Source organism: Penaeus chinensis, chromosome 19, assembly GCF_019202785.1.
Source record: "Penaeus chinensis breed Huanghai No. 1 chromosome 19, ASM1920278v2, whole genome shotgun sequence".
Taxonomy (NCBI): domain Eukaryota; kingdom Metazoa; phylum Arthropoda; class Malacostraca; order Decapoda; family Penaeidae; genus Penaeus; species Penaeus chinensis.
In genome coordinates this window covers 21265796-21388249 of record NC_061837.1, presented here as the reverse complement: position 1 = coordinate 21388249, position 122454 = coordinate 21265796, and the positions used below count along the sequence as shown (strand labels likewise).

Genomic DNA, 122454 nt, shown 5'->3' with positions numbered 1-122454 from the left:
ACACATCATAGTGTGCCATCCTTCTTCTGAATAAGGACAATTGCCGATGACCAGGGACTACTAGACCCATGCTCCTCAAGTTTCTTCACCTCCTCTTCCATTTCTTTTCGCCGGGCTGGAGAGATCCTTCTTGGAGGTTGTTTGGTAGGGGCTGCATCCCCAGTGTGGATGTGATGCTGGATCAGATTTGTGCGTCCCAGTTCACTTTTATCCTTTGAAAATACATCCTTATATCTGCAAAGCAGCTCTTTTAGTACCTTTTTCTTCCTTGCAGAAAGACTCGGGCTACTCCTCTCCAATAGGTCTTGCAGATCCTTGGGCACCCCTTACCTCTTCTTCTCTTCATTGCCTTTCGTCTTAACTGCACCTTGTCTTGTAAGGGATACACTTACATCTGTTCCACCTCTTCACAAGACCCAAGCACCATGTTCTTTCCACATACACAGGTTGGACTGAAATATTGACTACCTTTACTAGCACCTCACTGTCCTTGCTCCGTACCAAACTTCTTCCAATTTCCAAGCCCTCAGGCCGACTTGATATCTGGTTTACAAGGGGTTGCACCATGCTTTATCTCTTACTTAATCTGCCTTCCATTTTGCCTCAGACCGTGGGGCAGTCTTCACTCTCTTAAGGGCAATGGCATGGCTCCATATGTCCGGTTACGAGAATGGGAGGTGGAAGCTACTGTAGAGGTCACAGATGAGAGTGTGAGATGGCACACAGCAAGTAGCAAGCTGGCGCATCCACTGAGAAGACATGTCCTGCATAACTTCTGACTGAATTGCCACATGAGCTTTCACCTGGGCTGACATTGCCTGCATCTCCATGTGCATACTGCTGACGCCATCTTTGTCCTGGGTGCCCCATGCATTCAGCATCATTTATAAGAAATGCTCCATGCTGATGCTTGCCTTGCAGTTCTTCTAAAATTGGATCTTCTCTCCGAGTCGCCATTTCATCATCAGAAGACGTATTTGCAGCCTTTTGCATGTGCATCTTGTGACACATTCCTCCTGGGCACACAGCTAACACAAAGCCTACCTGTGCTGATGCAGGTATGCACATTACATATTATAAAACAAAAGAACAATTGTTCTTGAATTCACTCAGGATAGAAAACGTAAATAATGATATTTGAAAAGCCCCTGTAGCGTTCACACAGCGCCCTGCGGCAATCTGGTGTCCACTACGGAACTCTATGCTTAACCCCTTGCCGACGGGTACGACGGGTAGACACGTGCTATGCCCACTGTTAGTACTTGTTTGATTGTTTATACACATAGATGGCTATACTTGTACTAAGTCACCAATGAGCCAGTTAGGAGTACTGCCCGTCTCGCCCGTTCACCCTTTTCTTTGATTTACGAAATATTTTACATTATCTTATTTTGCTGTTACTAATATTAAAAAACATTATAATAATTATAATGTTTATAATAAAAATAACACCATCGATATCCATAGCACTAGTAAAAAACACGTTTTTCCCGCCAATTCAAATCACGTATGGTCACAAGGTCTATTAATTGACTCCTTTGTGGCTAAGCACTAGCAAAGCCATCTATGAGCAGACATTTCACAAAAAATATAGAAAATGGGCACAGCATTTTCCCCATTTTTTGTTCATTTTCCCCGACGGCATTGGGTTAACGCTATCTGTTGAAATTTTAGGAATGTATATTATTGCTGCATCTAATATACAATTTTAAACATAGCTTACTTAATGGTTTCTTTTAAAAAGTCCCAGTCTGGTCTTTTCAGCTGCTGAAGGCATTCTTGTTGTGTCGCAAGAATATTTAATACATATAGAAAAGTGATGCCTTCCCAACGAGTCGTCAATGGTGTCCCACAGGCACTTGGTTACTACAGTTGAAGAGACCAGAGATAGAGCAATAAAGCTCAAATTACCGGTATTATCGTTCACCCGCGTCGGAAGAGCCGTCGTTCAGAAGGACCAGATCAAAATCATTAATCAAATTAACTACTTGTTCACCTCTACCATCCGCCCACAGGGAACCCCATAACGTATGATGAGGAATAAAATCACCTAATAATAATTTTGAGGCAGACTATTCTGAAGAGCAAAAAGCTGATTATAGATTACCCTATTGCCAGATGGACAATAAACTGAACATGTAGTAAGATACGTGCCATTATGTTTTACATTGCATGCGACAAACTCCAAAGTATAATCAATCGCCACTTCAGTGAAAGGGAGGCTTTGATGGATGTATATGGCGACTATGCCTCTACCCCTACCCTACGACACTGATGGTAGTTCCTCAGTGAAACGACCTCATCAGACATGAGGTCTAAGACTTCTACAGTTCCATTGTATAATGTGAATATTAAATTTTGCCATTTTTGGAGCTGTGTCACTCTGTAAACAATGCAGGGTCTACAAATAATGCAGACGGAACTGAGCAAAATGATTATAAATCTGCGTACAATGTACATTGCCGCCACGGTCACTAGAAGGAGCTAAATGATATAGCTAGTCCTAATCAGAAATGCAGATTGCTAGTCAATCTTGAATCTTGAGTACTTTCATACAACTCTTAGCTGTTATTATGTTGCCATTTTTGTTGGAATTATCAGTATCATTAGTTGTATCTGCATTATGATTATTACTTGTATTTCCTTTATTATCACCATTATCTCTATTTTTAATAGCGTTCGGTTATTGTTGCTATCAACATTAGGATTATTGCCATGCTAATCATAATAATGGTGCTGCTCTCATTTAGCGATGGACGTCGATACACAGAATTGTCTAAAGCGGTACCGATATACAGGTTCTTGAAACAATGGCTAAGGTAATTCTGATATTCGGATTCTTTGTAAATCGCTAAAGCGATATTTATGCGAATGCCAAGCAAGGATCGCTGACACTTTGTTGTAAGAAAATATCCCCACTGACAGCTCTATATCTCACTTCAATATTTGATACAATGGAGTGGCTGCAGCAGAATTCTTTTCCTTCTCGTGTATCATGCTTGTGAATTTTGATGTAATGCCGAATACCAAGGTTGATTACCAAATCATTGCAACATAAGAATATTACTGATGTCTCCTACGCCACAGTAACAACAATTACACTTACAACTGACAGCTACGCTCATAGTACTCTGTGTATTAAGAGTGTTATTAAGTATCAAGAGTGATTATTGCTGTTATCAACATTATCATTATTGTCATGGCAATGATGGTGATGATGGTACTGTAATGATTAATGTAAATCATGAGTGATCATTATAATGGTGGTGATAACATTAATGGTGACAATTGGAATGACAATTAAACAGTAGGCATGTCGATGACAATAAATGTAATTGTAATCCAACCACAAAAGGTAATGATTGGTAAGTTAACAATTAGATGAAATTAATGATAGAGATCATATAAAGGGCATAATAATCATTGAAAGCGTGACCATCCTTCACTCTAAATCCGACGGCGTTGGCTCTTACTCTATTTCGCATTGACAGAAGTATAATTTCAATTGATGTATTAATCAACTAGAAGCAGGGCTGTTACAAGTGACAAAGAAAGACATAACACATTTAGCATATATATAATAAAATGCCAACGGCATCTGGTGTTCCCAGGCGGTCACCCATCCAAGTACTGACCAGACCCAACGCTGCTTAACTTCGCTGATCGGACGAGAAGCGGTGCTTTCAACGTGGTATGATCGTTGGCATCTACCAGTCCAACATTAACTAAACTTGTGTGTCTGCTCAAATTTTCATTCATGATGTATCTTTCATTTTGGCAGCATTCTGAATTATCATGACATCCCAGTCATATTACTGAGATGCTCACAATATATGCATCAATCACAACCGACCACTATCGGCACTATAAGCAACGCTAAATCACTTGTCAGCACTTTTATGCAGCTGCCTTAAAAGCCTTTTGCCAATTTTGGAGCTGTGCAACTCTGTAAACAATGCAGGGTCTACACATAATGCATAAGAAACTGAGCAAAATGATATTGCACATGCTTATAAATCTGTGTACAATGTACATTGCCGGCACGGTCACGAGAAGGAGCTAAATGATATAGCTAGTCCTAATCAGAAATGCAGATTACTAGTCAATCTTGAATCTTGAGTACTTTCATACAACTCTTTGCTGTTATTATGTTGCCACTTTTGTTGGAATTATCAGTATTATTAGTTGCATTTGCATTTGCATTATTACTTGTAGTTCCTTTATTATCACCCTTATCTCTATGTTTAATAGCGTCCGGTTATTGGTGCCATCAACATTAGGATTATTGCCATGGTAATCATGAGAATGATGCTGCTATAATCAGTGATGGACATCGATACACAGAATTATCTAAAGCGATACCGATACACAGGTTCTTGAAACAATGGCTAAGGGAATTCTGATATTCGGATTCTCTGTAAATAGCTAAAGCGATATCTATACGAATACATGTATCGCTGACACTTTGTTGTAAGAAAATGTCCCCACTGACAGCTATGTATCTGACTTCAATGTTTGATACAATGTAATGACTGCAGCAGAAATTGTTTTCTTCTCGTGTATCATGCTTGTAAATTTTGATGTAATGCAGATTACCAAGATTGATTACCAAATGATTTCAACATAAGAATATTACTGATGTCTCCTACGCCACAGTAACAACAATTACACTTACAACTGACAGCTACGCTCATAGTGCTCATGTAGGTAGTAGTAATGGTAATCGTATTGTCATTTTCCGGATCTGAATGGTACAGAACCAAAGCTTCAAAACTGCTGCCAAATCTATTGCTAAAACTTGATCGTGAGTCTTTTTGTTAGCCTGATATCATAATTACAATGATCTTATTCTTATTTGTGTTGCTAATATCATTATTAATGTGGTTATTGATAACACCATCACTATCACTTTGCTTTAGTTATACCCCTATTCGTTTTCTGTTTATCCTTCACTCTAAATCCGACGGTGTTGGCTCTTACTCTATTTCGTATTGATAGAAGTATAATTTCAACTGATCTATTAATCAAATGGAAGAAGGGCCGTTAAAAGTGACAAAAAGAAATACATTACATATCGAGCATGTATATGATAAAATGCCAACAGCATCTGGTGTTCCCAGGCGGTCACCCATCCAAGTACTGACCAGACCCAACGCTGCTTAACTTCGCTGATCGGACGAGAAGCGGTGCTTTCAACGTGGTATGATCGTTGGCATCCAACAGTCCAACATTAACTAACTTTGTGTGTCTGCTCAAATTTGCCTTCATAAGGTAGCTTTCATTTTGCCAGCATTCTGAAGTATCATGACATTCCAGTCATATTACTGAGATACTCACTCACAATATATGCATCAATCACAACTGACCACTATCGGCAGTATAAGCAAGGCTAAATCAAATGTCATCACTTGTATGCACCTGCCTTAAGCCTTGTGCCATTTTTGGAGCTGTGCCACTCTGTAAACAATGCAGGGTCTACAAATAATGCAAACGGAACTGAGCAAAATGATTATAAATCTGCGTACAATGTACATTGCCGCCACGGTCACTAGAAGGAGCTAAATGATATAGCTAGTTCTAATCAGAAATGCAGATTGCTAGTCAATCTTGAATCTTGAGTACTTTCATACAACTCTTTGCTGTTATTATGTTGCCATTTCTGTTGGAATTATCAGTATCATTAGTTGTATCTGCATTATGATTATTACTTGTATTTCCTTTATTATCACCATTATCTCTATTTTTAATAGCGTTCGGTTATTGTTGCTATCAACATTAGGATTATTGCCATGCTAATCATAATAATGGTGCTGCTCTCATTTAGCGATGGACGTCGATACACAGAATTGTCTAAAGCGGTACCGATATACAGGTTCTTGAAACAATGGCTAAGGTAATTCTGATATTCGGATTCTTTGTAAATCGCTAAAGCGATATTTATGCCAATGCCAAGCAAGGATCGCTGACACTTTGTTGTAAGAAAATATCCCCACTGACAGCTCTATATCTCACTTCAATATTTGATACAATGGAGTGGCTGCAGCAGAATTCTTTTCCTTCTCGTGTATCATGCTTGTGAATTTTGATGTAATGCCGAATACCAAGGTTGATTACCAAATCATTGCAACATAAGAATATTACTGATGTCTCCTACGCCACAGTAACAACAATTACACTTACAACTGACAGCTACGCTCATAGTACTCTGTGTATTAAGAGTGTTATTAAGTATCAAGAGTGATTATTGCTGTTATCAACATTATCATTATTGTCATGGCAATGATGGTGATGATGGTACTGTAATGATTAATGTAAATCATGAGTGATCATTATAATGGTGGTGATAACATTAATGGTGACAATTGGAATGACAATTAAACAGTAGGCATGTCGATGACAATAAATGTAATTGTAATCCAACCACAAAAGGTAATGATTGGTAAGTTAACAATTAGATGAAATTAATGATAGAGATCATATAAAGGGCATAATAATCATTGAAAGCGTGACCATCCTTCACTCTAAATCCGACGGCGTTGGCTCTTACTCTATTTCGCATTGACAGAAGTATAATTTCAATTGATGTATTAATCAACTAGAAGCAGGGCTGTTACAAGTGACAAAGAAAGACATAACACATTTAGCATATATATAATAAAATGCCAACGGCATCTGGTGTTCCCAGGCGGTCACCCATCCAAGTACTGACCAGACCCAACGCTGCTTAACTTCGCTGATCGGACGAGAAGCGGTGCTTTCAACGTGGTATGATCGTTGGCATCTACCAGTCCAACATTAACTAACCTTGTGTGTCTGCTCAAATTTTCATTCATGATGTATCTTTCATTTTGGCAGCATTCTGAATTATCATGACATCCCAGTCATATTACTGAGATGCTCACAATATATGCATCAATCACAACCGACCACTATCGGCACTATAAGCAACGCTAAATCACTTGTCAGCACTTTTATGCAGCTGCCTTAAAAGCCTTTTGCCAATTTTGGAGCTGTGCAACTCTGTAAACAATGCAGGGTCTACACATAATGCATAAGAAACTGAGCAAAATGATATTGCACATGCTTATAAATCTGTGTACAATGTACATTGTCGCCACGGTCACGAGAAGGAGCTAAATGATATAGCTAGTCCTAATCAGAAATGCAGATTACTAGTCAATCTTGAATCTTGAGTACTTTCATACAACACTTTGCTGTTATTATGTTGCCACTTTTGTTGGAATTATCAGTATTATTAGTTGCATTTGCATTTGCATTATTACTTGTAGTTCCTTTATTATCACCCTTATCTCTATGTTTAATAGCGTCCGGTTATTGGTGCCATCAACATTAGGATTATTGCCATGGTAATCATGAGAATGATGCTGCTATAATCAGTGATGGACATCGATACACAGAATTATCTAAAGCGATACCGATACACAGGTTCTTGAAACAATGGCTAAGGGAATTCTGATATTCGGATTCTCTGTAAATAGCTAAAGCGATATCTATACGAATACATGTATCGCTGACACTTTGTTGTAAGAAAATGTCCCCACTGACAGCTATGTATCTGACTTCAATGTTTGATACAATGTAATGACTGCAGCAGAAATTGTTTTCTTCTCGTGTATCATGCTTGTAAATTTTGATGTAATGCAGATTACCAAGATTGATTACCAAATGATTTCAACATAAGAATATTACTGATGTCTCCTACGCCACAGTAACAACAATTACACTTACAACTGACAGCTACGCTCATAGTGCTCATGTAGGTAGTAGTAATGGTAATCGTATTGTCATTTTCCGGATCTGAATGGTACAGAACCAAAGCTTCAAAACTGCTGCCAAATCTATTGCTAAAACTTGATCGTGAGTCTTTTTGTTAGCCTGATATCATAATTACAATGATCTTATTCTTATTTGTGTTGCTAATATCATTATTAATGTGGTTATTGATAACACCATCACTATCACTTTGCTTTAGTTATACCCCTATTCGTTTTCTGTTTATCCTTCTCTCTAAATCCGACGGTGTTGGCTCTTACTCTATTTCGTATTGATAGAAGTATAATTTCAACTGATCTATTAATCAAATGGAAGAAGGGCCGTTAAAAGTGACAAAAAGAAATACATTACATATCGAGCATGTATATGATAAAATGCCAACAGCATCTGGTGTTCCCAGGCGGTCACCCATCCAAGTACTGACCAGACCCAACGCTGCTTAACTTCGCTGATCGGACGAGAAGCGGTGCTTTCAACGTGGTATGATCGTTGGCATCCATCAGTCCAACATTAACTAACTTTGTGTGTCTGCTCAAATTTGCCTTCATAAGGTAGCTTTCATTTTGCCAGCATTCTGAAGTATCATGACATTCCAGTCATATTACTGAGATACTCACTCACAATATATGCATCAATCACAACCGACCACTATCGGCAGTATAAGCAAGGCTAAATCAAATGTCATCACTTGTATGCACCTGCCTTAAGCCTTGTGCCATTTTTGGAGCTGTGCCACTCTGTAAACAATGCAGGGTCTACAAATAATGCAAACGGAACTGAGCAAAATGATTATAAATCTGCGTACAATGTACATTGCCGCCACGGTCACTAGAAGGAGCTAAATGATATAGCTAGTCCTAATCAGAAATGCAGATTGCTAGTCAATCTTGAATCTTGAGTACTTTCATACAACTCTTTGCTGTTATTATGTTGCCATTTTTGTTGGAATTATCAGTATCATTAGTTGTATCTGCATTATGATTATTACTTGTAGTTCCTTTATTATCACCATTATCTCTATTTTTAATAGCGTTCGGTTATTGTTGCTATCAACATTAGGATTATTGCCATGCTAATCATAATTATGGTGCTGCTCTCATTTAGCGATGGACGTCGATACACAGAATTGTCTAAAGCGGTACCGATATACAGGTTCTTGAAACAATGGCTAAGGTAATTCTGATATTCGGATTCTTTGTAAATCGCTAAAGCGATATTTATGCCAATGCCAAGCAAGGATCGCTGACACTTTGTTGTAAGAAAATATCCCCACTGACAGCTCTATATCTCACTTCAATATTTGATACAATGGAGTGGCTGCAGCAGAATTCTTTTCCTTCTCGTGTATCATGCTTGTGAATTTTGATGTAATGCCGAATACCAAGGTTGATTACCAAATCATTGCAACATAAGAATATTACTGATGTCTCCTACGCCACAGTAACAACAATTACACTTACAACTGACAGCTACGCTCATAGTACTCTGTGTATTAAGAGTGTTATTAAGTATCAAGAGTGATTATTGCTGTTATCAACATTATCATTATTGTCATGGCAATGATGGTGATGATGGTACTGTAATGATTAATGTAAATCATGAGTGATCATTATAATGGTGGTGATAACATTAATGGTGACAATTGGAATGACAATTAAACAGTAGGCATGTCGATGACAATAAATGTAATTGTAATCCAACCACAAAAGGTAATGATTGGTAAGTTAACAATTAGATGAAATTAATGATAGAGATCATATAAAGGGCATAATAATCATTTGAAAGCGTGACCATCCTTCACTCTAAATCCGACGGCGTTGGCTCTTACTCTATTTCGCATTGACAGAAGTATAATTTCAATTGATGTATTAATCAACTAGAAGCAGGGCTGTTACAAGTGACAAAGAAAGACATAACACATTTAGCATATATATAATAAAATGCCAACGGCATCTGGTGTTCCCAGGCGGTCACCCATCCAAGTACTGACCAGACCCAACGCTGCTTAACTTCGCTGATCGGACGAGAAGCGGTGCTTTCAACGTGGTATGATCGTTGGCATCTACCAGTCCAACATTAACTAACCTTGTGTGTCTGCTCAAATTTTCATTCATGATGTATCTTTCATTTTGGCAGCATTCTGAATTATCATGACATCCCAGTCATATTACTGAGATGCTCACAATATATGCATCAATCACAACCGACCACTATCGGCACTATAAGCAACGCTAAATCACTTGTCAGCACTTTTATGCAGCTGCCTTAAAAGCCTTTTGCCAATTTTGGAGCTGTGCAACTCTGTAAACAATGCAGGGTCTACACATAATGCATAAGAAACTGAGCAAAATGATATTGCACATGCTTATAAATCTGTGTACAATGTACATTGTCGCCACGGTCACGAGAAGGAGCTAAATGATATAGCTAGTCCTAATCAGAAATGCAGATTACTAGTCAATCTTGAATCTTGAGTACTTTCATACAACACTTTGCTGTTATTATGTTGCCACTTTTGTTGGAATTATCAGTATTATTAGTTGCATTTGCATTTGCATTATTACTTGTAGTTCCTTTATTATCACCCTTATCTCTATGTTTAATAGCGTCCGGTTATTGGTGCCATCAACATTAGGATTATTGCCATGGTAATCATGAGAATGATGCTGCTATAATCAGTGATGGACATCGATACACAGAATTATCTAAAGCGATACCGATACACAGGTTCTTGAAACAATGGCTAAGGGAATTCTGATATTCGGATTCTCTGTAAATAGCTAAAGCGATATCTATACGAATACATGTATCGCTGACACTTTGTTGTAAGAAAATGTCCCCACTGACAGCTATGTATCTGACTTCAATGTTTGATACAATGTAATGACTGCAGCAGAAATTGTTTTCTTCTCGTGTATCATGCTTGTAAATTTTGATGTAATGCAGATTACCAAGATTGATTACCAAATGATTTCAACATAAGAATATTACTGATGTCTCCTACGCCACAGTAACAACAATTACACTTACAACTGACAGCTACGCTCATAGTGCTCATGTAGGTAGTAGTAATGGTAATCGTATTGTCATTTTCCGGATCTGAATGGTACAGAACCAAAGCTTCAAAACTGCTGCCAAATCTATTGCTAAAACTTGATCGTGAGTCTTTTTGTTAGCCTGATATCATAATTACAATGATCTTATTCTTATTTGTGTTGCTAATATCATTATTAATGTGGTTATTGATAACACCATCACTATCACTTTGCTTTAGTTATACCCCTATTCGTTTTCTGTCTATCCTTCACTCTAAATCCGACGGTGTTGGCTCTTACTCTATTTCGTATTGATAGAAGTATAATTGCAACTGATCTATTAATCAAATGGAAGAAGGGCCGTTAAAAGTGACAAAAAGAAATACATTACATATCGAGCATGTATATGATAAAATGCCAACAGCATCTGGTGTTCCCAGGCGGTCACCCATCCAAGTACTGACCAGACCCAACGCTGCTTAACTTCGCTGATCGGACGAGAAGCGGTGCTTTCAACGTGGTATGATCGTTGGCATCCATCAGTCCAACATTAACTAACTTTGTGTGTCTGCTCAAATTTGCCTTCATAAGGTAGCTTTCATTTTGCCAGCATTCTGAAGTATCATGACATTCCAGTCATATTACTGAGATACTCACTCACAATATATGCATCAATCACAACCGACCACTATCGGCAGTATAAGCAAGGCTAAATCAAATGTCATCACTTGTATGCACCTGCCTTAAGCCTTGTGCCATTTTTGGAGCTGTGCCACTCTGTAAACAATGCAGGGTCTACAAATAATGCAAACGGAACTGAGCAAAATGATTATAAATCTGCGTACAATGTACATTGCCGCCACGGTCACTAGAAGGAGCTAAATGATATAGCTAGTCCTAATCAGAAATGCAGATTGCTAGTCAATCTTGAATCTTGAGTACTTTCATACAACTCTTTGCTGTTATTATGTTGCCATTTTTGTTGGAATTATCAGTATCATTAGTTGTATCTGCATTATGATTATTACTTGTATTTCCTTTATTATCACCATTATCTCTATTTTTAATAGCGTTCGGTTATTGTTGCTATCAACATTAGGATTATTGCCATGCTAATCATAATAATGGTGCTGCTCTCATTTAGCGATGGACGTCGATACACAGAATTGTCTAAAGCGGTACCGATATACAGGTTCTTGAAACAATGGCTAAGGTAATTCTGATATTCGGATTCTTTGTAAATCGCTAAAGCGATATTTATGCGAATGCCAAGCAAGGATCGCTGACACTTTGTTGTAAGAAAATATCCCCACTGACAGCTCTATATCTCACTTCAATATTTGATACAATGGAGTGGCTGCAGCAGAATTCTTTTCCTTCTCGTGTATCATGCTTGTGAATTTTGATGTAATGCCGAATACCAAGGTTGATTACCAAATCATTGCAACATAAGAATATTACTGATGTCTCCTACGCCACAGTAACAACAATTACACTTACAACTGACAGCTACGCTCATAGTACTCTGTGTATTAAGAGTGTTATTAAGTATCAAGAGTGATTATTGCTGTTATCAACATTATCATTATTGTCATGGCAATGATGGTGATGATGGTACTGTAATGATTAATGTAAATCATGAGTGATCATTATAATGGTGGTGATAACATTAATGGTGACAATTGGAATGACAATTAAACAGTAGGCATGTCGATGACAATAAATGTAATTGTAATCCAACCACAAAAGGTAATGATTGGTAAGTTAACAATTAGATGAAATTAATGATAGAGATCATATAAAGGGCATAATAATCATTTGAAAGCGTGACCATCCTTCACTCTAAATCCGACGGCGTTGGCTCTTACTCTATTTCGCATTGACAGAAGTATAATTTCAATTGATGTATTAATCAACTAGAAGCAGGGCTGTTACAAGTGACAAAGAAAGACATAACACATTTAGCATATATATAATAAAATGCCAACGGCATCTGGTGTTCCCAGGCGGTCACCCATCCAAGTACTGACCAGACCCAACGCTGCTTAACTTCGCTGATCGGACGAGAAGCGGTGCTTTCAACGTGGTATGATCGTTGGCATCTACCAGTCCAACATTAACTAACCTTGTGTGTCTGCTCAAATTTTCATTCATGATGTATCTTTCATTTTGGCAGCTTCGCTGATCGGACGAGAAGCGGTGCTTTCAACGTGGTATGATCGTTGGCATCTACCAGTCCAACATTAACTAACCTTGTGTGTCTGCTCAAATTTTCATTCATGATGTATCTTTCATTTTGGCAGCATTCTGAATTATCATGACATCCCAGTCATATTACTGAGATGCTCACAATATATGCATCAATCACAACCGACCACTATCGGCACTATAAGCAACGCTAAATCACTTGTCAGCACTTTTATGCAGCTGCCTTAAAAGCCTTTTGCCAATTTTGGAGCTGTGCAACTCTGTAAACAATGCAGGGTCTACACATAATGCATAAGAAACTGAGCAAAATGATATTGCACATGCTTATAAATCTGTGTACAATGTACATTGTCGCCACGGTCACGAGAAGGAGCTAAATGATATAGCTAGTCCTAATCAGAAATGCAGATTACTAGTCAATCTTGAATCTTGAGTACTTTCATACAACACTTTGCTGTTATTATGTTGCCACTTTTGTTGGAATTATCAGTATTATTAGTTGCATTTGCATTTGCATTATTACTTGTAGTTCCTTTATTATCACCCTTATCTCTATGTTTAATAGCGTCCGGTTATTGGTGCCATCAACATTTGGATTATTGCCATGGTAATCATGAGAATGATGCTGCTATAATCAGTGATGGACATCGATACACAGAATTATCTAAAGCGATACCGATACACAGGTTCTTGAAACAATGGCTAAGGGAATTCTGATATTCGGATTCTCTGTAAATAGCTAAAGCGATATCTATACGAATACATGTATCGCTGACACTTTGTTGTAAGAAAATGTCCCCACTGACAGCTATGTATCTGACTTCAATGTTTGATACAATGTAATGACTGCAGCAGAAATTGTTTTCTTCTCGTGTATCATGCTTGTAAATTTTGATGTAATGCAGATTACCAAGATTGATTACCAAATGATTTCAACATAAGAATATTACTGATGTCTCCTACGCCACAGTAACAACAATTACACTTACAACTGACAGCTACGCTCATAGTGCTCATGTAGGTAGTAGTAATGGTAATCGTATTGTCATTTTCCGGATCTGAATGGTACAGAACCAAAGCTTCAAAACTGCTGCCAAATCTATTGCTAAAACTTGATCGTGAGTCTTTTTGTTAGCCTGATATCATAATTACAATGATCTTATTCTTATTTGTGTTGCTAATATCATTATTAATGTGGTTATTGATAACACCATCACTATCACTTTGCTTTAGTTATACCCCTATTCGTTTTCTGTCTATCCTTCACTCTAAATCCGACGGTGTTGGCTCTTACTCTATTTCGTATTGATAGAAGTATAATTGCAACTGATCTATTAATCAAATGGAAGAAGGGCCGTTAAAAGTGACAAAAAGAAATACATTACATATCGAGCATGTATATGATAAAATGCCAACAGCATCTGGTGTTCCCAGGCGGTCACCCATCCAAGTACTGACCAGACCCAACGCTGCTTAACTTCGCTGATCGGACGAGAAGCGGTGCTTTCAACGTGGTATGATCGTTGGCATCCATCAGTCCAACATTAACTAACTTTGTGTGTCTGCTCAAATTTGCCTTCATAAGGTAGCTTTCATTTTGCCAGCATTCTGAAGTATCATGACATTCCAGTCATATTACTGAGATACTCACTCACAATATATGCATCAATCACAACCGACCACTATCGGCAGTATAAGCAAGGCTAAATCAAATGTCATCACTTGTATGCACCTGCCTTAAGCCTTGTGCCATTTTTGGAGCTGTGCCACTCTGTAAACAATGCAGGGTCTACAAATAATGCAAACGGAACTGAGCAAAATGATTATAAATCTGCGTACAATGTACATTGCCGCCACGGTCACTAGAAGGAGCTAAATGATATAGCTAGTCCTAATCAGAAATGCAGATTGCTAGTCAATCTTGAATCTTGAGTACTTTCATACAACTCTTTGCTGTTATTATGTTGCCATTTTTGTTGGAATTATCAGTATCATTAGTTGTATCTGCATTATGATTATTACTTGTATTTCCTTTATTATCACCATTATCTCTATTTTTAATAGCGTTCGGTTATTGTTGCTATCAACATTAGGATTATTGCCATGCTAATCATAATAATGGTGCTGCTCTCATTTAGCGATGGACGTCGATACACAGAATTGTCTAAAGCGGTACCGATATACAGGTTCTTGAAACAATGGCTAAGGTAATTCTGATATTCGGATTCTTTGTAAATCGCTAAAGCGATATTTATGCGAATGCCAAGCAAGGATCGCTGACACTTTGTTGTAAGAAAATATCCCCACTGACAGCTCTATATCTCACTTCAATATTTGATACAATGGAGTGGCTGCAGCAGAATTCTTTTCCTTCTCGTGTATCATGCTTGTGAATTTTGATGTAATGCCGAATACCAAGGTTGATTACCAAATCATTGCAACATAAGAATATTACTGATGTCTCCTACGCCACAGTAACAACAATTACACTTACAACTGACAGCTACGCTCATAGTACTCTGTGTATTAAGAGTGTTATTAAGTATCAAGAGTGATTATTGCTGTTATCAACATTATCATTATTGTCATGGCAATGATGGTGATGATGGTACTGTAATGATTAATGTAAATCATGAGTGATCATTATAATGGTGGTGATAACATTAATGGTGACAATTGGAATGACAATTAAACAGTAGGCATGTCGATGACAATAAATGTAATTGTAATCCAACCACAAAAGGTAATGATTGGTAAGTTAACAATTAGATGAAATTAATGATAGAGATCATATAAAGGGCATAATAATCATTTGAAAGCGTGACCATCCTTCACTCTAAATCCGACGGCGTTGGCTCTTACTCTATTTCGCATTGACAGAAGTATAATTTCAATTGATGTATTAATCAACTAGAAGCAGGGCTGTTACAAGTGACAAAGAAAGACATAACACATTTAGCATATATATAATAAAATGCCAACGGCATCTGGTGTTCCCAGGCGGTCACCCATCCAAGTACTGACCAGACCCAACGCTGCTTAACTTCGCTGATCGGACGAGAAGCGGTGCTTTCAACGTGGTATGATCGTTGGCATCTACCAGTCCAACATTAACTAACCTTGTGTGTCTGCTCAAATTTTCATTCATGATGTATCTTTCATTTTGGCAGCTTCGCTGATCGGACGAGAAGCGGTGCTTTCAACGTGGTATGATCGTTGGCATCTACCAGTCCAACATTAACTAACCTTGTGTGTCTGCTCAAATTTTCATTCATGATGTATCTTTCATTTTGGCAGCATTCTGAATTATCATGACATCCCAGTCATATTACTGAGATGCTCACAATATATGCATCAATCACAACCGACCACTATCGGCACTATAAGCAACGCTAAATCACTTGTCAGCACTTTTATGCAGCTGCCTTAAAAGCCTTTTGCCAATTTTGGAGCTGTGCAACTCTGTAAACAATGCAGGGTCTACACATAATGCATAAGAAACTGAGCAAAATGATATTGCACATGCTTATAAATCTGTGTACAATGTACATTGCCGCCACGGTCACGAGAAGGAGCTAAATGATATAGCTAGTCCTAATCAGAAATGCAGATTACTAGTCAATCTTGAATCTTGAGTACTTTCATACAACGCTTTGCTGTTATTATGTTGCCACTTTTGTTGGAATTATCAGTATTATTAGTTGCATTTGCATTTGCATTATTACTTGTAGTTCCTTTATTATCACCCTTATCTCTATGTTTAATAGCGTCCGGTTATTGGTGCCATCAACATTAGGATTATTGCCATGGTAATCATGAGAATGATGCTGCTATAATCAGTGATGGACATCGATACACAGAATTATCTAAAGCGATACCGATACACAGGTTCTTGAAACAATGGCTAAGGGAATTCTGATATTCGGATTCTCTGTAAATAGCTAAAGCGATATCTATACGAATACATGTATCGCTGACACTTTGTTGTAAGAAAATGTCCCCACTGACAGCCATGTATCTGACTTCAATGTTTGATACAATGTAATGACTGCAGCAGAAATTGTTTTCTTCTCGTGTATCATGCTTGTAAATTTTGATGTAATGCAGATTACCAAGATTGATTACCAAATGATTTCAACATAAGAATATTACTGATGTCTCCTACGCCACAGTAACAACAATTACACTTACAACTGACAGCTACGCTCATAGTGCTCATGTAGGTAGTAGTAATGGTAATCGTATTGTCATTTTCCGGATCTGAATGGTACAGAACCAAAGCTTCAAAACTGCTGCCAAATCTATTGCTAAAACTTGATCGTGAGTCTTTTTGTTAGCCTGATATCATAATTACAATGATCTTATTCTTATTTGTGTTGCTAATATCATTATTAATGTGGTTATTGATAACACCATCACTATCACTTTGCTTTAGTTATACCCCTATTCGTTTTCTGTCTATCCTTCACTCTAAATCCGACGGTGTTGGCTCTTACTCTATTTCGTATTGATAGAAGTATAATTTCAACTGATCTATTAATCAAATGGAAGAAGGGCCGTTAAAAGTGACAAAAAGAAATACATTACATATCGAGCATGTATATGATAAAATGCCAACAGCATCTGGTGTTCCCAGGCGGTCACCCATCCAAGTACTGACCAGACCCAACGCTGCTTAACTTCGCTGATCGGACGAGAAGCGGTGCTTTCAACGTGGTATGATCGTTGGCATCCATCAGTCCAACATTAACTAACTTTGTGTGTCTGCTCAAATTTGCCTTCATAAGGTAGCTTTCATTTTGCCAGCATTCTGAAGTATCATGACATTCCAGTCATATTACTGAGATACTCACTCACAATATATGCATCAATCACAACCGACCACTATCGGCAGTATAAGCAAGGCTAAATCAAATGTCATCACTTGTATGCACCTGCCTTAAGCCTTGTGCCATTTTTGGAGCTGTGCCACTCTGTAAACAATGCAGGGTCTACAAATAATGCAAACGGAACTGAGCAAAATGATTATAAATCTGCGTACAATGTACATTGCCGCCACGGTCACTAGAAGGAGCTAAATGATATAGCTAGTCCTAATCAGAAATGCAGATTGCTAGTCAATCTTGAATCTTGAGTACTTTCATACAACTCTTTGCTGTTATTATGTTGCCATTTTTGTTGGAATTATCAGTATCATTAGTTGTATCTGCATTATGATTATTACTTGTATTTCCTTTATTATCACCATTATCTCTATTTTTAATAGCGTTCGGTTATTGTTGCTATCAACATTAGGATTATTGCCATGCTAATCATAATAGTGGTGCTGCTCTCATTTAGCGATGGACGTCGATACACAGAATTGTCTAAAGCGGTACCGATATACAGGTTCTTGAAACAATGGCTAAGGTAATTCTGATATTCGGATTCTTTGTAAATCGCTAAAGCGATATTTATGCGAATGCCAAGCAAGGATCGCTGACACTTTGTTGTAAGAAAATATCCCCACTGACAGCTCTATATCTCACTTCAATATTTGATACAATGGAGTGGCTGCAGCAGAATTCTTTTCCTTCTCGTGTATCATGCTTGTGAATTTTGATGTAATGCCGAATACCAAGGTTGATTACCAAATCATTGCAACATAAGAATATTACTGATGTCTCCTACGCCACAGTAACAACAATTACACTTACAACTGACAGCTACGCTCATAGTACTCTGTGTATTAAGAGTGTTATTAAGTATCAAGAGTGATTATTGCTGTTATCAACATTATCATTATTGTCATGGCAATGATGGTGATGATGGTACTGTAATGATTAATGTAAATCATGAGTGATCATTATAATGGTGGTGATAACATTAATGGTGACAATTGGAATGACAATTAAACAGTAGGCATGTCGATGACAATAAATGTAATTGTAATCCAACCACAAAAGGTAATGATTGGTAAGTTAACAATTAGATGAAATTAATGATAGAGATCATATAAAGGGCATAATAATCATTTGAAAGCGTGACCATCCTTCACTCTAAATCCGACGGCGTTGGCTCTTACTCTATTTCGCATTGACAGAAGTATAATTTCAATTGATGTATTAATCAACTAGAAGCAGGGCTGTTACAAGTGACAAAGAAAGACATAACACATTTAGCATATATATAATAAAATGCCAACGGCATCTGGTGTTCCCAGGCGGTCACCCATCCAAGTACTGACCAGACCCAACGCTGCTTAACTTCGCTGATCGGACGAGAAGCGGTGCTTTCAACGTGGTATGATCGTTGGCATCTACCAGTCCAACATTAACTAACCTTGTGTGTCTGCTCAAATTTTCATTCATGATGTATCTTTCATTTTGGCAGCATTCTGAATTATCATGACATCCCAGTCATATTACTGAGATGCTCACAATATATGCATCAATCACAACCGACCACTATCGGCACTATAAGCAACGCTAAATCACTTGTCAGCACTTTTATGCAGCTGCCTTAAAAGCCTTTTGCCAATTTTGGAGCTGTGCAACTCTGTAAACAATGCAGGGTCTACACATAATGCATAAGAAACTGAGCAAAATGATATTGCACATGCTTATAAATCTGTGTACAATGTACATTGCCGCCACGGTCACGAGAAGGAGCTAAATGATATAGCTAGTCCTAATCAGAAATGCAGATTACTAGTCAATCTTGAATCTTGAGTACTTTCATACAACGCTTTGCTGTTATTATGTTGCCACTTTTGTTGGAATTATCAGTATTATTAGTTGCATTTGCATTTGCATTATTACTTGTAGTTCCTTTATTATCACCCTTATCTCTATGTTTAATAGCGTCCGGTTATTGGTGCCATCAACATTAGGATTATTGCCATGGTAATCATGAGAATGATGCTGCTATAATCAGTGATGGACATCGATACACAGAATTATCTAAAGCGATACCGATACACAGGTTCTTGAAACAATGGCTAAGGGAATTCTGATATTCGGATTCTCTGTAAATAGCTAAAGCGATATCTATACGAATACATGTATCGCTGACACTTTGTTGTAAGAAAATGTCCCCACTGACAGCCATGTATCTGACTTCAATGTTTGATACAATGTAATGACTGCAGCAGAAATTGTTTTCTTCTCGTGTATCATGCTTGTAAATTTTGATGTAATGCAGATTACCAAGATTGATTACCAAATGATTTCAACATAAGAATATTACTGATGTCTCCTACGCCACAGTAACAACAATTACACTTACAACTGACAGCTACGCTCATAGTGCTCATGTAGGTAGTAGTAATGGTAATCGTATTGTCATTTTCCGGATCTGAATGGTACAGAACCAAAGCTTCAAAACTGCTGCCAAATCTATTGCTAAAACTTGATCGTGAGTCTTTTTGTTAGCCTGATATCATAATTACAATGATCTTATTCTTATTTGTGTTGCTAATATCATTATTAATGTGGTTATTGATAACACCATCACTATCACTTTGCTTTAGTTATACCCCTATTCGTTTTCTGTTTATCCTTCACTCTAAATCCGACGGTGTTGGCTCTTACTCTATTTCGTATTGATAGAAGTATAATTTCAACTGATCTATTAATCAAATGGAAGAAGGGCCGTTAAAAGTGACAAAAAGAAATACATTACATATCGAGCATGTATATGATAAAATGCCAACAGCATCTGGTGTTCCCAGGCGGTCACCCATCCAAGTACTGACCAGACCCAACGCTGCTTAACTTCGCTGATCGGACGAGAAGCGGTGCTTTCAACGTGGTATGATCGTTGGCATCCATCAGTCCAACATTAACTAACTTTGTGTGTCTGCTCAAATTTGCCTTCATAAGGTAGCTTTCATTTTGCCAGCATTCTGAAGTATCATGACATTCCAGTCATATTACTGAGATACTCACTCACAATATATGCATCAATCACAACCGACCACTATCGGCAGTATAAGCAAGGCTAAATCAAATGTCATCACTTGTATGCACCTGCCTTAAGCCTTGTGCCATTTTTGGAGCTGTGCCACTCTGTAAACAATGCAGGGTCTACAAATAATGCAAACGGAACTGAGCAAAATGATTATAAATCTGCGTACAATGTACATTGCCGCCACGGTCACTAGAAGGAGCTAAATGATATAGCTAGTCCTAATCAGAAATGCAGATTGCTAGTCAATCTTGAATCTTGAGTACTTTCATACAACTCTTTGCTGTTATTATGTTGCCATTTTTGTTGGAATTATCAGTATCATTAGTTGTATCTGCATTATGATTATTACTTGTATTTCCTTTATTATCACCATTATCTCTATTTTTAATAGCGTTCGGTTATTGTTGCTATCAACATTAGGATTATTGCCATGCTAATCATAATAGTGGTGCTGCTCTCATTTAGCGATGGACGTCGATACACAGAATTGTCTAAAGCGGTACCGATATACAGGTTCTTGAAACAATGGCTAAGGTAATTCTGATATTCGGATTCTTTGTAAATCGCTAAAGCGATATTTATGCCAATGCCAAGCAAGGATCGCTGACACTTTGTTGTAAGAAAATATCCCCACTGACAGCTCTATATCTCACTTCAATATTTGATACAATGGAGTGGCTGCAGCAGAATTCTTTTCCTTCTCGTGTATCATGCTTGTGAATTTTGATGTAATGCCGAATACCAAGGTTGATTACCAAATCATTGCAACATAAGAATATTACTGATGTCTCCTACGCCACAGTAACAACAATTACACTTACAACTGACAGCTACGCTCATAGTACTCTGTGTATTAAGAGTGTTATTAAGTATCAAGAGTGATTATTGCTGTTATCAACATTATCATTATTGTCATGGCAATGATGGTGATGATGGTACTGTAATGATTAATGTAAATCATGAGTGATCATTATAATGGTGGTGATAACATTAATGGTGACAATTGGAATGACAATTAAACAGTAGGCATGTCGATGACAATAAATGTAATTGTAATCCAACCACAAAAGGTAATGATTGGTAAGTTAACAATTAGATGAAATTAATGATAGAGATCATATAAAGGGCATAATAATCATTTGAAAGCGTGACCATCCTTCACTCTAAATCCGACGGCGTTGGCTCTTACTCTATTTCGCATTGACAGAAGTATAATTTCAATTGATGTATTAATCAACTAGAAGCAGGGCTGTTACAAGTGACAAAGAAAGACATAACACATTTAGCATATATATAATAAAATGCCAACGGCATCTGGTGTTCCCAGGCGGTCACCCATCCAAGTACTGACCAGACCCAACGCTGCTTAACTTCGCTGATCGGACGAGAAGCGGTGCTTTCAACGTGGTATGATCGTTGGCATCTACCAGTCCAACATTAACTAACCTTGTGTGTCTGCTCAAATTTTCATTCATGATGTATCTTTCATTTTGGCAGCATTCTGAATTATCATGACATCCCAGTCATATTACTGAGATGCTCACAATATATGCATCAATCACAACCGACCACTATCGGCACTATAAGCAACGCTAAATCACTTGTCAGCACTTTTATGCAGCTGCCTTAAAAGCCTTTTGCCAATTTTGGAGCTGTGCAACTCTGTAAACAATGCAGGGTCTACACATAATGCATAAGAAACTGAGCAAAATGATATTGCACATGCTTATAAATCTGTGTACAATGTACATTGCCGCCACGGTCACGAGAAGGAGCTAAATGATATAGCTAGTCCTAATCAGAAATGCAGATTACTAGTCAATCTTGAATCTTGAGTACTTTCATACAACGCTTTGCTGTTATTATGTTGCCACTTTTGTTGGAATTATCAGTATTATTAGTTGCATTTGCATTTGCATTATTACTTGTAGTTCCTTTATTATCACCCTTATCTCTATGTTTAATAGCGTCCGGTTATTGGTGCCATCAACATTAGGATTATTGCCATGGTAATCATGAGAATGATGCTGCTATAATCAGTGATGGACATCGATACACAGAATTATCTAAAGCGATACCGATACACAGGTTCTTGAAACAATGGCTAAGGGAATTCTGATATTCGGATTCTCTGTAAATAGCTAAAGCGATATCTATACGAATACATGTATCGCTGACACTTTGTTGTAAGAAAATGTCCCCACTGACAGCCATGTATCTGACTTCAATGTTTGATACAATGTAATGACTGCAGCAGAAATTGTTTTCTTCTCGTGTATCATGCTTGTAAATTTTGATGTAATGCAGATTACCAAGATTGATTACCAAATGATTTCAACATAAGAATATTACTGATGTCTCCTACGCCACAGTAACAACAATTACACTTACAACTGACAGCTACGCTCATAGTGCTCATGTAGGTAGTAGTAATGGTAATCGTATTGTCATTTTCCGGATCTGAATGGTACAGAACCAAAGCTTCAAAACTGCTGCCAAATCTATTGCTAAAACTTGATCGTGAGTCTTTTTGTTAGCCTGATATCATAATTACAATGATCTTATTCTTATTTGTGTTGCTAATATCATTATTAATGTGGTTATTGATAACACCATCACTATCACTTTGCTTTAGTTATACCCCTATTCGTTTTCTGTTTATCCTTCACTCTAAATCCGACGGTGTTGGCTCTTACTCTATTTCGTATTGATAGAAGTATAATTTCAACTGATCTATTAATCAAATGGAAGAAGGGCCGTTAAAAGTGACAAAAAGAAATACATTACATATCGAGCATGTATATGATAAAATGCCAACAGCATCTGGTGTTCCCAGGCGGTCACCCATCCAAGTACTGACCAGACCCAACGCTGCTTAACTTCGCTGATCGGACGAGAAGCGGTGCTTTCAACGTGGTATGATCGTTGGCATCCATCAGTCCAACATTAACTAACTTTGTGTGTCTGCTCAAATTTGCCTTCATAAGGTAGCTTTCATTTTGCCAGCATTCTGAAGTATCATGACATTCCAGTCATATTACTGAGATACTCACTCACAATATATGCATCAATCACAACCGACCACTATCGGCAGTATAAGCAAGGCTAAATCAAATGTCATCACTTGTATGCACCTGCCTTAAGCCTTGTGCCATTTTTGGAGCTGTGCCACTCTGTAAACAATGCAGGGTCTACAAATAATGCAAACGGAACTGAGCAAAATGATTATAAATCTGCGTACAATGTACATTGCCGCCACGGTCACTAGAAGGAGCTAAATGATATAGCTAGTCCTAATCAGAAATGCAGATTGCTAGTCAATCTTGAATCTTGAGTACTTTCATACAACTCTTTGCTGTTATTATGTTGCCATTTTTGTTGGAATTATCAGTATCATTAGTTGTATCTGCATTATGATTATTACTTGTAGTTCCTTTATTATCACCATTATCTCTATTTTTAATAGCGTTCGGTTATTGTTGCTATCAACATTAGGATTATTGCCATGCTAATCATAATAGTGGTGCTGCTCTCATTTAGCGATGGACGTCGATACACAGAATTGTCTAAAGCGGTACCGATATACAGGTTCTTGAAACAATGGCTAAGGTAATTCTGATATTCGGATTCTTTGTAAATCGCTAAAGCGATATTTATGCCAATGCCAAGCAAGGATCGCTGACACTTTGTTGTAAGAAAATATCCCCACTGACAGCTCTATATCTCACTTCAATATTTGATACAATGGAGTGGCTGCAGCAGAATTCTTTTCCTTCTCGTGTATCATGCTTGTGAATTTTGATGTAATGCCGAATACCAAGGTTGATTACCAAATCATTGCAACATAAGAATATTACTGATGTCTCCTACGCCACAGTAACAACAATTACACTTACAACTGACAGCTACGCTCATAGTACTCTGTGTATTAAGAGTGTTATTAAGTATCAAGAGTGATTATTGCTGTTATCAACATTATCATTATTGTCATGGCAATGATGGTGATGATGGTACTGTAATGATTAATGTAAATCATGAGTGATCATTATAATGGTGGTGATAACATTAATGGTGACAATTGGAATGACAATTAAACAGTAGGCATGTCGATGACAATAAATGTAATTGTAATCCAACCACAAAAGGTAATGATTGGTAAGTTAACAATTAGATGAAATTAATGATAGAGATCATATAAAGGGCATAATAATCATTTGAAAGCGTGACCATCCTTCACTCTAAATCCGACGGCGTTGGCTCTTACTCTATTTCGCATTGACAGAAGTATAATTTCAATTGATGTATTAATCAACTAGAAGCAGGGCTGTTACAAGTGACAAAGAAAGACATAACACATTTAGCATATATATAATAAAATGCCAACGGCATCTGGTGTTCCCAGGCGGTCACCCATCCAAGTACTGACCAGACCCAACGCTGCTTAACTTCGCTGATCGGACGAGAAGCGGTGCTTTCAACGTGGTATGATCGTTGGCATCTACCAGTCCAACATTAACTAACCTTGTGTGTCTGCTCAAATTTTCATTCATGATGTATCTTTCATTTTGGCAGCATTCTGAATTATCATGACATCCCAGTCATATTACTGAGATGCTCACAATATATGCATCAATCACAACCGACCACTATCGGCACTATAAGCAACGCTAAATCACTTGTCAGCACTTTTATGCAGCTGCCTTAAAAGCCTTTTGCCAATTTTGGAGCTGTGCAACTCTGTAAACAATGCAGGGTCTACACATAATGCATAAGAAACTGAGCAAAATGATATTGCACATGCTTATAAATCTGTGTACAATGTACATTGCCGCCACGGTCACGAGAAGGAGCTAAATGATATAGCTAGTCCTAATCAGAAATGCAGATTACTAGTCAATCTTGAATCTTGAGTACTTTCATACAACGCTTTGCTGTTATTATGTTGCCACTTTTGTTGGAATTATCAGTATTATTAGTTGCATTTGCATTTGCATTATTACTTGTAGTTCCTTTATTATCACCCTTATCTCTATGTTTAATAGCGTCCGGTTATTGGTGCCATCAACATTAGGATTATTGCCATGGTAATCATGAGAATGATGCTGCTATAATCAGTGATGGACATCGATACACAGAATTATCTAAAGCGATACCGATACACAGGTTCTTGAAACAATGGCTAAGGGAATTCTGATATTCGGATTCTCTGTAAATAGCTAAAGCGATATCTATACGAATACATGTATCGCTGACACTTTGTTGTAAGAAAATGTCCCCACTGACAGCCATGTATCTGACTTCAATGTTTGATACAATGTAATGACTGCAGCAGAAATTGTTTTCTTCTCGTGTATCATGCTTGTAAATTTTGATGTAATGCAGATTACCAAGATTGATTACCAAATGATTTCAACATAAGAATATTACTGATGTCTCCTACGCCACAGTAACAACAATTACACTTACAACTGACAGCTACGCTCATAGTGCTCATGTAGGTAGTAGTAATGGTAATCGTATTGTCATTTTCCGGATCTGAATGGTACAGAACCAAAGCTTCAAAACTGCTGCCAAATCTATTGCTAAAACTTGATCGTGAGTCTTTTTGTTAGCCTGATATCATAATTACAATGATCTTATTCTTATTTGTGTTGCTAATATCATTATTAATGTGGTTATTGATAACACCATCACTATCACTTTGCTTTAGTTATACCCCTATTCGTTTTCTGTTTATCCTTCACTCTAAATCCGACGGTGTTGGCTCTTACTCTATTTCGTATTGATAGAAGTATAATTTCAACTGATCTATTAATCAAATGGAAGAAGGGCCGTTAAAAGTGACAAAAAGAAATACATTACATATCGAGCATGTATATGATAAAATGCCAACAGCATCTGGTGTTCCCAGGCGGTCACCCATCCAAGTACTGACCAGACCCAACGCTGCTTAACTTCGCTGATCGGACGAGAAGCGGTGCTTTCAACGTGGTATGATCGTTGGCATCCATCAGTCCAACATTAACTAACTTTGTGTGTCTGCTCAAATTTGCCTTCATAAGGTAGCTTTCATTTTGCCAGCATTCTGAAGTATCATGACATTCCAGTCATATTACTGAGATACTCACTCACAATATATGCATCAATCACAACCGACCACTATCGGCAGTATAAGCAAGGCTAAATCAAATGTCATCACTTGTATGCACCTGCCTTAAGCCTTGTGCCATTTTTGGAGCTGTGCCACTCTGTAAACAATGCAGGGTCTACAAATAATGCAAACGGAACTGAGCAAAATGATTATAAATCTGCGTACAATGTACATTGCCGCCACGGTCACTAGAAGGAGCTAAATGATATAGCTAGTCCTAATCAGAAATGCAGATTGCTAGTCAATCTTGAATCTTGAGTACTTTCATACAACTCTTTGCTGTTATTATGTTGCCATTTTTGTTGGAATTATCAGTATCATTAGTTGTATCTGCATTATGATTATTACTTGTAGTTCCTTTATTATCACCATTATCTCTATTTTTAATAGCGTTCGGTTATTGTTGCTATCAACATTAGGATTATTGCCATGCTAATCATAATAGTGGTGCTGCTCTCATTTAGCGATGGACGTCGATACACAGAATTGTCTAAAGCGGTACCGATATACAGGTTCTTGAAACAATGGCTAAGGTAATTCTGATATTCGGATTCTTTGTAAATCGCTAAAGCGATATTTATGCCAATGCCAAGCAAGGATCGCTGACACTTTGTTGTAAGAAAATATCCCCACTGACAGCTCTATATCTCACTTCAATATTTGATACAATGGAGTGGCTGCAGCAGAATTCTTTTCCTTCTCGTGTATCATGCTTGTGAATTTTGATGTAATGCCGAATACCAAGGTTGATTACCAAATCATTGCAACATAAGAATATTACTGATGTCTCCTACGCCACAGTAACAACAATTACACTTACAACTGACAGCTACGCTCATAGTACTCTGTGTATTAAGAGTGTTATTAAGTATCAAGAGTGATTATTGCTGTTATCAACATTATCATTATTGTCATGGCAATGATGGTGATGATGGTACTGTAATGATTAATGTAAATCATGAGTGATCATTATAATGGTGGTGATAACATTAATGGTGACAATTGGAATGACAATTAAACAGTAGGCATGTCGATGACAATAAATGTAATTGTAATCCAACCACAAAAGGTAATGATTGGTAAGTTAACAATTAGATGAAATTAATGATAGAGATCATATAAAGGGCATAATAATCATTTGAAAGCGTGACCATCCTTCACTCTAAATCCGACGGCGTTGGCTCTTACTCTATTTCGCATTGACAGAAGTATAATTTCAATTGATGTATTAATCAACTAGAAGCAGGGCTGTTACAAGTGACAAAGAAAGACATAACACATTTAGCATATATATAATAAAATGCCAACGGCATCTGGTGTTCCCAGGCGGTCACCCATCCAAGTACTGACCAGACCCAACGCTGCTTAACTTCGCTGATCGGACGAGAAGCGGTGCTTTCAACGTGGTATGATCGTTGGCATCTACCAGTCCAACATTAACTAACCTTGTGTGTCTGCTCAAATTTTCATTCATGATGTATCTTTCATTTTGGCAGCATTCTGAATTATCATGACATCCCAGTCATATTACTGAGATGCTCACAATATATGCATCAATCACAACCGACCACTATCGGCACTATAAGCAACGCTAAATCACTTGTCAGCACTTTTATGCAGCTGCCTTAAAAGCCTTTTGCCAATTTTGGAGCTGTGCAACTCTGTAAACAATGCAGGGTCTACACATAATGCATAAGAAACTGAGCAAAATGATATTGCACATGCTTATAAATCTGTGTACAATGTACATTGCCGCCACGGTCACGAGAAGGAGCTAAATGATATAGCTAGTCCTAATCAGAAATGCAGATTACTAGTCAATCTTGAATCTTGAGTACTTTCATACAACGCTTTGCTGTTATTATGTTGCCACTTTTGTTGGAATTATCAGTATTATTAGTTGCATTTGCATTTGCATTATTACTTGTAGTTCCTTTATTATCACCCTTATCTCTATGTTTAATAGCGTCCGGTTATTGGTGCCATCAACATTAGGATTATTGCCATGGTAATCATGAGAATGATGCTGCTATAATCAGTGATGGACATCGATACACAGAATTATCTAAAGCGATACCGATACACAGGTTCTTGAAACAATGGCTAAGGGAATTCTGATATTCGGATTCTCTGTAAATAGCTAAAGCGATATCTATACGAATACATGTATCGCTGACACTTTGTTGTAAGAAAATGTCCCCACTGACAGCCATGTATCTGACTTCAATGTTTGATACAATGTAATGACTGCAGCAGAAATTGTTTTCTTCTCGTGTATCATGCTTGTAAATTTTGATGTAATGCAGATTACCAAGATTGATTACCAAATGATTTCAACATAAGAATATTACTGATGTCTCCTACGCCACAGTAACAACAATTACACTTACAACTGACAGCTACGCTCATAGTGCTCATGTAGGTAGTAGTAATGGTAATCGTATTGTCATTTTCCGGATCTGAATGGTACAGAACCAAAGCTTCAAAACTGCTGCCAAATCTATTGCTAAAACTTGATCGTGAGTCTTTTTGTTAGCCTGATATCATAATTACAATGATCTTATTCTTATTTGTGTTGCTAATATCATTATTAATGTGGTTATTGATAACACCATCACTATCACTTTGCTTTAGTTATACCCCTATTCGTTTTCTGTTTATCCTTCACTCTAAATCCGACGGTGTTGGCTCTTACTCTATTTCGTATTGATAGAAGTATAATTTCAACTGATCTATTAATCAAATGGAAGAAGGGCCGTTAAAAGTGACAAAAAGAAATACATTACATATCGAGCATGTATATGATAAAATGCCAACAGCATCTGGTGTTCCCAGGCGGTCACCCATCCAAGTACTGACCAGACCCAACGCTGCTTAACTTCGCTGATCGGACGAGAAGCGGTGCTTTCAACGTGGTATGATCGTTGGCATCCATCAGTCCAACATTAACTAACTTTGTGTGTCTGCTCAAATTTGCCTTCATAAGGTAGCTTTCATTTTGCCAGCATTCTGAAGTATCATGACATTCCAGTCATATTACTGAGATACTCACTCACAATATATGCATCAATCACAACCGACCACTATCGGCAGTATAAGCAAGGCTAAATCAAATGTCATCACTTGTATGCACCTGCCTTAAGCCTTGTGCCATTTTTGGAGCTGTGCCACTCTGTAAACAATGCAGGGTCTACAAATAATGCAAACGGAACTGAGCAAAATGATTATAAATCTGCGTACAATGTACATTGCCGCCACGGTCACTAGAAGGAGCTAAATGATATAGCTAGTCCTAATCAGAAATGCAGATTGCTAGTCAATCTTGAATCTTGAGTACTTTCATACAACTCTTTGCTGTTATTATGTTGCCATTTTTGTTGGAATTATCAGTATCATTAGTTGTATCTGCATTATGATTATTACTTGTAGTTCCTTTATTATCACCATTATCTCTATTTTTAATAGCGTTCGGTTATTGTTGCTATCAACATTAGGATTATTGCCATGCTAATCATAATAGTGGTGCTGCTCTCATTTAGCGATGGACGTCGATACACAGAATTGTCTAAAGCGGTACCGATATACAGGTTCTTGAAACAATGGCTAAGGTAATTCTGATATTCGGATTCTTTGTAAATCGCTAAAGCGATATTTATGCCAATGCCAAGCAAGGATCGCTGACACTTTGTTGTAAGAAAATATCCCCACTGACAGCTCTATATCTCACTTCAATATTTGATACAATGGAGTGGCTGCAGCAGAATTCTTTTCCTTCTCGTGTATCATGCTTGTGAATTTTGATGTAATGCCGAATACCAAGGTTGATTACCAAATCATTGCAACATAAGAATATTACTGATGTCTCCTACGCCACAGTAACAACAATTACACTTACAACTGACAGCTACGCTCATAGTACTCTGTGTATTAAGAGTGTTATTAAGTATCAAGAGTGATTATTGCTGTTATCAACATTATCATTATTGTCATGGCAATGATGGTGATGATGGTACTGTAATGATTAATGTAAATCATGAGTGATCATTATAATGGTGGTGATAACATTAATGGTGACAATTGGAATGACAATTAAACAGTAGGCATGTCGATGACAATAAATGTAATTGTAATCCAACCACAAAAGGTAATGATTGGTAAGTTAACAATTAGATGAAATTAATGATAGAGATCATATAAAGGGCATAATAATCATTTGAAAGCGTGACCATCCTTCACTCTAAATCCGACGGCGTTGGCTCTTACTCTATTTCGCATTGACAGAAGTATAATTTCAATTGATGTATTAATCAACTAGAAGCAGGGCTGTTACAAGTGACAAAGAAAGACATAACACATTTAGCATATATATAATAAAATGCCAACGGCATCTGGTGTTCCCAGGCGGTCACCCATCCAAGTACTGACCAGACCCAACGCTGCTTAACTTCGCTGATCGGACGAGAAGCGGTGCTTTCAACGTGGTATGATCGTTGGCATCTACCAGTCCAACATTAACTAACCTTGTGTGTCTGCTCAAATTTTCATTCATGATGTATCTTTCATTTTGGCAGCATTCTGAATTATCATGACATCCCAGTCATATTACTGAGATGCTCACAATATATGCATCAATCACAACCGACCACTATCGGCACTATAAGCAACGCTAAATCACTTGTCAGCACTTTTATGCAGCTGCCTTAAAAGCCTTTTGCCAATTTTGGAGCTGTGCAACTCTGTAAACAATGCAGGGTCTACACATAATGCATAAGAAACTGAGCAAAATGATATTGCACATGCTTATAAATCTGTGTACAATGTACATTGCCGCCACGGTCACGAGAAGGAGCTAAATGATATAGCTAGTCCTAATCAGAAATGCAGATTACTAGTCAATCTTGAATCTTGAGTACTTTCATACAACGCTTTGCTGTTATTATGTTGCCACTTTTGTTGGAATTATCAGTATTATTAGTTGCATTTGCATTTGCATTATTACTTGTAGTTCCTTTATTATCACCCTTATCTCTATGTTTAATAGCGTCCGGTTATTGGTGCCATCAACATTAGGATTATTGCCATGGTAATCATGAGAATGATGCTGCTATAATCAGTGATGGACATCGATACACAGAATTATCTAAAGCGATACCGATACACAGGTTCTTGAAACAATGGCTAAGGGAATTCTGATATTCGGATTCTCTGTAAATAGCTAAAGCGATATCTATACGAATACATGTATCGCTGACACTTTGTTGTAAGAAAATGTCCCCACTGACAGCCATGTATCTGACTTCAATGTTTGATACAATGTAATGACTGCAGCAGAAATTGTTTTCTTCTCGTGTATCATGCTTGTAAATTTTGATGTAATGCAGATTACCAAGATTGATTACCAAATGATTTCAACATAAGAATATTACTGATGTCTCCTACGCCACAGTAACAACAATTACACTTACAACTGACAGCTACGCTCATAGTGCTCATGTAGGTAGTAGTAATGGTAATCGTATTGTCATTTTCCGGATCTGAATGGTACAGAACCAAAGCTTCAAAACTGCTGCCAAATCTATTGCTAAAACTTGATCGTGAGTCTTTTTGTTAGCCTGATATCATAATTACAATGATCTTATTCTTATTTGTGTTGCTAATATCATTATTAATGTGGTTATTGATAACACCATCACTATCACTTTGCTTTAGTTATACCCCTATTCGTTTTCTGTTTATCCTTCACTCTAAATCCGACGGTGTTGGCTCTTACTCTATTTCGTATTGATAGAAGTATAATTTCAACTGATCTATTAATCAAATGGAAGAAGGGCCGTTAAAAGTGACAAAAAGAAATACATTACATATCGAGCATGTATATGATAAAATGCCAACAGCATCTGGTGTTCCCAGGCGGTCACCCATCCAAGTACTGACCAGACCCAACGCTGCTTAACTTCGCTGATCGGACGAGAAGCGGTGCTTTCAACGTGGTATGATCGTTGGCATCCATCAGTCCAACATTAACTAACTTTGTGTGTCTGCTCAAATTTGCCTTCATAAGGTAGCTTTCATTTTGCCAGCATTCTGAAGTATCATGACATTCCAGTCATATTACTGAGATACTCACTCACAATATATGCATCAATCACAACCGACCACTATCGGCAGTATAAGCAAGGCTAAATCAAATGTCATCACTTGTATGCACCTGCCTTAAGCCTTGTGCCATTTTTGGAGCTGTGCCACTCTGTAAACAATGCAGGGTCTACAAATAATGCAAACGGAACTGAGCAAAATGATTATAAATCTGCGTACAATGTACATTGCCGCCACGGTCACTAGAAGGAGCTAAATGATATAGCTAGTCCTAATCAGAAATGCAGATTGCTAGTCAATCTTGAATCTTGAGTACTTTCATACAACTCTTTGCTGTTATTATGTTGCCATTTTTGTTGGAATTATCAGTATCATTAGTTGTATCTGCATTATGATTATTACTTGTAGTTCCTTTATTATCACCATTATCTCTATTTTTAATAGCGTTCGGTTATTGTTGCTATCAACATTAGGATTATTGCCATGCTAATCATAATAGTGGTGCTGCTCTCATTTAGCGATGGACGTCGATACACAGAATTGTCTAAAGCGGTACCGATATACAGGTTCTTGAAACAATGGCTAAGGTAATTCTGATATTCGGATTCTTTGTAAATCGCTAAAGCGATATTTATGCCAATGCCAAGCAAGGATCGCTGACACTTTGTTGTAAGAAAATATCCCCACTGACAGCTCTATATCTCACTTCAATATTTGATACAATGGAGTGGCTGCAGCAGAATTCTTTTCCTTCTCGTGTATCATGCTTGTGAATTTTGATGTAATGCCGAATACCAAGGTTGATTACCAAATCATTGCAACATAAGAATATTACTGATGTCTCCTACGCCACAGTAACAACAATTACACTTACAACTGACAGCTACGCTCATAGTACTCTGTGTATTAAGAGTGTTATTAAGTATCAAGAGTGATTATTGCTGTTATCAACATTATCATTATTGTCATGGCAATGATGGTGATGATGGTACTGTAATGATTAATGTAAATCATGAGTGATCATTATAATGGTGGTGATAACATTAATGGTGACAATTGGAATGACAATTAAACAGTAGGCATGTCGATGACAATAAATGTAATTGTAATCCAACCACAAAAGGTAATGATTGGTAAGTTAACAATTAGATGAAATTAATGATAGAGATCATATAAAGGGCATAATAATCATTTGAAAGCGTGACCATCCTTCACTCTAAATCCGACGGCGTTGGCTCTTACTCTATTTCGCATTGACAGAAGTATAATTTCAATTGATGTATTAATCAACTAGAAGCAGGGCTGTTACAAGTGACAAAGAAAGACATAACACATTTAGCATATATATAATAAAATGCCAACGGCATCTGGTGTTCCCAGGCGGTCACCCATCCAAGTACTGACCAGACCCAACGCTGCTTAACTTCGCTGATCGGACGAGAAGCGGTGCTTTCAACGTGGTATGATCGTTGGCATCTACCAGTCCAACATTAACTAACCTTGTGTGTCTGCTCAAATTTTCATTCATGATGTATCTTTCATTTTGGCAGCATTCTGAATTATCATGACATCCCAGTCATATTACTGAGATGCTCACAATATATGCATCAATCACAACCGACCACTATCGGCACTATAAGCAACGCTAAATCACTTGTCAGCACTTTTATGCAGCTGCCTTAAAAGCCTTTTGCCAATTTTGGAGCTGTGCAACTCTGTAAACAATGCAGGGTCTACACATAATGCATAAGAAACTGAGCAAAATGATATTGCACATGCTTATAAATCTGTGTACAATGTACATTGCCGCCACGGTCACGAGAAGGAGCTAAATGATATAGCTAGTCCTAATCAGAAATGCAGATTACTAGTCAATCTTGAATCTTGAGTACTTTCATACAACGCTTTGCTGTTATTATGTTGCCACTTTTGTTGGAATTATCAGTATTATTAGTTGCATTTGCATTTGCATTATTACTTGTAGTTCCTTTATTATCACCCTTATCTCTATGTTTAATAGCGTCCGGTTATTGGTGCCATCAACATTAGGATTATTGCCATGGTAATCATGAGAATGATGCTGCTATAATCAGTGATGGACATCGATACACAGAATTATCTAAAGCGATACCGATACACAGGTTCTTGAAACAATGGCTAAGGGAATTCTGATATTCGGATTCTCTGTAAATAGCTAAAGCGATATCTATACGAATACATGTATCGCTGACACTTTGTTGTAAGAAAATGTCCCCACTGACAGCCATGTATCTGACTTCAATGTTTGATACAATGTAATGACTGCAGCAGAAATTGTTTTCTTCTCGTGTATCATGCTTGTAAATTTTGATGTAATGCAGATTACCAAGATTGATTACCAAATGATTTCAACATAAGAATATTACTGATGTCTCCTACGCCACAGTAACAACAATTACACTTACAACTGACAGCTACGCTCATAGTGCTCATGTAGGTAGTAGTAATGGTAATCGTATTGTCATTTTCCGGATCTGAATGGTACAGAACCAAAGCTTCAAAACTGCTGCCAAATCTATTGCTAAAACTTGATCGTGAGTCTTTTTGTTAGCCTGATATCATAATTACAATGATCTTATTCTTATTTGTGTTGCTAATATCATTATTAATGTGGTTATTGATAACACCATCACTATCACTTTGCTTTAGTTATACCCCTATTCGTTTTCTGTTTATCCTTCACTCTAAATCCGACGGTGTTGGCTCTTACTCTATTTCGTATTGATAGAAGTATAATTTCAACTGATCTATTAATCAAATGGAAGAAGGGCCGTTAAAAGTGACAAAAAGAAATACATTACATATCGAGCATGTATATGATAAAATGCCAACAGCATCTGGTGTTCCCAGGCGGTCACCCATCCAAGTACTGACCAGACCCAACGCTGCTTAACTTCGCTGATCGGACGAGAAGCGGTGCTTTCAACGTGGTATGATCGTTGGCATCCATCAGTCCAACATTAACTAACTTTGTGTGTCTGCTCAAATTTGCCTTCATAAGGTAGCTTTCATTTTGCCAGCATTCTGAAGTATCATGACATTCCAGTCATATTACTGAGATACTCACTCACAATATATGCATCAATCACAACCGACCACTATCGGCAGTATAAGCAAGGCTAAATCAAATGTCATCACTTGTATGCACCTGCCTTAAGCCTTGTGCCATTTTTGGAGCTGTGCCACTCTGTAAACAATGCAGGGTCTACAAATAATGCAAACGGAACTGAGCAAAATGATTATAAATCTGCGTACAATGTACATTGCCGCCACGGTCACTAGAAGGAGCTAAATGATATAGCTAGTCCTAATCAGAAATGCAGATTGCTAGTCAATCTTGAATCTTGAGTACTTTCATACAACTCTTTGCTGTTATTATGTTGCCATTTTTGTTGGAATTATCAGTATCATTAGTTGTATCTGCATTATGATTATTACTTGTAGTTCCTTTATTATCACCATTATCTCTATTTTTAATAGCGTTCGGTTATTGTTGCTATCAACATTAGGATTATTGCCATGCTAATCATAATAGTGGTGCTGCTCTCATTTAGCGATGGACGTCGATACACAGAATTGTCTAAAGCGGTACCGATATACAGGTTCTTGAAACAATGGCTAAGGTAATTCTGATATTCGGATTCTTTGTAAATCGCTAAAGCGATATTTATGCCAATGCCAAGCAAGGATCGCTGACACTTTGTTGTAAGAAAATATCCCCACTGACAGCTCTATATCTCACTTCAATATTTGATACAATGGAGTGGCTGCAGCAGAATTCTTTTCCTTCTCGTGTATCATGCTTGTGAATTTTGATGTAATGCCGAATACCAAGGTTGATTACCAAATCATTGCAACATAAGAATATTACTGATGTCTCCTACGCCACAGTAACAACAATTACACTTACAACTGACAGCTACGCTCATAGTACTCTGTGTATTAAGAGTGTTATTAAGTATCAAGAGTGATTATTGCTGTTATCAACATTATCATTATTGTCATGGCAATGATGGTGATGATGGTACTGTAATGATTAATGTAAATCATGAGTGATCATTATAATGGTGGTGATAACATTAATGGTGACAATTGGAATGACAATTAAACAGTAGGCATGTCGATGACAATAAATGTAATTGTAATCCAACCACAAAAGGTAATGATTGGTAAGTTAACAATTAGATGAAATTAATGATAGAGATCATATAAAGGGCATAATAATCATTTGAAAGCGTGACCATCCTTCACTCTAAATCCGACGGCGTTGGCTCTTACTCTATTTCGCATTGACAGAAGTATAATTTCAATTGATGTATTAATCAACTAGAAGCAGGGCTGTTACAAGTGACAAAGAAAGACATAACACATTTAGCATATATATAATAAAATGCCAACGGCATCTGGTGTTCCCAGGCGGTCACCCATCCAAGTACTGACCAGACCCAACGCTGCTTAACTTCGCTGATCGGACGAGAAGCGGTGCTTTCAACGTGGTATGATCGTTGGCATCTACCAGTCCAACATTAACTAACCTTGTGTGTCTGCTCAAATTTTCATTCATGATGTATCTTTCATTTTGGCAGCATTCTGAATTATCATGACATCCCAGTCATATTACTGAGATGCTCACAATATATGCATCAATCACAACCGACCACTATCGGCACTATAAGCAACGCTAAATCACTTGTCAGCACTTTTATGCAGCTGCCTTAAAAGCCTTTTGCCAATTTTGGAGCTGTGCAACTCTGTAAACAATGCAGGGTCTACACATAATGCATAAGAAACTGAGCAAAATGATATTGCACATGCTTATAAATCTGTGTACAATGTACATTGCCGCCACGGTCACGAGAAGGAGCTAAATGATATAGCTAGTCCTAATCAGAAATGCAGATTACTAGTCAATCTTGAATCTTGAGTACTTTCATACAACGCTTTGCTGTTATTATGTTGCCACTTTTGTTGGAATTATCAGTATTATTAGTTGCATTTGCATTTGCATTATTACTTGTAGTTCCTTTATTATCACCCTTATCTCTATGTTTAATAGCGTCCGGTTATTGGTGCCATCAACATTAGGATTATTGCCATGGTAATCATGAGAATGATGCTGCTATAATCAGTGATGGACATCGATACACAGAATTATCTAAAGCGATACCGATACACAGGTTCTTGAAACAATGGCTAAGGGAATTCTGATATTCGGATTCTCTGTAAATAGCTAAAGCGATATCTATACGAATACATGTATCGCTGACACTTTGTTGTAAGAAAATGTCCCCACTGACAGCCATGTATCTGACTTCAATGTTTGATACAATGTAATGACTGCAGCAGAAATTGTTTTCTTCTCGTGTATCATGCTTGTAAATTTTGATGTAATGCAGATTACCAAGATTGATTACCAAATGATTTCAACATAAGAATATTACTGATGTCTCCTACGCCACAGTAACAACAATTACACTTACAACTGACAGCTACGCTCATAGTGCTCATGTAGGTAGTAGTAATGGTAATCGTATTGTCATTTTCCGGATCTGAATGGTACAGAACCAAAGCTTCAAAACTGCTGCCAAATCTATTGCTAAAACTTGATCGTGAGTCTTTTTGTTAGCCTGATATCATAATTACAATGATCTTATTCTTATTTGTGTTGCTAATATCATTATTAATGTGGTTATTGATAACACCATCACTATCACTTTGCTTTAGTTATACCCCTATTCGTTTTCTGTTTATCCTTCACTCTAAATCCGACGGTGTTGGCTCTTACTCTATTTCGTATTGATAGAAGTATAATTTCAACTGATCTATTAATCAAATGGAAGAAGGGCCGTTAAAAGTGACAAAAAGAAATACATTACATATCGAGCATGTATATGATAAAATGCCAACAGCATCTGGTGTTCCCAGGCGGTCACCCATCCAAGTACTGACCAGACCCAACGCTGCTTAACTTCGCTGATCGGACGAGAAGCGGTGCTTTCAACGTGGTATGATCGTTGGCATCCATCAGTCCAACATTAACTAACTTTGTGTGTCTGCTCAAATTTGCCTTCATAAGGTAGCTTTCATTTTGCCAGCATTCTGAAGTATCATGACATTCCAGTCATATTACTGAGATACTCACTCACAATATATGCATCAATCACAACCGACCACTATCGGCAGTATAAGCAAGGCTAAATCAAATGTCATCACTTGTATGCACCTGCCTTAAGCCTTGTGCCATTTTTGGAGCTGTGCCACTCTGTAAACAATGCAGGGTCTACAAATAATGCAAACGGAACTGAGCAAAATGATTATAAATCTGCGTACAATGTACATTGCCGCCACGGTCACTAGAAGGAGCTAAATGATATAGCTAGTCCTAATCAGAAATGCAGATTGCTAGTCAATCTTGAATCTTGAGTACTTTCATACAACTCTTTGCTGTTATTATGTTGCCATTTTTGTTGGAATTATCAGTATCATTAGTTGTATCTGCATTATGATTATTACTTGTAGTTCCTTTATTATCACCATTATCTCTATTTTTAATAGCGTTCGGTTATTGTTGCTATCAACATTAGGATTATTGCCATGCTAATCATAATAGTGGTGCTGCTCTCATTTAGCGATGGACGTCGATACACAGAATTGTCTAAAGCGGTACCGATATACAGGTTCTTGAAACAATGGCTAAGGTAATTCTGATATTCGGATTCTTTGTAAATCGCTAAAGCGATATTTATGCCAATGCCAAGCAAGGATCGCTGACACTTTGTTGTAAGAAAATATCCCCACTGACAGCTCTATATCTCACTTCAATATTTGATACAATGGAGTGGCTGCAGCAGAATTCTTTTCCTTCTCGTGTATCATGCTTGTGAATTTTGATGTAATGCCGAATACCAAGGTTGATTACCAAATCATTGCAACATAAGAATATTACTGATGTCTCCTACGCCACAGTAACAACAATTACACTTACAACTGACAGCTACGCTCATAGTACTCTGTGTATTAAGAGTGTTATTAAGTATCAAGAGTGATTATTGCTGTTATCAACATTATCATTATTGTCATGGCAATGATGGTGATGATGGTACTGTAATGATTAATGTAAATCATGAGTGATCATTATAATGGTGGTGATAACATTAATGGTGACAATTGGAATGACAATTAAACAGTAGGCATGTCGATGACAATAAATGTAATTGTAATCCAACCACAAAAGGTAATGATTGGTAAGTTAACAATTAGATGAAATTAATGATAGAGATCATATAAAGGGCATAATAATCATTTGAAAGCGTGACCATCCTTCACTCTAAATCCGACGGCGTTGGCTCTTACTCTATTTCGCATTGACAGAAGTATAATTTCAATTGATGTATTAATCAACTAGAAGCAGGGCTGTTACAAGTGACAAAGAAAGACATAACACATTTAGCATATATATAATAAAATGCCAACGGCATCTGGTGTTCCCAGGCGGTCACCCATCCAAGTACTGACCAGACCCAACGCTGCTTAACTTCGCTGATCGGACGAGAAGCGGTGCTTTCAACGTGGTATGATCGTTGGCATCTACCAGTCCAACATTAACTAACCTTGTGTGTCTGCTCAAATTTTCATTCATGATGTATCTTTCATTTTGGCAGCATTCTGAATTATCATGACATCCCAGTCATATTACTGAGATGCTCACAATATATGCATCAATCACAACCGACCACTATCGGCACTATAAGCAACGCTAAATCACTTGTCAGCACTTTTATGCAGCTGCCTTAAAAGCCTTTTGCCAATTTTGGAGCTGTGCAACTCTGTAAACAATGCAGGGTCTACACATAATGCATAAGAAACTGAGCAAAATGATATTGCACATGCTTATAAATCTGTGTACAATGTACATTGCCGCCACGGTCACGAGAAGGAGCTAAATGATATAGCTAGTCCTAATCAGAAATGCAGATTACTAGTCAATCTTGAATCTTGAGTACTTTCATACAACGCTTTGCTGTTATTATGTTGCCACTTTTGTTGGAATTATCAGTATTATTAGTTGCATTTGCATTTGCATTATTACTTGTAGTTCCTTTATTATCACCCTTATCTCTATGTTTAATAGCGTCCGGTTATTGGTGCCATCAACATTAGGATTATTGCCATGGTAATCATGAGAATGATGCTGCTATAATCAGTGATGGACATCGATACACAGAATTATCTAAAGCGATACCGATACACAGGTTCTTGAAACAATGGCTAAGGGAATTCTGATATTCGGATTCTCTGTAAATAGCTAAAGCGATATCTATACGAATACATGTATCGCTGACACTTTGTTGTAAGAAAATGTCCCCACTGACAGCCATGTATCTGACTTCAATGTTTGATACAATGTAATGACTGCAGCAGAAATTGTTTTCTTCTCGTGTATCATGCTTGTAAATTTTGATGTAATGCAGATTACCAAGATTGATTACCAAATGATTTCAACATAAGAATATTACTGATGTCTCCTACGCCACAGTAACAACAATTACACTTACAACTGACAGCTACGCTCATAGTGCTCATGTAGGTAGTAGTAATGGTAATCGTATTGTCATTTTCCGGATCTGAATGGTACAGAACCAAAGCTTCAAAACTGCTGCCAAATCTATTGCTAAAACTTGATCGTGAGTCTTTTTGTTAGCCTGATATCATAATTACAATGATCTTATTCTTATTTGTGTTGCTAATATCATTATTAATGTGGTTATTGATAACACCATCACTATCACTTTGCTTTAGTTATACCCCTATTCGTTTTCTGTTTATCCTTCACTCTAAATCCGACGGTGTTGGCTCTTACTCTATTTCGTATTGATAGAAGTATAATTTCAACTGATCTATTAATCAAATGGAAGAAGGGCCGTTAAAAGTGACAAAAAGAAATACATTACATATCGAGCATGTATATGATAAAATGCCAACAGCATCTGGTGTTCCCAGGCGGTCACCCATCCAAGTACTGACCAGACCCAACGCTGCTTAACTTCGCTGATCGGACGAGAAGCGGTGCTTTCAACGTGGTATGATCGTTGGCATCCATCAGTCCAACATTAACTAGCTTTGTGTGTCTGCTCAAATTTGCCTTCATAAGGTAGCTTTCATTTTGCCAGCATTCTGAAGTATCATGACATTCCAGTCATATTACTGAGATACTCACTCACAATATATGCATCAATCACAACCGACCACTATCGGCAGTATAAGCAAGGCTAAATCAAATGTCATCACTTGTATGCACCTGCCTTAAGCCTTGTGCCATTTTTGGAGCTGTGCCACTCTGTAAACAATGCAGGGTCTACAAATAATGCAAACGGAACTGAGCAAAATGATTATAAATCTGCGTACAATGTACATTGCCGCCACGGTCACTAGAAGGAGCTAAATGATATAGCTAGTCCTAATCAGAAATGCAGATTGCTAGTCAATCTTGAATCTTGAGTACTTTCATACAACTCTTTGCTGTTATTATGTTGCCATTTTTGTTGGAATTATCAGTATCATTAGTTGTATCTGCATTATGATTATTACTTGTAGTTCCTTTATTATCACCATTATCTCTATTTTTAATAGCGTTCGGTTATTGTTGCTATCAACATTAGGATTATTGCCATGCTAATCATAATAGTGGTGCTGCTCTCATTTAGCGATGGACGTCGATACACAGAATTGTCTAAAGCGGTACCGATATACAGGTTCTTGAAACAATGGCTAAGGTAATTCTGATATTCGGATTCTTTGTAAATCGCTAAAGCGATATTTATGCCAATGCCAAGCAAGGATCGCTGACACTTTGTTGTAAGAAAATATCCCCACTGACAGCTCTATATCTCACTTCAATATTTGATACAATGGAGTGGCTGCAGCAGAATTCTTTTCCTTCTCGTGTATCATGCTTGTGAATTTTGATGTAATGCCGAATACCAAGGTTGATTACCAAATCATTGCAACATAAGAATATTACTGATGTCTCCTACGCCACAGTAACAACAATTACACTTACAACTGACAGCTACGCTCATAGTACTCTGTGTATTAAGAGTGTTATTAAGTATCAAGAGTGATTATTGCTGTTATCAACATTATCATTATTGTCATGGCAATGATGGTGATGATGGTACTGTAATGATTAATGTAAATCATGAGTGATCATTATAATGGTGGTGATAACATTAATGGTGACAATTGGAATGACAATTAAACAGTAGGCATGTCGATGACAATAAATGTAATTGTAATCCAACCACAAAAGGTAATGATTGGTAAGTTAACAATTAGATGAAATTAATGATAGAGATCATATAAAGGGCATAATAATCATTTGAAAGCGTGACCATCCTTCACTCTAAATCCGACGGCGTTGGCTCTTACTCTATTTCGCATTGACAGAAGTATAATTTCAATTGATGTATTAATCAACTAGAAGCAGGGCTGTTACAAGTGACAAAGAAAGACATAACACATTTAGCATATATATAATAAAATGCCAACGGCATCTGGTGTTCCCAGGCGGTCACCCATCCAAGTACTGACCAGACCCAACGCTGCTTAACTTCGCTGATCGGACGAGAAGCGGTGCTTTCAACGTGGTATGATCGTTGGCATCTACCAGTCCAACATTAACTAACCTTGTGTGTCTGCTCAAATTTTCATTCATGATGTATCTTTCATTTTGGCAGCATTCTGAATTATCATGACATCCCAGTCATATTACTGAGATGCTCACAATATATGCATCAATCACAACCGACCACTATCGGCACTATAAGCAACGCTAAATCACTTGTCAGCACTTTTATGCAGCTGCCTTAAAAGCCTTTTGCCAATTTTGGAGCTGTGCAACTCTGTAAACAATGCAGGGTCTACACATAATGCATAAGAAACTGAGCAAAATGATATTGCACATGCTTATAAATCTGTGTACAATGTACATTGCCGCCACGGTCACGAGAAGGAGCTAAATGATATAGCTAGTCCTAATCAGAAATGCAGATTACTAGTCAATCTTGAATCTTGAGTACTTTCATACAACGCTTTGCTGTTATTATGTTGCCACTTTTGTTGGAATTATCAGTATTATTAGTTGCATTTGCATTTGCATTATTACTTGTAGTTCCTTTATTATCACCCTTATCTCTATGTTTAATAGCGTCCGGTTATTGGTGCCATCAACATTAGGATTATTGCCATGGTAATCATGAGAATGATGCTGCTATAATCAGTGATGGACATCGATACACAGAATTATCTAAAGCGATACCGATACACAGGTTCTTGAAACAATGGCTAAGGGAATTCTGATATTCGGATTCTCTGTAAATAGCTAAAGCGATATCTATACGAATACATGTATCGCTGACACTTTGTTGTAAGAAAATGTCCCCACTGACAGCCATGTATCTGACTTCAATGTTTGATACAATGTAATGACTGCAGCAGAAATTGTTTTCTTCTCGTGTATCATGCTTGTAAATTTTGATGTAATGCAGATTACCAAGATTGATTACCAAATGATTTCAACATAAGAATATTACTGATGTCTCCTACGCCACAGTAACAACAATTACACTTACAACTGACAGCTACGCTCATAGTGCTCATGTAGGTAGTAGTAATGGTAATCGTATTGTCATTTTCCGGATCTGAATGGTACAGAACCAAAGCTTCAAAACTGCTGCCAAATCTATTGCTAAAACTTGATCGTGAGTCTTTTTGTTAGCCTGATATCATAATTACAATGATCTTATTCTTATTTGTGTTGCTAATATCATTATTAATGTGGTTATTGATAACACCATCACTATCACTTTGCTTTAGTTATACCCCTATTCGTTTTCTGTTTATCCTTCACTCTAAATCCGACGGTGTTGGCTCTTACTCTATTTCGTATTGATAGAAGTATAATTTCAACTGATCTATTAATCAAATGGAAGAAGGGCCGTTAAAAGTGACAAAAAGAAATACATTACATATCGAGCATGTATATGATAAAATGCCAACAGCATCTGGTGTTCCCAGGCGGTCACCCATCCAAGTACTGACCAGACCCAACGCTGCTTAACTTCGCTGATCGGACGAGAAGCGGTGCTTTCAACGTGGTATGATCGTTGGCATCCATCAGTCCAACATTAACTAGCTTTGTGTGTCTGCTCAAATTTGCCTTCATAAGGTAGCTTTCATTTTGCCAGCATTCTGAAGTATCATGACATTCCAGTCATATTACTGAGATACTCACTCACAATATATGCATCAATCACAACCGACCACTATCGGCAGTATAAGCAAGGCTAAATCAAATGTCATCACTTGTATGCACCTGCCTTAAGCCTTGTGCCATTTTTGGAGCTGTGCCACTCTGTAAACAATGCAGGGTCTACAAATAATGCAAACGGAACTGAGCAAAATGATTATAAATCTGCGTACAATGTACATTGCCGCCACGGTCACTAGAAGGAGCTAAATGATATAGCTAGTCCTAATCAGAAATGCAGATTGCTAGTCAATCTTGAATCTTGAGTACTTTCATACAACTCTTTGCTGTTATTATGTTGCCATTTTTGTTGGAATTATCAGTATCATTAGTTGTATCTGCATTATGATTATTACTTGTAGTTCCTTTATTATCACCATTATCTCTATTTTTAATAGCGTTCGGTTATTGTTGCTATCAACATTAGGATTATTGCCATGCTAATCATAATAGTGGTGCTGCTCTCATTTAGCGATGGACGTCGATACACAGAATTGTCTAAAGCGGTACCGATATACAGGTTCTTGAAACAATGGCTAAGGTAATTCTGATATTCGGATTCTTTGTAAATCGCTAAAGCGATATTTATGCCAATGCCAAGCAAGGATCGCTGACACTTTGTTGTAAGAAAATATCCCCACTGACAGCTCTATATCTCACTTCAATATTTGATACAATGGAGTGGCTGCAGCAGAATTCTTTTCCTTCTCGTGTATCATGCTTGTGAATTTTGATGTAATGCCGAATACCAAGGTTGATTACCAAATCATTGCAACATAAGAATATTACTGATGTCTCCTACGCCACAGTAACAACAATTACACTTACAACTGACAGCTACGCTCATAGTACTCTGTGTATTAAGAGTGTTATTAAGTATCAAGAGTGATTATTGCTGTTATCAACATTATCATTATTGTCATGGCAATGATGGTGATGATGGTACTGTAATGATTAATGTAAATCATGAGTGATCATTATAATGGTGGTGATAACATTAATGGTGACAATTGGAATGACAATTAAACAGTAGGCATGTCGATGACAATAAATGTAATTGTAATCCAACCACAAAAGGTAATGATTGGTAAGTTAACAATTAGATGAAATTAATGATAGAGATCATATAAAGGGCATAATAATCATTTGAAAGCGTGACCATCCTTCACTCTAAATCCGACGGCGTTGGCTCTTACTCTATTTCGCATTGACAGAAGTATAATTTCAATTGATGTATTAATCAACTAGAAGCAGGGCTGTTACAAGTGACAAAGAAAGACATAACACATTTAGCATATATATAATAAAATGCCAACGGCATCTGGTGTTCCCAGGCGGTCACCCATCCAAGTACTGACCAGACCCAACGCTGCTTAACTTCGCTGATCGGACGAGAAGCGGTGCTTTCAACGTGGTATGATCGTTGGCATCTACCAGTCCAACATTAACTAACCTTGTGTGTCTGCTCAAATTTTCATTCATGATGTATCTTTCATTTTGGCAGCATTCTGAATTATCATGACATCCCAGTCATATTACTGAGATGCTCACAATATATGCATCAATCACAACCGACCACTATCGGCACTATAAGCAACGCTAAATCACTTGTCAGCACTTTTATGCAGCTGCCTTAAAAGCCTTTTGCCAATTTTGGAGCTGTGCAACTCTGTAAACAATGCAGGGTCTACACATAATGCATAAGAAACTGAGCAAAATGATATTGCACATGCTTATAAATCTGTGTACAATGTACATTGCCGCCACGGTCACGAGAAGGAGCTAAATGATATAGCTAGTCCTAATCAGAAATGCAGATTACTAGTCAATCTTGAATCTTGAGTACTTTCATACAACGCTTTGCTGTTATTATGTTGCCACTTTTGTTGGAATTATCAGTATTATTAGTTGCATTTGCATTTGCATTATTACTTGTAGTTCCTTTATTATCACCCTTATCTCTATGTTTAATAGCGTCCGGTTATTGGTGCCATCAACATTAGGATTATTGCCATGGTAATCATGAGAATGATGCTGCTATAATCAGTGATGGACATCGATACACAGAATTATCTAAAGCGATACCGATACACAGGTTCTTGAAACAATGGCTAAGGGAATTCTGATATTCGGATTCTCTGTAAATAGCTAAAGCGATATCTATACGAATACATGTATCGCTGACACTTTGTTGTAAGAAAATGTCCCCACTGACAGCCATGCATCTGACTTCAATGTTTGATACAATGTAATGACTGCAGCAGAAATTGTTTTCTTCTCGTGTATCATGCTTGTAAATTTTGATGTAATGCAGATTACCAAGATTGATTACCAAATGATTTCAACATAAGAATATTACTGATGTCTCCTACGCCACAGTAACAACAATTACACTTACAACTGACAGCTACGCTCATAGTGCTCATGTAGGTAGTAGTAATGGTAATCGTATTGTCATTTTCCGGATCTGAATGGTACAGAACCAAAGCTTCAAAACTGCTGCCAAATCTATTGCTAAAACTTGATCGTGAGTCTTTTTGTTAGCCTGATATCATAATTACAATGATCTTATTCTTATTTGTGTTGCTAATATCATTATTAATGTGGTTATTGATAACACCATCACTATCACTTTGCTTTAGTTATACCCCTATTCGTTTTCTGTTTATCCTTCACTCTAAATCCGACGGTGTTGGCTCTTACTCTATTTCGTATTGATAGAAGTATAATTTCAACTGATCTATTAATCAAATGGAAGAAGGGCCGTTAAAAGTGACAAAAAGAAATACATTACATATCGAGCATGTATATGATAAAATGCCAACAGCATCTGGTGTTCCCAGGCGGTCACCCATCCAAGTACTGACCAGACCCAACGCTGCTTAACTTCGCTGATCGGACGAGAAGTGGTGCTTTCAACGTGGTATGATCGTTGGCATCCATCAGTCCAACATTAACTAACTTTGTGTGTCTGCTCAAATTTGCCTTCATAAGGTAGCTTTCATTTTGCCAGCATTCTGAAGTATCATGACATTCCAGTCATATTACTGAGATACTCACTCACAATATATGCATCAATCACAACCGACCACTATCGGCAGTATAAGCAAGGCTAAATCAAATGTCATCACTTGTATGCACCTGCCTTAAGCCTTGTGCCATTTTTGGAGCTGTGCCACTCTGTAAACAATGCAGGGTCTACAAATAATGCAAACGGAACTGAGCAAAATGATTATAAATCTGCGTACAATGTACATTGCCGCCACGGTCACTAGAAGGAGCTAAATGATATAGCTAGTCCTAATCAGAAATGCAGATTGCTAGTCAATCTTGAATCTTGAGTACTTTCATCCAACTCTTTGCTGTTATTATGTTGCCATTTTTGTTGGAATTATCAGTATCATTAGTTGTATCTGCATTATGATTATTACTTGTAGTTCCTTTATTATCACCATTATCTCTATTTTTAATAGCGTTCGGTTATTGTTGCTATCAACATTAGGATTATTGCCATGGTAATCATAATAAGGTATATAAAGCATTAAGGGAGGTGCAGATCAGGTTTCCAAGGGACAGTGACCTTGAATTGTCCCGATAGTAGGTTAATGTAGCAGTACTGCGCTACCGTTACCTTACAGGACTTTGGTGGCGAGCGGCGGTATATGATAGTTGGCTAGTTTTTATGTTTCGTTTGTTATACTAGTCACATACGTCCCCTTTACGCCTATAGTCGAAGAGTTTTACGTTTTTGTCATATATTTTTGTTTCTGGCGTATTCATTTTTTTTTTTCTTTTAGAATTTTTCTTTCTTATTTTTCAAACGTTTACGGAATTTTACATGTAATTTTAATCAAATAATTTTAGTTGTATACATTTACTATTTATCAATTTCATATGATTCACTGAGACAGATGACTAGTATAATGCCGGCTGAATGTAATGCTACAATTTTGAATACGTGATATATTGTAACATTGATAACATTATAAAGTTGATTGTTGTAACTTTAGGATGATAAAGCTGGATTGTCACTGATATACCGGATGTATTCATGTTCTTAAGTCTTGTTTTTTTTTTTGTTTTTTTGTTTTTTTGTATATGTATTGTATGAGATTTCGGGATACTGCTTTCCCTTGTACCCATAGCTTGTGATGTGCTGGTGTCTACTTCGTGATATTGTGATACTGTGGTGTTGAAGATCAGGCCTGCCTTACACCTGGTTCCTGCGTGAACTATGGCCGAAGCGACAGCGAGCGACAGAGTATGGTAATGTATGACCAGTGAGAGTTAGTGGCGTGAATGCCTACATCTTATTTTCTTGATGCAGCGAATGGAAGTATTATGGTGAATGATGCCCTGCCTCCGTGTAGCATATGGTGTTATGGTGTTCTGATGTGCATACTGTTGTTCAGTGGTAACACCGTCGTCATATTCGGTGATGTTTATCAAAATGCAGTGAAAAGTTATGTGTAAAGTGATATGTATAGTAGTATAGGTAAAATTTTGACTAGCCATCTTTAAACCGGAAAAAATATATGCATGTGATAGAGCAAATCAATCTAAGAAACTTATCTTTTATGAACTTCCGTCGGAAATCAGAAATAACGTTATAATTTATTTAACACGGAAGTGTCACAGAGCCCCAAATGAAAAAAACTATCTCAATATTTTAAAAATCGCTATCCGATATCCTTTCCTACTTTTTGTAAACAAAACAATGATGCCGTTTTATTTTGTTTAATTTATTGTAATACTTTCATTTCGTAATTAGAAAAATTCCGCATAAACTTACATGAAGGTGATTTTCTTTCTACATCAGAAATATCTGACAATACATGAGTAATACCATCATAAAATCGAGTATTTACAGTAACTATGACATTTCTTACTCTGCGCAAATCGATGTGTCTGGTCCATATTACGGGCAAGAGGGAACTGAAGAATTGCGCGCGATTTTCAAAATCAACAATGTTACCGCATGAACTGCGCACGAAACTTTTTGAAACGTTTATTCTATACAGACATTTGTCACGAGAGCCAATAGCATTACAGGAAATGGTATAAACCAATCAAATGCCACCATTGGTGCCACACGTATGTATAGTAGTGGGCAAGGAAAGCAAATATACCAAATCTTTGCTCAAAATGGATCTCAGGTGCGTAGGTTGTGACCCGCATTACTATAGAGTTATATCTGGCCGAAGTGCAGACACGCTCATACCCCTTATTAAGAAATATATAAAACCAGACAGTGTAATATACAGTGATGGATGGGCTGCCTACCGTAACCTACAACACCATGGTTACAAACATCTGAGTATTAATCATTCTGAGAACTTTGTAGACTCAGACGATCCACAAATACACGTTTTTTCACAAGCGGCAGAATTATACCCACCGCAAGGCGGGAAAGAAAGAATTCTTCCATCACCTCCCCCCCAGTCCCTCTGGATGATAGTTCTTCAGAGACCGATTCAAATCGGGTAAGAGGTCACACTTACCTGATTGCTTGTTTGCATATGGTAAAAAATAAAAATAAAAATAAAACTAATACAAAGCAAATATCTTTGTTCGCGCACGTAAAGACATAATTCTTCTGAAATACGGATAACCCGTCGGGGAATACAAGTTCCGCTAATCATCAACGAGTCAAATGCGACGGAAAGCAACAGCTTAACAGCATTAAACTACGAGGGGAGATTACACTCCCCCAAAAATGGTTTCGAAAGTCGGAGGCTGGTTGAAACTTGAAATTTACATGTATAGTGACGTACGAGTGTGAAGTGTAATCAGTTTCGTATATTCATGTATACTCGTGTCGTATGTCCTCTACGGTGCCGGGTATTAATTTATCAGATGACTTGGTTCCTTGTGGTTGTGCTGAGCTGTTGAGCGAAGATTCTCGGGGAATAGTAAATACTTGTAACCGCTCTCAGAGAAGGTCTCTTGCACGTATTTCTAAGAGGCTGATGGCTAAGACGAGGGCAGGCCAGAAAAACGGTCAGAAGGGCAGTCGCGGTAATACTCCAGTCGAACTTAGTGTCGCTATTATGCCGGTCCACGGCGTACAGGGAAGCCACGTGGTTCCCGAGGGGGAGTCCATGCAGGCAGGTGATGGCAGTGCCTCGTTACAGGGTGCTGGTGTAGTGGAAATAGGGGCCCTTCAAGCACAATAAGAGTCTGCTCTACACAGAATAGATACCTTAGAAGAGCAGAATAGGCATCTACGAGAAGAGTTGCTGCAATTAAGAACTCCGCATGAGCCTCGCTCTGGAGCATCCACTCCCGAACTTTCTCGGGGGAACGCACCACCTCCCCAGTTAGCTAGCGGGCCTTTGAGAGGGCCTGATACCCGTGAGTCATGCCATCCCAGGCCACAACCACAGGCACATCATGCCTGCTGTCTCTCTGTAAGGCAGTTACCCACGACCGCTGATTCTAATCACACTTATCATCCTATTTATTTGGGACGTGAGGAGGTGCCCATATTCAAAGGGGATACACCAGCATCAATGCCCCTGGTTCGTAATCAGGAAGTAGAGGCCTGGATTAGTACCATTGAGGCTTTAGCAAGACCTCCTGCAGACGATACTTTTATTCGTGTTGCCAAAGCTAGGGCCAGGGGATATGCACAGTATTTGTTACTATCTCCGGTGTTTGAGTTTATTACTTTCCTGGAAAGAATTCAAAGCTCAGCTTCACATGAAATTTAGGGGTACCTGCACTAGTGAAAGTTTCTTTGAGATGTTGTCGCAGAGTAGAATGATCCCTGGTCAGACGCCTCTTGACTATTATCAGCAGGTTGAAATGGCCGTATTCCAAGGTGTGAGGGATTATCCTCACGGGATAGGTGATGCTGAGGGTGTCATTAGGAGGACTTTCAAGGCTGGCTTGCCTGAGAGGTTGCAGCGCCAGCTTTCTTTGTACACGTTCTCCTCAGCACGAGCCATGGCTGAGCGGGTGCAGTGTGCCTGGACTGACTGGGCAGGCCTGCGTATGTCTCTTCCCCTCGCAACTCGTCATGACGGTCAGGCATCTCAGTCTGTAGTTTCACCATCTTCTACCTTTGCCTACCCACCTACTGCACGTCCCTTACCTGCTGAGTGTATTCCTGGTCTCGAGTTTTACTCTGATAATCCTTTTTCTGTTCAGGCTACTCAAGCAACGCAAACAGGGTCTCCAGGAAATTCTCATACTTTTGATAATGACAGGGGCCAGCCGAGTTCTCGGCAACAGAGATTTCAGGCAGTGCGCCTAAGAAGTGGTGTACTTATCATAGGGTTAGCAGTCACAATACATCAGAGTGTAAGAGGGGTCAGGGTTTGTGTTATGTCTGTGGTGAACAGGGGCATTTCGCGGCGGCATGTCCCTTTCCGTCGCGCCGGCAGGCCACGACATCACTTCCTGCCGGCAGAAGAAACCTTTCGCCATGTGACCCCACAAGACTTATCTCCCAAAGGGAGGCCAACGATCGAGGTTCGAGTTAATAATGAAGTCCTGACAGCATTTGTTGATACAGGTAGCGAAGTCACTATTCTCAAAGCTTCAGTTGCATCTAATTTGCCTAACAAAAAGATATTGCATAGTAGCAAGACCCTTCAAGGTGTTGCTGGGGATGCAATGTCAGTATTGGGGGAAATGGATGTAGATTTTACTACTGGTAAATCAAAACTTTTGCATCGTGTTTGTGTTGCTGATAAGATTAATTTTCCAGGAGATATGCTTATGGGGATGGATTTCCTACGCCGGCTAGACATGAGATTTATTATAAGTGACAAATTTTCCAGGGCTTATATGTTGCTAGGTGAAGTCAATTTCTCAATCAAGTATACCGGGGAGAAAAGTTTGGGCTGTGTGTCTGTACCTGAAGTTGCTAAAAAGGGAAGAGCAACCCAGACTCTCCACATAGTTCCAGTTCATGTGGTTCATACTGAGCTGATTGGGCCTCAGTCTGGACAATTTGTTAGTGCGGCCGTTGCTAGGGGCCTCCCAGAGTCTAGAGCAATTTTAGTGGAGGGAACAAATCCAAAGTTCATTGTCCCTCGCACCATCTCTACTGTACAGGGCGGAAGAACGTCAGTTTGGGTGGTAAATCCAGATGCAAAACCAAGGAAACTGACACAGGGTACTTGTATAGGTTTTGCAGAGCAACTAGGAGTAGATCAGTTGGTGGATGTCAATGCAAATGGTAGCGTGACAGGAAAGAAACCCAGGGTGAAGGAGGATACAGTGTCTCATCCCTCCTCGACTGGGCATGCAGGAAAAGATTTCAGCCCGGTGGCTGCCGAGTTTTTACAACCCCAGTTCATTGATACCACTACACAGGTACAGTCTCTGGATGAAAAAGACACTGACAAACTAGCTCCTAAGTTCATCTGCCAGCAGCAGATGAACGCGTAGTTGAGTGTCCCTCAGATACTTCAGATGATATTGAGCTCTGGAATTTTAGTTTTGATAGCCTTGATGACTTTTATGCAATGCAGGACTTTGGTTATTCAGACAATGAGTATTTTGTTTTCACGGCCACTCCAGCTCTGAGTGGATCATCTGCCTGTTCAGGTGATTCTGTTCTCCCTCCAGATAAGGCAGAAGTAAACGCAGTAGATGGTGATCTTGTAAGTGAGCAGTAAGATTTGGGTCATTTAAATGATGTGCACCAAGAGGAACTTTATAAAGTTTTGCGAAAGTTTCCTCGACTCTTTTCTGGGGACAAAGCCACTATTGGTAAGGTGCCTGGTATACAGCATCACATTGTAACAACTACAGACCATCCTGTGTGTGTTAGGTAGTGGCGTCTGCCTCAGGCAACTGAGGAGTTGATACGCTCAGAGTGTGACACAATGCTGAAACAAAGGGTGATTGAGCCTTCCGCGTCACCCTGGCTCTCTCCGGTAGTCCTAGTGAGGAAAAAGGACGGGTCAGTTCGCTTTTGTGTTGACTACCGGGGCTTGAATCATGTCACTGCTGCTGATAGTTATCCCTTGCCTCGAATTGATGATGTCATAGACAGCTTGACAGGCAAGGTTTGGTATACTGTACTGGACAGTAGAGCAGCACTGGGCAATAGAGGTAGCTGAGGAAGATAGGCCAAAAACAGCATTTACTGATGGAGCACGCCTATTCCAATTTCAACGAATGCCCTTGGGGTTGTCCACGGCCCCAACTACGTTTCAGAGGACAATGAATGTTGTGCTGTCGAGTGTGCTTGGGAGACACACACTAGCATATCTGGACGATGTAGTTGTGGCTAGTAAGACATTTGAAAGCCATCTGAGTAACCTTACTGAAACACTAGGGCTGCTGGATGAGGCTGGTATGAAACTTAATCTTGCTAAGTGCCTTTTTCCCTTTTTGTTGATAACAACAATAACCGGACGTTATTAAAAAGCGTTGGGTCTGGTCAGTACTTGGATGGGTGACCGCCTGGAAACAGCAGATGCTGTTGGCATTTTATTATATATGCTAATGAAATTATACTTCTATCAATACAAAATAGAGTAAAAGCCAACACCGTCGGATTTAGAGTGAAGGATGGTCACGACGATTTCAATGATTATTATGCCCTTTATATGATCTCTATCATTAATTTCATCTAATTATTAACTTACCAATTATTACCTTTTGTGGTTGGATTATAATTACATTTATTATCATCGACATTACTACTGTTTATCTTTTACTCAAATTATCATCATTAATGATATCACCACCATTATAATGATCACTCATGATTTACATTAATCATTACAGTACCATCATTATCATCATTGCCATGGCACTAATGATAATGTTGATAACAGCAATAATCACTCTTAATACTTAATAATACTCTTAATACACAGAGTACTATGAGCGTAGCTGTCAGTTGTAAGTGTAACTGTTGTTACTGTGGTGTAGGAGACATCAATAATATTCTTATGTTGAAATTATTTGGTAATCAACCAAATAATCATCAATATTTACAAGCATGATACACAATTTTTTTTTTTTTTTTTTTTTTTTTGCTGCAGTCATTACATTGTATCAAATATTCAAATCAGATATATAGCTTTCAGTGGGGATATTTTCTTACAACAAAGTATCAGCGATACATGTATTCGTATAGATATCGCTTTAGCTATTTACAAAGAATCCAAATATCAGAATTACCTTAGGCATCTTTTCAAGAACCTGTGTATCGGTATCGCTTTAGATAGTTCTGTGTATCGATGTCCATCACTGATTATAGCAGCAGCATTATTATCAATATCATGGCAATAATCCTAATGTTGATAGCAACAATAACCAAACGCTATTAAAAACAGAGATAATGGTGATAATAAAGGAAATACAAGTAATAATCATAATGCAGATACAACTAATGATACTGATAATTCCAACAAAAATGGCAACATAATAACAGCAAAGAGTTGTATGAAAGTACTCAAGATTCAAGATTGACTAGTAATCTGCATTTCTGATTAGGACTAGCTATATGATTTAGCTCCTTCACGTGTCCGTGGCGACAATGTACATTGTACACAGATTTATAAGCATGTGCAATATCATTTTGCTCAGTTTCTTATGCATTATGTGTAGACCCTGCATTGTTTACAGAGTTGCACAGCTCCAAAATTGGCACAAGGCTTAAGGCAGGTGCATAAAAGTGATGACATTTGATTTAGCCTTGCTTATACTGCCGATAGTGGTCGGTTGTGATTGATGCATATATTGTGAGTATCTCAGTAATATGACTGGAATGTCATGATAATTCAGAATGCTGGCAAAATGAAAGCTACCTTATGAAGGCAAATTTGAGCGGACAGACAAAGTTAGTTAATGTTGAACTGGTAGATGCCAACGATCATACCACGTTGAAAGCACTGCTTCTCGTCCGATCAGCGTAGTTAAGTAGCGTTGGGTCTGGTCAGTACTTGGATGGGTGACCGCCTGGGAACACCAGATGCTGTTGGCATATTATTATATATGCTACATATGTTATGTATTTCTTTTTGTCACTTTTAACAGCCCTTCTTCTATTTGATTAATAAATCAATAGACATTATTCTTATATCAATACGAAATAGAGTAAAGCCAACACCGTCGGATTTATAGTGAAGGATAAACAGAAAACGGATAGGGTTTAACTAAAGCAAAGTGATAGTGATTGTGCTATCAATAACCACATTAATAATGATATAAGAAACAAAAATAAGAATAAGATCATTGTAATTATGATATCAGTCTAACAAAAAACTCACGATCAAGTTTTAGCAATATATTTGGCAGCAGTTTTGAAGCTTTGGTTCTGTACCATTCAGATCCGGAAAATGACAATACTATTACTATTACTACTACCACTACTACTACTAATAATAATAATGATTATGATAATGAGTCGTATTTTAGTAGCCGGTGAGCCCAGGAGAGACTACTGAAACTAGGTGCAACTGGAAAGCAAGCAGTAGTAAACCCAGAGACTAAAGGAAAACTGAATTGTAGACGGGCATTTCCACAAATATACAGATTGCTATTTCTTTCCTTGACGATCATACCACGTTGAAGTCACTGCTTCTCGTCCTTTCAGCGAAATTAAGAATATCAGATGCTGTTATTTTATTATAATATACATCATAAATTTCTTGAGAGTTTCCGCACCAGATAAAGCAGATATTTGAAGATTTTATATGGAAATATTCCAAACAAAAAACTTGCACAATAGGAAATTACGTATTAAGGTAAGTGACAGATAGAAAGCTCGAAAATATGTTCATGCCAGAGATTCAAATGCGTGTTTCGTTCATTTGCGTGATGAAGGTCACCAGCTTAACTGGAAAAACGCGAAATTAATTCATAAATAAGCTAACTCGTACGAAAGGAAAATGTTAGAATCTCTATTAATTAGAAAAATGCCTAATTTTAACTTGAGTGCTGGTCAATGGGGCTTGGATGACCTTACCTCCTCGTTAGTTAGCAAAGCCTTCCCCAGACTCTTCGACCTTGACCCTCGTCCTGAGACCTGAGTCTACTCGTTCGTTCTGTCTCTCAATCACTATATATTCTTGTCAAAATTCTCTCCTTGTATCCATTTTGGTTTATCATTCGTCTGAAGAGGAACTCGTGAAGAGTTCGAAACGTTACATTTCAATTTTATTTTCTTACTGTGGCGGTTTTCCTTTCATCTTTGTGTACACGTTACTGTGTTTGTCTTTGTGTCATAGTAAATGATGTTTACAAAAAATCCTTTCAAAATGCATAAATCTTTCGCCATTTACTAAAGATTACTGTGGAAAAGAACAACTCAGTGGGTCTTACTCAATTTTTTTGAGCCCACTTCGAATAATTTATAAGCATATAATTGAAATGCATATTTTCTCAATACTATATTATGAAGAATCAACCACTTATTTCTTTGTCTGAATTTAGACCATGGGTTTTGAACTAATTCGAAATACTATACGTAATTTAGTATCAAACTGGAGTAGAAAATCATAAAGAGGCGATAAAAGTTTCTTTACCGATGAAAGTGTAGTTGGATAAGAAAGAATGGAGACACCCTAGAAAACTTCATGAAGAAAATGAAGCAAATATGATTAGCTTTAGAACCCCCCCCCCCCCCCCCCCCCCCCCCCCAGTATAGTCTTGGTTAAAAGACCGATTCACTGAACGACATTCATATATACGTATATATATGTATGTATATGTATATATGTATATATATATAATTTATACTATGCTGATCTAATTTGTTGGGAAATTGTAATGAAAGGGATTATCCATCAAAGTACTTATAACCTTGAGTGATAAAGATGCTTTACATAATTCTGTTACATAAACTACCTTGCTATTGTATGAACTGAGAGTTCTGTATTTCAACATTTACAGAGTACATCAGTGTCCTCGACCGAGTGATCCGTTAAATTTATGGTTCTGGAATGATATATCGGTGTTATCGTAAGGATATTTTCCTCCAGTGGGCTAGTTTGACAAACCTACCGAAAAAGATATATGCAAGTAAAAACATCTAAGATCTGCCTTGGTGGACAGGTGGATTTAGAACCATTTTCTTTAAAAAGGAAATGTTTTAAGGGGGATAGCGAGAACGCAGTCCCCTACCAAAAATTGGGCATCCGAGTTGACTACATTTGGGTTAATCGCAGGGGTCGGCGCCACCTGAGTGCAATGGTTAGCCTCGCCCTGGGATAACCGCCTTCGTGATCACGGTATCACTAACCACGGGTAATTGCGATGATCTTCATTTATGATTATATGGTTTACCTGGAGTTATAATCCTGCCACTATTGAGACGCAATTTCTAGTAATGGTCTACTCATCTATTTACATATTACTATCCCCTACTATGACATACGGTATACATAACCACCATTCGTGTCATTCATTAAACACGATTGACTATTCAATTCATAGACTTTTTTACCTTACTGCTGCTACCAGGTCTGAGTAAAAGAAGGGGTAGAACTCAAAGAGATAAGTGCCAATTGCAAGAGTAATAATGACACTCATAATGGTAATAGCAGTGCCAATGCTATGAATAATTGCATCAAATAGTAGACCAAATAATAATTATGTAATAGCGTAAAGGCTATTTATATCTATATGTGTTTGTTGTTTATTATTTCTAATGTGGTTTAACCATTTGAAACCAAGAAAAGGTTACATTAATAAAAGCAATGACACTTCAGTTTACTGGTACTTTGTTTTGGTTTTGGAAACAATCAATCCACGAAGCAACAAACTCACACTTTTATAAATATGATTTTTTTTTCCTTATCAGTTTTCAAAAGTTCAACTAAACTTTTTTTGGACTGATATTCAGCCACACAGCCTGTGTGATTCTCATTTGGATATCGGTAAACCGAGTCATCTACATCCACGTACAACATATGAGAGCCGCTTCCCGCTCAGAGAATCACACTAACATTCATCGTGGTTGAAAAAAAATCCGAGAAACTTGGCGAGAAAACCGATAATCGCATATATATATATATAATTTATACTATGCTGATCTAATTTGTTGGGAAATTGTAATGAAAGGGATTATCCATCAAAGTACTTATAACCTTGAGTGATAAAGATGCTTTACATAATTCTGTTACATAAACTACCTTGCTATTGTATGAACTGAGAGTTCTGTATTTCAACATTTACAGAGTACATCAGTGTCCTCGACCGAGTGATCCGTTAAATTTATGGTTCTGGAATGATATATCGGTGTTATCGTAAGGATATTTTCCTCCAGTGGGCTAGTTTGACAAACCTACCGAAAAAGATATATGCAAGTAAAAACATCTAAGATCTGCCTTGGTGGACAGGTGGATTTAGAACCATTTTCTTTAAAAAGGAAATGTTTTAAGGGGATAGCGAGAACGCAGTCCCCTACCAAAAATTGGGCATCCGAGTTGACTACATTTGGGTTAATCGCAGGGGTCGGCGCCACCTGAGTGCAATGGTTAGCCTCGCCCTGGATAACCGCCTTCGTGATCACGGTATCACTAACCACGGGTAATTGCGATGATCTTCATTTATGATTATATGGTTTACCTGGAGTTATAATCCTGCCACTATTGAGACGCAATTTCTAGTAATGGTCTACTCATCTATTTACATATTACTATCCCCTACTATGACATACGGTATACATAACCACCATTCGTGTCATTCATTAAACACGATTGACTATTCAATTCATAGACTTTTTTACCTTACTGCTGCTACCAGGTCTGAGTAAAAGAAGGGGTAGAACTCAAAGAGATAAGTGCCAATTGCAAGAGTAATAATGACACTCATAATGGTAATAGCAGTGCCAATGCTATGAATAATTGCATCAAATAGTAGACCAAATAATAATTATGTAATAGCGTAAAGGCTATTTATATCTATATGTGTTTGTTGTTTATTATTTCTAATGTGGTTTAACCATTTGAAACCAAGAAAAGGTTACATTAATAAAAGCAATGACACTTCAGTTTACTGGTACTTTGTTTTGGTTTTGGAAACAATCAATCCACGAAGCAACAAACTCACACTTTTATAAATATGATTTTTTTTCCTTATCAGTTTTCAAAAGTTCAACTAAACTTTTTTTGGACTGATATTCAGCCACACAGCCTGTGTGATTCTCATTTGGATATCGGTAAACCGAGTCATCTACATCCACGTACAACATATGAGAGCCGCTTCCCGCTCAGAGAATCACACTAACATTCATCGTGGTTGAAAAAAAATCCGAGAAACTTGGCGAGAAAACCGATAATCGCATATATATATATATAATATATATATATATAATATATATATATATAATATATATATATATATAATATATATATATATACGACCGTGATCCGTCAAATTTATGGTTCTGGAATGATATATCGGTGTTATCGTAAGGATATTTTCCTCCAGTGGGCTAGTTTGACAAACCTACCGAAAAAAGATATATGCAAGTAAAAACATCTAAGATCTGCCTTGGTGGACAGGTGGATTTAGAACCATTTTCTTTAAAAAGGAAATGTTTTAAGGGGGATAGCGAGAACGCAGTCCCCTACCAAAAATTGGGCATCCGAGTTGACTACATTTGGGTTAATCGCAGGGGTCGGCGCCACCTGAGTGCAATGGTTAGCCTCGCCCTGGGATAACCGCCTTCGTGATCACGGTATCACTAACCACGGGTAATTGCGATGATCTTCATTTATGATTATATGGTTTACCTGGAGTTATAATCCTGCCACTATTGAGACGCAATTTCTAGTAATGGTCTACTCATCTATTTACATATTACTATCCCCTACTATGACATACGGTATACATAACCACCATTCGTGTCATTCATTAAACACGATTGACTATTCAATTCATAGACTTTTTTACCTTACTGCTGCTACCAGGTCTGAGTAAAAGAAGGGGTAGAACTCAAAGAGATAAGTGCCAATTGCAAGAGTAATAATGACACTCATAATGGTAATAGCAGTGCCAATGCTATGAATAATTGCATCAAATAGTAGACCAAATAATAATTATGTAATAGCGTAAAGGCTATTTATATCTATATGTGTTTGTTGTTTATTATTTCTAATGTGGTTTAACCATTTGAAACCAAGAAAAGGTTACATTAATAAAAGCAATGACACTTCAGTTTACTGGTACTTTGTTTTGGTTTTGGAAACAATCAATCCACGAAGCAACAAACTCACACTTTTATAAATATGATTTTTTTTTCCTTATCAGTTTTCAAAAGTTCAACTAAACTTTTTTTGGACTGATATTCAGCCACACAGCCTGTGTGATTCTCATTTGGATATCGGTAAACCGAGTCATCTACATCCACGTACAACATATGAGAGCCGCTTCCCGCTCAGAGAATCACACTAACATTCATCGTGGTTGAAAAAAAATCCGAGAAACTTGGCGAGAAAACCGATAATCGCATATATATATATATATATATATATATATATATATATATATATATATATATATTTATATATATATATATATATATAATGGATGATCATACTTTCACTAACAGACTACAACGGATTTTCACATGCTATGTTTGTATATGTTAGTAGTAGTATGTGGGCTATACCTATTTGATCAAATGATATACAACAAAATATAGGGAGGACGTAATGTATTTACTATGCTTGGTTTATATATATCTAAATATATATATATATTATTTAAATATCAGTAAATTTATTTAAATATATACATATATATAAATATATATATTCATAAATATGTATAAAAGTGGTATCAGGGACTAAACTATATGCACCACGACTGAACATTTCTTCATAAAGCATATTCCAATGCATCTCCAATGAAATTCAAGGAATACATTTATTAGTACTAGACGATAATTGATTTTAGGAATCAAACAGTTCTTGTATTTTTAAAACCATTGTCTCAATGATGGATGATATAAACTAATTCCTCGTGTGCAATGTTTCAATTTCAATTGTTAAATTCAACTATGTTCACACTACCTGGCATATACACTTGGTTAGCGTAAATATCATTGCTTCCATGCGTGCTAATCCTTATTAGATAAGATAATTGTTTTTTCTCTCAAAAACATCCTGTACTCAGTCTACTTTTGTTGGTCAGTTTGGTTATCATTTTACCTAATTTAATTATTCCTCCCAAATGCATTAAACTTTCGCCTTTTACTAAAGATTTCCGTGGAGGAGAACAACTGTGACTATTACTCATTGTTCTATAGCCCACTTCGATAGGTTTAAATCAATATATGCCAAGTAGACATATAATAGCTCACAATACAATAGAAGACAATAATCAAATGTAAAAGTTGTAAAACCAAAAAAAATAAGTGTGACATGAGGGAATAAAAACTGTTGAAGATAAAACTGTATTGTAGACATAGGTAACATACGAAAGGAGAGAGATGTTTGTAACAGTGAGGGAAAGTTCAACAGATCGAGCAGGGTAGAATGTGGTGAGTGAGCAAGGAAAGTGATCAGATGAGCGCAAAGTGCTCAGTCAGATGACGAGTTGGAATGCTCGCGGAAGAATGAGTGCAGCACTGACCTTGAGGTCAGTGTGGACGTTATTGCAAGTGGTTTGCAAGCGAGTGCTGAGGGAAAACCGTCCTCAAACTTAACAGAAACAACCACAGAGGAGACACTTCTAGTCGCGGATACGCGAGGAGTTACTAAGGGAAGTTTGTCCTCTGGTTTAACAAATGGCTTGGTAGCGGCTACGCATAGATTCTGAGGAGTAACATTGTTACTCAGCGTGACTTGCTCGGCAGCGAGTACGTAAGATTCCTGAAATGTTACTGGATGGGTACGGTAACGAAAACGCAACGGAATGACACAGAGAAAGACAACTTGCTTTACTTGGAGAACTGAGGTCGTATACAAACACACTATGCACTGCAACCTTGTCTTGTGAGATTTTGCAACGGACGAAATAAAGGAGGAAGTCTTCCTACACGAAAGGGACGTCATCAACGACGAAAAGATGCAAGATACAAAGATATGCGATGCCTTGGGGGGTTACTGCGAGAACAGTAATAAATATCACTGATTAATCCAATAATGTCAAAAATGCTAAGATCAGTGAATTCCGTCAGTCTATGCCTTTGTGTTGAGAATGCAGGGAATTCGTATCGCGGTGTGTGTGGGAGGTACAATGTTCAGTGTCAGTAAGCGATGATGTGAGTACAGTGTTCATTCTAGAGTAATACCGTAGTAAGGTACAGGGAACTTATTTACTTTGAGTGCGGGAAAGGTTAGACAGAATGAAGGAGCAAAGGGGCAGGGAACGTATAGTGATCGACCTCGCCGATCTTCCGTCAATTACTCCAGGAGGTAATAAAGTATACCAAAATATCCTCTCACTTCCAACTCTAAAGGTGGCAACACTTCCACCAGGTGGAGTGGCGTCACTTTCAATGGGGTTTGTGGAGGCGGCTTTGCTGCATCGAAGCCTTCTCCATGCTACCCTTTTCAACAATATCACACATCCTCCGGCCGGCAACATCACCTCCAGGCCCCGAGAAAACCGTGTTTATATAGCAAGTGAGGAGGATGCCCGCAGACACGCCAAACTTACGATGACCACTGCCAAATCTTTATTTTTGACAAATAAACTATTTTTTATATTGTTTTATCTACCATCCCTCCCAAAGAGGATAAAGCACCAAAGTATATATATTTTTTTACATTTTAAGATTAATATGTATGTATTATAGATCACTAAGGCCCATATATTTCTTAAAGCTCAATTATTTTAATTTTACGTTTTATTTATTATTTTATTTTATTTAAATTTCGTATCAAAAGTATTTTTGTGTTCTCGATCTTATAACATTTTATGGTTCGTTTACTATTTAAATTAGTTATTTTAAGCCTATGACTTTTTAAAAGTATTTTATTGCATATATCAAGGTTTTAATAACATTATGAGTTTAATGATCTGTAGAAGTGGTTCTAAAAAAACATAACTGAGAAATATTTAGCAAGGTATTTGTTTGGCCTACGTGCTTCATTCTTATCTTCGGGTTTTTATTCTGTTTGTTTCATTCCACGTTCTGTTTCACTATTTTATCGATCATTGCATTGTTTCATTTTATGTTCGTTTGTTTTATTTAACGTTCTATTTCACTTTTATCGTTCATGTTTTATTTTCATTGTATTGTTTTGCCATTTGTTTTATTAAGTGTATTCTGTTATGTTCATCGTATGTATTTCATTTTTTTTAAGTTCCTGTACTACCGCCTGAATTTAAGAAAAGGTAACAGTGCGATTGCCGATGAGATAAAATAACTACCCATACCGAACTGCTACTTGATTCTAGTGATATATATTTGTTTTCCTTTATTTTAATCAAGGTGATTATCTACTTAACTGCGTATACGCACACGCCTCTCCTCGGCTCATATCACCCTTACCAACCTTTATATTCTCGCACCAAACACATACACCACACACACATACTACACTTACATCCTTTCGTTCCTTTCCCTACACTTGTCTTCTAAACTATCATTCTTCACCCCCACACACACCGTTCCCATATGTCAATCAAATGGGGGTGGCAGTGACTGCTCTTTACATATTTGCCCTCTTTACATACTTGCTTGCAAGATATAATTGCACTTAGCTTTTGCTACAAACGGCACGGGAGGGGAGGGGAGTGAGGGGAGTGTGGTGTCACTCATGGGTCCGTGTGTTTATTTGATCGTGTTTTCTGTGCTTTCTGCGAAAGTGGAATCAGTTAAGATAGTAGAGTGTAATATAATGGGAATTAGTTATGGTGTTAGAAAAAAGCCTGTTTACGTGTTACACTTTTATACATTTACATGCATACATATATATATAGATAGATAGATAGATAGATATATTTTCGCTTCCTTACTGAAAGTTTCATATGTCTCCACTTCCCAGCTAGATGTATTATACTATCTCTCTTTCTCATATATATATATATATATATATATACACACACACACACATATGTGTGTATGTGTATATATATGTATATATATTTATATGTATATATACGTATTTGTACACGTGTGTGCCTTTGTGTGTGTTTGTATGTGTTTGTGTGTATTTGTGTATGTTGTTATAGTCAACTTCCCGTCTTTGTCTTGATATTAATATATACCTTTCCAATTTTAACGTTCGAGATACTTCTCCGATTTGAGGTTCGAAATAGCAGCTGTTGATTAAATGAAATTTAAGGTTCGAGATAAACAATTGGTAATTATATTTATATGCCTGCATATAATACCTACATATATTTTTAAGAAGATACATATCACTTATATACTTATATCCGTATATTTATTAATATACAATCTACGTATAATTCTAAATAAATACTATATGGTAAATATACTTATTAACTATAAGACACATCAGTGTTACATATATCATTATACATTATGTATATATACATATATATATATATATATATAATGTAAGGTAAACATACTTATCAACTATATACATATATATATATGTTCCATATATTAGTATACAATCTAAATATAATCCTAAACATATAAATACATATACGTGTATTATCAATGCGTATCTTCTCAGTTATAGTATACGTAAATATCTATTACATAATAGACTATTGTAATTGTTTATTTCATAGGAAAAAAAACTCAATATTTATCTCCACCGGCTGTCAGGAAGAAACGATTTCATAAATTGTGACAGCTAGTAATAGATACTTGTAAGGCGGATACAGGTCTTTCAGTGTAAGGTGGATACAAATCTGTCAATGATTTTATAAATCTTACAATAGTCGTTAATAACCTTAGTAAATGCAACGTCGTTGTCGTCATCGGCGTCATCATCTTTGACGTAATAAAATTACTATGTGTATTTCATGTGCTACATGCCACATAACAATTCTTAACAGATAATCTGTTTTTTCTCCTATAATGTTTTTATAGCCATTAATAACCTCATCGTCATCATCGTCGTCACCATCATCTATTTCCACCTTCTCATCTTCTTCCTCATCATCATCACCACCATCTGTGGAATAAGATACATTACTATGTGTATTCTACTGATCTTTCCCACATGTTATATATATAACAATTCTTAACAAATGATTTTTTTCTACCCTTTTCTCTACTGATCACATTAGCATACCATGAGGCTTACTCACCAAACGTATTGCAGTCGTTTCCCTCAACAGCAACTGGCACTCTTTGTACAGGATATAGTGTTTGTGCCTACGTTGTTTGTGATATTCTATAACGATGATATTTAAAAATGCTTACACTATACTATATAAGCAATCACCGTCACCGGTATTACTTTCACTATCATTTTTTTTTTTTTTTATTATTATTATTATCGCTATATCTTTCCTCGATTATTTTCAGTGGTAAACAGGAATCATTGTAAAGAATGAGCCCCATCTCTTTCCCATACTGTTTGTCCAGTTAATATTAACTTTCCAGAGGTTGGAGAGACCGAGTTGTTTCCATGGTAAGAGCATTTATCAGCCATGTCCGTTTCCAACCATTCGATAAAATATCCGTTCTACAGACTTTTTGTGAATAAATGCTGTTCATTTATCAACATATATGTGTTACTTTTTCATATGAAAATCTATAATGATCATTCATAGCCGTTATTTACATTTAATGTAAAACCATCGGACGTTTACAATTGGATTGGCGTTACCGGAGGCCCTAAAATTATTCAAGTATATGCCCCGACATCAGATGTAGTACATCGTAAGGCTCTTCGCAAACGCCAATCCAAATCTTAACGATAAAGAACCGAGCTCACATCCATTCTGTGGTGATGACGTCACTACTCCTAGGTGATGATTGAGTAAGTAATAATTAGCAATTCATAATTATGTACATTTTTCTTATGTGAATTATAAACTGTTCTGCACTGGTAGTCCATTAGCACGATGTACACATTTTTTTTTTTTATTATTATTATTATCGCTATATCTTTCCTCGATTATTTTCAGTGGTAAACAGGAATCATTGTAAAGAATGAGCCCCATCTCTTTCCCATACTGTTTGTCCAGTTAATATTAACTTTCCAGAGGTTGGAGAGACCGAGTTGTTTCCATGGTAAGAGCATTTATCAGCCATGTCCGTTTCCAACCATTCGATAAAATATCCGTTCTACAGACTTTTTGTGAATAAATGCTGTTCATTTATCAACATATATGTGTTACTTTTTCATATGAAAATCTATAATGATCATTCATAGCCGTTATTTACATTTAATGTAAAACCATCGGACGTTTACAATTGGATTGGCGTTACCGGAGGCCCTAAAATTATTCAAGTATATGCCCCGACATCAGATGTAGTACATCGTAAGGCTCTTCGCAAACGCCAATCCAAATCTTAACGATAAAGAACCGAGCTCACATCCATTCTGTGGTGATGACGTCACTACTCCTAGGTGATGATTGAGTAAGTAATAATTAGCAATTCATAATTATGTACATTTTTCTTATGTGAATTATAAACTGTTCTGCACTGGTAGTCCATTAGCACGATGTACACATTTTTTTTTTTTATTATTATTATTATCGCTATATCTTTCCTCGATTATTTTCAGTGGTAAACAGGAATCATTGTAAAGAATGAGCCCCATCTCTTTCCCATACTGTTTGTCCAGTTAATATTAACTTTCCAGAGGTTGGAGAGACCGAGTTGTTTCCATGGTAAGAGCATTTATCAGCCATGTCCGTTTCCAACCATTCGATAAAATATCCGTTCTACAGACTTTTTGTGAATAAATGCTGTTCATTTATCAACATATATGTGTTACTTTTTCATATGAAAATCTATAATGATCATTCATAGCCGTTATTTACATTTAATGTAAAACCATCGGACGTTTACAATTGGATTGGCGTTACCGGAGGCCCTAAAATTATTCAAGTATGTCCCGACTTCATCTCGTGAAGTTGGAAGCATAAATCTTCTATGAGGAACAGGAACAGCATTAAACTAGACAAGAAGCTCAGTATACACTTGTACACAGAGAGTACTATAATAATAATTTGGAAAATAACTGTATAACTTATAATATTGTTAAAAGTATTAAGACATTTTCTACACATACATTTCACTCACATGTAAAAAGTCGAATCACACGCGCACGTATAATAGTTTACTTACCACTTCTACCTTTCTTTAATTCGTCTTCCATTCTTGATGACAAACAGTAGTACAAAAGAATGATACACAGTCATAAATAGGACAACGGCAACAAAGAGCAAGGGATTGAGGGAGAGGCGGGAGAGAAGTCTTAATAACTATTCATTTTAGCTTATTCCCCCAACCTCAGGCAACATTTCATACACACAAACTTTGGTTTACTCCCCAACTCTAGGTAACATTTTCCTCTCTCTCTCTTACACACACAAACACATAAGCACACTTAAAAAAAAGTGACCTTCGAAAATCAAGTAACATTCCACACGCAAACAGAAAATAGATTATCAGACCTCCCTAACGCTCCCCCTGTATATTGGTGCCCCTAATTCAACAAGAGTTTTCTCTCTCCCCTATAACTTAGTACCCCTAATTAGAGACGAGTTTTCTCTCTATCCCTATAACTTAGTGCCCCTAATTAAATTAGTTTTCTCCCTCCCCCAAAATTACAACACACCCAAGCTTCTCGTCATATTCACAATCCAGACCTCAGCAATTTCAACAATGGAGTTCGTTACCAGCATATATCTATAATATTATGTACGCATACGTGTGCACACGCGCGCTTAAATTCATCCGTATGTATGTGTATATGTGCGCGGGTGTGGGTGTAAGTGTTTATGTGTGGTGCGTTAGAACGTAAATGACTAATGCATGAGTCATGCAAGCATCTTCCCGCGAGGCGGACTAGTGTCCTCAATGCCACATCTATCCACACCGTATCGATCTTTTCTAACACGAATTACATATTTTTTTAAATGATAAAAAACGAGGTAATTAACTGTTCGGTAAAATTTGATTTCTTGATGATGAAAATGAAGAGAAGATTGGCTGATATAGAACATGAAAACTTCCTAATATATTTTTTTTTCTCTCAAGAGAAAACGCTTGAACCATTACTGCCACCGCCACCGCCGCCGCCACCACCATCATCATCATTACCATCACCATCGTCATCATTACCATTCCCATCACCGAGCATGATACCAATATTACATCAGAAAACCGATAACGATAACAAATCGATAACGATGCTGCATCAACGGCCGAGATTCGTGATATGTCATCTCGAAACATACAAAAGTTGTCGAATCACACGCAATTATAAGTTGTCCGGATCACACGCACACATATGATCCTTTACTTACCACTATAGCTTTCTTAATTTCGTCTTCCATTATTGATCACAAATAATAGCACAAAAGAATGATACACAGTCGTAAATAGGACAATAACAACGCGCAAAGGATTGAGGGAGAAGCGGGAGAGAAATCTTAATAACTGTTCATTTTTGCTTACTCCCCCAACCTCAGGCAACATTTCATACACACAAATTTTTGTTTACTCCCCAACTCTAGGTAACATTCTCTCTCTCTCTCTCTCTCTCTCTCTCTCTCTCTCTCTCTCTCTCTCTCTCACAAACACACCCTTAAAAAAAAGTTTTGACCTTCGAAAATCAAGTAACATCCCACACGCAAACAGAAAACAGATTACCATAACGCTCGCTAAGTAACATTTCTCACGTATACAAATTATTATTCATACTATATATATTAAGTTCAGCATTGGATTCATTGGTTAAACGGTCACCTTCATTATTGTCAACAATTAACAATAACAAAACAACCTAGACCATCTAATTACTGCGCAGTAACCTTATAAATCTTGGTGAACCCAGTACCATCACAAAACTTAGTGCCCCTAATTAAACATGAGTTTTCTCCTTCCCCCTTTATATTGGTACCCCTAATTAAACTTGCCCCTCATCAAGTGTTTTCTCCCTTCCATATAACTTAGTGCCCCTAATCAACACGAGCTTTTCCCGTCCCCTATAAGTTAGTGCTCCTATACAACATGAGTTTTCTCCCTCCCACTATTACTAGTATCCATATTTAAGACGAGTTTTCTCCCTCCCCCTATAACTTAGTGCCCCTAACTAAAAATAAGTTTTCTCCTTATCCCTATAACATAGGGCTCATATTTAAATATGAGTTTTCTCCCTCCCCCCTATAACCAAGATTACTATTCCATCTCACAGATTGACAGAGATAGTAGTTCTAGTGTAAGGCTGGGCATTATGGTAATTTCAGCCCATATTGTTCTCTCATTTTCCGTGTGTGTATATGTGTCATGTGTTTGTGTGTGTGTGTGTGTTTGCTTATATGCATACGTGCCGCAAGTGGTGCGCTAGAAAGGAAATGACTAATGCATGAGTTATGCAAGCAACTTCCCGCGAGGCGGACTAGTGTCTTCAATACACCACCGTCTCCCACACTTACCAATAACTTACTAAGATTTTTTCTACCAACGAGAAAAGAAAATTGTAACGACGATAAGGACACAAATGAGTCGGTGAGGAGAATTATGCTAGGAGAATCATATATTTAAAAAGAAAGAGAAAGATTTATAATGTAATTCAACTTACACCGTGTAGGTGTAAATGCCGATAAAATATATAATAAAGAGAAGAAATACAATATAATAAAAAAAAGAGTAATATGAGTGATAATATCCTTATACAAAAGTCGAATCACACTAAAAGTTGTCAGAATCACACGCCCACATATGATACTTACCACTTATAGCTTTCTTTAATTCGTCTTCCATTCTTGATCACAAACAATAGCACAAAAGAATGATACACAGTCGTAAATAGGACAACAACAACGAGCAAAGGGATTGAAAGAGAAGCGGGAGAGAAATCTTAATAACTGTTCATTTTTGCTTACTCCCCCAACCTCAGGCAACATTTCATACACACAAACTTTGAAGAAGAAAGCATTCAAACGATAAAGCGGCAGGAGAAAAAGTTGCATAATGTGATTCAACTTACACTGTTAGTGTAAATGCCTATAAAATGTATAATAAGGAGAAATATGATATAGTAAAGAGGAGAAATATGAATGATAAAACACTTATACAAAAGATAAAAGGACTTAAAGGAGCTCTTTGCAGTTTGAATAGGCTATGTATAAGTGTCAACAATTACGTTCACATGTATGAACAAAATCATATTTGCTGTCGCCATGTTCAAGAACAGAGTAGGCTTTTCTTTTCTTTTTCTCTCCCGCAATAATAATAATAATAATAATAATAATAATAATAATAATAATAATTATAATTATAATAAACTGCAACGACCTTCATGTAAGTAGTCCAACGATTTTTTTTCTCTACAGTTAATGAAATAAAAAAAATCTCAAAAAGAATTAAAACATCGAGCAGTAAATGGACTGGCTTTACGCTAAAGCTACAGATATCCCAATACGGTGTGATAAAGAAAATGAAATATTCATGGATACCTGTATTAATATGATCGATAAAAAGTCGTATGTTTCTATCAAGAAAATAGAGAAACAGACAAAGCAATTGAATAATGTCTGTTAGATTATTTAGATGCTTTTATGAAGATAGCATATCATCCTGATCGCTTACAGGTAATAAACGATATCATATCTTTTAAAGAAAAAATAATATGCATAACGCGCAAGTACTTTCCTACATTCAAATTCAACCTCCACAGCTACACAGGCCCTAACCAACGAATGTGAATCGCATACCAATACCCCACAATGTTATTTTACATTCATAGAGAATTGGTTGCAAATGATATTAGATTATTGTTTTTTATCACTTTTAAAAAGAGTAGAGCCCAGTTAAACTTGCATATATATATATATATATATATATATATATATATATATATATAAATATATGTAGATGAGAGAGTAGTTCTAGAGTAAGGCTGGGTGGGCATTATGGTCATTCCAAATGAGTTGTGTATATTCAAGCCGGTGGATAGAAAATGTTTACGGGATAGCATGGTTAACCAGAAGTGGGTGATAAAAGGAGGTATGAACACCTCTTTCAGGGTATACGTGTATGAAAGACCTAACTCAAGCTAAACTTTAAGTTGATCTCTCTTCCAATCATTAGTCTATACTTTAAGAAGGATTCTTAACGTTATTTATGAACAATTCATCCAATTGTATTTCTTCTGTAGTTATGGCTGTAATGAAACATCTTTAATTTTATTTTTTATCACTTTAGTTATGTATATATATATATATATATATATATATATATATATAAATCATGAAGAACGTATCAGTAAGATGTTAAACTCTGCCGACGCCAAGTAAAATTTCACACATACAAAACTTGTCGGTTCTCCTCGACTCTGCAACACATTCATCTAAGCCCCTCCCACATTCGAGAAGCTTCGCACGAGGCTCAGTCTCTCCCGGCCGCCACACCGCCAACACCTCCACTCTTGACTGATCTCCTGGACCAGAGACCAGAGAAAACGAAAGAACGATGTGATTTAACAAAGTTAAAGTTGATCTCACTTCCAGTCTATATCCTATACTTTAATGGGACTCATAACATAAATTTACCCAGTATGATGATGTAAAGTATGTAACGCGGGCGGACACCTTATACAGTGAGTCACATTATCCAGATCTGTAGTCGACAAATAATAAACTTCCTTATTATTATGTGTAGTTATGTGGCATGAAACAATTTAAATTGTACTTGATACCATTTTGTCATATATATATATATATATATATATATATATATATGTATATATATAACATGCAGAACGTATCAATAAGTTAATAATCCTCACAGACGCTGAGGAACATTTTACACAGACATACAAAACTTGTCCAACCTCCCTTCTCTCCCGGCTGCCACAACGTTAACATTGTTTTTCTTATCAGTAAGTTGATAAACCTTACAGACGCTGAAGAACTTTTTACTATGACAAACAAAACTTGTTGAATCTCCCCGAAACTACGACACATTTTACTTATACGGAACCACTGTAGGTTTTTGTGTAAATGCTGATAAAATATATAATAAAGAGAAGAAATATGATATAATAAAGAGGAGAAATATGAATGATAATACACAAAAGTCGAATCACACGCCATTAAAAGTTGTCTGGATCACACACACTCATATGATACTTTACTTACCACTTATGGCTTTCTTTAATTCGTCTTCCATTCTTGATCAGAAATAATAGCACATTAGAATGATACACAATCGTAAATAGGACAACCACTACGAGCAAGGGATTGAGGGATAAGCAGGAGAGAAGTCTTAATAACTGTTCATTTTTGCTTACTCCCCCAACCTCAGGCAACATTTCATTTCAAACTTTGCAGGAGAGAAAGCGGCAGGAGAGAAAGATGAATAATGTGATTCAACTTATACTGAACCAAAGAGATGTAAATGCCGATATAAAATGTATAATAAAGAGAAATATGATGTAATAAAGAGGAGACATATGAATGATAAAACACTTATACAAAAGATAAAAACCAAGGAGCTCTTTTTAGCTTGAATAAGCTATGTATAATGTCGACAATTATATTCACATTTGTGAAAAATACAAATATTTACTGTCGCCATGTTCGAGAACAAAGTAAAGCCCTTTCTTTTTGTTTCTCTCCCGCAATAATAATAATAATAGTAAATCTAAGTAATCCAACGATTTTTTTCTCTACAGTTGATGCAATCAAAAAATCTCAAAAATAATTAAAACGTCGAGGAAAATTGAAACTTAAAATCTTACCAAAATACAGAAGGAAGATAAAAGATGAATCTACTAATGCAGTAAGTGGACTGGTTCTTTACACTAAAGCTACAGATATCCCTATACGGTGTGATAAAGAAAATTAAATATTCATGGATTTTGTATCAGTATAATCGATAAAGAGTCGTATGTTTCTTTCAAGAAAATAGAGAAACAGACAAAGCAATTGAATAAATGTCTGATGGATCATTTAGATCCTTTTATGAAGATAGTATATCATACTACATTCAGATTCAATGGATCCAGAAAACACATTTCAACCTCCAAAGTTATACAGGCCCTAGTCAATAGATGTGAATCGCATACCAATACAGCACACTGTTATTTTACATTCATTCAACATATTACTCTGCCATTTTATTTATATATATATATACCATGAAGAAGATCAGTAAGATGTTAAACTTTGCCAAAACTTGTCGGATCTCCCCAACGCTGCGATACATTTTCCTTCATCTAAGCCCCTCCCACATTCGAGAACCTTCGCACGAAGCTCAGTTCTCTCCCGGTCGCCACACCGTCAACTTCTCTACTCTTGACGGAGCTCCTGGACCAGAGACCGGAGAAAAAGAAAGAACGATGTGATTTAACAAAGTTAAAGTTGATCTCTCTTCCAATCATTAGCCAATATTTTAAGAAGATTCATAACAGTAATTTACCCAGTATGATGTAAAGTGTGTAACGCGCACGGACGCCTTACAGAATGACCGTCTAGATCGGTAGTGCACAAATAATATACCTTATTACTATTATAATAATATAAATGTAAATTCACTATATATAATGTTAGAACATTGTTTTGTGGTTATGATGAGACTAGTAAAATAACTTTTATTTTATGTGGTGACATTATATATATGACACAAAGAACGTATCTGTAAGGTGATAAACCTTACAGACGCTAAGGAATATTTTACTAAGACATACAAAACTTGTCGAATCTCCCCGACACGACAACACATTTTACTTGTACGGAACCACTGTAGGTTTAGGTGTAAATGCCGATAAGATATATGATAAAGAGAAGAAATATGATATAACAGAGAGGATAAATATGAATGATAATACACTTATACAAAAGTCGAATCACACGCCAGTAAAAGTCGCCATTGTTGTTGCCATTAAACAACAACAACAACAACAACAACAACAATAATAATAATAATAATAATAACAATAATAATAATAAAAACTGTACTGCAAGGACCATCTTGTAAGTAATCCAACGATTTTTTTTTTCTCTACAGTTGATGAAATCAAAAATTCTCAAAAAGAATTCAAACATCGAGACAAAAGGAGAAACTTAAAATCTTTTAAAAATACATATGGATGATAAAAGATGAATCTACTAAGGCAGTAAATGGACTGGTTCTTTACGCTAAAGCTACAGATAACCCAGTATTGAGTGATAAAGAAAATTAAATATGAGAAACAGATTGAATAAATTTTTGATAGATTATTTAGATGCTTTTATGAAGATAGCATATCATCCTGATCGCTTACAGGTAATAAATAAGATCATATGTTTTAAAGAAATAATTATATGTGTAACGCGCAAGCACTTTCTCTACAGTAAACACATTTCAACCCCTACAAGCCGTTGCCAATGAATGTGAATCGCATACCAATACAGCACACTGTTATTGTACTTTCAAGGAATGCTGCAGTAATGCCAAGGATAAAGAGGGCATCCGGTTTTTGTGAACACCATATTACCCTTACTGGTTAATGCTACTATAACCAGTATAGGGTTCAACAGGCTATTAATTTTTTTTTTCCCAATACTCATAGAGAAATAGTTACTATTAATAACGATATTTTTTAATCACTTTTAAAAGGAGTTGAGCGCGACGCACTTCAAAAAGAGGTTACGGATCTGTTGAGAATATTTTCGAATGTATGTGTTACTCTCATGGATAATAGATTACCCTTAATTTATCAAAAGTGCAATAAACCGGTAAAGCGACGAAAACCAATTATATATATATATTTATCATAGTACTCAGTTCATAATTTTCTTGTTCAATATGTTCCATGAAAGCGACATTTGTCTTGTTATTTCTATGTACTACACATGTAGACAAATACATATTATCGAATAACGTATGTGTGTGACTATCTAAATATTTAAAAACTGTTCTCTAACTCGTATATTATTACCAACACCAATGTTAGGATTAAACAGTTTAAAGTAATACCGCAGGATGTTGACAGAATTTTTCACTTTCTATATTCAAAGCTGCGCAGTGCGATAAAACATCTTTCTAAATCTAGTCTCTACAATTATGTAATGCATAATATTATATATACACCACAATTTATGTATGAAAGAGGAAAAAGAGATACTGTCCTGATGTCTATCGAGAAACTTGCATATATAGAATGACAAGTTTCTAAAAGGATAAATAAGAAAAAAAAATAAGTTGCAGAATTGACTGACGATCTTTCTGAGAGAGTAAGGTTGTGCATGATGCAGTCATTTAAAATGAGTCGTGTATATTCAAGCTGGTAGATAGAAAATGTTTACAGGATGGAATGGTTAACGAGAAATGGGTGGTAAAGGGAGGCATGGACACCTCTTTCAGGGTATACGTGTTTGAATAGATGACAGACCATGATGGATAACACCAAGTGGATGTTTCAAATGTCAATGTGTTTGCCTTGAAGTACTGATTTGATTGTTATTTATGAACGATTCATCCGATTGTATTTTTTTTTGTGGTTATGTCTGTAATGAACAACTTTAATTTTATTTGATGTCATTTTAGTGTATATATATATATATATATATATATCATGAAGAACATATCAGTAAGATGTTATACTTTGCCGACGCTCAGTAAAACTTTACACACACAAGACTTTTACTTCATCTAAGCCCCTCCCACATCCGAGAACCTTCGCACAAGCCTCACTTCTCTCCCGGCCGCCACAACGTTAACATCTCTACTCTTGACTGAGCTCCTGGACCAGAGACCAGAGAAAACGAAAAAACGATGTGATTTAACAAAGTTAAAGTTGATCTCTCTTCCAATCATTAGCCAATTCTTTAATAAGATTCATAACATCAACTTACTTAATATGATGTAAAGCATGTAACGTGCAAGGACTCTTTACATAATGAGTCACATTATCCAGATCTGTAGTTGTCAAATAATAAAACTCGCTACTATTATAAAAATATTAATGTAAATTCACTGTATATAATGTTAGAGATGGATAAAACCGTTCCAAGTGCATGTTGCAGATGTCGATGTGAGTGTTTGTCTTGAAATACTGATTTGATTGTTATCTATGAACAATTCATCTTTTTTTGTGTGTGTGTGGTTATGTAGTATGAAACATATTATTATATTTTATTTGATACCATTTTATTATATATGACATGCAGAACGTATCATTAAGTTGATAAACCACACAGACGCCGAGGAACATTTTACTCACAAAACTTCTCTCCCGGCCGCCACAACGTTAACATCTCCACTCTTGACTGAGCTACTGGACCAGAGACCAGAGAAAACGAAAGAACGATGTGATTTAACAAAGTTAAAGTTGACATCTCTTCCAATCATTAGCTAATACTTTAAGAAGGTTCACAACATTACAAAGTATGATGACGTAAAGTATGTAACGCTCACGGACGCCTTATGCAATGAGTCACATTATCCATATCTGTAGTCGACAAATAATAAACCTCATTACTATTATGTGTGGTTATGTGGTGTGAAACAATTTAGATTTTGTTTGATACCATTTTATCATATATATATATATATATATATGTATATATATGACATGCAGAACGTATCAATAAGTTAATAATACTCAAAGACACTAAAGAACATTTTACAAAACTTGTCCAACCAATATCAACGTAAATTCACTGTATGTAATATTAGAGATGGATTACACTGTTCCAAGTGTATGCTTCAGATGTCGATGTAAGTTTTTGCCTTGAAGTATTGATTTGATTGTTATCTATGAACAATTCATCTTTTTTTTTGTGTGTGTATGGTTATCTGGTCTGAAACAATTTTGTTTTTATTTGATGCCATTTTATTTTATATAAATCAGTAAAACGTATCAATAAGTAAATAAACCTTACATTTTACGCTGACATACAAAACCAAACAACACAAAACTCTCCTGGCCGCCACAACGTCATCTCTACTCCTGAATGAATCTATAAAACAATGTAATTTTACAAAGTTAAAGTTGATCTCTCTTCCAATCATTAGCTAATACTTTAAGAAGGTTCACAACATTACAAAGTTTGATGACGTAAAGTATGTAACGCTCACGGACGCCTTATGCAATGAGTCACATTATCCATATCTGTAGTCGACAAATAATAAACCTCATTACTATTATGTGTGGTTATGTGGTGTGAAACAATTTAGATTTTGTTTGATACCATTTTATCATATATATATATATATATATATATATATATATATATGTATATATATGACATGCAGAACGTATCAATAAGTTAATAATACTCAAAGACACTAAAGAACATTTTACAAAACTTGTCCAACCAATATCAACGTAAATTCACTGTATGTAATATTAGAGATGGATTACACTGTTCCAAGTGTATGCTTCAGATGTCGATGTAAGTTTTTGCCTTGAAGTATTGATTTGATTGTTATCTATGAACAATTCATCTTTTTTTGTGTGTGTATATGGTTATCTGGTCTGAAACAATTTTGTTTTTATTTGATGCCATTTTATTTTATATAAATCAGTACAACGTATCAATAAGTAAATAAACCTTACATTTTACGCTGACATACAAAACCAAACAACACAAAACTCTCCTGGCCGCCACAACGTCATCTCTACTCCTGAATGAATCTATAAAACAATGTAATTTTACAAAGTTAAAGTTGATCTCTCTTCCAATCATTAGCCAATATTTCAAGAAAATTCATAAAATTAATTTGCCCAGTATAATGAAAAGTATGAAACGAGCACGTGCGTCTTACATTATCCAGACCGGTAGTCCACAAATAATAAACCTCATTATTATTATAAAAATATTAATGTGAATTCACTGTATATAGTGTTACGAATGGATAACATTGTTCCAAGTGGATGTTTCAGATGTCGATGCGAGTGTTTGTCTTCAAGTACTGATTTGATTATTATTTATAAACGATTCATCCAATTGTATTTATTTTGAGGTTATTATATTATTTGATGACATTTTATTATCAGTATCAGTAAGTTGATAAATTTACAGACGGTAAGGAACATTATACTCAGACATACCAAATTTGTCCAATCTACCCGACGATACGACACATTTTACCACTGGGTGTAAGCACCTAAGCCCCTCCCATGACTAGAATTGCCACATTCAAGAATCGATTACATACATCCTTATTTTAATCTAATTTAAATTGTTTATAGCATAAGGAATGCGTCTAAATAATGTTGTATATCAAAGCAATTCTTTCCCTTAATAATATTGGATAATTGGAGTATGGAGCATGTGTATTGTATTATTCTAGAGAAATTATCATTGTTTCTCGCCCCGCCCCCACTCGGCCTCGGGCGGATCTCGTCTCACACTTCTCTCCTGGAGCCGCAGCGTGAACATGTCTTGTACTCTTGATGCAGCTCGTGTAGTAGAGCTGTTGCAAGTGCAATTTGTTCAATCTTTGTTATGTGTGCGGGTATCGGGTGACGACTCACCCTGCCAGAGACACCCATCTCTCATTCCCCGGGGTCCAGTGGTCCCTCTTGGGGCTGCATCGGTGTCTTAGGCCCTTTTCTCCTTGAGTCGTGCTGCTGAGGCTGGCAGTCCCCTCCTTTTCTGTATACACCAGGCCACCCTTGGTGGCGAAAACAGGATCTCGTCTCGCTGTCACCTGCGAGACGCCGACCTCATTTTACACTATCATCATCCAATTCAATTACCGCCTCGCCGTCGTTGGTTGAGCGAGGCAAGGCAAATGCATTTATATTTTGTTGCACCAATGTCTATATCACATACAGTCTTAGAGCTACACTGTTCTGTATATATCTTTTAGATAATTATGTGTTTCCTAGATATTATTTTTAGTGTGTAAACATGAATAATCCTTTACGAGTATTTTGTATCGAACATTGTTTATTTGAAAAGCGCTCGTTTGGTTGTTAAACATTAGCGAATCGTTTAATTATATATTGGCCTCATTTGCGGGTTTATTGGCTGGAGATTTTGTATTACATTTGAATAACTCCAAACTATAGACACTATCCTACATATCACTAGAAATTAAGTCGATTATAGTAATTATACTGCATCATACGCATGTAAGTCAAGTGTATTTTCACCACAGACTAGAGAGACTAACGTGTGTACCCGACTTAGTTTAGCTACCACAGAACGGTACACAAAAGAGGATATTACATTGCGGATGTCCATTGTTTATCTATTATTTTTCCATGACAAGCTGCATACACTCTCTCCTCCATGTTTTTGTTTCGTCATAAATGTTACCGACAGAAAGTGGTCCCTGGTGTAATGATGTTACATTAATACCATAAATATTAAATTCTTTCATAATTTGATCTTTAAACATTTTACCAACCATTGGAGCGACACATGTTAATCTGCATGTCAAAATGTCTAGTGTGGCCTAATCAGCTTACAAGGTTATAAATTTGTGTTTGTGTTGTTTTCATTCTTAACATGAATAATTTTTGCTTATGTGTTTCTGGAATATTGCTCAACTCTTTCATAAAGGTTTCGTTTGACATGTCATAGAGCCCAATATGTACACCACATTCCCAGTATTCACAAAACTATCACTAATATCTGTAATCTTCAGTTCAGCTTCGGTATCTGAATTATATTTTCTTACACGTAGATCGATGTTTCTGCTAATAAGCACGATTATTATCACCCATGGGACAGTTTTTGTCTTGTTCACAAATTTCAAGACAAAGGTATTATTCATTAATTTCAATCAACTTTGCGGTGTTGCTACATTTTCTGTGATTGGGGATTTCTGCATAAGCTACAGTACTGCTCTTTTCATATCCGTAGATCCTCTTCATCGATACTATCAACTTTAAAATCATCATAAATAGTAATAGTAGTAGATATTAAGTCACTAGTATTATTATAATTATCATTATCAACTTCTACACTATCATGAAGATCCTCTTCATCGATACTATCAACTTTAAAATCATCATCATAAATAGTAATAGTAGTAGATATTAAGTCACTAGCATTATTATAATTATCATTATCAACTTCTACACTATCAGTCTTCCCCCATACACACTACGTTTCCCTATGTCAGTCAAATGAGTGGTGGCAGTGACTCCTCTTTACATACTTGTGAGATATAATTGTATTTAGCTTTTGATACAACTAACGACCATCGTTTACTTGGTGGCAACAGTGGGATGAATCAAGCAGAGTAACCACCTTGATTAGTAACGAGACCATGCTTTACTGCGATCAGGCAAACAAGCGAGATTATAGCGCTAAAAACAAAGCTTGTGGATACTTAAGAACTAACACAGTCACTGTGGTAAAAACAGTTACTGCTGATATTCATAGTGGGTATGCACACACGGAGATTCCTTTTTATTTGTGCTTATAAGTTGCATATCTTTGAAGTTTGTATTGGTAATTGCACAGATTTTTCAATATTGGGAAACAGAGTAAGAGAACGTAAGAAGACGCTGTTACCACAGGGCTGTTAAATGCTAGTTCACTGCGGTCAGCTGAGGTATCGCGAGAAGTCCTACCAATGCAGTAAATGAGAATTTAGACTTGCCAATGTATGAAGAGTTAAGTCAGTGCTGCCAACAACTTAGCAACCAACTTGCAGCACTGCAGGAACAGTACGCCGCACTAGCGTAGAGCTATGGCTCTCAAAATAGTAGCAATGACCATATTAAAAGGCTTGTTTGAGAGTGGTGACATTAGAGTTAGAATTGCCAATACTCCCGGTAGTGGTTGACTGTGTTTGATGCATTCATTATGGAGCAGATCTCAGTGATATGAAAGGATTGCCATAGTAATGAAGTTTGATGCAAAACCAAAATATATATTTTATTTGAGTGTATAAGAAAAACGATGGGCACCGAGAGAAAAGTGACAAACGTATATGTAGTATATACCAACAATCATACCACGTTGAAAGCACCGCTTCTCGTCCGATCAGCTAAGTTAAGCAACAATGAATCCGGTCAGTACTTTGATGGGTGACCGCCTGGGAACACCAAATGCTGTTGGCACTTTATTATATATGCTAATTATTGTATATATTTCTTTATTACATTTAACAGCTCTTATATTTGTATAAAGAAATCAATTGAAATTGTTCTTCAATCAACAAGAAATAGAGTAAAAGTCAACGCCGTCGGATTTAGAAAGAAGGATAAACAGAAAACGGATAGGAGTATAACTAAAATAGAGTGATAATGATTGTACTACCAGTAATCATATTAATAATGATGATTACACACACACACACACACATATATATGTAATATATATGTGTATATGTGTGTGCGTGTGTGTGTGTGTGTGTGTGTGTGTAAGCATTGTAATAATATCAGTCTAAGAAAACACACGATAAAGTTTCAACAACATGTTTAGCAGAAGTTGAGTTCCAGAGCCGGAAAATTATTTCTAAAATATATAATAATAATAAAGTGTCGTCTGTGTATGATTTTAGTAAGCAGTGAGCCCAAGACGGAGTTGCCTCCCTTAATGGTCGGCTTCTATGACTGGTAAATGTAGGTGCAACTGGAAGGTAAGTAAAAGGAATTTACAGCAGAGTCAAAGACTAAAGGAAAACTGAATTGGAGATGGGCATTGTGATCATTATACAGATTGCCATTTCTTTCCCTAAAGGCCATACTACGTTGGAAGCACCTCGTTCGATCAACGGAATTAAGAATAGTTGTGTCTAGTCAGTACTTAGATGGGTGATCCCCTGGGAACATCAGATGCTGTTATTTGATTATACATGTTAAATGTGTCATGCATTTCTTGAGTTTCCTTGCCATATAAAGCAGATAAACCAAACTGTATGTTGTATGTAAAAAACATTCAATCAAAAACTTGAACATTAAGAAACTATATATCAAGATAAATGGTAGATAGAAAGGTTTAAAATATGCCCACGATTTTAATCTACCATTTCTCCTATCCGAAATTGGTTTTGTTGTAATTATTATTACTATCATAAGATGGCCATTGTATTTCTTACTATGATCACTATTATTAATTTGATCTAATTATTAACTTACTATTATTATCTTTAGTGGTAAGATTACAATTTCAATCATTATCATCAGCAATACTATATTTGATTTTTATTGAAATTATCATCATTAATTTTATCACTGCTATTATTGATATAATCATTTATGCTTTTCATCAGTCATTGTAGTATTATCATTATAATAATGATAATTCTGATGTCAATAAACATAAGCTAAAACCATGTACCCTTATTAATTTGGTAATCTTTGTATATGTAGACTATATTCCTGAATTGTACAATATACGTTTATTGGTGAACCGTTCATCTGGAATTCACCTTATATGGCAGGAAGTGAGTCTCTTCACTAATAAATAGAAAGTATTGGTAATGAATTTTAATGCAAAATTAAAAATACATTCTATTCAAATGTTGTATGAAAAATGTGTAAGTACACACAGATTTATAAATATGCGTTTTTCTCCATACCACTTTGAAAGCAATGCTCGTGTAACGCCCTCTGGGAACCACTCGAATATTTTTCCTGATGGGCACTATCTGTTATTATATATGGTATGGTTTCTCCAATATTTACCTTTAGAACCCACACTTTAAAAGAAGAAGAATCACACAGGTTATTTATGTTCTAACTTCAGCCTTAAATGTAACTGAGAGAAGGGGTAATATCAAAACACTTAATGAGCTTACTAATTTTAGTTGACATTATAAATCATAAATCATTACACTTTTACAATAAAATAAAACTACATTTACCAAAACGTCCAGGTACTCCAACCTGTCACTCTTTACACTAGTTGTTCTTCTCAGCTATCTTCTTTCATTTTCTTCATCCATTTCCTGGGCTTTAATTCTTGTGCACAGCACCAGGAACGAATAAATCCAATGCTTTGAATAGGTTTTAAATTCTTAATAATAATGAGAGAGACACATCGGGATGTTGTTCAAGTGCCATGTGCCAGCCTCGAGGTCGGATATTTCACGATAATCTAAAAGACTTTCAGGCCGTTGTATGGCACTCTTCTCTGATCTCTCTCTCTCTCTTTCTCTATGATTATAGCAATAGTATCAGGCTTTAGAACTGTACATATTTCAAAATTCTACTCAGATCACATATAGTACAAACATATAGTTCTTCTTAACCTATACATGCATCATTTTTAGGACTTAAATGAATTTTTCCAATAACAAAAATAATACATATTGTTTTCTTCATCAAAATATCAATTATACAACCTTAATATAACGGTACTATTAACATATTACAGTGTTCCCTTTTAATAAAGAGAATGTATGGTGGGGTAACAAAAAAACCCTTAGTACTTTGTAGGGTAGACTATTATATTTTACAATTTCTTAACAAAAAAAGAAAATATAGAAATATATAAACTTTATGTAAAACTAATAAAATAAAGTGTCATCTTTCTATATAAATAATTAAGTACTTTTATCTTAAATAGCTAAAGACAAAAACTGAGGTGTATATATAAGTAATACATATGCATAAAGACCAAGTGAGGTATATACTGGGTGGTTTCTAGACGGAGATTTGGGTCATTCTAACTACACCTCCCTTGTGTTCATTACACTCGTCCGATCAGCGAAGATAAGCAACCATGGGTCTGGTCAGTCCTTGGATAGGTGACCGCCTGGGAACACCAGATGCTGTTGGCATTTTATTTTATATGTTAAATATGTAATGCATATCTTTACTACCTATAACTGCTCCTCCTATATTTGTATTGTAAGAAAAAAACTCGATTATGTTTTAGCAATGTTTTTGGTAGCAGTTTTGCTGACTTCTCATCCGAGGGGTCGGCGGTTCGCGCCCCGCCCAGACGCGAGAAGTTGCAATTGTCGCTTGGAGGTTACTGCTGTGGCTGGGCACCACGGCGGGTAAGGACTAAGACGAGTCAGCACCAGCTGACACACGTTAGCGAGTCGACATTAATCGACACAGGCCGGGCTCCCTTCACTGACATAGTCCTTAATGTATGGTAAACATAATTCTATACATAGTCTAGTTGTATTTACTGTTGTTACATATTCATCAGCTCAAAGGTATCTTAATTATGTTGTGATTCTACTTTCATGATGGTTATTGCAATTACTAGAATGAAAAACAGAGGAAAAGATTCAGTGGTAAGATAGGTGGTGCGGATTCATTCGTCTTCTCGTTTGATCATCTCACATTTCAATGTGTTATATAAATTTCTTCGAAATGTACCGCACGCTTCTAACATAGTTTATTTAAATGACAATAATGAGTTTAACATGGCATGCAAAATAATAAACCACAGAATTACTTTATGCCATTCTGTGCATCAGCTTAAGGATGTTGGTAGATTTGTGTGGTTCTCAGATAAGATGTGATTTATTAGAAAAAAAAGACACTGCTAATCGTTTATATAAAAATATAATCTGACATTAAGAATATAACCATTATGACTAATAATACTTGATTGTACAAGTTTGCTATTCATATATCATACATATATGTATATACATATACCATATATATACATATATGTGTATATATACATATACCATATATACATATATGTGTATATATACATACATATATTTGTACATATATATATATATATATATATATATATATATATATATATATATTCATATGCAACACACACACACACACACACACACACACACACACACACACACACACACACACACACACACACACACACATACATATATTTGTACATATATATATATATATATATATATATATATATATATATATATATATATATATATATATTCATATGCAACACACACACACACACACACACACACACACACACACACACACACACACACACACACACACACACACACACACACACACACACACACACACACACACACACACACACACACACACACACACACACACACACACACACACACACACACACACACACACACACACACACACACACACACACACACACACACACACACACATATATTATAGACTGATGTAGAGATAAAGATTAAACTTCAAGTGGTTTCCCTTTCTTTGTCTGTAGTACAATAGACTGACGTGTTTGTCATTATGATATATTTTTAGTATTCAAATCAATTACCCTTTGTATTGATATATGTAATTACCTTATAGTAATTATAACTATTATTATTTTCTTTTGATCACAATATTTAATAAACATCCCAATATCGCAGTCCTCAGTCTTTATGAATATATAAAGTCAATCAGCCTCCTTCTGTACAAGTGTATTAACACTTCTTGACATTTTACCTATTTTTGAAAATTATATGAATCAATATATTTATTTGGACGTATATATGTATGAATATTTATATGTTTATTTATATATATATATATATGTATTATAGACTGATATAGATATAAAGATTAAACTTCAAGTGGTTTTCCTTTCTTTGTCTGTAGTACAATAGGTTGACGTGTTTATGTCATTATGATATATTATTATTACCCTTTGTATTGATATATGTATTTACCTTATAGTGATTATAACTATTATTATTTTCTTTTGATCACAATATTTAATAAATTTCTAAATATCGCAGTCCTCAGTCTTTGTGAATATTACCTAATTTTGAAAAGTTATATTAACTAAATAATTCGAGATATAAAATTTCTTTAATACGGTAATTATCTTGTAAGATTTAAAATGTACAAATTTAGGAAAGAGAATGTGTCATTTAACATAATTAATTTTAACGCAACATATTTAACCATTCTAGAATTCAGGGGTTACAGTGCACACACTCAAATATCTATATACGCATGCATCTACGTCATTTCATGCATTTTTTACTAGAATCCATGCAAAGTTACGTTCTAGTTTGCCTATATTATTGGAATCGTGTATGCTGTCCTGGGTCTCACTAACGAGAAGGCCGGATATGAACTGATTTGTGTCCTTCCTGAATGAACTCTTTATGAGTAAACGGAATTAGCTTTAACTTCATTGTTTTTCCGTGTTCTCCCGTAGGAAATGATGCTTAGAAAGTATCTTACTGATATCACTGTGAAAGAAATGAGATTGGTATCGATGGTGATATTACATTCATTTCTCTAATGATTATTATGTATAGTAGCTATTTTAATTTTAATTACCCCTCTCACTGTAGATAACAAATATTTCTCTAAATATTCATCGTTGCAAATGATGCTTATATTATTGCAGAAGTGTTACAGTGTTTTGAGAATTAAGGAGAATGTATTTGCGAGGATAGTAATGATAATAATAATTATAATAACAAGGATAATAATAATTATAATAACAAGGATAAAAATAATGATAACAGCACTGATAATAATAATAATAAAACAGTGCAAGCATTTATCAAAAATACATAAGGATATGTACGATGCAGTATGTAGGATCGGAATCAGCAACGACAAGCATCGTGCGGATGTCCTCCCTCTTTCCTCAGTTATATTTTATTTGCTGGCCTTTCTCTCTCTCTCTCTCTCTCTCTCTCTCTCTCTCTCTCTCTCTCTCTCTCTCTCTCTCTCTCTCTCTCTCTCTCTCTCTCTCTCTCTCTCTCTCTTCGTTTACGGTTGAATGATGGCATCAACAATGACAACAGCAACTTTCTTTAAACTAATTTTCTCCCGTGAAAAATCTTACTGGATATTGTGCTGAATATTGAACAATATCAAAATGAAAATTTGGACAGCTCTTCTGTACCTGCGGCAGTGTTGAATGTAAACAGGAAAGGTTAGAGTTGCTGCATTTAACCAAATATAAATAAATGAACAGTGGATCTGTAGAGCGTTTATGAAATCCCCACTATCTACATTGGTTCAGAGTAGATGAACTCGTTTTAATTAAAGGGGTATATATAACGGTTAGATATGGTTGCTTCGAGATGATAGTAAATATCCTAGCAAATGTTTACTGTTTATAATCGCCCTCAGGATTTTGTTGTGTATTTTCGGTGTTTTTTTTTTTTTTTCTTTCTACAAATAGGCCTACTAATTACTTTATGTATAATCTGGAAATCCGTAAGATGTTCGCAGGATTTGCTCTGCATACGCCTTACATATTTGCCATATGTTGAAAAATGTCAAACTCATCATTCTTTTCTTCATCTTTAAGGCAACATTATAAGCTATTCAGTTTTATGTGGTAAAATAAGATTCATTTGCAATGATATTACAAACATTATTAAAATAGTAATCACTTTTCTCTAATGTGGCAAAAACAGTTAAATGGGAGAAACTATCATCCTCAAAAATCACAATAAGAGATAATAAAATATCAACATTGATCTTACGTCTTTCACAGTAACATCAATGATATAGTTTCTTAACGTCATTTCTGAAGTGAGACTATAGAAGAGCAATGAAGAAAAGCTTTTTCAAGTAACTCAATAATGTTAATTCAGGGAGGACAGAAACAACCCAGCTTCCATGTAGCAAGAAAATATATCCCCCCTGACTTGAAGTCCCTCAAACGTTTGTTTCGACAGGATAGCGCCCGGACAAGTAATGGTATGTAGTAGTGGTGGGCGATACTTATTTTCTATGTAATTGATTATTTCGATTACTTTTGCAATCAGCAATCGATTAATAATCGATTACTTTTCGATTACCTTCTCTTGGTAATATATTATGCAGTGGTATATCTGTAGAGTATAAGTTATACGTTTGTGGTTTTAGTTTAGTCTCTCCCTGTGTGTGTGTGTGTGTGTGTGTGTGTGTGTGTGTGTGTGTGTGTGTGTGTGTTGAAACGGTTCCCGTCGCCCTTTCCCTTTTTCCTCCCCCCCCCCCCCCCCATAACAGAACAGGAGATAACAGAAGTGAAGGAGCAAGGCGAGGTAATATGCGCCATTTTTTTATATAAATATAAAAATAACAATTCCTCCATGGTGAAGCATTCGTACAAGAAATACCATGCAACACCCTGTAGAGTATAGAAAAAAAGCTATGGTAGGTTGTATTCCATTGAAATATTGAGAAGGTCCTAAGTCCTAAGTCCCTAACTCTGGGAATAATCTTTTGGAAATCGATTATTATCCATAACCGAGAAATTTACGCTGTGAGCGATTACAAGTAATGTTGTGTGAGTGTATATGCATTATATAGATACATACATATTAATACACAAATATATATATATATATATATGTATAGATATATATATGTACATATCTATGTATATATTTACCATATGTTGATATGCATATATGTATACACGCGTACACAAACACATATATATATAATTTATTATTATATATATATATATATATATATATATATAGATAGATAGATAGATATACGCACGCGCAAACACACACATGCATGGATAGATATGTATATATATGTATGTATACATATAAATACATATATATATATATTTATATGTATATATTTGTGCGTGTGTGTGTATCTACATGCACTCACGCGCACGCACGCACGCACACACACACGAACACGTACACACACAAGCATACACACAATGTGTATATATATATACATACTTACATACATACACACACACACACATCTCAACCTCCTGATGGAGGCAAACCTTCTCCCCCTGGACTCACGAATCGATCTAATGGCAACATAATTCCTGTCAAAGGTCATCAAGGCTCCCAGGAACACAAGCCTAAGACAAAAATTAGTCCGACGCCTATAACAAGACCACGAGCTCTTCGCAAACAACTCCTGGCTGTCTCACACAGGCAGGGTGTTAATACGCTATCAGCTCAAAGAACAGCTTTTTGCTAAGGGCATGGACTCCCCACCACCCCGACTTTGTCGAAGACCCCCCGTGGGCACAAACCTTGATAGAGTTCAATGTAATGAGCCTGTCAATGATAAAGAGCCTATACCCCACGCCTACTCTAAAGGCAGAAGGCCAGAGAGTCATTGCAGCCATCACTCCTCCGGGTAGTAGAACTTACTTCACGGATGGATCAGGCGCCGGCTTCGCAGCAAGGGATGCCACGCAATCCATGAGGGTAACAGACAACATCTTCCTCCTGACCACGATTCCTACAATGGCACAAAGAATTCTTGCTCAGGTTAGAAGAAGAATCATCAACTGGGTCCCAAGCCACATTGGCATCAGAGGGAACGAGCTTGCTGACAGACTAGCCGTCGCTGGCAGGGGTATTCTCCCAAATCCCATGACGATAAAACCAAGCCGAAAGTTACTTAAGGAGAAGTGTACCTTGGTCGCCCGTACCTTCCTCCTGCAGCTTCACAGAGAGGAAACGAGATCCTCCCCCTCGGTCAGCTGGTACTCAGACGCCGCAGGCTATGAACCACTGGCACTCTCTGATATAATCAACAGAGGTAGCAGTCATTCTTCACGGAATGCGCCTTGGTTACCACTGTGCATGGCAGATTATAGAAACAATAGAATATGAAGAGAGGTGTTGCATGCACTGCGGCGAGCCGAACGCCACATTAGTACGCTACTTAGAGAATTGTGAGCATACACAATTCCTGAGACAGGGACCGCCTACAACAGCCGCCGTGCTGGTAAAGAAATTATGCGATATGCTTATACCATGGCGGCAGGAGCGCCTGCTGGTAATCCCAGCGCCACGGTAACCACCGAGTGTCAGACAATCAAATGAGACAGCCGCAAAAAGCTGACACAGGCCGGGCCATTTATAGAAGGCCCGGGCGTAGCTAGAACAAACCTCAATTGATTGAAGAGTGGTGTAACTAAAATACTTATGACTGCCTTAAGTCACAGAATATACAGTAGTGAAACCACCGTTATGATAATATAATGGCATATAATACTTGTTTTTGTGATTTTGACCCTTTGTAAGCTATAAATGCTTAAACAAAAATATAATTATTCCTATCTGATGATCGTTTTAAAAAGCAAGAACGGACGTATGTTTTACATTTTTGGTGGTTGATATGATATTGAACAACCGCCGTTTATTATAAGACTGTCTGAATTACACTTATCCTCAATCATAATGATAAATTTATTCCTATTAAAAGAAGCGAGTGCCTTAATGTCCCGTTGATTACACAAGCAGACATCAGACATATGCTAATGACCACAAAGAATAAATACTGAATTGTTTATGTAAGTTGACAAATATACACCTGTCTCAGTAGTTTTAGATGTACAATGTACATTCGCAATAAGGGCCCCCGAGGCTGGAACCGAAGTGTGGATGCAGCCATGCGCCCCCGTCGGCGAAAGCGATGATGATGATGATGATATATATTTTTACACACACATATACATAAATGTGTATATATATATTGTATCCATATACACATATACATGTATATACACATATATAAACTTATATATATATATATATATAGATATAGATAGATAGATAGATATATACATATACATGTATACACACATATATAAACTTATATATATATATATACATATATAAACTTATATATATATATATATATATATATATATATATATATATATGTGTGTGTGTATATATATAAGTGTATATATATAATTATAAATCTATGTCTGTATACATAATATTTTGTGGAATGTTCAAGAATTAAGTTATTATTTATTGTTCTTAGGTAAAAATGTGAACTGTACTTACTGTTACCTGTTTCATCTGGTGGTTTTATGAATGGATAAGAGGTGAATATCGATGATTATGTAAGATATGGTTATTTTCATGATACCGGATCTTAAAAACAAACATCAGTAACAAGTGATTATAATACTACTGATGAAAGTTAAAAGGATTCGGTAAAGAGATATTGAGGGTTTAAAGTTTAGCTATGTACACTCCGGTGGCAAAGGTAAGATATTTTACATTTTCATTATCTTCACTTTTTAAGACCTAATTTCTCTGCTGCATTCAATAAAAATATTAATAAAATGAATAGGGGACCATGTACAGTGGACAGTGTCTATGAAATTACCTCGTGCTGCTCTGCTCTGCTTTAGAGTAGGTAAACTGGTTTCATTAAAGAAGCATGTGTAAAGAGTATATTTGGTTCAATTGTATTGAAATGATAATATATAGCCTAGTAAGTATTATTCTTTAAGATCCTTCGCCCTCAGGATATAGTTTCGTAGTTCTTAACTTTTGTGGATTTATTTGTTCTTTTAGTACTAATTGAATTATCTGATGTATTATGATCTGGAAATCATTAGAAGATATTGTTGCAAGATATGCTCTATACATGCGGTAAATCTGTTATTTGTTGAAAAATGTCAAATGCATCATTTTGAATTTTAGCACAAGGTTATAAGCTAGGCTTCTGTAGTAAAATAAGCATAATTTTATTGAGAGAGAAGAGTATTTAGAGAAACATAACAGGGATCATTAAAAAATTAAAAAGCTAATATCCACAATAATCATAAGAAAAATGATATCACCATCAATACCAATCTTACGACCTTCACAGTAATATTAGTAAGATACTTTCTGAGCATCATTTCCTATGGGAAAACACGGGAAAACAATGGAGATAAAGCTTACTCAGTTTATTCATAAAAAGTTATTTCAGGGAGGACACAAATCAGTTCATATCCGGTCCTCTCGTTAGTGTGAGACCCAAGACATCAATAAATAATTCAGGTAAACTAGAACATAACGTTGCATCTTTTCTAGTAAATCAAACCATGCAGTGACGAGGTGAATTGTTAATTATCAATACAATGATATAATAGTCACATAGGTTAACTATGATCTAATTTCACCCTTAGAGGTAACTGAGAGAAGGGTAATATAAAATCACCCAATGAGCTCATAAACCATTGCATTTCCACAACAACAAAAAACATTCATCTACAAAATGTCCAAGTGAGAGTATTCCAACCTGTCACTCTTTTCACTTGTTCTTCTTCTAAGATATCATCTTTTCTTTCCTTCATCAGTCCCATGGACTCCCAAAGATATCTTCTTTCATTCTTGTTCACAGCACCATGGTCCAGAAAATCAAAACAAAACAAAAATTCGTTGAGCGGGTTTTTAAATTCTCAAAATTGATAAGAGAGACACATCTGGATGGTGCTCAAGTGCTACGTGCCAGCCACTAGCTCTGATATTTTACGATAATCTAAACACTGTCAGGTTGTTAAATGGCACACCTCTCTGATGTCTGTCTCTGGTAATAGTTATAGTATCAGGATTTAGCCCTGTATGTACTTAAAAATTAAATGGCTACTCAGATCACATATAGTACAGGTATATGGTTCTTCTTGATCTATACATGCATAATTCCGGAACTTAAATGAATATTCCCAATAAAAAAAAAAAGAAAAAAAATGTTGAAATATCAATTATACACCTTAGTATAACAATACCAGTGAAATATAACAGTGTACCCTTCAAGCAAAGAGAGTGTAACAAAAAAAACGTATTATTTTGTAGGATAGATTATAATATTTTACACTGTTTCCTAATTTTAGTAAAACTAAGATATAAATATTTAGAACCGTATGCAAAAATAATAGAATAAAGTATCATCTTTCTGGAAAAATAATTAAGTACTTTTATCTTACATAACTAAAAACTTAAGTTGAGGTATACATAATTGATAACATATGCATAAAGTAAGTGAGGTTTACAAAGGGTGGTTTCTAGACATTTTTTTTGGTCATTCTAACTTCACATCCTTTGTGCTCATTACAGTATGGCACAAGTTTTTGTTAGAAGAAAAATTGGCTGAAGTTTTACAGTTGATATTTTTTTCTGAGAGAGTATAACATGAAATGATTGGGGATTTCTGATTTCCCTTTTCCTGTTATTACTTTCATCATAACATTTTCCTAATTACTTTTAACATGGTAACCCTAGAATATTAGAACATGTATAAATTTTCATGCCTCTTTTTATACTTTGTAAAATTCACTAACCGCATCAATTTTAATATACATAAACGCCATAATCTCTTCCAAGTAAACTATCATTCCTGTAAGACTAAGACGTAATCCATACATATATGCATATATGAAGTAAGTTGAGTGAATTCATGGTTTAAAATCAATCAAGTACAAAAATATCGATCTAGAATATTACGGACGACTAACTGACCATTTAAGTATATACTCAAGATGACTGAGGACTTTGTCAACTGAGAAATTAAATAAACTATTAAAAGAGAAAATGATTATAGTAATAATAATTATGACGTAATTATATAATTAATATATCTATATAAAAAAAAACAAATCGATGTCATAGCTAAATACCTCAATATATTGTATTACAAAGACAAAGAGAAACCACGTGAAGTTTAATTTCTATCTAACGTTTTCTATTTCACTTTCACTCTCTTACCCACTTTTTCTCTCTCCCTTTCCTACCCTCCTTCCCTCTATCTCTCCTTCCTTTCACCTCTCTTTCTATCAATCTTTATAAGATTCGGTGACCATTTAGTGAGTATAAGACTCACGAAAAATGGTGTTAATTTGGCTTTGACTTCAGGCTTTGTCTGTGTATTATTTTTTTCTTTGCTGGCTTTACCTGGGTAAGCTCAGCATGTTCTGGCACTGGCTGCCCAGATTCAGCCTGGTTTGGATCTGCCTGTGAGCGCATGGTCTGGGTTGGAGTAGGGAGGGGATTCTCGTCCTGGGGTGAGGGTGGGGCTGGTTTGGCTCTCTCCGGCTTCCTTCCCTTCAGGACTGCGGCAGTCTGGGTCATTGCCGTCATGGCGACCGTGACTGCCTTTTCTGCCTCTTCACTCGACCTCCCCAAGGCTGTTGCTACTGCAGTAACTACAACAGTCAACAGAGGAGTCATATCGTCCTCATCAAAGAGATTATCGTCTTTTGTGGAGGTTTTGTCGTGGTCTTTGAATCTTTTTGCTTGTGGTTCTTTTTCTGCACCTTTTGCATAGATGGAAACTCCTTTTATTGGAGATATCCGGTGTTGGCTGGGGAGCAGCTTCCTTCCTCTTAAGAGGTCGGGTAGCCTTTTCTCTTTTGTTCTGTCCCCAGACATAGGTGCCTGGGTGGAGCAAGAACAACCTTTTTAGCAACCTCTTGACGCCTGAGGGCCGCCTCTTTCCTGACAGAGCAAGCCAGGCTCCAGGCATGATGCCTCTTGGCACAGTTGGAACATTTGGCTATTGTGTCCATTTGTTTTTCCTTGTATGCCTTAAGGCTCACCTCGGTTTGTGTGCCTTGCTGCAAACACCACATTTAGGCTTGGCTGTGCAGCTACCCTGGTGGTGTCTGTCGCCGTTACTCGCAATCGTCAGATCAACCAGAACTCGTTCGAATGGCTTCGTCGCGAGCGTGTTGGCTGCCAGAGGAGCGCGCTCGCGCAAGACCGTCTTCCGCCTTTGACACGTTGGGTAGGATTGAACGTATTTCCTACAGTATTGCAACACGTTAGGGAACCAATAAAAATCTACTTGTCTTTTACATGTTCTAAATATCCCTGGATGACCGGCTGTACTGCTGTTATGCAATATGTAGCAAGACCTTCCCTTCAACAAATTCTACTATCGACATAATGGGTTTTCCAGCTGCATTGGGTCGATTGATGACAGATCTATCGTGGCCACGGCTCGTGATAACAAATCCGGTACATGATGGGCGGCATCTGTCCTTACAGCCATAAGAGGCTATTTCGTGACTCCATCGAGACATCTTAGTAGGACGTTTGAAAATAAATGTGAGAGGGTGGTGATCTGTGAATAATTCAAAGGTACGCCCGTAAACATACACGTATAGCTTCCACGACAGCAAGTGCTTCGGCATCGGTGGCGCAGTATCGGACTTCAGCGCCCTTCAACTTCCTGATGTATAGGCGACGGTGTACGGTTTTCCCTCGACACGTTGCATTAGACACGTGCCTATTGCAACATTAGATACGTCTGTATGAACTTCAAATGGGAGATTAACGTTTGGTCTACGAAGGGCTGGAGCGGAAACTAATGCTCGCTTTAAGTCATTGAAAGCTTTCCTTTGTTCCTCACCCCACTGAAATTTCTTATCTCTTCTGGGTAGGGACGTCAACAGCGTGGCGATAGTGGCGTAATTTGCAATGTGGCGTCGGAAGAATCCACTTGCACCCAAAAACCTCCTAATTTCTCTTACGTTACGCAACACGGCCATACTAGCGATGGAAGCTATTTTATCGGGGTCTGGAATCACGCCATATGGTGACACAACAAAGCCTAGTAATTTTAGTTTTTGTACTTCAAATTGACATTTATTAAGGTTAAGCTTAAAACCTGCTTGTTCGATCAAATGCAGTCTCTTCTAAATGCTGTACACGGTCATAATTTTTTTTTTCTTTTTTTTAATAAATAACTACATCATTCACACAGGCCATGGTATGTCTACCTAAAATAGGTGATAAAATGAAGTTGATCATTCTTTGATATGTAGCCCCGGCAGTTTTCAGGACATATGGCATACGCTACAAATTAATGCCGTCAGAAAACGCCGTCTTTGGCCTGTCGTCGGGGTTTAACTCTATTGACCAATACGCGGAACGAGCATCAAGTATGGAAAAGATAAGGTGCAGCCCGAGCTCATCGATCATCTCTTCCATTTAGGGCAGAGGATACGAGCTGGCCGTCGTGTGCGCGTTTAAATTTCTAAAATCAATACAGTATCTAAAGCTATTATCTTAATCTTATTCTCTCTTGTTGTTTTGACGGGAGTTGATCGAGAGCTAAATCTGAGAAAAAGGCTGTTTGCCTTTGCTTGGTGTTTATTTCCGCTGCGCATATTTGATTGCACAGCATGTCTGTTCCTACCTCGACGCCTGTTAAAACACAACCCGCACGCATTTTTATGTCTTTGTTAGCCAGATTTACGATCCAAATACGCGCGTTACCACGACTGGTTTTGATAATCGCTCTTGGAATAACTATCTCGCCAAAGCAACCGTGTACAATTATGTACCAGTTTGGGAAGGCAAAACTGTTGCATGTTTTATGCAAGTGTATGATATAGGTGGAGATCTGAACAGACCTTTAATATAAACCGTATAGGCAGGCAACTTTACTTCAGGTAGGGCTATACCGAGTGAGGGTTTGTCTGTAAACATTACATGGAGGTACTCACCATTGATATGCAATCCACATTTACTAGGAAAGGGTCTGTGATTGAGTGAAGATCTGAAAAGCCTGGCTTTACGTGCACGTGAGGCAAACTTAAACAACTTTAGGGACGAGCTGTTAATGTGCCAATGAAACCCACAACGTTCTTTCCTCCTACGCTGATCATAACTGTTGGTCTGCCCCTTAAATTAACGTTCTGTCTCAGCTTATGGTTTATGTTAACATTACTGTGATTGTCGTGAGGGGCGCGCCTCTTTGCTGCCTTTTCCAAGGGGACCCGAGGCCTGGCCTTCCCAGCCTTCGTAAAAGGGACACCAGACCACAGACGGTACGTCTGTGGTCTGGTCGGCGACAATGCCAGCATACATTGCCTTGTGCTTTTTCTCGGCATTCTACAGTTGAGTGACCTTATGCCCTATGGTAAAAACAGTACGGCACGACAGGCGTAGCGACGGGTTCAGGGGCATGTGTCGCAGCGATAGGTAGTGGTTCACGTGTGTTACGCTGAGGAGCTCGCGGTGTTCGCGACGAGAATAGTTTATTGGCTCCAGGTTACTATCTCATGGAGGGGTAACTCTTCACACGCTATTAAAATATCTACGATTTCTGCAGGCAAGCCACTCATTAAAATCTTCGCGATTAACGCTACCGGATTGTCTATTTCTATTAAATACTCCCTCAAACCCATATACATTATTCCCTCGATTTCTAGCAGGAAATTTTGTGGTGTCTGCCTTGGTCTCATCGATTTACGCTGTAGATTATAGAAAAAAAAATATCTGCAGTTCGCCGTGCCTTTAAATTTCCGTCGTAATAAAGATTTAAAATGAGCCCAGTCCTCAATCGCTTCAAATGCGGGAGAATTTATAACAAGGTCTGCGGTTCCTTTGCAATACGTGCGCGCGAGTCTTATCCTTGCTTCGTCTGCATCATCTATACATCTAAGCCACGTCTCTGGTTCTTTACTACTATCATTACTTTCTTATACTTCGAAGTACGAGATCGCGTCTATTCCTATCTATTTTAATTTGTGAAGGCACTTTTTCGACTGATTTTACTCGAGTTATTAGCGTTCTCTTTCTCGAGCCTTCAGAGAATTGATACGCTTTACTATTACTAAAAAGAATGGTCATGGCATCTAGAAGGCGGTTTATATTTTCGCCTTGGCAAGCGATCATCTCTCTAAACTCATGCATACCCTCTCTTGTTTCATTCATCTCGCGCTTCATTCATTCCTATGCACATATCAATCATTCCTACATATGCTTCATTCATACACTTTCGTAAGTCAGCCATACCAATCTGTGTCTCATGCAGACCCACAACTACTCGTTCGAATAACTGGGTTGGCATAACCCCTGGTACTGTGTTAACTTGTTCGCGTTGCAGATCACCCATACTTTCAAGTGCCCGTTCATCCATCCTTGATTCATCCAAATCACTGTTATCGTTTTCTCCTACTTTTGATTGGCTTCTAAGATTTGGCATTTTCAAAGTATACAGTCAGGTTGTGCGGAAAAACGGTGGTATTACAGACGCTCACTCCTCTAATCACGTACAGAGAATAACATATAAAACTACGATAACACATTTAAACAAATCATGCTATAGAAGCATAAAGCACATTAACAAAATCTTAAATTCGCATGAATCTTTTGAACTTTATCATGCATTTGTACATACCATGACTGAACTGGCCAACTTATTAATCTGCGTATTACATCTAAAAGAATAAATGCATTATTTGCTAACATAAAACGAGAATACAAGTGCAAATACTGTATAAGTGAGTGAGCGTCTAGTTGATGCGCACGTTGTAATTAATAAGCCTAACTATTGGTCCGTGATACACTACAAGAACACTGAACGTGGGCGCGAAATTAATTAGATAGTAGTCTATCAAAGATCCCACCGCGATATTGCACCATTTTATATGTATATCAGTTGTAGTTATTAATGAGGTGATGTGCTCTTTTATCTTTGCGGAGTTTTTTGTCAGTCGTTTGGTACATTTTTAGGATAGTTACATTTTGACTTGCATTCCATTTAAATGTTTTAGGTTCAGTGTTTTTGTGGACCTCTTAATCCTCAGAGCAACTGTTTTTCCTTTTTAGTACTCCTGCTTATTTTTGGGTACTGGAGGATGATGATTCTCCATTTTTAATAAATTCTTGTGATTTTTCTTTCGAATCGTGTTTTACGGTTTTAATAAACTTTTGTAATTTGATGTCCTGTTTTTTAGACTCCATTATGTCTCCTCTCGCGCTCCAAGAACTTTAAGAGTTAAAGTAATCTGATCAACTTCAAATACCATAAGTCTGTACCCACTACTGGCTTTAGGTCGACACGCACTCCATCTCGGGCCTAACCACGCTAACCGCAGTGTTGACCCTCGAACCTTGGTACCTTCTGTACACTTACACTTGCTTTCTTTAACTTACACTCTTCTACATGCCTCTCACTTTACGAACACCAGCTTACGTTCCTGGACGAAGTAACCAGGTGGTGGCAGCTAAAAATTTCGTACTAAGGATCGACGGTTAATCTTATAGATCACGACAGTAGCACTTCTGATATTACCTTTAAGCGAACAAACAAATCTTGTGGTATCCGCCACCACGGGACTAGGGGTCCCGACCCTTAAACTTTGTTCTATGGATTTTGCTTGTGTTGATTTGACCGAGTTGGAGGCTTTGTTCAGAATTCATTGGTTGGTCATTTCCATGTCTACTCCTTGCTCACTCATAGTTCATTGTTTTTTTAATGTTTCTCTTAGTTTTTAATACTGATAGTGATTTTTAATACTGTTTTTATATAGTAAGGAGAAAATCAAATATTTATTGTTTGATATGTATATTGGTATATTATATAAACTCGTGACACGAAAACATTACAGACAGCAAAGCAAATACATGCAGACGAATTACGAACATGTACATGCACAGACAAATGTATACACAAATAAATACAGACGATAAATACGCTGACAAAATAAACGTACAGACGAGTACAAGTATAACCGAACAACGGATAATACTACACTGACGAATGTGTGTGTGTATATATATGTATATATATATACATATATACATATGAATGAACATGACACTTACCGAATGTTTGTGATGTAATCACTAAATAAAACGGTAACACTTTGTAAACACAATCATCGTCGGCTAGCGCTCGCTTTTATCAGGGCTCACGAAACTTTAAATGTTATTCTTCTAGCACTGGGATACATGACCTGAGTAGGTGTTAGCGTAGCAGGACAGCCAAAGCACCAAAGGGAGTCCTGTGTCACCAGCAGCGGCAAGCTCGCATTTGCTTCGCGTCCTGCCAGCTTTCCGGGCTTACCTCGGTGCGAAACATAGGCTGTTTGTAAGGTTATGCCGCCTGAGGTAACGAGCGGTTTATGCAATCAGACTGTTACTGCAGCGGTTCGGGGACGTCGTCTGAACTGGCGAAAGTGAGGTCATGGTGATGTCCAAAGCCGTGCGTATCTGCGTCCGAAGTAATGTAGGGCATGACCAGGACAGAGAGAGGTCACGCGGGGCCAACGAAGGGCGTGTTCACTACAGTTTTCATGTTATGACTTCAACTTTTACTTTCTGATCAACACTCTTGTGTGTGTGTGTGTGTGTATATATATATATATATATATATATATATATAAACATACATACATACATATATGTGTATATATATGTATGTATATGTATATGCATATAATGTGTGTATATATTTATTTGTATTTATACATACATGCACACACACACACATATGTATATAAATATATATATAATATATATATTTAATTTGTATATGCATGTATATATGTATATATGTATATATATATATATATATATATATATATGTATATGTATATATACAAATATATGAACAATATATATAAATATAGATACACATTAAATATTCATATAATACACACACACACACACACACACACACACACACACACACACACACACGAACACACACACACACACACACACACACACACACACACACACACACACACACACACACACACACATATATATATATATATATATATATATATATATATATGAATAGGAAAACAGCCACAGTAAGATGATAAGATAATCTCAGCTATATGATGAAAATATCAAATGCATTGTTATAAATTTTAACAAAAGCTTATGAGCTACTCAGTATTCTGCAGTAAAATAAAGCATCATTTGCAATTATTTTGATTTTTTTTAGAGTAATATGAACTATCTGTAGTGACATGTATAATCAAGATCAAAATAACTAATATCCATAATCATAAGAAGAATGAAAGTAATATGACCATCGATACCAATCTTACGTCCTTACGTCATTTCGCATGTGAGAACACAGAAAAATAATGAAGTAAAAGCTTCTCCAGTTTGTTCACAAAGATAATTCAGGGAGGACACAAACCAGTTCATATCCGGTCCTCTCTGACATCAGTTTATATAATTTTAGGCAAGCTAGAACATAGCGTTGCATCTTTGCTAATAAAGGAAAGCATGAAACGACGAGGTGAATTGTTGATTATCAATAAAGAGTAGTCTGCATAGGGAACAAATGTACAATTATATATATGCATGTATGTGTGTATATATATATATATATATATATATATATATATATATATATATATATGAGAGACAAAGAGACTGAGTAAAACTGTAGATAGATGCAGATATATGCGTAGATAGAGAGATGCTTGTATATGTAATAATAAATTACATGTGGATAGCAAGTTATTTGTATATATACTGAATGTAGATATAGATGTATGTGATTAGATATAGATGTGCTTGTGGATTTGTTGATAGAAGTATGTATGGCACTAGCTTTCAAAGGAAATGTTAGATGAAACTTGGCTGAAAATTTTCAGATCTTATATTTTTTCTGATAAAGTATAAGGGTTTCATATATACCCATTCCTGTTACTTGTTTCACTATATCATAACAATAACAGTGAGAAATAAGCAACTTTAAGATTATGTATGTTGAATAAGACCTTTCAGTTGATCAGTGTTATTACAACGGCAGTGATGGATAAGCAGTAAGTTATTCAGTATCTTAAGGTTATACATTGTGATTCAGTCAGAATAAAAACTACAGAGGTATCATTTTTTTAATATATCCTTTTATGATTACAAATACATATTTATGAAGACTGAGGACTTAATCTAATTGTGGAGTTGCTTAAATATTGTGATTAATAGATAAAATAATAATAGTAATCATCACTACAGGGTAATTACATAACTAAACAAAAAACGGAAATATATAGTTGTAATTCTTCTAAATAGTAAAAAAAAAAAAAAAAGTAACGTAAAAAATGTCAGTCTATTGTAATATAGACAAATAATGGGGAACCACTTCAAGTTTAATCTCTATCTCCGTCGTTCTTTTTTCTCTCTCTCTCACTCGCTTTTTCTCTCTCCATCTCCCTCCCCACATTCACCTCTCTATCAATCCATCTAACTATATCGTCTTCCCCTTTCCCCTTTTACTCTCTCTCTCTCTCTCTCTCTCTCTCTCTCTCTCTCTCCCTCTCTACCTCTACATCAGTCTATCTACCTATCTACCTATAATTATGGATATGTATATATGTATACTTATATATGATTTTTTTTACGTAAATATATAAAATATGTATATATCTATATGTGTGTATCTGTATTATCAGTATAGGTATATACATATATATACGTATACATATATATAAATATAAAGAGAGAGAGAGATGTGTGTATATATATATATATATATATATATATATATATATATATATATATATATATATATATACATATATATATGGATATATATCTGGCAATGAGTAAGAGAGGTGTCGTGGTTAGGTCAGTGATAATAAGGGCTAAACATTGCGAGTGAGAAGTGATCTGTGAAAGTGCTACATAAGATAGGAAGATTCGTGAATATACTGAGCCTATATTCCAACCAAAATAGTAATAATAACTCATCCAAACGTCTCACAATTCTATAAAATCCAATATTGATCATGCATACGTGGCCCTTTTAAACTAAAAGATTCTAATAGATTCCCTACGGAAGAGCCAAACCGCCAGTATGTAAGTACAGTACATCACATAATCAGGTAGGTCTAAACATGATTGCCTTAAAGCGACAAATATAATCAGCCATCCGACAAAAGTCCCACCAGATAAGTTATGTATTAACAAAGCGTAATTCAAACGATGGCACCTCAATCGAGTGCCAGACGCTGACCCCGCGACCCGTGGCCGCGGTCGGCCGAGGGCGCAGGCCGGTAGGCTTAGCAACCGCAAAGGAACGCGACACCTCTCCGAAAAACTGCTAGATACAAAATCATCTTTATAACTCCCTCTAACCCCAAACCCCATACTCACCCATTCCAACACCGCCCTAAATCCTCCTCTCCCATATCATCCGCCTTCCCCCAGCCCTAGGCTGCAAGCCTAGGCAATTTATGCACATTATAATGCATGGGCTCATTATAATGGAGTGCGTGTGTGCGCTCATGCAGACGCTGTTCAAACGTTTGTGCACGAGTATGAGTGCGTATACACGGCAATGCGCTGATGTATGCCAAATTGTTTGTACGTATCCTTGTGTGTGTGTATGAAAGAGAAGCAATGTAAACGTAGATATGTAGATATGTGCGTATATGCGTATATATATTTATATGGGTATTTATATATTAATGCATATGTATGTGCATGTGTATGTACGTATATGTTTCTGTGGAGGAGCATATATATGTGTATAAGTATAAGTGTTTGTGTATGTATGTGGGTATATGTAAATATGTAAATATGTATGGGTAGTTATGTGTGTATGTATATATGGACGTATGTATATATGGATGTATATATATACACGTGTGTATGTATGCATACGAGTATGTATGTGTGTATATATGTATACGAGTATGTATGTGTGTATATATGTATACGAGTATGTATGTGTATGTATGTGAATATATTTATGTGTATGTATGTGGATATATGTATGTGTATGTGTATATATATGTATACGAGTATGTATGTGTGTATATATGTATACGAGTATGTATGTGTGTATATATGTATACGAGTATGTATGTGTGTATATATGTATACGAGTATGTATGTGTGTATATATGTATACGAGTATGTATGTGTGTATATATGTATACGAGTATGTATGTGTGTATATATGTATACGAGTATGTATGTGTGTATATATGTATACGAGTATGTATGTGTGTATATATGTATACGAGTATGTATGTGTGTATATATGTATACGAGTATGTATGTGTGTATATATGTATACGAGTATGTATGTGTGTATATATGTATACGAGTATGTATGTGTGTATATATGTATACGAGTATGTATGTGTGTATATATGTATACGAGTATGTATGTGTGTATATATGTATACGAGTATGTATGTGTGTATATATGTATACGAGTATGTATGTGTGTATATATGTATACGAGTATGTATGTGTGTATATATGTATACGAGTATGTATGTGTATATATGTGTGTATATGTATGTGTAGGTGTGCATATGCATGAATATGTACATAAATGTATATATATGTACATATGCGTATGTATGTGTATATATGTGTGTATATGTATGTGTAGGTGTGCATATGCATGAATATGTACATAAATGTATATATATGTACATATGCGTATGTATGTGTATATATGTATACGAGTATGTATGTGTGTATATATGTATACGAGTATGTATGTGTATGTATGTGGGTATATGTAAATATGTAAATATGTAAATATGTAAATATGTAAATATGTAAATATGTAAATATGTAAATATGTAAATATGTAAATATGTAAATATGTAAATATGTAAATATGTAAATATGTAAATATGTAAATATGTAAATATGTAAATATGTAAATATGTAAATATGTAAATATGTAAATATGTAAATATGTAAATATGTAAATATGTAAATATGTAAATATGTAAATATGTAAATATGTAAATATGTAAATATGTAAATATGTAAATATGTAAATATGTAAATATGTAAATATGTAAATATGTAAATATGTAAATATGTATGGGTAGTTATGTGTGTATGTATATATGGATGTATATATATACACGTGTGTATGTATGCATACGAGTATGTATGTGTGTATATATGTATACGAGTATGTATGTGTGTATATATGTATACGAGTATGTATGTGTGTATATATGTATACGAGTATGTATGTGTGTATATATGTATACGAGTATGTATGTGTGTATATATGTATACGAGTATGTATGTGTGTATATATGTATACGAGTATGTATGTGTGTATATATGTATACGAGTATGTATGTGTGTATATATGTATACGAGTATGTATGTGTGTATATATGTATACGAGTATGTATGTGTGTATATATGTATACGAGTATGTATGTGTGTATATATGTATACGAGTATGTATGTGTGTATATATGTATACGAGTATGTATGTGTGTATATATGTATACGAGTATGTATGTGTGTATATATGTATACGAGTATGTATGTGTGTATATATGTATACGAGTATGTATGTGTATATATGTGTGTATATGTATGTGTAGGTGTGCATATGCATGAATATGTACATAAATGTATATATATGTACATATGCGTATGTATGTGTATATATGTGTGTATATGTATGTGTAGGTGTGCATATGCATGAATATGTACATAAATGTATATATATGTACATATGCGTATGTATGTGTATATATGTGTGTATATGTATGTGTAGGTGTGCATATGCATGAATATGTACATAAATGTATATATATGTACATATGCGTATGTATGTGTATATATATGTACATATGCGTATGTATGTGTATATATGTGTGTATATGTATGTGTAGGTGTGCATATGCATGAATATGTACATAAATGTATATATATGTACATATGCGTATGTATGTGTATGTATGTGGGTATATGTAAATATGTAAATATGTATGGGTAGTTACTGACTCGCTAACGTGTGTCAGTTGGTGCTGACGCGTCTTAGTCCTTACCCACCGTGGTGCCCAGTCACAGCAGTAACTTCTCGGCGACAATTGCAACTTCTCGCGCCTGGGCGGGGCGCGAACCGCCGACCCCTCGGATGAGAGGCCGGCACGTTACCACTGTACTAACCCGGAGGCTAAGACAGAAGGAGAAACCGTAGTGGGGAATCACGGAGTAGGCACTAGGAATGAGAGGGGACAAATGCTAGTCGATTTTGCGGAGGCTCGATCACTCAATATCATGAATACATTCTTCGAAAAAAGACTAGAGCGGAAGTGGACATGGAAGTCGCCATCGGACATCAAAAATGAAATTGACTTCATAATTTCAAATAGGCGTGATATAGTAAAAAATGTGGGAGTTATTCATAAAGTAAATGTTGGCAGCGACCATAGGTTGGTCAGAGGCCAAATTAAATTACACTTCAAAAGGGAAAGAAATAAACTAATACGAAAACCGCAGCCAAACTTTGCTAACTTTTGTGAAACTAGCCAATCTATTTAACAAATGCCTTCTCAATGGAAAAATTCCGAAAGCCTGGAAAAATGCAACAATTATTTTGATTCATAAAAAAAGGGGACAGAATGGATCTAAAAAACTACCGACCCATAAGTCTCCTTTCAGTTACTTACAAACTGTTCACTAAAATCATCACAACTCGCATCTCTGATAGTCTGGATTCTAACCAGCCTAGAGAACAGGCAGGCTTCCGCAGTGGATTCTCAACAACAGACCACATACACACGCTTACCCAAATAAGAGAAAGAATAAACGAATATAGGAAACCCCTGTGTATGGCATTCATTGATTACGAAAAGGCATTTGACTCTGTACAAATACCAGCAGTACTAGAAGCTATTCGAAGACAGGGAGTAGAGGAGGTATATTGTAAAATATTAGAAGATATATACGAAGATGGGACAGCAACCATCAAGCTCCACACAGAAACCGATAAAATCCCAATTAAGAAAGGTGTTAGACAGGGTGATACCATCTCACCAAAACTGTTTACAGCTTGCCTTGAGGAAATTTTCAAAAAGCTAGAATGGACCGGGAAGGGTATCAAAATAGAGGATGAATACCTGAGCAATCTAAGATTTGCAGATGATATTGTTCTCTTCAGTGAATCTGTAAATGAAATCCAGCAACTAATAAATGATCTGAATAGAGAAAGCCTGAAAGTCGGACTTACGATGAACAGGCAAAAGACTAAGATCATGTTCAACAGTAGAGTTCAATTCGAACAGATACTTGTTCAAGGTGAAGCGCTAGAGGTGGCAGACAAGTATATATACCTAGGGCAACTCATACAGACAAACACATCTAGCCAAGAGGAAATTAAGCGACGCATCAGTCTAGGCTGGAGCGCCTTTGGCAAACACAGTAGCATACTAAGAGGCTCCTTGCCATTATGTTTAAGAAGAAAAGTCTTTAACCAATGCATCCTCCCAGTTATGACCTATGGATCAGAAACATGGACTACAACCAAATTACTGGAGAGGAAACTAATAAGTGCCCAGAGAGGGATGGAGAGGTTGATGCTGGGAATTAGTCAAAGAGATCGGATGAGGGCGACGTGGATCAGGGAACAGACAAAAATAGAAGATATACTCGGGAGCATCAAAAAGAAAAAATGGCAATGGGCAGGTCATATATGTCGGAGACAGGACAACAGATGGACAAAGAAAGTAACAGACTGGATTATAGATAACATAAAGAGGCCAAGGTCCAGACCTATGACAAGATGGCGCGATGAAATAAAGAAATTTGCGGGCCAAGACTGGAAGCAAAAGACGCAAGACAGACAAAGATGGAAAAGATTGGGAGAGGCCTACGTCCTGCAGTGGATTGACCCAGGCTGATGATGATGATGATGATGATATATATATATATATATATATATATATATATATATATATATATATATATATGTATGTATATGAATGTATATTTAAAATTCACATATATTTATCTACCTATAATATGCATATACATATATATGTATACATATATTATATATTGTATATACATGCACACAAACACACACGCATGCATTTATATACATATATATTCATATATATATATATATATATATATATATATATATATATATATATATATATATATATAAATGTATGTATGTATATATGTACATACGAACATATATGTATATATATGTATATATAATATATAATGTATATAATATATATAATATATATAATGTATATATATTTATTCATTCATTACAAATAGGAGAGAGAGAAAAGTGTGTGTGTGTGTGTCTGTGTATTCATGTATATGTATATACATGCATGTATATTTCTCGCTCATTTCTTCCCTCTCTATGTACATACATACATATATATGTATATATATGTACATATAGTAAATGCACACATATACGTATTACACACATATGTACATAGATAAATAAATAATTGTGTATATATATAATGTTTATATATACGTATATGAATATATATATTTATATTGATATATATATTGTGTATATGTGTATATACATAACTTATATATATATATATATATATATATATATATATGTGTGTGTGTGTGTGTGTGTGTGTGTGTGTGTGTGTGTGTGTGTGTGTGTACATGTATATATTTGTATATGTATATATACATTTATATAAATATCTATATATGTGTGTGCGTGTGTGTGTGTGTATACATTTATACATATAGCATATGTATATGTAAATATATAGATACATACATTATTTTCTGTATGGATAAGATTTTATGTACGTATGTACATTATGCATACACAGTAATCGATTCCCAAACGATTATGCCAAGAGTCAGTGTTGAACTGAGGACCATCTCAGTATTTCAATAGAACACAACTCACCATAACTTTTTTTCTTTTTTCTTGCATTACCCAACAAGGGGTATGAATACTTGGATATGCATTTTTTATTTTTTTTATTATATATATATATATATATATATATATATATATATATATATATATATATATAAATCAGGTGCATACTAACTCGCCTTCCTCCTTCGTGTCTGTTATCGCCCGGGTGTTTGGATATTGGGTGGAAGGAGGAAAGAGGGAAAGGGCGACGGGACCCGTTTCAACACACAGACACACGCAGGAGAGAGACTAAACTAAAAGCATTAAAGTGTACCTCATAATTATACCACTTCATAATCTATTTTCAAGTGAAAGAAATAAAAAGTAATCGAATATTAATCGATTGCTAATTGAAAAAGTAATCGATTGCATAAAAAGTGAGTATCGCCCACCACTACTATATACCATCAATGTGCATCGCCAAAGCGTAGATGCTCTGTCATGCCGAAACAGTCATTGGGTATATTTCCCTGTTACACCGGATATGAACTGGTTTGTTTGTGTCCTCCCTTTTTTAAGTAAACTGAGTAAGCTTTCCTTCATTACTTTTCTATATTTTCACTTAGGAAATGATGCCAAGAAAGTATTTAATTGATGTTACTGTGAAGGACGTAAGATCGATAGTGATATTTTATTAAATTTTATTGTGTTTATTATGGATAAGTTTTTATTATCATCATTATTATTATTATTATTATTATTATTATTATTATTATTATTATTGTCCTTGTCACAGTAGGGAAAAGTGAATTTTAAATTATCTTTGTAATGTTGCAAATGACCCTATAAAACTGGGTAGTTTATAATCTTGTCTTAAAATTTTTGTAAGGCTTATACAGAGCGAATCTTGCAAATATCTTTTACTGATTCACAGATTATACATACAATAACTGAATTAGTAGGCCTACTTGTAGAAAAATACGTTAAGTAACAACGAAACTACATACCAATATCCTGAGGGCGATATAAACAGTGAACACTTGCTAGGATATTTGTTATCATTTCGTAACAACCATATCTAACCATTAGAGGTGCCTTTTTAATTAAAACAAGGCTCATCTACTCTAAACCAATGTCGAAAAGAACTAGAACATAAAACTGCCCACTCTACACATCTACTGTTCGTTTATCTACATTTTGTTAAATATAGCGATTCTAACTTTTCCTATTTTATATTCTGCAATGTCGCAGATACAGAAGAGATGTATAAATTTTCATTTTGATTTTGTTAATTTTTCAGCACAATATCCAGTCAGATTTTTTACGGGAGAAAATTAGTTTTAGGAATATGGCTTGTGTCACTGTTGATACCATCAATCAATCCCCCCTCATCACACACACACACACACACACACACACACACACACACACACACACACACACACACACACACACACACACACACACACACACACACATACACACAATACATACATATATATAAATATGAATATAAATATAACCAAACACACACGCAGCAAGAGAGAGGGAAAGGGGGAGGGGGGGGGGGAGAGCGAATAGACATAAGAGGAAGAGAGTATTGAACAGAAAGAAATATGTATCATGCCATGAGATATGTTTAATATGATCCGGAAATCAGAACATTCTTTTTCATTCCTTACAAGTAGATAACAGCTAGGTATGTAATGCCATCATTAGTAGTGCTATTATTATTTTTGTTTTTATTACTATTATCATTATTATTGTTATCAGGCATTATATCATTACTATCACTATCATCATTATTATTAACATTATCAATATCATCTTATATCTCAAAGTCGAACAACTGATTTCTAATCCGAAATTATCGTTATTAACAAGACTCTCATGATATATCTTTTCTTTCGTGGTTTAATACCACTGTCGTCACTACGAGTGTATTTCATTCTATGTCATTGCTGCAACGATTTTAGTCACTATATATATCTTGGTTGTCATAAACTTTTATTAATGCTGTGTTTATCATAATCTGCATAAGCATTGTTATCCACTGCCATCATGTTATTACAATTATTATAGTAGTTATCATCATCATCATTACCATATTAGTATTTTTTATCATTATCAAAGAGGAAGAGACGGAGTGAGAGAAAGAGAGAGAATGCTCTGGCAAATAAAGCATGCAGCAAAAACAAAAAAATATATTGCATGATGAAAACATCAGGAAACAAAAGTAACATACTTTGCAGGTTATTATTCCTGAATAGCGCCAAAATAAATATTCAATATAACGCAAATAACTTAATACGTAAAACACTTGGCTCAGAGATGGACTAGGGTTCGATTTCCAATAAATTACCGATTAATTAGTAAATTAATATATTAATTTTACTGATAACAACGATGTAAATGATGATAATGGAAACATGATAATTAATAATCAAATGATCAAATTTCCACAATGATCTACAAATTGCTTAATATATATTCGTCTACGAACAGTAGCTTCTGGACGAAACAGTGAGTTTTTTTATATTGTAATCTATTTAGCTTTTATTTGATAGTAATTTATTGCCTACAGTTAATATATAATAATTGTGTATACCCAGATAAAAAGAAGTCATCAGGAAAATTTTATATATATATAAAAAAAAGGAATTGAATATTATGACAAGATTAAATATGTGTTAACTTTATTCCTCACTATTATCACAAATGATGTTATACTTGAGAGAGATTAACAGTCAATATTAAAATATGATGCAACAAGAGCTGGTATATATTGATTATTGTCTCTCCCTCTCTGATAATGATTACCATTACTATTATTATGGTAATGGAGTTAATAATGATGAATTTCAATGCTTATGCAAATTATAATAAAACAGCAGTATCATTAATAAAAATATTGAAAAAACGATGATATAAACTATATACTAAATTGGTTGCACCAATGATATGAAATCAGATAATCGCGATGTTTATTCAAGTCTTATCAATAATGCTCGTTTGGGTTAAGAAATTAGAAACTGTTCGGCTTCGAGATTTAAGATATTGAAAGTGATAATGAGAATAATAACAGTAGTAATATAATGGTAATAATAATGATAATTATGATATTAAGAATAATAACATCACGTACTCAGCTCTTATCCGCTTGCAAGGAGGGGAATCATTATAATCTCCATTATTTTTATTACCATGACCATCATCATCGTTGCTGTTACTAATATTTGCAACATTTATCATTATCAACATGATCTTGAAAATTATTGTGAATCTCACTTGTTATGATTTGATATATCTAATTATTCAACAGACCTGAGTCGTTGAGATATTAGAATAGTGAAAAAATCAGAAAACAAAAGTGACATGCCTGCACGTTATTATACCCGATAAACGATTTTATTAATATCCAAAATGGCTCAATAAGCAAAACTTAAACTACAAATTACGTTTTATGCATTCGTCTAAGAACCGTAGCGTACATGTTCAGCAGTGTGTGGCTGAAATACACACACACACACACACAAACACACACACACACACACACACACACACACACACACACACACATATATGTATGTGTGTGTGTTATAACATGTCATGTATACGATAAATATTAAATGTGCCATAAATATTATATTATATATATATATATATATATATATATATATATTCGAAATCTGTTCCCCATACAAAATACTATTTATTTACATTGTATTGGTAAAATTCTCCTAATTTCTTGTTTTTCCCTATTTGAAAAGATGCAACGCTATGTTCTAGTTTGCCAGAAATCACCTTTAACACTCTGCAGCCCTGCATCTCACAATGAAAGAGAGGTCCGGTGTACCCGTCTCCCACCCACCCACCCTCAACGTTCGAGATTCCCCTATATACGACTACCATCAATGTTTAGGTTCTATATTGCTGGAACATACTCCTGCTGCAGCGAATATGAAGTGGTATGTCTGTGTTCTCCCTGAATTATCATCACTTAGGAAATGATAAGAATGTATCTCATGAAGGACGTAAGATTGGTATCGATTTTGATATTTCATTCTTTTTTTTAGTGTATATTATACCAGGGATTGGTTATTTTACATTTAATTATCCTTGTGATAATAATACATCTATTTATATTTGCCATTCAATATAACTGCAAATTATGCATTTTACCACATAAAACTGAGTAGCTTGTGTTAAAATTATGTAATAGACAATGAATTTGACATTTTTTCAATATATGGTAGAGCTTTACCGCATATACAGAGGAAATTTTGTAGTCTTATCTTTATTGATTTTCAGTTTATACATTAAATAATTGAATTATCACTTGCAGAAAAATCACATAAAAAAGCACGAGACGTTATAATTATATTCTGAGGGCGATTATAAACAGAAACACATGCAAGAATTTTTACTATCATCTCTTACACAAATTGAACCAAATCTAAACCTTATATATGCCACTTTAATTAAAACGACTTCAACTCCTCTGAAGCAGTGCAGAGGAACACTAGTGATTTCATAAACGCTGCACACTATCCTCTGTTATGTTTTCCGTTCTCATTCGGTAATGTCGCAGATACAGATGATCTGTATCAATTTTCATTTTGATATTGTTAATTTCCAGCACAATATCCAGTCGGATTTTCCACTGTTGAAAATTGCACTTTTGAATATGATATTTCCTTTAACAGATTGCAAAATAATCTTTAATGTGTTGTAATGTCAGACACTTTCCTATCCAAACCGGTGCTTCTATTCAGTACATTGAAATTTGGGAAAGCTGATGCATGTATATTGCGTCATCCCTCTTTTCGGCCCGAGACTGCTGTCTCGGACTAATTCTACCCTGAATGTAAACCATTAAAAGTAAAAGTGTTTGTGAACGAGCCGACCGATAATTTCTTGAGTTGTGCCTGTATGGTATTATATTTTAAAAGGCGAAGAATATCATTCTACACAGACACAGATGTGACCAGAGAATCACTGCAAATTGCAACATGTTGGTATTACTTTACAGAAGAAAAACTTATATTTAGAGTTTTTATCTGAAGCGCCAAATACTTGCAATTATTTCAAGTATTATGGGCGGGGCATCGGCGTGGTCGGGCGTACGAAAACCCATTGGGTCAAAGTGTTGTATCAGTTGAACAAAAATAGCTGTCTCACACACGGAGCGTCCCGTGACACGACGGTTTCTTTACATATATAAGAAATAATATGAATATAATGGTAACTGAGATTTGAATGGCTTACACATGATGCCACATCAGATGCTAGAATTATGGGTCATTTATATATATATATATATATATATATATATATATATATATATATATATATATATATATATATATATATATATTTTTTTTTTTTTTTTTTTTTATTATTATTATTATTACTATAGGTATAATGAAAATAATAATGATAAAAGTTATGATAATGATAATAATAATTATAATAATAGTTATTATTTGTATTATTATTATTATTATTATTATCATTATTATTATTATTATCATTATTATCATTATTATTATCATTATTATTATTATTGTGTTAATGATTATCATTATTAATTTTACTATTATTGTTACTATTATTACTAATATCACAGTCATTATTATTATTATCATTATTGTTATTATGTTAATGTTTATCATTATTAATTTTATTGTCATCGTTACTGTTATTACTATTATCACAGTCATTATCATTATCATCATTATCATATATCATTAATAATATCTATAAGGAAAACAAAAGAAATTGTAATATTTTAGTATTTGTGCAGCTATATTCGAAGGATCACTTGCTGCTTATCAAAATATATACAAATTCGAATGTATTGCTGTGAGTGTGACTGTACCTCGACAGCGTTTATTTATCTGTCTGCCTTTTGATAAATCACCAAAAAAAAAAAAAATGTAATATATTCATCATTCAAGTAAATTCTGGTTTCTTGTTGAAAATAATAATAAACAGTCTCTTGCGAGTTTTAAGATAAGTCACGTATCAATGCTGCCTTTGAAGTCCATTGTATTACGTTTTATTGACTCTTTTAAGCCTAAAAATACACACATCCCTCTCGTTATAATCTTATACCGTTTTCACATGCGATTCGTTATAATCATGTAAATACTCCTTAACTGGCCAAATGAAGAGTTACAAAATAAATATGAGAAGTATTTAGCATGTGTGCTGACGAGTTGAATTGACAGGTTGGCACGCCTGTTTGGGTAGAGCTTAAACTTGAAATCACTTGAAATTCGGCAGAAAAAATTTTCAACTACTTGCAAGACATTGTAAATAAGGACACTGCAGATAAAGCCTTAGGTTAGGGGAAAAATACTGTTCACTTGCTAACCTTATAGCAATATAACTTGGTTTTTAGTTATTGCATTTCAGCATCAAAACAAATTTCATGAATTATTCATTGTTTAAAATAGGAATTCACATACAGCATCTTTAAACCAGCTAATCTTAAAAATTCATTTATGTTTATAAAGTGATCAGACATCGCAGGGTTTATATTTTATCATTTTTTTACCGTTAATATAGCACTGCGCATAGGTCATCCATCGTGTCTTCACCATAAATATCATGTAAATAAAATATCTGTATCGTAAACTTCCCTGTCCTTTGTCAATTCTAGCACCGCATGGAATTGGCATTTATTAAAAAATTAGAATCATATAATTATAGAAAAAATGGAATCATGTAAATATGAAAATTACATTGATATCTACCGTGTATAAAGTGCGAATAGCAATCATGAAATTGGCGCATATTGTCAGAAGATCAATATATTGGGAATTGTTTTTGATAACGTTTGATTTACTCATTGTTTTGTTATGGTGACAAAAAAAAAAAAAAAAAAAAAAAAAAAAAAGTTTTGGCCCCACAAAATAACCCTATGATAAAGACAAGCTAAGATACATACCCATAAATGTGTTTACATTTATCTATCTGTCTGTCTCTCTATCTATACCAATTTATCTATTTACATGTTTATCAGTCTAATTATTTGTCTATCTATTTACCTATATGTCTATCTATATATTCTATGTTTAAACATGTATGTATGAATATACGCATATGAGTATATAGACATTTTCAATGTGTTTATATAGAATGTGTGTGTATTTATTTGTTTATATATATATATATATATATATATGTATGTATGTATATATATATATATATATATATATATATATATATATATATACATACATACATACATATACATTTATAAATATATTATATATATATATATAGTGTGTGTGTGTGTGTGCGCGCGCGCGCGTGCACCCCACTTTTATATATAATTTAGTATCATATATCAATCCTCACTTTAAAGAAATATTGAAATTCCATAGAGTACTGGAGGTTTCTCTCTGCTCGAACGCGCCTTCTCCCTCGCACTCGAACGCGACGTCGATGTAAACAGAGCCTCGGACGCGATGGGGGAGGAACTTGAGAGGAAGAGGATCTCGACCAACCCTTTCCTCTACACTGACGGGAGTCTCGTGGAAGCTGAAGTCCTGCATGCTAGTCTAGATGCTAGTGATGGTTCAGCGGACGGGTCAGGGGCGTCGACTATTAGCGCAGGAGGAGGCCAGGACGAGGGCAAAGACAGTGACCAGACCCCACAGGCTGAAGTTCCTCCCACAAGACAAGTGTGGGCTGTGGGTCGGGCGGGGGTCGTGTCCATGGACCTCGATGACGAGAAGGTACGAGAGATTGGGGTATTTCGCAGAACACTGGTGATTGTGTTTGATATTGTTGCGCGATTGGAAACGAGTAAGGTACATGTATTTTTGTATTTCTCGTGCAGTTTGAGTACCTCAGAGTAGTTTAACTTACCCACAGGTAATATCTTTTGTGTAATTATAAAGACCATTTTACTTACAATGCGAGGTATGAAAACAATGGTACCATTAAAGAAATATTAGCAATCTTCTATGTTTCAGTTCATTCCTGTTTTGCCTATTTCCATCGTAAACTGTTTAAATTCATTATATTGTAAAACCAGTTTACTCTTTGTTTTCAGCAGCTTTGTTTTTTATATGTTTAGGTCTTTCCAAATTATAGTTATAGCAAAAATAGGAAATCATATATGGTATGTGTGCAACAATATGTAGGTCATGGTATCTCCCAGATTACAAAAGAAATATTAGGTGTTCCTGTAACTCATAGCTCCAGACTGGAAACCTGACCAGCGTGGGCAGGTTATTTTAAAAAATCATAACTTGTGTGGTTAGATTTTCAGTTTGTCCAAAAATGCATGGTTTGTTGGTGCATAACTATTGTTTTGTATTATGTAACATTAGTGATGAATGATACATTATTTATACATTGTTTTTATGCTATTAAAATGGGATGTCATTGATGGCACAACCTAATATGGATTAGTTTAATTGATAACTCTTTTAGAATGTTCAGTTTGTAAAGTGATCTATGCTCAGGCAATCCACGATACACAGTAAACAGGCACTTAAACAAGTTTACGTGGCCAACAAATAAGAAAGGGAGAACTGCATGGTGAAAACAGAAAAGTGCGCAACGAGCTGCACACATAGTATATTGCGTGTGCCACAAAGTTTCCAGTCTGGTCATAGATAAATAAATATAATAAAACAAAAATTTAATTAGTTATTGTGCAACATGATTGTTTTCCCTGCTTTTACCAGATGCAGACAATGACTGGCTCATACTCAGAGATTTTGGAAAGACCCTCCCTACCTGAACGTATAGTGGAAGAAGATGAAAAGGGAAAGGATGAGAACGAGATAGACGATAGTAAAGATGAAGTTAGTATCAGGAGATTGTGTTTTGTATTACTACTAATACCTTTATTAACTATAGTGTTATTTATATAACAGTAATTGGTGTTTATTGAAGCAATGAGAAATATAGAAATAATTGTGATTATGGAAAAAGTAATCATGATAACATAATAATTATGGCATGCAGATAGAAATATGTTGCAGCAGTGGTGATATGATGTCTAGGCTTTACAGTAGAATTATTGACAGTAACAATAGTAAAAATAAAAGATTGTGGCCACATCTCTAATATGTCAGTCCTGTGAGAGCATGTATATTTTCTCTGTCAGTGATGATTTATTTTTTTATTTTTTCTTCTTTCTTTTCAACACATGTGGCTCCACAAGTGCTCAATTACTAGGGGGTCAGTTGCTCACAAATAAGATATGTAAACCAAGTCAGATAGGCCTAGTAATTGACAAGGCAAAAATACAGTGTACAGTGGGTTAATCTACTGTCTATGGAAAATTGTAGCATTCACTGTAATATTGTTTTTTTGATATATCTCTACACATAGATGACCCCACAAATGCTCAGCCACCAAGGAGTCAATTAGTAGACCTCATGACCTCACCTGATTTCACTGTTCCTTGAGTTTGTGGAGAAAATGCAATTAGTATTGATATTGTTATTACTGATATAGACATTGCTATTATATAATGTTATTAACATTACCAATAGCAGTATATGATATAAGAAAATGTTTTTGAAGCTCAAGGAACAGGGTAAACAGGTGAGATTGGTGATAATAGTAATTGACTTATTTGTGACTAAGTACTTATGGTGTCCTGTATGTGTAATGATAATTAATAAATTAAACTCACTGGGTATGGCATATATATACATGCCATCTACAATGGCATGAGTTTAATATGACAATTATAAATGTGAATATGATATTCAGAAGTATTTATTTGAAGTAAAAAGTAATAGTAATATTTGTTGCACTAACCAAGTTTTTTACATCCATTCGAACTATGAGCTAATATTTTAAAGATAATGATAATCTTATCCTCATTGCTTAATATAATGAATATTTCAAATTGGTGCTAGTAATTTAAAGATTTTTAATTTGTTTGGCTCTCTCAGCACTGAAGTGCATGCTTTTTGTCCCTGTTTCTCTCTTAACCCTTACCATCCGGATGACACGCCCATCACGTCATGACCAAATTTTGGCTTAAGGGAAGGGTGCCATGAACAAGCTCTTATGGGAAAATTTGGCTGTGTGCCAGCGTGACGCTAACTTGCAGTTGTGAGCATTTCGGCTGAAGGCTAGTTTGACTGGAATGACTCATCACAAGTACACTCAGAGAGTGATTAGACTCTTTTGGCATTTAGTAAGGGGCATTTACATTATTTTCATCAATAAATGAGTGTGGAATATAATGACCATGAGCCATGTCTGGAAGAGTGTCGGCTCCATGGAAGACGTTATTCTCATATTTGTCATCCTAATCCTGGCTGCCATGACCAGCGGCATAGGTTGTATTACAGAAAATTGAATATTAAAAAAAATAAATAAATAAAAAAAATAAAATGTTACTTATTATTATTATTCTTGCACTGAGTTCTGGACGACCGAAAGAGATGATATGTTGTCTGCGTAAGGAAACAGTCTTATACTATCTAGATAAAGCTGACCAAAAGACAAAAAAAATATGCAGAAAAAGAGAAAATAACATTGCAGAGGGGAGGCATAGAGTCTTGTCACCGTACACGAGTGTTCGCATGCACCTGGCCTACAAGTCGCTCACCCGTCAGAGTGGCTGCTCAAATAAGCTTAGTGCCCGTGTTTTGGTCCATGTGATGGCAGTGAAGCATCCGGATCCAAAAGGTTAATATTTTGATTGAGTTTTGCATTAGCTTTATCCTAATGTTGATGGGATGGTAAGAATACATGCCATAAGTGCTCAGTCACCATGGAGTCAATTACTAGTCATACCTAGCTGATCTGTTTACCCTTTTACTAGGTTTTCATAGTTTTTATTGCAGTTGATATCATTAATATCATTATTTTAATTGTTATGTCAACAAAAATCATAACAACATTAATATTAATTGCATTACAAAAAATCTACTTTTCTTGAAAAATCAAGGAAAAGGAAAAACAGCTGAGAGCTCGTAAGCTTACTAATTTGCTCCTTGGTGGCTGAGTACTTGTGGAGCAAAATAGGTGCATACAAATTTCACAAGAATATGACAGTAGACATTGTGATTGTCTAGCACTATTGGGTTAATATGAGCTGTAGTTTCATTTTTAGTACTTATGGCATTACTTTTTTTTTGGCATTTTGCTTCATATGGAGTTATCACAAATTCTTGTAGATAAGTTGTTAGTAGAGTCTGTAGTGTTGTTTTAATCCTTTTGTTTAGTTTTACATTTCATAAAAAAAAACAAAAAAATCCTGTACCAAAATACAAGGGATTGTACATTCCAAGTTTTACCAATTAGATAGTAAATTTGCAAATTCTTTGTGTGTGTGTTTGTCTCAGATTTGAAGTTCTTGTTTTTGTTTCATTCATATTATATTTTTTGGAAACTGGCTTTTTTCCTTTTGAATTGTTGCTCTTGTCTGCCTTTGATTATTTTATAGCAACTCTTGTTCCTCTATTTTCTAAGTGCACATCACGAAATATGCAGATGCTTAGCAGCACCTCCTGTGTTTGTGTAAACTTCTTCACCATTTTAGGTGTATTTTATATGGATATTTCCTTCTCCACACTTGATATGACATAATACTTATCGTTTAGTGGTACAAGTATGTATTTAGTTTCCACTATAGCAGTTATGAGGGGACTGCATGATTTCCCTGTGAAAGCTTCAAAGTCTGCACTGTTGCAAGAATGTCTTCCAGGACATGGACTATTGATGCAATCACCCACCAGGCAAAACTCACATGACAGTATTAGGATTTTTCTCTCTGCATGTTTGCAAACCAACTATCCTGTATTAAGGATAGCATAGTTAAATTTACAAGAATCCTAATATCAAAATATCTTACAAATTCATCTGTGCATGGGTAGTGAAGGTCATGCAGGCTAGCCTGAGTGAGGAGGGACAGACATCCCCCTACAGACCTTAAGCTGACTGAAAGCGAATGCAGGTCGTCCAAGGCATAAGACCCCATTCTCACCCTACCATAGATGGACGCCATCACACCAGTGTGTGCAGACATGGACCCAGTGCAGGCCTTCCTGACCCAGGAGCGGCTCAGTGCCTTCATGGCCAGAGACGACTCGCAGGGTGAGGCTCCAGACTATGGGGCAGGACTGCCTCCGCATGATGACCAGGTTCGTCATCTTTTTCAACACTGGACGAGGAAGGGATGATGTTTAGGTTATGTTTTGTCCATTATTTGTAAAGTGAGGTAATCAGGTTTGTGATGAAGGAGATTGGCCTCAAAAAGGGGAAATGGAATTATTTGTGGTGGGTTTAATAATAACAATATTTTGTAGATGTTTTATTTTTGTAATGGTAAATATAACCTAATTTGAGAGTAAAGGCTATAGACCCATATAAACCAGATTAGTAGATTACCCAGTATTTTAGTAAGTAGATCATTCCATTCATGCCAGTTGCCACTTCTACTAAGGTATGTCTTTACATTGTCTTCCTGTGAACAACAAAGTGAATTTCTCTCTGTACTATGCAAAACATTGTACCCCTTGTATAGTTTTCTGTTGTATATATCAAGACCCTCTATGGTCTATGAGCTGAAAACAACAGAAAATAACATATGTTCTTGAAAACCACTAGAAGAAAAATCAAATTTTTTACCATTCATTCTCAAAGAGATATCAATGTCTTTGTAATTGTTACTTAATGAAGAAGTAGAAAATTCCAAATCCATATTAATGTATGAATTGGATAAGCACTACATATATACACCACACCTATACAAAATGGGCCTATTAAACTTTCTTAACATTTACAGACACTAACAGATTATATAAAAAAGAATGAATTTCAATTAATGTAAACATCAGTTCAAATATGAAAATAAGGATATCAGTAAAATCTAGGATTATAGTCTTCTAACTATTTCCTGGAAACTTTCTACAAAATAGT

At 36.0% G+C, this 122454-nt stretch overlaps 1 protein-coding gene, 36 non-coding genes and 4 pseudogenes across 40 annotated transcripts in view; 5 read left to right on the top strand and 36 right to left on the bottom strand.

Annotated features, from left to right (window-relative positions):
• Nucleotides 1–3586: 3586 nt before the first annotated feature.
• On the bottom strand, nt 3587–3705 carry LOC125035508. Its single transcript, XR_007115794.1, has one exon. It is a non-coding gene; the product is annotated as a 5S ribosomal RNA (ribosomal RNA).
• Nucleotides 3706–5095: 1390 nt separating this feature from the next.
• On the bottom strand, nt 5096–5214 carry LOC125035525. The gene has a single exon (XR_007115812.1). It is a non-coding gene; the product is annotated as a 5S ribosomal RNA (ribosomal RNA).
• Nucleotides 5215–6660: 1446 nt separating this feature from the next.
• On the bottom strand, nt 6661–6779 carry LOC125035507. The gene has a single exon (XR_007115792.1). It is a non-coding gene; the product is annotated as a 5S ribosomal RNA (ribosomal RNA).
• A 1390-nt stretch (nt 6780–8169) lies between these two features.
• LOC125035524 lies at nt 8170–8288 on the bottom strand. The gene has a single exon (XR_007115811.1). It is a non-coding gene; the product is annotated as a 5S ribosomal RNA (ribosomal RNA).
• A 1447-nt stretch (nt 8289–9735) lies between these two features.
• LOC125035506 lies at nt 9736–9854 on the bottom strand. The gene has a single exon (XR_007115791.1). It is a non-coding gene; the product is annotated as a 5S ribosomal RNA (ribosomal RNA).
• A 1390-nt stretch (nt 9855–11244) lies between these two features.
• Nucleotides 11245–11363, bottom strand: LOC125035523. The gene has a single exon (XR_007115809.1). It is a non-coding gene; the product is annotated as a 5S ribosomal RNA (ribosomal RNA).
• A 1447-nt stretch (nt 11364–12810) lies between these two features.
• LOC125035505 lies at nt 12811–12929 on the bottom strand. Its single transcript, XR_007115790.1, has one exon. It is a non-coding gene; the product is annotated as a 5S ribosomal RNA (ribosomal RNA).
• A 1517-nt stretch (nt 12930–14446) lies between these two features.
• LOC125035522 lies at nt 14447–14565 on the bottom strand. Its single transcript, XR_007115808.1, has one exon. It is a non-coding gene; the product is annotated as a 5S ribosomal RNA (ribosomal RNA).
• A 1447-nt stretch (nt 14566–16012) lies between these two features.
• On the bottom strand, nt 16013–16131 carry LOC125035504. Its single transcript, XR_007115789.1, has one exon. It is a non-coding gene; the product is annotated as a 5S ribosomal RNA (ribosomal RNA).
• A 1517-nt stretch (nt 16132–17648) lies between these two features.
• LOC125035520 lies at nt 17649–17767 on the bottom strand. Its single transcript, XR_007115806.1, has one exon. It is a non-coding gene; the product is annotated as a 5S ribosomal RNA (ribosomal RNA).
• A 1447-nt stretch (nt 17768–19214) lies between these two features.
• Nucleotides 19215–19333, bottom strand: LOC125035502. Its single transcript, XR_007115788.1, has one exon. It is a non-coding gene; the product is annotated as a 5S ribosomal RNA (ribosomal RNA).
• A 1390-nt stretch (nt 19334–20723) lies between these two features.
• Nucleotides 20724–20842, bottom strand: LOC125035519. The gene has a single exon (XR_007115805.1). It is a non-coding gene; the product is annotated as a 5S ribosomal RNA (ribosomal RNA).
• A 1447-nt stretch (nt 20843–22289) lies between these two features.
• On the bottom strand, nt 22290–22408 carry LOC125035501. The gene has a single exon (XR_007115787.1). It is a non-coding gene; the product is annotated as a 5S ribosomal RNA (ribosomal RNA).
• Nucleotides 22409–23798: 1390 nt separating this feature from the next.
• LOC125035518 lies at nt 23799–23917 on the bottom strand. Its single transcript, XR_007115803.1, has one exon. It is a non-coding gene; the product is annotated as a 5S ribosomal RNA (ribosomal RNA).
• A 1447-nt stretch (nt 23918–25364) lies between these two features.
• LOC125035500 lies at nt 25365–25483 on the bottom strand. Its single transcript, XR_007115786.1, has one exon. It is a non-coding gene; the product is annotated as a 5S ribosomal RNA (ribosomal RNA).
• Nucleotides 25484–26873: 1390 nt separating this feature from the next.
• Nucleotides 26874–26992, bottom strand: LOC125035517. Its single transcript, XR_007115802.1, has one exon. It is a non-coding gene; the product is annotated as a 5S ribosomal RNA (ribosomal RNA).
• Nucleotides 26993–28439: 1447 nt separating this feature from the next.
• LOC125035499 lies at nt 28440–28558 on the bottom strand. Its single transcript, XR_007115785.1, has one exon. It is a non-coding gene; the product is annotated as a 5S ribosomal RNA (ribosomal RNA).
• A 1390-nt stretch (nt 28559–29948) lies between these two features.
• Nucleotides 29949–30067, bottom strand: LOC125035516. Its single transcript, XR_007115801.1, has one exon. It is a non-coding gene; the product is annotated as a 5S ribosomal RNA (ribosomal RNA).
• A 1447-nt stretch (nt 30068–31514) lies between these two features.
• LOC125035488 lies at nt 31515–31633 on the bottom strand. The gene has a single exon (XR_007115777.1). It is a non-coding gene; the product is annotated as a 5S ribosomal RNA (ribosomal RNA).
• A 1390-nt stretch (nt 31634–33023) lies between these two features.
• LOC125035515 lies at nt 33024–33142 on the bottom strand. The gene has a single exon (XR_007115800.1). It is a non-coding gene; the product is annotated as a 5S ribosomal RNA (ribosomal RNA).
• Nucleotides 33143–34589: 1447 nt separating this feature from the next.
• On the bottom strand, nt 34590–34708 carry LOC125035543. Its single transcript, XR_007115828.1, has one exon. It is a non-coding gene; the product is annotated as a 5S ribosomal RNA (ribosomal RNA).
• Nucleotides 34709–36098: 1390 nt separating this feature from the next.
• On the bottom strand, nt 36099–36217 carry LOC125035513. Its single transcript, XR_007115799.1, has one exon. It is a non-coding gene; the product is annotated as a 5S ribosomal RNA (ribosomal RNA).
• Nucleotides 36218–37664: 1447 nt separating this feature from the next.
• Nucleotides 37665–37783, bottom strand: LOC125035531. The gene has a single exon (XR_007115816.1). It is a non-coding gene; the product is annotated as a 5S ribosomal RNA (ribosomal RNA).
• Nucleotides 37784–39173: 1390 nt separating this feature from the next.
• On the bottom strand, nt 39174–39292 carry LOC125035512. The gene has a single exon (XR_007115798.1). It is a non-coding gene; the product is annotated as a 5S ribosomal RNA (ribosomal RNA).
• A 1447-nt stretch (nt 39293–40739) lies between these two features.
• LOC125035521 lies at nt 40740–40858 on the bottom strand. Its single transcript, XR_007115807.1, has one exon. It is a non-coding gene; the product is annotated as a 5S ribosomal RNA (ribosomal RNA).
• Nucleotides 40859–42248: 1390 nt separating this feature from the next.
• On the bottom strand, nt 42249–42367 carry LOC125035511. Its single transcript, XR_007115797.1, has one exon. It is a non-coding gene; the product is annotated as a 5S ribosomal RNA (ribosomal RNA).
• A 1447-nt stretch (nt 42368–43814) lies between these two features.
• LOC125035509 lies at nt 43815–43933 on the bottom strand. Its single transcript, XR_007115795.1, has one exon. It is a non-coding gene; the product is annotated as a 5S ribosomal RNA (ribosomal RNA).
• A 1390-nt stretch (nt 43934–45323) lies between these two features.
• LOC125035510 lies at nt 45324–45442 on the bottom strand. Its single transcript, XR_007115796.1, has one exon. It is a non-coding gene; the product is annotated as a 5S ribosomal RNA (ribosomal RNA).
• A 1447-nt stretch (nt 45443–46889) lies between these two features.
• Nucleotides 46890–47008, bottom strand: LOC125035481. The gene has a single exon (XR_007115771.1). It is a non-coding gene; the product is annotated as a 5S ribosomal RNA (ribosomal RNA).
• A 1390-nt stretch (nt 47009–48398) lies between these two features.
• On the bottom strand, nt 48399–48517 carry LOC125035526. Its single transcript, XR_007115813.1, has one exon. It is a non-coding gene; the product is annotated as a 5S ribosomal RNA (ribosomal RNA).
• Nucleotides 48518–56415: 7898 nt separating this feature from the next.
• On the top strand, nt 56416–56534 carry LOC125035527. The gene has a single exon (XR_007115814.1). It is a non-coding gene; the product is annotated as a 5S ribosomal RNA (ribosomal RNA).
• A 1263-nt stretch (nt 56535–57797) lies between these two features.
• Nucleotides 57798–57907, top strand: LOC125035496 (annotated as a pseudogene).
• Nucleotides 57908–58646: 739 nt separating this feature from the next.
• Nucleotides 58647–58806, bottom strand: LOC125035537. Its single transcript, XR_007115823.1, has one exon. It is a non-coding gene; the product is annotated as a U1 spliceosomal RNA (small nuclear RNA).
• Nucleotides 58807–59395: 589 nt separating this feature from the next.
• On the bottom strand, nt 59396–59574 carry LOC125035491 (annotated as a pseudogene).
• Nucleotides 59575–59931: 357 nt separating this feature from the next.
• On the bottom strand, nt 59932–60090 carry LOC125035535. Its single transcript, XR_007115821.1, has one exon. It is a non-coding gene; the product is annotated as a U1 spliceosomal RNA (small nuclear RNA).
• A 588-nt stretch (nt 60091–60678) lies between these two features.
• On the bottom strand, nt 60679–60872 carry LOC125035490. Its single transcript, XR_007115779.1, has one exon. It is a non-coding gene; the product is annotated as a small nucleolar RNA U3 (small nucleolar RNA).
• A 227-nt stretch (nt 60873–61099) lies between these two features.
• On the bottom strand, nt 61100–61259 carry LOC125035536. The gene has a single exon (XR_007115822.1). It is a non-coding gene; the product is annotated as a U1 spliceosomal RNA (small nuclear RNA).
• A 589-nt stretch (nt 61260–61848) lies between these two features.
• LOC125035492 lies at nt 61849–62039 on the bottom strand. The gene has a single exon (XR_007115780.1). It is a non-coding gene; the product is annotated as a small nucleolar RNA U3 (small nucleolar RNA).
• A 649-nt stretch (nt 62040–62688) lies between these two features.
• Nucleotides 62689–62824, top strand: LOC125035495 (annotated as a pseudogene).
• Nucleotides 62825–82513: 19689 nt separating this feature from the next.
• LOC125035528 lies at nt 82514–82632 on the top strand (annotated as a pseudogene).
• A 34367-nt stretch (nt 82633–116999) lies between these two features.
• Nucleotides 117000–122454, top strand: part of LOC125035426 — a 10322-nt gene continuing 4867 nt past the window's right edge. For 2 of the 4 annotated variants that reach the window (XM_047627810.1, XM_047627809.1), the window contains exons 1-3: nt 117000–117290; nt 118251–118370; nt 121530–121676. In XM_047627810.1, the coding sequence (XP_047483766.1) occupies nt 117021–117290; nt 118251–118370; nt 121530–121676 (537 nt within the window). In that variant the 5' untranslated portion in view covers nt 117000–117020. The remainder of the gene's footprint in view (nt 117291–118250; nt 118371–121529; nt 121677–122454) is intronic. The other 2 variants (XM_047627811.1, XM_047627812.1) reach the window with 2 other exon arrangements.